This window comes from Callorhinchus milii, unplaced genomic scaffold (genome assembly GCF_018977255.1).
Source record: "Callorhinchus milii isolate IMCB2004 unplaced genomic scaffold, IMCB_Cmil_1.0 Scaffold1, whole genome shotgun sequence".
NCBI classification, from domain to species: domain Eukaryota; kingdom Metazoa; phylum Chordata; class Chondrichthyes; order Chimaeriformes; family Callorhinchidae; genus Callorhinchus; species Callorhinchus milii.
This window is the reverse complement of record NW_024704742.1, coordinates 40585194-40703522: the sequence shown is the minus strand read 5'-3', so window position 1 is coordinate 40703522 and position 118329 is coordinate 40585194. Positions and strand designations below refer to the sequence as shown.

At 39.9% G+C, this 118329-nt stretch overlaps 2 protein-coding genes across 4 annotated transcripts; both read right to left on the bottom strand.

Moving 5' to 3' along the window:
• Positions 1 to 5330: 5330 nt before the first annotated feature.
• Positions 5331 to 69682, bottom strand: cc2d2a (coiled-coil and C2 domain containing 2A). Of its 2 annotated transcripts, none has more exons than XM_007889001.2 (39): positions 69606 to 69682; positions 67082 to 67252; positions 65239 to 65320; positions 64777 to 64836; positions 62684 to 62761; positions 62228 to 62300; positions 61359 to 61450; positions 60363 to 60464; positions 59151 to 59255; positions 57130 to 57324; positions 55674 to 55839; positions 53969 to 54105; positions 53104 to 53235; positions 44085 to 44294; positions 43545 to 43645; positions 41109 to 41249; positions 36920 to 37076; positions 36144 to 36382; positions 34998 to 35175; positions 33258 to 33411; positions 32796 to 32943; positions 32241 to 32379; positions 31038 to 31241; positions 25581 to 25673; positions 24992 to 25083; positions 23367 to 23534; positions 22840 to 22945; positions 21357 to 21466; positions 19118 to 19214; positions 18901 to 18999; positions 18137 to 18313; positions 13578 to 13781; positions 12640 to 12729; positions 11024 to 11137; positions 9843 to 9977; positions 9271 to 9393; positions 7877 to 7935; positions 7107 to 7284; positions 5331 to 6581 (listed from the first exon to the last, which is right to left on the bottom strand). In XM_007889001.2, exons 2-39 carry the CDS (start codon positions 67093 to 67095, stop codon positions 6393 to 6395), a joined length of 4941 nt encoding a protein of 1646 aa, XP_007887192.2. In that variant the 5' UTR covers positions 67096 to 67252; positions 69606 to 69682; the 3' UTR covers positions 5331 to 6392. The 2 variants fall into 2 exon arrangements, with proteins under 2 accessions (XP_007887192.2, XP_007887193.2); XM_007889002.2 differs by having other exon boundaries at positions 62684 to 62752.
• A 5499-nt stretch (positions 69683 to 75181) lies between these two features.
• On the bottom strand, positions 75182 to 117880 carry LOC103175798 (C1q and TNF related 7). 2 transcript variants are annotated; one of them, XM_007889000.2, is made up of 3 exons: positions 117705 to 117880; positions 89226 to 89483; positions 75182 to 77417 (listed from the first exon to the last, which is right to left on the bottom strand). In XM_007889000.2, the coding sequence occupies exons 2-3, from the start codon at positions 89473 to 89475 to the stop codon at positions 76786 to 76788; spliced, it is 882 nt and encodes a 293-aa protein (XP_007887191.1). In that variant the 5' UTR covers positions 89476 to 89483; positions 117705 to 117880; the 3' UTR covers positions 75182 to 76785. The 2 variants fall into 2 exon arrangements, with proteins under 2 accessions (XP_007887191.1, XP_007887190.1); XM_007888999.2 differs by lacking the exon at positions 117705 to 117880 and adding an exon at positions 100341 to 100493.
• Between the last annotated feature and the right edge of the window lie 449 nt (positions 117881 to 118329).

Sequence of the window (118329 nt, the reverse complement as noted above, 5' to 3'; positions counted from 1 at the left end):
TCTATAGTTCCCAGGCGTAGTGGCTGAAAGCATGCCTATCAGTGGTGGACCGCAGGGGATGAGGGACGTGCAGGTGGCCAGAGCCAGCTGAGCAAAGGGGTGTGTAGAGGAGTGGGGTGTAAGCATCAAGGTATGAAGTGATTTGTATGGCTGAGGAGAGCTGAACTGACTCTGAGGTGACACAGAGTAGCTAACCTCTGCCCCGCTCTTATAGCTCAGTGCTGATGTAGCTGCCAGGCATCTTGGTGATTTCCAGGATGTTGATAATGGAGAACCTCTGTGATGGTTGTGCCATTAAAGGCAGAGGGAGGTGGCCTGTGGAACTTCTGCAGCAGTGATGATGGTCCCCTAACAACCACAATCATCTTTCTGTGTTCAAGGTTTGACTCCAACCACTGTAGTTTTTTTCCCTGAGCGACCTCAGCACTGCATCTACTCTTTTTTAAAAAAACTCTTCTCTCCTGAAGGTAGCGACTGATGCTTTAGTAAACCGTGGATAGCAACAACAAATGGCAACAAAATTTATTTGGCACCCTTCACATGGGGTAGAGTCTTGGAATGTTCAATAATGATAAGGTTTACCCCGAGTCAGAGAGAAAGGGGAGGTTACCATAGGCACGGTCAAAAAGGAAATTCTTTAGTATGATTTGAAGATGAGTAAAGAGTGAGCAAGGCAGAGACATTGAGGCTGGGACTTCCAGAGGTTCAGGGAGTAGTCACTGAAGGAACAGTCGCTGATGGTGGAACGGAGGGATCGGAGGACATGCAGACGGCCTGAGTGAAGGGGATAGGCAGAGAAGTGAGTGTGATCAAGTTAGAGAGGTTCAATGGCATGAAGTGATTGAAGGTGGGTGTGAGGATCTTGAAATTGATTTGTTCTGCAATAGGGAGCCATGGGTGAGGTGAGGATATGAGCACTGGAGTTCTGAATCAGATGGACAATCAGAATCAGATGATTATTAAGTGACCATATCTGCTGTGTTTATGTTTACAGCTTTCTTGTTCATGGGCAACATCACATGACACTGGTCTCACCATCTCCTGCCAGCCAAAGCTAGATTGATGTGAGAAAACACTTGAAAGGTGATCTCACAAACGCCCAGAGTAAACATTATACCACTTTTGTGGTACCATCGCACCCAGGAATCATGGTGTGACATTGGTACCAGAGTAGTTAACTCTATTGAAAACACAGAAAAAGTATTTAAATCAAGTGTTTCCATTCATAACAACAAAAAAAACAACAAATTACATTTGTATAGCACTTTTCATGGGGGTTTGGATCAGGCGGGGTGGAGGGCAGGGAGGGTAGGGGTAGGAGGGTGACCGAAGGCGTGGTCAAAGAGTCGTGTCTTGAGACAAGCTTTGAAGGAGACGAGGGAGGGGACGAGGTCAAGGACTGTGAGATGGAGTTCCAAAGTATGGGGGCAGAAAGGTTGAAGACCCGGGCGGGCCTGGGCATGGAGCAGATCGGAGCCCGTGGAGCGGAGGGAGTGGAGCCGGTCGAGGGCGGGGGAGCCTGGTGCAGGAGAAAACACGAGCTGCAGAGTTCTGAATCACCTGCAGCTTGTGGAGGGAATAATCGGGAAGGTCGACAAGCAGGGAGATAGCGTCATTGACCCTGGATGTGATGAATGCGTGGATGAGGGTCTCTGAGGCCTGAGGGGAAAGGCAATGGTGGTGCCGGGCGATATTGTGGAGGTGGGGGATGTCAGAACTGCTCATGGTATAAAGGATAGTTGAGGGTCTAACAAGGCTAAGGTTCTGTACTGGCTCAGTGAGGTGGCGAGTACATCGATGGATGGTGATACTGTCAGTGCCTGAGATGTAGAGGCGCTGATGGGAGCCAAGCAGGATTAATAAATGTAACTTGTTTATCTCAGGTAATGTGTATATGAAAGGGACTTTCCTGAGGCCATGTGCAGTAACCCTGCAAAACAGATGAATTAGGCAGTTTGTTGCTATAATTCTTTACATTCCCACCTTGCTAAATGAATAGAGTTAAATTGAACAAACAATATGCTGTTGACTGCTCCAGGCATAAACTCTGCAGAAAAAGAGTCCAGATGAGCAAATTACTTGAGTTTTGAAGCAGTTTGCTATAATAATAATCCTTGCATTTGATATAGCGCCTTATCACATCTTCGAGACGTCTCAAAGCGCTTCATAGAATATACTGTAAAGTGAATTGTATTTTGTGGCCAAAACGTCATAATGCTACGACTCGTATTTTTGGCTACTTGGTTGCTGATGGCATGTGAATGTTATATCTTGAAATACTAGAGCACTGCAAGCCATTGAATTTCAAGGCTCAAACAAAATTAATCATCAATTGGACAAGGTACAACTCATGCTTTCTCCAGAATCAGCCCACCAGATGCAGTTACCTCATCTTCACCTGTGTACACAGTACTGTGAATGTTGTGAAATGCTTTGAGATGTCTCCCTGACATGAAATGCGTTTCATCAAACACATTTCACGATTCAATATTTGGTAACTGTTTGATGAATCCACAATGTAGCTCCCCATTGAACTAATTATTGTTCACTTGAAAGCAGTGTTTGTTCCTACAGAAACACATCAAGCATTGTGTGCATTCACCAAACACCGAGAGGAAACTGTAAAGGACTCATGTCTGTAGGACTTATTTATAGAATGAGACACGCAAGACGCTGTGTAGATAAATACAACAGTTATTTGAATTCAGGTATAATAGTGCATGAATTGACCTCAGTAGTATTGCAATAACTTATATCATCCAACCTCCTGGTCTATGTCTATTTTCCAAAATGCAAAGGAAACATCCCTATTTCATAATATGAATCTATTAAACCCTGCACTCCATCTGCACTCGATTGTTAAAATATAGTTTTTGAATAGTTGTGACTTCTGCATTCAGTATCTTGCGTATTCAGTAAAAACTAACAAACTTCCAAGTGATTGGAATGTTGTTGGGTTTATAAATACACAAAGCTCTGTGCAAGTCCAAACACATAACTCCAAAATGCTCTGGGTGGCACTTTTCATTGTACAACTTTGTAGATTAACACCATTATATCAGATGAACCTGCTGATACAAAGATTTCATTTGCAAGATTCACAAAAGGATGAATAGTAAACAGCAAGCCTTGCAGGCTACGGATGTGTCCAATAGTAACCCTCTTGGGGTTTAACTTCCATGTAGCAGGATTGCAGCTAAGTAGACTCCTAGTATCTGAGTGAAGTCAACAACAACTCGCACGTATATAATGCCCTCCATGCCGGGTGGCGTCTCAGAGCGCTTAACTATGGTGGAGCCCAAGGTCGAGCCTGGGATAGGGCTGTGACCGTAGGCGCGGTCGAAAAAGAAGGTCTTCAGGCGTGTCTTGAAGATGGGAAACGAGGGGTTGAGGTGAAGGGGTTGAGGGAGGGCGTTCCAAAGTTTCAGGGCGTAGTGGCTGAAGGCACGGAGGATTCGGGGGACGCGGAGGAGGCCAGAACCAGTAGAGCGGAGGCAGTAGGTACTGCTCTGGGGAGAGAGGAGGTTACAGAGATAGGGAGGGTGCTGAAGGACTGGCCTCAGATACATTGCAGGCTTCACTATTTACTATTATTTTACAAATTAGCCTATTATTTCTGTGTCTGTGTATACGATGTGTGTAGTGTATAATGTGTGTGAGAGAGGGAGAGAGAAACTCCAGAATTTTCATATAGCCCCAGACTATTCAAACCTGGCTTCCTTCTTCACAAACTATATCAAGAACCTTAGAAACAAAGAACCTTAGAAACAAAGAAAAACAGGAATAAGAGGAAACCATTCATCCTATTAAGCCTGTTGGGTGTATAATTCCACTAATTTGTTAGATCTTAGTAGGTCTTTTAATCTCAATAATCTCAGTTTCTAGTAACTCATGGAAGCTTCATTCCAGTTTTGTTGCTTTTTGCTGTACCCTTTCCTACAGTAATAAGGCAATCATATCACTTTCCTGGCATATTATAGACAGTGATACTATCATATTAATATATATTATTACTGTGTCTGAATGTTTGTTATTATTTCACTACATCAAGCAGCAAGATCACGCTGACAATTTACATTAAATAAACACTTTCTATGCATGAACAATTAAAAATGTTTTACATTTTCCACTCTATGGATGAGATGTTAAACTAAGTTCCCATCGGTCTGTTCAGATGGATGTTGAAGACCTCATGGCACTATTCAAAATAGAAGAAAGTTTCATCCAGTATCTAGTCAGCAAATCCCCCCAAAAGGAATTGTTCATTCATTTCATAACTCTTTGTGGAACATTGCCATGTGCAAATTGACTGCTTTGTTTTACCTACAGAATACACAATCACAAACATTATAGTAAATCTTGTTATATAAAATGCAAGGATTATTTAAATCTAAAATTCATTTCACGGTAATCATTCTGTGCAACAAAAAATAACAACTGCAAATGAATTGATAATTAAAACATTTAATAAGTACAGCTCATTAATTTTAAGACATCTAGGATAAAAAAGTACAAATATTTATATCATATAAACAACCACATAATCAGGGCTTTTAAAATACAAAAACATGCAAGGAAATACAAATAACTATAATCCTGATAAAATTATGCATCCATGAGCCATTCACTTGATTTGATTTATTTGCTCGCACACTATTTAGTACTATTAGTAGTAATATGTATTTATTTAAGGTGTAGTTTGGCAAGAGTAAAGGCTTGGGGATGCCAGAGAGTACATTGAGTTCAACCAACTAAAAGTGTGCAGCTTCCCATTGTCAACACTGGCAAGCTCCTAGCTGCTTGTCAAATTAGGATCACTGCACCCATAGTTCCTGTTCTTCCAAGTTATTCCAATGAACCATTTTAACTGGTGCCTTGGTGTATTGCAGACATAATTAACTCATGATTGAAGGGGGGTAAATTCAAAACAAATCTACGCAAACACTATTTCAATGAGGGAATAGTGAACCTGGGGAACAGGCTCCCTATGGAGATGGCTGAAGCAGGAAGTATTGATTCTTTCAAACACAATTAGATTTTTTTTAGGAAATAACATTATGGGATATAGTACAAAGGTAGTTTGGGGGATATGTGCATGCCAGGAAGGTGGAAGGTGAACTAGATGGACGGACCTTGGTCTTTTTTTGTCTAACATTTCTTATGTTATATACGTAGGATCTGGAATAGAGAACAGCACGTTTCAGGCTGATAACCTTTTGTCAGAACTGTTCTGTTGAAAGTTTATCGACCTGAAAAGTTAACTTATTTTCCTCTCTCTGTAGATGCTGCCTGACCTGCTGTGTATTCCCAGCCACTTATTTTTATTTCAGATTTCTAGCATCTGCAGTATTTAGACTTTTTTTAAAAAAGAAAATATTCCATTGACCGGTTTGGCACCTCTGAGCCAAATGAACCTCAAAAGAGACCCTGCTGACCATTCCCCAGGAAGGACAGATGTATGTATACTGTTATAAACCATTAAGAGGTAGATTAGAGAAAAAAAATCATAGTACTTGTCATCATACATTTTACTTTGTAGATCAACTGACTAAAGGTTACAAAAATATTCTGATTCAATTTGTATGTTTTTAGAAAATATATTCTCACAATTATGAGCCCATTTCTGTCATGTTCAACCACACCTAGCCTTTGAACAAATTCAAGTGAAATAACTACTGTATATTTGCACTTACATTAGCTACTGAATGCCAGACACTATCCTGTTTATTTGTGCAAATACTACTTCAACCCCTATGACGGATAATTGTCTTAATATAATATTGCAATGTATACATTGTGAAACACACCATCTCATGTCAGGTGCCCTTTCTGATAGGTGGGGAGAAAGGACTATGCTCCATTGCGAGAAATGATTTCAGAATTAATTAAATGCAAAATAAAAATAATTACATCTGTAAAACAAAGACTACATGATGAATGATCATACAACGGTCTACCTAAATGAAAATAAATAGAAAGGCTTTAACAAGCAATTGCAAATAACAGAAATTGCAAAATAATTGCTGCAAAATAAATAATTCCATGAAAAATGTTCAAGAAAATATACAACACTGATTAAGTGACGTATCAAATTTATGGTGAGATATAAATTCAGAGCACTGCCTGAGTTTATTTTGTTTGATAAGGCTTCAGGGTTGAAAGTATGCTGTCTTCAAGCAGGATTCAGAAAGAACTGGATATCCGTGGAAACAACTCTCTAACAATGTGACTGGAACCATGCTATAGTAATTTTTTGGGTGATGTGGATACCCATCTAGTTACCAGCAGGATTCAAGGGTTCTGAATCTTGCTAACCCCGTGAACGCCACATACTAAGCCACCATATAAGTGCCATTAAATCAGGACCGTAAGGGAATGATCATTTGCTTCTCTTATCTGCTGCGGACCAGGGAAGCCACATAAATCCAAACCGACAGCACACTGTTGGGGTATGGATGGATGTACACAGCCAGTGCAAACTCGACACGAGGAACCTCAGTCGTGTGGACACCTGTGCTGTGCACAGCTTCGATGATGGGCCTCAGTTCAGAGAAAGGCATGTGGATAGGAAACCCAGCAATCTGCAGAAAACAATTTGACATAAGTACAAAATATAAAATATATGGCTAAACGGATTATTTAACAATCTGATTCCCAATAGAGAGACTGTTATTTGATAGAATATTAAAACATCTCAACAATGTCAATGAACAGAATAATTTTATGTAAAATACCACCACCAATAATAACAAATGAGATTTGTTCACGTCAGGAAGGACATTCTAAGGCATTGCAGGTCAGGGATTTGCCTTTATATAGCGCTCCTCATGCAGGATAGGGTCCCAGAGCGCTTGACAGCTTAGTGGGGGCAAGAGATAACCATAGGCATGGTCCAAGAGGAAGGTCTTCAGGCATGACCTGAAGATAGGGAAGGAGGGGGCAAGATGGAGGAATGCAGGAAGAGTGTTCCAGAGTTTCGGGGCTGAAAGCACGGCCACTAATGGTGGAACGGAATAGCAATATAAAGTGTGAAGGAAAAAAAGATACAGGATTTAAAGTGGTTTCAGGTTGTGTTGTTGGTTTGCAGTTTAAAAGTGATACATTACCCTGTAATCTCCCAGCAGGGCCTGCAGTTGCACACGGTGTTCTTCCCCCACATCTCTCCCCTGGCTCAGCTCCAGTGTGGGTAAGAACTGCCGCAGGGTAGAGCTGCAGTACCTGTTCCAGCGAGTTGGATGTCTTGGTCTCCATTCCATAATCTTCTCTTTCAATATCTTTTCAATCCTACACAGGGCAGGACGATTCATACCAATTATTAAAATTTAATCATTCCCATTTTAAAGATGGAACAAAAAGATTCCTATTGTTAGTGATCCGCATATGATAGGCATCACATAACGATTTGTTTAAATCAAACAGGATATTATCTTTGAACTTTCGCTATGACAAGGTTATCATTCATGATGTTTGAGATGTACCTGTCTCAGTGTCGGAGCTGAACCCCTGCAGATGGGGACCTGATAGAAACCTTTGAAGAGAAGTTGCGGTTGAACAAAAGTAATGGAAAAGCTGACATGCGCTCTGCATTTCAATAATTTGACTTTTCAAAATGGTATTTTATGTTCAGATCACTTGAGACATTAAACTGATGATTCTCGTACTATTTCATTAACAAACTGACAGAACGCTCAATAGCAGGTCTATCAGGTCTCAACAGGGCAGCCAAAAATGCTCTCATTGCGTGCTATTCACAAGCTATTTGATATACAATCTCTTAAAATGGAGTCGACTCTGTATTCTCTAATTTGCTGCTTTGTATTTCATTAAAACAATAAAAACCCTCATGGAAATTTTATTTAAAGTAGATCAGCATTACTTGTCTTGAAGTTCTGCTGCAGCTGCCTTCTCTGTGCGTTGATAAATAAGTTCTTCAGGCTGAGAAAGAATTAAACAGGTGGGTATGTGAACACGTTATTTTGTTGGTGTGTGCAATGCACATACAAATTAAGTTAAAAAAAAGACAGTTGCTATTAGTACAGGTGTTCTGTGTTGACATCAGTGAATTATCTCATCAAAAACCCAACAACTTGCATTTATATAGTACACTTCACACATCTGAGAGGACTTTTTAAACACTATTATTATGTAAGAGCATTTCTAAAACTGAAAACCTAAGGTCTTCATTTTGATCGACGTGGCAGGCAATTTGCACACACCAATGTTCCACAAACAGCCATGAAATGAATGACTAATTTTATTTAGGGGATTGTTAGACAGGACAATAATTTCCCAAATAAATACCCGTCTCTTTTCAAACAGTGACATGAGATCTTTAAAAGCCACCTGAACAGGAACTTGGTTTAATATCTTATCTGAAGCACGGCACCTCTAACAATACAACAACAACTTTCATTTATATAGTGCCCCTCACACAAGGTAGCATCTCAGAATGCTTGACAGTGGCGGAGCTTGACACCTTGTCGGGGTGGGCGTAGGAGGTGACCGTAAGCAGTTATAATAATAATAATAATCCTTGCATCTGATATAGCGCTTTTCTAGACGTCTCAAAGCGCTTCACAGAATATACTGTAAAGTGAATTGACTGTATTTTTGTGAGCGAACAAGGCATCCAATTGCGCACAGCAATGTCCCACAAACAGTCGTAGATTGAAAATGACCAATTTATTATTTTTTTTGTTTTGGAGGGATCATTATTAGGCTCTGTGTGGAGTAAGGAAACTTGCCTAAGGTTTCGCTCTGCCTGGAATTGAACACAGGTCTCTCGCTTGCAAAGCGAGTGCTCTAACCACTGACCTACAGGACTCCAGTCAAGCACTTCTTGAAAATGGAGAAGGAGGAGGCAAGGTGGAGGGATTGAGGGAGAGTGCTCCAGAGTTTCAGGCAGTAGCGGCTGAAAGTGTGGCCGCCAATGGTGGAACAGAGGGAATGAGGAACAGGCAAGAAGCCGGAGCCAGTCGAGTGGAGGCAACGGTCGAACACCCCTGCACTGAACTGGAATGTCAACATAGATGATGCGGGGTCAATGTCCCAACACAGGGCTTGGACTCCCAGCTATCTGTCTCTGCTTTTGAAAGGTTGCTAAATATTTAACTTCTTCATATCAGAAGTGGTGAATTTGTAAAGGAATTGTTTAAAAAAGTGCCTATTTACACATATGATCAACTGTGTGCTTAAGACAATATTTTACCTATATTATGAGAATTTACGAGAGCCTTAGCCAAGACTGAATCTCTGTACTTAACACCATACCTGAATAGTTGACAAGCCTGGAAATGGGAAACTTCGGGAGAAAAATGGCTTCCAAAGTTTGGATTTGCTGATGTCAAAATTTATTCTCATGACTGTGTCATATTTCTGTATGTTGAACCAGATCTAGAAAAGAGTTAAAATATGGATTAGCCCAAATAAATACAGTGAACTGATACATTCCTAGAATTACATTACTTTTGTATGAGGAAACTGGCAGCAGAGATTCTTCACACTCAGATCCAGACAAAGCTTCAAGTCCTGTCAGGGAGGTTGGATAAGCAGTAGAAAGTTTGCCCCCACAAAAATGCAGCAAGTTACAGCAACTATAAAACATTGATTCATTAACTAGACCTTGTACTAAATTTACTAAACATAAACATAGGAAACATTTTATGGTCCCTTCATTTAGGAGCTACAGCATTTAAAGTATGCCCAATGTAACATTTAGCTTTAACAGCGTCAAACACACACACACCACTCATCATCCATCAAACTTTCAAAATTCTGCAAAGATGACATGAATACTTCATCATTTGTCACATTTCATCACAGTTAATTGGAGAAAAACTCACATTGTCAGCACTAATCAAGCAGCTGACATTCTGCAGAGGACAGAAGGCATCAAACTGTCCATAATACTGTCCAGTGGTGCAGTTCCAAATCACATACTGATTCTGTTCATAGGTCAACACGTAGGCTGTTGGACCCTGAAATGAAATTTGAGTACTGTACATTTTTATACTGAAATTCCTAGTTTGTGAAAGTCAGCAACTGAAATGTTTATAAACTTCCAAGAAAGAACTTTGGAAAAGCAAAGAACACCAGAATCCCAAGGCTAGATTACAGATCAACTTCGTTGCTACATAGTTAACAATTTCCCTCTTGAATTTGCTAATACAATCTGTTTCCAGTGTTCTTGGGTAGTCTATTATACACTCGTCACTCTGAGTAAATAATTAAATCTGTTCATCTTCTCTCTTGTGTGCACAAGGCCTAAATTCATAATTTTGATTTTATTGCTGTACGCTGATTGGAAATATTTTATTGTTGATTACTGGGGAAGACTATGAGGTGACTAGGATGGCCCGTGATTGACAATTATCCTGATTAACTGTGATCTCTCTCAAGCTGAATGATGCTCAACTTTAAAGTTGATTTAAGTTGATATTCCCCAAACCAGAACCGAAATGCTGAGGACTGTGCAGCAGCAGGCTCAAAACTGCTGCCAGCCAACAACAGGAACCGAATTTTGCGTAAAACCATTTCATGAAATGGGGGATGGCAAGTTCTCCATATCTAATATATATTAACGCCATTAATTATGTCCAATCTGAATTATCCTCGTGTCCCAGCATCCACGTATTTTTTTTAGATGCACTGTCCTGGTCTTAACCCTCCATTGGGTACTCTTGTTTCAATCTTCTGGGCAAAGAGGTACTTCCTGGTTCCTGTTCTAAATTGCCCTTTGAAACCCTAAACCTGTGTCCTCTTCTGTCTCGGTGCATCAGAAAGTATTGTTCTAGGTTTAGTTTTTCAATTCCATTTAACATTTTATGTAACACTACAAAGGTCCCCTCCCGTTTCAAAACTTTAGAGCCCTAGTTGTTTAGTAAAGTGATTGCTGTCCAGTTTGATTAGATTAAAGAGGCAAATAAAAACTAATACAGGTTCACAGCTTTCGGGATTATAAATCAGCACCAAAGGCTGTGGAAACTTTGGAGAGGCTGTGAGAAAAAAAGAAATAGCCTCTTACCTCAGGAATGGCGGTTCCTATCACCAGCCAAGCTTTCTTCCCCATTGCTAGGAAATAGTTACACAGCAGAACTGCATGTTCCTCTTCATCACCTGCCAGCAAGTCCAGGAATTGCTGGATTGAATGAAAAGATCAAAAGTACACCACTGCTTTCAAACTCACATTAAAAGTGTATCCCCAGACACAGGTGACCAGACAGCAGCTTGGTGCTATAAAGCCAGCTTTAATCTTTTCAGTCCCATTATCTCAGCCAGCGTAACTGATACCAGAAGAGTCTAAACAAAGCCATCACAAAGCCATTTCATTTTAAAAGCCCATTTCTACATATGGCACGCTTATTTGGCCAAACATGGAAAAAGTTACATTGTTGTACTTATAAAAAGGTACAGAGGTGACTATGATTAAGCGCTTTGAAATGTCTAGAAGACGTGAAAAGCGCTATATCAAATGCAAGGATTATTATTATTATGATGATTGCCTGTCCCAACCACTCTTCCATTTTTAACTCTTTCCAAACGCACAAAATTGGTAATAGACCACATTAAGAGTTTATTTGAATACCCAATTTAACTATATATAGGTGTCTCCTTGGCTCAGTTAGCAGCACCATTGCCTTCTTCAGAAGGTTGTGGGTTCATACCCCACATTGGGACTGAACTGTTATAGCCTAGGCTGATACTCCAGTTCAGTGCTGGGAAGCTATGCTGTCAGGCTGATCAGATTCCATGGCACTATTTGAAAAATAAGTGATTTTCTCCTGGTATCCTGGTTTTCAATCCCCCAGATAAAATTGCTCATTCATTTCATGGCTGTTGTGGAACAGTGCTGTGCACAAAGTGGCTGCCAGTTTCACCTATAAACACATGGTCAGTGCACTTTACAGTAAAATTCTGTGTAATGTTGTGAGATGGTTCAAGGCACTATATTAAGTGCAAGGGTCATTATTGTACAGCAATGTGTGTTGCTATATTACCACTTTATGTGTGTGTTTTGAGGAAGATGGGAGTGGTGGTACATTTACTGGGCTTTGTGAGCTTATAAACTCACCAATGGAGAATGGGATGTTATAATAATAATAATCCTTGCATTTGATATAGCGCTTTTTACGTCTTCTTGACGTCTCTAAGCGCTTCACAGAATATGCTGTAAAGTGAATTGATCGTATATTTGTGGGCGAAACGCGGCAGCCGATTGGGCACAGCAGTGTCCCATAAACAGTCGTGGATTGAAAATGACCAATTTATTATTGTTTTGCTTTGGAGGGATTACTATTAGACGTGTGGAGTAAGGAAACTTGCCCAAGGTTTTGCCCTGCCTGGAATTGAACCCAAGTGTCTCGCTTGCAAGGCGAGTGCTCTAACCACTGAGCTACAGGATCCTCTATGTTCTCCCCCATCTCAATAAGTTTATCGATCCCCAGAGAATCTAACAAATGTTGCAAAAGTTCTGCTATGTAAGAGGTTGTAACATGAACATTCATGAACCCATGTACATAGTAAAATCAGAAAGATTAAGAATTATAAAGAAAAGTAAGAAAATTAATTGATAAGATAACCTAACAATATTACTTATATCTGAAGTACTAAGAAGCAATAGAATTGGGTGATATTACTTACATCTGAAGTACACCATAAGTCACAGATTCCAGCAAATGACACACTGTCAGGCAGGAAGGGAATCAGAGAAACATAGCGAGCCACCAGATCCTAAAGCACAAACACACACACATAGTTAATAATAATGTTAAATCTATTAGTACAACATCAACAACTTACATTTATATACCATTCTTCACCCCACCCATTGTAGTCTCTCGGCTTCGCTGAATAATGGCGTAGTTTGATGCTGAACCAGGGAGAAAGGGGACGTGACTGTAGGCACTATTGAAGAGGAAAGTTTTCATGTGCAATTGGAAGATGGGCAAAGAGTGGGCATGACAGAGGGCAGGGCAAGATATGCCCACATTGAGAAACAATATTAAACTAAACAAAAAAAATTTAACTGAACAATCAGATCATAACTGAATAGAGGAAAAAGCATAAGTGCATAAGATTGATAACTCAATCAGAGTCTTGAAGATGATGAATTGAAATGCAATTAAAATGCTGAAAACACTGAGGTTCTCCTTTTGCAATGTATTGCTTTGCCTTGCAGAGCGTACAATTTTTTTTTAAAAATTCACCAATTTATCTCAGTTAAACAGAGCGATGGTCATAAACAATGATCTCATCTCAGGCAAGTGTCAGAGAAGAGACTTTCTTTTAAAAGATGTTTCTATCATTTTTGACATTGAGTAACTACATAATTAAAGTCACCTGTACACATGCGTTTACACAACATGCATATGAGAGCCCACTGTTGATTTTTTGGAGTTACATGGCAAGCAGACTTATTGTCTATTGGCTAAAAAATACTGTATTCTGCCTTACAATTCATCACACCAACAAATATGATTGGTTGCTTAAATGGGGTTCCATTGTAATTGATTGATAAAAGCATGGAGCAATGCACCTTAAATCTCTAAATTTTAAATTGCCAATACAAAGTTACTCACTGCTGAAGCCTCAGGGTTATTTGGGAAAGCATCCAATAGCTCCTGGGGTGGACTGAGAGGCCCAATGAACCTTGTAATGAAAACCATCTTGCCACTGAGATCGGTCACAAAGGTGAGGCATCGCCGCTTTGGGAACTTAAGCTCCATTTCCTTCTGGAACTTCTCTGCTGCTTGGAGCAGTTTTTCATCCTCTTGAGTCTCAAACTGAAGACAAAATGATGGCAGTGCACAGTAAATAAACATAATTATCAGAATATTAGAAAGGTTTTGCTGAAATCTGTTGCAATACGTTAAGATTGGATATAAAAAAGGTTTATATAAAAATCTTGTTGGCACATCAGAACACTTAGATCAGCTGTACAGAATATGACACGTTTTAAACACGTTTTAAACTAAAACAACCAGAATTTGTTTTGAATTCTGCTTTAAATCTATTTTACTTTTTATATTAAAGGATATTTCTGATAAAACATGCAGCATGATACCTGCCTTTCAACACCGCTCAACCTGTTAAGGCCATGGCACACATTAATGAGGGCACATCTACATCCCCAAGTTTCAATGTTTTAACCAGATGGACTAGTTGTCAATAATAATAATAATCCTTACTCCTTTCACATCAGGAGGATATCTCAAAGTCCTTCACAGGATGCACTGGAATATGGAGTGTCTCTATACCTTGTGGGTAAACATCTACAGTGACTTGGATTGCTGTGGAACATGCCTGTCTTTGCATCTCCTCAGAGCTAATTTAGCCCCACAGAAAACTTCCCCTCCAAGGTACATTTTTTTAAAAATAATGAAATGTTTTTCTTTGATCTCAAAACACTGGGGAGCTGAGTGGATCCATTAGGATTGAAATTCAGAACCTTAGGGCCCCAAGTTAATTCATGAACTTAGAACATACGACTCGTTTTAATTGAAACAAAGCCTTGAGTTAAATTTTTACCTTTTTTAGCATCTCAATCATCTGTAGAAAGCAGCAGTAAATGTGGAAAAGAAAAAAAAGGCATAAAGAGCAAATCCAGAACAACACAAATTAAAACTGTGAAATTGTCTAAAAGGGAAGCCAATACCCACATTTTGAGTTATTGTTTTCCATACATGGCTAATAAAATTACATGTGTATTTCCAGGGATGTTTTTTTATAAAGTTATTTGCCTTCTCTTTTCATATGGTTTCTAAATCATTGTAATAAAGTGCTATGCCTTTTGTGAAATGCAGCCTTTTCATCATCTTATCCTGGTTGATTGCAATTAATTGTAAGTGAGTGAATGTGATTGATGAGACAGGGTGGTTTCTTCCATTTTGCTTCAGAGCAAACACTGCACCTTTCACTGTTCTTCTTAGAAACTATGAAAAGGCAAGTTGGAACAGAGCAGGGGAGTAGGGATTTTTCTACTGTGTGTTTGACATCAACTTTTGTGCTAGAAATCTCTTTGAAAATAACTTATTCTTGTTATGAACAAGTCTATTAACAATTTTCACCCAGCATTGACATACATTTCCGTGGAACAGTCTAATAACCTTGCTTTTATGCATTTTTTTAAATAAGTAACTAACTATAATTCAGTTTGAACTAACTGAACCATATTAGTATAAAAATGGCTTTTGATGCATGTTCCACGTATGAATAAATAGCTTTGATAAAAGCTTCATTTCCCAGTGAGTTATGTGAAGCATTCTCGTGACATTATATAAATGTCAAATATTATTGTGTAACAAACAGGAATGGTAAGTGATTTGGATCGAAGACATATCATAAAGACACTTCCACTTAAAAGTTCTAGTTATTGGAAACAGCACAAAACAAACACTTCCAAAAGAAACATTAGCACTTCAGCTCTGCTCTATACAAACCCAGATACGTTCAGAGAAGCTTATAGGTGAGCTAATACAATGTAATATTTCACCAATAAATTTTGTGTCACTCAATCCACAACTGTTTGTGTGCAATTGGATGCTGTGTTTCGCCCACAAAATATACAGTCGATTGACTTTGCAGTGAAATGCTTTGAGATAAGGTGCTATATCAGATGCAAGGATTATTATTATTAATAAGTGAATAGTTATCAATTATTAACATCTTGATCAGACACTTAGCATCAGATAAACATTATATTCTTTCCTACATAGCATTACTAAATAATTTGCACTCTTAATATCTCTACGTGACACCTACTCTGAAATAATGGAAACTGATCCATAATCCTAGCTGTGCTGTTTCGAAACTCCAGTGCCATTTTTTTCTCTCCTCTGCTCCTCTCTCAGCATCCCATTCATCATAGTGGCTGCAACAAGTGCCATAACTATCCCTACAATCTGAGGAAAAGTTCAGCTCATTAACCCTCACTCACCAGTAGCCAAAGTACATCACAAACACTCTAACGCCTTCATTTCCTTGAGTCAGAGAATTGCAGAGAATGAACTCCTTTCAGCGCCTTGAGACTTCCTCCCGACGTGAAAGGCGCTATACAAATGTAGTTTTTTGTTTTGTTTGTTTGTTTCAAAGGGTGGTGGAAGCAGAATCGATAAAGCTTTTAAAAGGGAATTCGATATGTACTTAAGAAGGAAAAATGTGCAGGCTATGGGATAAGAGAGGGGGAATGGGACTAGTTGACATATCTTTCAAAGAGCCGGCACAGGCACATTGGGCCAAATGGTCTCCTTCTGTGCTGTAAGATTCTATAAATTCATTCTGCCATGCAGTTCCCTGAGGTGAAGGTGCCCCTGTTTAATTCTCAAGCCTGCATGAAAACACTGTTGTCTCCACACACAAGACTGAGAATAAGAATTTAACAAAGAACTTGCACTTATATAGCATGTTTCATGTAGGGATATGTCTTGAAATGCTTCACATTGATGGAGTGGAAGCCTGAGTAGGATGAGTGTGGGTAGTGGAGGGAAGAGGGAGGTTTTGTAAAGAGAGAGGGAGGATGCAAAGTGAGGGATTTAGAGAGCATTCCAAAAAGGGGGGTGGGGGGGCAAAGTAGCTGAATGGTTGTCCACTAATGGAGGGGCAGAGCAGTGGACAATGTGGAGCAAGCATGAATTAGCAAAGCAAACGGAGTGGTGGGGGAGTTGGTCTGAATCCTCTGTGTGATGGGAAGTCAGTGGATTTGGGCAACGATGGGGGTGATAGGGTTGCGGAGCATGGTGCAGGAGAGGACACGGGCTGTAGAGTTCTGGATGATCTGCAGCCTGTAGAGGGAGGAGTTGGGGAGGCCGACAAGCGGTGAGTTTGCAAAGTCGAGAATTGATGTAATGAAGGAGTGTATGAGAGTTTCAGCAGCCTGCGGTGTGAGACAGTGTCAGAGCCGGGCGACATTGTGGAGGTGGGGGAAGGCAGAGCGGGTCATGGCGCAGATGTGGGGTAGAAAGAATAGTTGAGGGTCAAACAAGACCCCAAAGTTTCGGACTGGCTTAGCAAGGTGGAGTGTGCATGGATGGTGATGCTGTCAACGCTCCATAAATAGCTCATCAAGATCATTTGCAGTATAGTTGGAGTGGGAAGAACAGTATTGTGACAGAGGGAATTTGAACTGACCATGTTAAATTCAGGAATTTTGTCTTAATAGAAACATTTGGTGGTACATTACAACAAGAACAACAAAATTATATTTATATAGTGCCTTTCACGTTAGGAGGACGTCCCAAGGTGCTGGACAATCAGTGATTTGAACCCAAGCTGGGGTTGGGATTGGGAAGGGTGGAGTGCAGGCGGGGAAGGATGGTGACCAAAGGCACAAGCGAAGAGGAGGGTCTTGAAGGAGGCGAGGGAGGGACGAGGTGGAGGGACTGTGGAATGGAGTTCCATAGGATGGGGGCAGATTGCCTGACGGCCCGCCCGCCAATGGGCGGGTGAGGTGGGGCCGTGAAGCAAGCTGAGCAGAGGGGGCGGGAGATTGGTAGGGGGTTAGGAGGTCACAGAGGTAGGGGAAGCAAAGCCATGGAGGGCTTTGAAGGTGAGGACCAGGATCTTGAACTATTTTCTCTGTGTGATGGGAAGCCAGTGGAGTCAGGCGAGGATGGGGGTGATAAGAGTCGCCTGGTGCAGGAGAGGACACAGGCTGTAGAGTTCTGGATGATCTGCAACCTATGGATTGAAGAGTTGGGGAGGTCGACAAGCGGGGAGTTTGCACAGTCGAGTCTGGATGTAATGAATGCGTGTATGAGGGTTTTGGCGGTCTGCGGTGTAAGACAGTGGCCGAGCTGGACGATGTTGCGGTAGTGGGGGAAGACAGAGCAGGTCATGGCACAGATGTGGGGTAGAAATGACAGTTGAGGGTCAAACAAGATGCCAAGGTTCTGGACTGGCTTAGCAAGGTGGAGTGTGCAACCATGGATGGTGATGCTGTCAATGCCTGAGGTGAGGAAGCGCTGATGGGAGCCAATCAGGACAGCCTCGGTCTCTTGTTGACGTTCAACTGTAGAAAGTTTGCTCTCATCCAGGATTTGATGTCTGACAGATAGTCTGTCAGGACAGCAGTGGTCCTGGAGTTGAGGGTGGAGGCAGAGAGGTAGAGTTGGATGTCGTCCGCATACATGTGGAACATTACCTTTTCTCTTACAGATTCGCCAGGTACAAGTTGAGGTTCAACAGTGATGAAAAGGGACAAATAAGACCCTTCACTAAGGCTTCGAACTGCATCCCACCCTCCCTCGCTGGCATGATGACGCTCTTTGCTGTATCCTAGCAGTACTGGCGGTGTGTTAATCCTGAAGGTGCCATCAATCTGTAAAGCAATGATCAATGATACCTATCATTACTTAACATGTATTGCCATTATCTCACCACTCAAGACAAACTTAATAAGGAACTGAGCTCAGTTACAAAACCAATTGGTAAGATGAATAATGCACAATGTTAAAGGCAAATTATAACAACATTTATCTACCAGTTTATTTCTTTTAAATCAAAGTAGTTCCCGTTGAGATTTGTTCGATTGTCCTCTGCTCTTGCCTTGCCCTCAGAGTCAAAGTCAAATAGCCTGTCTGGAGGTGCTCTCCATCTTATATCTGAAATTATCCATCTTTACTTTTGACAGCTTCACGTTCAAGTGGTGCTCATCGCCTATGGCATGCATTGAGTTGAAAAAGGGGTCTATGAGAAGCCTAAATTGAATTTCCTATATACATTTTGTATAGACTAACCTTAAACTACTGGGGCCATATGTAATATGAGATGTTTATGATGTTATCCTACATGAAACAAATGGAAGTTGTTCTTATTTCTACTACAAATTAACGTTTTACTATTTCAGAAATACCCTCTTGCACAAAATTGTGTTCACCAGTTAAACACAGAAAAAACAATCCTTACCCTAGCCTGGCAGTAAATGGTAGTAAATGGGATCTGTACAGCTCCCAACCAGTGTTGTTCAATACGAGTGTGAACACCACTCCCTCTTTCTCGTTCATCCTAAAAATATGATTTTTTTTTAAAAAATGATTAATAAATGAGTGTCCAGTATTTGTAAAATTATTTTTGCCCATTGATGCCATTTGCTGAATAGTCACAAAAATATTGTGAGATTTACCTCTAAGATGTCATAAACAACTTCATCGAAGACGTTGATGAACACTTCATCTGTGACAGACTGCAGGCTTGCAGTGCTGTAATCACCATTCGGAGCTCTAGACTCAATGCAAACACACAAGCAGTCACCACTCCAGGACTCTTATACACTAAAATACGGGAATTAACACTGCATTCTGCTGATGAGATTACTTAAGAATTGGTTCAAGGAGACGTCATTCTCAGTTAGGTTACTTTTCCAGGCAGAATTCCAGGCACCAACAGTAATGTGGAAAGAACTGTCGGAGTTAATATTTTCCATTTTAATTTATTTTCACTTCTCCTCTACATTTACAATACAATTTATGAATCCAGAGAGCTGTTCATGTCAGCAGAACATCTCAAAGAGCTTTACACAGCTGGTGGGGCACCCAAGATTGGTGGGGGGAGGGGGGAAAGGAGGGCAGAAGGAAGACATCCAAAAGGGTGGTCAAACAGGCAAGTCTTAAGGCGGGCTTTAAAAGTAGGGAGGATAGAGTGAGTTGAAGGGATGGAGTTCCAGAGAGCAGGAGCAGAATAACTGAAAGCACGCCCACCGATGATCAGGATACGAGACCATGAAGCATGTCACTGTTTGCATTTGGATTCTTCAATTCTATTCTTTGGTATTTTTTCCTTTTCGTTACAGTATTTCTATTGAATACTGTATATTTATTTCAGTTGATCTCAATATTATTCCACTTGGACGTTGTTTGAACATTACCATTCTACTGATTGTTTTTCATAGTTACTTTTTCGCACAAAAGATAAATCCACTTTTATGCATTTTGGGTGATTGCCATTTTAAAATGATGTTTTGCAATATAATTCTATTGGCTGCAAACAATAGTTTACGCTCCCAGATTAAAGGTTACCACATATGTCAGCAATTAGAAGGCTGTTGGTGTATGTGGAACTAAAGCATCCAAATAGCAATTATCCTCTGGGTAGGCTGGGTGGTATTTAGACTCAATTATAGAGTAAACTGGCTTTAGGCAACATGACTGACAATGGAATACGGGAATCAAATTGATCCTCCCATCTTGCTAGTCCAGTTCCTGAGACAAATGGTATTGCAGGATTCGGCTGATGACAGACCAGCCAACTGGCTCATCAGCAGGACTTGGAGGAGCAGAACAACATTAAATTTTTATAGTGCCTTTCACATTGGGAAGACGTCCCAAGGCGCTGGACAATCAGTGTTTCGGACCTGAGCTGGGGGTCAGGATCGGGGAAGGTGGAGGGCACGGTGGGTGGGGGAGGGAAAGGAGGGTGATCGAAGACACGGTCGAAGAGCAGAGTCGTGAAACGGGTCTTGAATGAAGCAAGGAAGGGGGTGAGGCAGAGGGACTGCAGGATGAAGTTACAGAGGGTGGGGGCAGAATGGCAGAAGGCTTGCCCATCAATGGTGGGGCATGTGAGGCAGGGGACGTGAAGCAGGGCGGAGCCTGCTGAGCAGAGGGAGCGAGCAGGTTAGAAGAGGGTTAGGAGGTCGTAGGAGGGCTTTGAAGGTGATGACCAGGATCTTGAACTGTATCCTCTGTGTCAGCGGAGTCGGGCGAGTATTGAGGTGATGGGATCACGAGCCTAATGGGGGAGAGGACACAGGCTACAGAGTTCTGGATGATCTGCAGCCTATGGAGGGAGAAATTGGGGAGGCCGACAAGCAGGGAGTTTGCATAATCAAGCCTGGATATTATGAATGCGTGTATGAGGGTCACTACATCACAGACAAATGGAAATTTCTACATATGTTTGTGGAACTCTCAGCACTTTGGTTTGGGTATTTTTAAGCATGGGTTTCCGTGTGTCAGTCACCACCCGGTTATCCAGACAAAAGAATCAGCAGTTTCAGGCAGAGGAAGGGAGAAGTTGAGCAAACCAGAAGCAAAATAGAAAAAGAGTTTTTTTTAAAAAAAATCAAATCAATCCATTTTAATAATTACTGTAATGCGAAAAGAGTTGTTTTTGGTAAAAGTGATGTACATGATGCAGAGGTTTCCTATGGATAATGGTAATTGTCACAGTTTTCCACTCTGTAGTCCTGTGCACTTTTTTTGATCAACACTCAATGTTTTCAGGACAATAAATTAAGTTCAAGGGTTGGGACAATATTCATTTTTAAAAATAAATATATAAAGAACCTGTTAATCTTAAACTAAATACTTAAAGATATTATTTAGAGAAGACCAAAAACTACAAGGTTAAAAAAAAAGCACTACCTGAATGGGAGTTCCAGTTCTTCATTCCAATTAGGGTTTGGACCATCTGCCGTTGCGGTCTGACAGACTGTACGTTGGAATGACACCTCCACAAAAGGACGCACTGATAACTTTAACAAAAAGAAAAATATAACACGTTAAATTGGCCATCACTGACAACAGTCTTCCTCATTGTTGGTTTCAGCAGACCTTCCTTTCTCCTTAGGTTTTTCACCATCCATATAGATTCATACATCATATACTGTATATTCATACATATTCATCAATATTCAGCATGTGACTGTGGTAACACAACTTGCTATTTGAGGAAGGAGTCTTCTTCAATTCCTCAAAGGGTCAGTTTTTTGTGCACCCAATGCATAGAAATAAACAGTTAACATTCCAAACAAGGGAAATTACAGGACACTGGTTGTGTACAAGAAGTGACATCAGAAGTGACCAAACAACCTGAAAATCAGCCATTGATAGCATAAGGAAAGCTGATTGATCTACATACTGAAACCAACCACAGCGCCACAAGACACAGACGTTATAAGCAAATCCGCTTGATAAAGGGATGCCTTATTACAGAATTCTATGGTATTAGGGTTCAGCTTATCAATATCCTTCAGGATCTTGAGTACTTTTAATAAAATCTCCCAAAGCATTCTCTTCTCAAGTGTGAATAGTCCCAGCTTCTAAGAGGTCTGTTCAACTTCTCTCTTCTGAGCTAAATCTTTGTCCACGGATTGGAGTTTATGACTAAATATATTGGAGCCTGCACAGGTTTTAAAAGTGGAAATTTCTAAAATATCAAATTGGATTTACCCATATATACACCAGGAGTGGACTTCCTTTTCCCTAGTTCTCAATGCCAAAGTCTGTGAGGTTGGGTGACCCATCTGTCTTTGGCTCATAAATTATGGCTTTTGATTGCTGACCAGCAGGATTACAACTTTTTAAACTAAACACTGAGAATAAAGCATCTGTTCCACTGACCATTTGTGGAGTCCTGTAGCTCAGTGGTTAGAGCACTTGCTTTGCAAGCAAGAGACCTGAGTTCAATTCCAGGCAGGGCGAAACCTTGGGCAAATTTCCTTACTCCACACGCCTACTAATAATCCCTCCAAAACCAAAACCAATAATAAATTGGTCATTTTCAATCTACGACTGTTTGTGGGACATTGCTGTGCGCAATTGGCTGCCACGTTCGCCCACAAATATACAGTCAATTCACTTTACAGTATATTCTGTGAAGCGCTTTGGGACGTCTAGAAGACGTGAAAAGCGCTATAAAAAATGCAAGGATTATTATTATGAGAAGTTCATCTTTATTCTTCCTCCTCACTCTTCCTCACATCTGACCAAATTTCTCTTATGCATTTGATTTGTATATCTGCTCTCATTCACTCTGCCTTCAAGCCTTGAGCATAAAAATAAAGGACAATGGAGAATTTCTTCCCACCCACTCCTTGCATTCTGGACATCTCATGATTATTCGTACCTGGTTAACAGGCCAGTCATGGCTTTGAGTAGGACTTTGAGGTACTTGAGAAGCTGCAAAGCTTTCATTAATAGACCTCGCTGATCTGGAGGCCAGTGGAGGTTTACTGAATAGAAAGCAAAAACACAAATGACATGTATGAATCTGTATACCTGGGGCATTCATTTTCTCTAGCAATCAACACAAGCAATGTAATACCAAACAATACATATTGAAGCTTTCACGTCTTTACAATGAAAACTCTGATTGCCACTATCCTCCTGTCCACAGCAGGCACAGCAGGCACTGTTCCTCACACATCACTGAACAACATTTCCACCAGTTTGATGTGTGGAGCTTCATCAGCTGCTGGTTACCTCTTTTATCCCACATATGGATTACATATTCTTAGTTTTATTTTCAATGCGTAATATAACTGTAGTATCATTCACTAGCACAGAAGCCACTTTAGAGAGACAAATGTTTAAAGACAAATGGATAACTGAATAGGACAGAGTAGCTCTCAAGGTTACTACTGTTGTTCCTACCTTCCTGTAGTTTTACGTATAGGTAAGTCATAAGCTCGGAGAATGTTGACCAGAAGCTTAATGTCTCCATCTGAAAGGTTTTGGGCAGTGACTTTTTTCCTTTCTTTTCTTCGTGGTTTGAGAGGTCTCTTTGGTTCTGTCAGTCTGAACAAGTTGATACCCAACACCCTATTGATCAGAAAGCAATTGTTGATCAGAAAGCAATTAGCATGAAAAAGTGAATGAGCTCTGTTCACCGTTATTCAAAAGCAAATTCTGAAAGATTTAACTTGGCGAAATCTGCTTGTATGAACCGAAACCAAAATATTCAAAAAACACAAATTTACTGCTTGTAAAATGAAATACTTGCATAGAAAAGTTTATGTTGAAAGGTGCCAGAAATGATTAATAAAAAAAACAACCAGACAGATAAGAGAGGAAGAGAAAGAGAATGGAACATACCCTGAACCATGAGAACTGCAAAAAAAAATCCAAAAAAACAAGAAAACAAACAGTAAGATGCATGAAAGAACATCAACTTGAAAACAAGAGCAGCGAGAAGGAAGTAATATATTTATGTCATTAATAAAAAACTTTTTTTATATCATGAAAAGTTGAAAAACTTTTTTAAAACATTAGAAAAGCAATTGGAAATAAGCAGGAAAAAAAACATACCCTCGATCACCAGAACTGAACAGGCAGTGGAAATAAAGAAACCAAAACGTATGAAAGGAAATCAATGAAAGCAAAACAAATACAGAAAACATTTTTTTTCTCCGCTCACTGATTTTCTCCCCCTTTCAAAAAATTATTTTTCCTATCACGTGACGTTCTGCAATTTTTCAAGAGTGGCCTTCATTCATGCGCTAAACCAGTAGAGTTGGTCGACTATTTGACTGTCAGTGATATTAAAGCTTAAGCTTGATCCTGTCCTTCTCCAACATCCACACACCCGGGTACCCATATTGGGTTCTCTTATTTTGCGATCAGAGGTGGAACCCTGGTTGATTTTCCTGTTCATAACCTGGCCTGGTGAGGTCCAATGCTTATCTGGGTTGGTGGGAAAGGCTGGGCTTAAAGAGAGGGAAACTGGAGAAGGGGAGACAATATTCAACTTGGTTTCAGTTTTAAGGTTGATTGTCTTAACACTTTCAGATTGTGCAAATTCTTAATTTTTAGTCTTAATTTTGATGGCATGTTTCCACAATTCTTTTGATCTGACACAAGAACACTTTTAGCCTTAGAAATTGACATGGATTGATTTTGAAGCAGAGAAATGTTTGTTGGAGACCTTTACTAACTGGGATGTGTAACAGTGAGCATAACACACCAAAGCAGAGTAAGAAACAGAACCAAGAACTAGTCAGTCACAATGAGAGGACATGAATTTCATGAGCTATGACATTCAAAGTCCAACAAGGCAATGCGGTGCAAAGTTGTGATGAGTTATCTGGAAGTTGATAATATTTATTTACACATGGATTCTTCCCCCAAATGCTCAATGCTCATCTGCAAAGTATGCGGCAGATACATGCGTGTGGATGAATGCCGTTAGCACATTTACTACCCATTTTACCATAAAATAAAGCATTTAAAATATGAGGGTCAAAATGTAAATGCAAAAACATACACAAGATGATATTTACCCTATGCTGGGAACCTCTTCTTCTACAACTAAATCAGACAGGATGTAATTGCGCTTTGCCACCAAGAATCTATTCACAACAGACTCTCGAACCTATGAGGGGAAGAAAAAGTAGAAATTGTGATATCTGTATTTTCATCATATTCTCGCTTTTCTAACTGAATTTTAGCTCATGATTCTGGGATTCTGTTGCACAGCTTTTTATTTTAAAATAGCAAGAAAAGGATTTCAACACAGGGAAATGTGGCACAAATAACAACTTACTTGATTGGAAGAAAATGTTAACCATCAAGCATGCACTGCAGAAAGGTTGTGTGTGGAGAATCACAAAGTCAACACATTTTACAAAAAATGTGCTTGAACTGTTGACAAGGAAACAGATCTTGGCTTTTGGTGAAACGCTCACTAGAACTACATGTCGATTGCTCCCAGGAAGGTAAAACAGACAACAAATCTGATGGTCTGCTCCTGCTGAAATTGTTACTGCAACGTGTCCAGTACTGAACTGGCAGGTTTTCATTTGGAGCTTGGAAGGGTTTAAATTGTAATAATGCCTGAAGGTGTGCTTGTAGTTTAACAAGTTAAATTACCTTCTGTAGATACTTTGCTACCTTTACTCTGTGAGCATCTAGGTGGTCCTTTGTGTCAATGATGTCTCTCTCCCGCAACTTCTTTTCATAGTCCTAAGGTAAAAGTACAATAAAACATAGTGCACCCATACCACAAGTTTAACTCAAAACAAAAGCCCCCAAAATTACGACTGTTGTGAATATTGGATTGACTTACTCTTCCCTCCCCACTGCTGCCATTCTCTCTCTCTGTACGGGAAAGATTAAGGACTGTTCCCATCATCCTAACTGTGACCATGTAGAGATCCGCGACTCAGCACATTAGCGCATCAAAATATTTCCCACTGGAAAAATGTAAAACAAAGGTTTTACACAGGACAGACCCATTATAAAGTGTCCTAGTTTAACACAGACCTACTTGTAGTGTTGGCATCCTGTGTTCCCACTCTGTACAGTTTCAATGCACTCTATATACAGGAAGTGTCATGGATAGCCTTTTACAAAGGAAGTGACACCAGCAGCATTTCTTAGAAGTAACAAGCTTGCAATGACATTGAGGAATCCACGACCCCATTTTGGCAGCCATTTTACACAATCCATCCTTATAACGCAAGGTCTGAGTTTATGCTTATGTTCTAGTTTTCAAAGTCTTTCGCACTTATAACACACCTAATAATAATCCCTCCAACAATTGTATAATAACTGGATTATTCTATTTTTGCATCAAGACAGTAGAACAGGATGACACATGTTTAGAGTTACATAAGGCAATTTCAAGACAGACACCAGGAAGTTTCTCTTTACCCAGTGGTAATTAATAACTGGAACAGGTGGCTAGGAAGGGTGGTTCAGGCCAGGATGCTGGACTTATTTAAAAGCAGTTTGATGCAGGGATGGGAAGATGTTAGAGTGAATATTCTAGGACAATGAGGATCAAATGAGGCCAAAAGGCCCTCTTCATCTAAATCAACAGCCGAGATCTTGTGATCTTATGGTAAGACAATACAGCATTGCTGACATCCAAAATGATTTCCAATCTTCGGTATTTCCATGTAGGGTTGTGGGGGGGGAAATAATCCACAAGACAATCAACTTTTTAGTATAGAAAAGAGTTGACAGCAGTCAGACTTATATGCAGCTGTCTGTGACCTGACCAGAGACCACTGGAATGCAAGTTATGAAAACATATTGGTTAAGGAAGAAAAGGGAGGGTGAGCAAAGGAACAAGATAAGGAGGAAAAGTAGTCTCAGCAGGGCACATAGGTTAGTGGAAAAGTACCATCACAAGCAGATCACGGGTACACCAATTAGCTGGGTATGAATACATGGGAAAGTTGAGCTCCACAGAATAAGAACTCGGGCAAGACTTTTGTTACATTGTTGAATAAATTGTCTTGATTGTACAACTCTGTGTTCAGACCTTTATTGGTTAATGGCGAGGATCCAATTATGGTAGAAGGTACCCAACAATTGGCGTAGTCGGCAGGATCCTTGCTAACTGAACAAACAGATGTGTAAGTCCAGAAAGGTTATTCGAACAAACCCGGGAAGCACGGATTGTGGTGGTTCGAGGCCACCCGGATTAAGTGGTTAAAAGGTTGTGTGGACAAAACGTTGTGTGGACAAATTTGACATCATTGGAATAATAGGTGAAGGCACTTATGGACAAATTTACAAAGCCAAGGTAATATATATATATGTTTTACAGTATTGCAATGGTTTGTTCTAGTAACATTTTGAACCAAAGAAATAACTGTTTTGACTAATTTATTTGTTCTAGTTTTCAAAGTCTTTCTCACTTATAACACACCTAATAATAATCCCTCCAAACCAAAAAATAATAAAATTGGTCATTTCTAATCCATGACTGTTTGTGGGACACTGCTGTGCGCAATTGACTGCCGCGTTTTGCCCACAAATATACAGTCAATTTACTTTATAGCATATTCTGTGAAGCGCTTTGAGACGCCTAGAAGACATGAAAAGCGCTCTTATCAAATGCAAGAATTATTATTATTATTATTATTATAAAAGGTTCGAGGCCGTTGTGAAAGTTGTGTGGTTCGAGGCCAGCAGGGTTAAAATTTGTTTTGTTGAATAATTGCGCTAATTGTGTGGTTCGAGGCCAGCTGTAAAAGGTTTGAGGCCTTTTGGGAAAGACTGTGCATTCAATATTAAAAGCGTTCAAGGCCTTTGGTAAAATTGAACAATTTGGAAGAAAGATTGGGACAAATAGTTACTTCTAAATTTGAAAGATTACAGAAGGAGTTAAAAGCAATGAGACAACTGACTGAGCAACGTATAGATCCTTGTGTCTCAACGATATGCCTCCAGACCAGACAGGGAGATGACGTATTGGCTTATCTGAAAGCCCTCAAACAGTTTAGTCTCCTTGATACTTGTGAGGTGTCAAGAAAGTTCAAAATGCTGATCTCTCAAATAAAGAGATTAACAAAAGTTGAGAGAGAGAGAGAGGATGGGTTCATTGAAAAAAAAGAGAAAATAAATTTATACAGCACGGCAACTTTAAAAATCACTGACTGTAGCCACTGACTGTGAGCACACTCACTGTTTCATGCTGATCAATACAGGCTGATGATCAGAGAGAAAACTCTTTGGTTTCCACATAAAGTGAAACTGTTTTTACAATCAATGATCATGTCCAAGCTACAATTGAATCCCTGGTAAAGCTAGTAGTGCAAGTATTTTGAGACAGTAGCACAAATAGATCAAATTTCTATTCCCACTTCACATGATGGTCCCCAACTTTACTGCAATCATATTAACCAACTAAAATGTTTAAAGAAACGGGAGAATTCACTTTGTGATTTGGTTCCTACAGATATTGACAATGGCTCGTTACACCCTATGGAGGTCGATTTCCTTCCAGCAACTTCTTCTAGGACGACATACTTTGCTTATCCTCCCACCCATAAAGCTGGTCTTCACATTCAATTTCAGCTCGACCGACTTGGGGGGGAGATGAGTGGACAAATACAACCCAATCAATCGTCTACTTTACAACAGCGGCCAATACCTGCACAGAGGATAGGGTCTACATTGGCAACCGAGCAGGTTTTGTATGCGTTGGTAGAGCGTGCGGTTATGGGGTCGATGGGTAAACACTGTGACAGTTCAAGAAGAAGTGATAGTATTAAGAATGTCATTGTTCTGATTTATTTTATGTAACGTTTACTTTGTCTATTCCAGTATTTCAGTAATGCTCAAAGCCAGAAGGAAAGGATAGAGAGAACATCCACTGAAATAATATTTAAAATTTCTGTGGCCATACTATTTGTTAATCATGTTATTATTAATAATGATGTGCTGTAATTATTAGTTGAAAGGAATGATGCTAATATTAGTTGAAAGGAATGATGTGGTGGCTGAAGTAAAAGGGAATCGTGAAGATGCTGATGGTGATCATGGGCTGTGTTGTCAGCTTCACCCACTCGAGGTGGGGACTAGACATTTCGCAAACCCAGAATTCTGGTTTGTCTTAAGTTGACCAAAAAGGATATCGCGAAGACTCATGGACTTGTTTTGCTGAAATAGAACTGATTCTATGGACTCTCAAGGACAATGGTAACATCAGTACATAAAGGTTGCCAAGAACAAAAGGAGAATACCAACCTTGATGGATATATTTTTAACCCTACAATGAATGGCAAAAACAAGCTGTTGAAGGTCTCACTGCTGACTTGGCAACGTGACTAAAAAGTTCTAAATTTGGGAACGAAGAAGACAAGTCTAACCGATCTTAAGAAGAGATATTCTACAATCAACATTGATAGAACCACATTAACAAGTTGATTCCTAATCACAGCCACTGTATCAATCTGATTAATTAATTGCACTAAACTTTATTATTCATGTCTTATGCTTTTGTGATCACTGAAGCCATAATTTTATTTACAATGATTGTGTCTTTCTGTTATTTGCGCTCCTATTAAGAGCTACACGAGTGCAATCTGACCAGTTAGCTAGCGTAATAAATCATAGATAAAATGAGAGATTGAAAATCTTATTTTCTCACTCTCAAGATGGGGACTGTTAGTATAGAAAATAGTTGACAGGAGTAAGACTTATATGAAGCTGTCTGTGGGTGGAAAGCCTGACAGACACCACTGGAATGCAAGTTATGCAAACGTACTGGTTTGTGGAGTCCTGTAGCTCAGTGGTTAGAGCACTCGCCTTGCAAGCGAGAGACCTGAGTTCAATTCCAGGCAGGTCAGGGTGAAACCTTGGGCAAGTTTCCTTACTCCACACAGAGCCTAATAATAATCCCACCAAAACCAAAGACAATAATAAATTGGTCATTTTCAATCTACGACTGTTTGTGGGACATTGCTGTGCACAATTGGCTGCCGCGTTCGCCCACAAATATACAGTCAATTCACTTTACAGTATATTCTGTGAAGTGCTTTGGGACGTCCTCCCGACGTGAAAAGCGCTATATCAAATGCAAGGATTATTATAAGGAAGAAAAGTGAGGGTGAGCAAAGGAACAAGATAAGGAGGAAAAGGAGTCTCAGCAGGGCACATAGGTTAGTGGAAAAGTACCATCACGAGCAGATCACGAGTACACCAATTAGCTGGGTATGAATACAACAGACACACAAGGGAAAGTTGAGCTCCACAGAATAAGAACTACAGGTTGCTGAGCCAAGAGCTGGTCATCAGGTAAGACTGCTCGTCTGGTAGTATATTTCTGTTACATTGTTGAATAAACGGTCTCGATTGTACAACTCTGTGTTCAGACCTTTATTGGTTAATGGCGAGGATCCAATTATGGTAGAAGGAACCCAACAAATTTATTCTTCACTACATGGACATGCAAAAGCTGAGCCTCAAGGACAGAAGTAAAAGTTAAATCCGGTTTCATACAATGTCATATTAATCTGATTTATTGAGCTGGATCCTTTATCAGCTCTGTATATTTCTGTGTTGGGGATTGTGCCACAGGCTGCATTGAGCAAAATTATTTACCGGAGTAATAATAATTGTTACATTCCATGTAGCACCAATAATGTAAAAAGTCTCAAAGCACTTTAGAGATAATTGCTATTAAGTGCAGTGACTGATTTCCTCCATAAGTCAGTGGGGTAATGATTTGGACCTTGACTGTCCAGCGCCTTGGGACGCCCTCCTCATGTGAAAGGCGCTATAAAAATGTAATTTGTTGTTGTTCTTGTTGACAGACCTTATTCTTTGTTGGTTGGTAATTACTCTGAGTTTAGAAGGGGTTAGTACAGTTAGTCTAGTACATTTAGCAACAATGGGGAAAACATCCTCACGAAAAGCACGTTGAAAACAATGTTCCCTGTAGTTTTACTGTTCCACCTGAACACAATTCCCTTGTACTGGACAGAATTCAGTGCCCAGGATAATTAAACCTTGGAAGCACAGCATCTCCAGGATAAAAAGATAAAACTCCAATGCAGTTTCACACCTGAGAAATGAGCAAACGTTTCTTACCTGGAAAACTTTTTCCGAGATCTCACGATCCAAAACAGGCACTTGTTTGTAATTTCGGAACTCAGGCAACTCTTGACTCCGGAGATGCAACAGCCGGAACCTCTTGGATCTATTCATTTCTTCGTCTGAGATGAAGTTGAATTCTTCCTGCAGCTGCTCAAGTCTGAAAAAGCCATCAGCCTGAACCTCCCCACTGGTTGCAACCTACAGCAAACCAAGGGAACATGTAGGAATAGACTTAAAATTGCTTGATTGATTGCCCTGAAACCTGCATAAATCAAACTCAATAATATCTTTAAACAAAAAGATATTTATCTCGAAAAAGGAAAACAATGAGAATAGCATGACAGAAATCTTCATCCTTTTTTAAACAAGAAGACTGCAATAAAGATTACAGAGATACAGAGAGCATAGATGGTACAACAAGAAACTATAAAAGTTTCAAAAAGGTTTGCAGTTATTGGATGATGAGATAAATGTATCAAAGGAATATTTTGGTGAGTTGGATGGGTACGCTAGAAGGAATGGTTCACTATTGTCTCAATTAGCAACTATACAAAATAAATACAGTGATATAAAACTCATTTAATCTCAGATTATTACTATCCAATTATTTTTCTCAGTGGGAAATAGTGAATAACAACAACTTGCACTTATATAACGCTCTCCACGCAGGGTAGCATCTCAGAGCGCTTAACAGTGTCCTTCAGCTCTATCTAATTTTAACAAAAGTTCAGGAGAGGACCCCGGCTCATTTCTTTCCGATCACTGGACTGGGGACACTGAGACAATCTATAGTGCAGTGCAGCCCCAGTACAATGCGCTTCTTTGTGGTGCTTGTTTGGTTGCAATGTAATGTAGTCGCTGGGTGGATCCAATTCACTATGCATGCACCTAGCTGGCTTGCTCGCTTCCCGCATGCTGCTAGACTTTCATTCTGGAATGTTTGGGTCATTATATTTGGGACGTACAAAGCAGCAAGTGATGTTGCAGTCAACTGATGACCTAGAACTTGGCCAGTTTGGCTTCCTGTGATTTTACCAGCAGTCTAGGTGTGCACTGCAATGTCAGAGCTGTTAAACTGAGATTCTAACATTTCTTAACAATTAGGGTTGCAATTTATTTCCCTGGAGTCTATGAATTGTCACAGTCAGGGAGAAACTGCATTACACATTTTTTCTCAATACAATAAACCAAACTTACACTTATTAACTGCATGATAGCTGCATTGCTGGGGTCATTTGGGTCAAGCCTGGATTCTGCTGCCCATTTTGCCAGCTTTTTCATGTCCGTCAATCCAGATGCTCCAATAGATGCTATGGCATCAATGTGTTTTAATGCACTAAAATATTTTTAAAAATGAATCGGTTACAGAAGGTCTTAACTGCAAAATGCATTTTTAAAATGGCAAGAGACAATGCAAGCCACACAGAAAATTCACGAACAAGCGAGGTCAGCCTGATGACAGTTTGACTTAAATATAGCTTGTCTGTAGTCGAAAGACTAATTGTAGCAAACAACAGCAACAAATTACATTTATATAGCACCTTTCATATCGGAAGAGTGTCCCAAGGCACAGATTTATGAAAGCTTCATTAGCCTACAATTAGTATTCAATTGTCCAGAACAAGGAAAAAAAAATGCACACATTTTATGGGTTAATGTTCAACACATAAGAGTAACCTATAGAGTTTGTGTATAGATTTGCCAATGGCCTAGAAATTACAAACCGCACATCTTTGAAATGACACAAGTTACCTTTGAACCCCATGGCTTTGTTGAGACATGGGAGGCACGAGTGGTATACCATCCTCTCGCACTCCCCAGGAGACGCTACAAGATAACTTGCCCGAGGTCAACAGGATCAGTTTATTACTTCCATCAGCTTCAAATGAGAATGGCACGTCTGCAAGAAAAACAAAGTGTGAATCCATTTATCTGAAAACAGACTGGAAGTGCTTCAATAAGAAGTGCACCAACACACCACACTACCATACCCGAGAAATAGAAGTTCAGCTCTGATCTAATTATTCCAACAGCTTGATAAAACTTTAAAGAGAACATCTGGTGTAATGGATAACAGGGAGCAATGAGAAAGCAGTCATTAAATTCTGAGGGTCAGAAAATGCCATAAGCCATGAAAGTGAAACGTAAAGAGTTTATATACATTACCGAACATCCAAATATTGAGGGTATTAAAGCAGTGCACCCAGAACCTACCGCTTCCAACTCCCTCGTGGTCAAATGACACTCGCTGATTGTTGCTAAACTCAATTTCATCGGTAGGAGCACCTCCTGTGAGGACGTTTGTCTCCGGGATGGGGATGAACACTTCAGAAAGCTGCGTGCTGTTGTTTCCCACTATTTCGAATATCTAGCCATGAAAAGAGAAGAATGTATTGCACTTTCACTTCCATGATGTTGCATATCAGCTGAACCCTCAACGACCACCAGCGGAACAATTGATACAATCTACTGGTAAGCACGACCCAACACAAAATGTGTATGTGGACATGTAAAGGCATCAACGTGGTATCAGACCAGGAGAAAAATGTAAGTGGGCAAACTGCTCTCTCTGTGGGCTCAGTGCAAATGATGCAGAGCTCCACATAAGCTCACCTAGAGATATACAAAGATTTGCTAACTAGTTCCGACATTTTCAGCGCTTGGGGACGTCCTCCCGACGTGAAAGGCACTATACAAATGTAATTTTGTTGTTGACAGGGCAATTCAAAATTTATATTAATAAAGAGCTGTGATGCAGGCTGAAAACATAAAAGGCCATGGGACAGCATGTAAATCTTAAAACTAAAATCTATTAAAATCTATTAAAGTTTACTTAAAATGAATGTGATGTGACTGCAGTATTAGTATTGTGATATGCAAAGATTCTTATAGTAATACTTTCATTTGATATACTGCCTTATCAGGTCATTGAGATGTCTCAAAGTGCCTCACAGAATATACTGTAAAGTGAATTGACTGTACATTTTGTACGCAGCCAATTATGCACAGCAGAGTCCCACTAACAGTAGTAGATTAAGTGACCAAATTATTTATTTTAAAGTGATTATTATCCTTCAAAGGTGATCCTCCAATCGACTAACATCCGGGTTCCTATTTACAGCTAAATTGGCAGAGGCGTGTGGAATAAGGAAACTTGCCTGTCAACACCTAAATTACATTTGTATAGTGCCTTTCACGTCGGGAGGACGTCCCCAGGTGCTGAAACTTGCCTAAGGTTTTGCCCCACCCAGGAATCGAACCCAAGTCCTTTCGCTTGCAAAGCGAGTGCTTAACTAACATGCTACAGGACTCCACAGAATAAAAGGATATCTACATTTTGAAGAGATCTTTCTTTAAAACTCTAGACATAGGTTATCGATGGGCTATAGTTTTGAGAGTCAGCAAAGATGGTATTGTGATTTGAGTGGAAAGAGGATAGAAGCAATTTGAAGATATTATTCCAAGAAAATTTTCCCATCTAAATCGTGATTTTCTAATTTCACAGGTTCTTGAAACACATTGAAAATTATGCTGCGTACACCCTAAAAACATCTTTCCTCCAAATCAAACAATGGTCAGCAACTGTTGTAGCCAAACACAACAGTCAATTTGCATGAAGCAATATCCTGCAAAAGGCCAATTTTATCTGGAATTTGAATAGTTCTGTGGGATCTTTAATGTCCATCTGAAAAGGCAGACAGGATCTCGGGATTACATCTCAGCCAAAATAAGGCATCTTTGGCAACAGAGGAATATTCAGGAATAGAGTATAGAACAAATTAAAAATCTCAGCCAACGTTCCCTCAAATCAAATTGATCATTCACTTCATGGCAGTGGGATATTATTACTGTGTGCAAAGGTAGAGGGTGTCTAAAAGCACGATTGAAGAGGAAATTCTTGAGACGGACCTTGAAGAAGGCAAGGATTTATTATTATTATTGCTGAAGAAATACCTGAATCGCTATACATTCTGGCCAGTTGACTATTTGAACATTGAAAATTTGTCCAAAATGAATCCTAAAGTCTGCAGGTAATGTCCGGCTACTGGTCCTGGACACCTCTTTGTTGTTAAACAGAACTCTGGAGTAGATGGAGCGTTTCTGCACATCTCGTCTTCTCAGCTGCTCTCCTCTGAGAAGGAAGCAAACATTTGGTGTTGTCTTTCGCACAACTACAATAGGTTTTCACAAACTACATACGGTATTTACAGAAGACACACAATGGTGTGGTCCAAACAAAAACTAAAATTCTAATCCGAATTAAAAGCAAATCGGACTTTTCACGTACTACCCATCTCCTTGGATACATCTTGCCAAACCACATTCCTGAACTATAAAACACAGAGGGTAATTTACTCCTGAGTGTCTTGCAACGCCACCAAACGGTTAACTCTTTAACTGCACTTTTGGTCATCTTTCTCCTCCATACTGAGCTCCCATCCAGGTCAAAAGCCCATTCAGCACTCTGAAATGCTTTGAGCGCTCTGAGTCACTGCCCCATGCTATATAAATGCAAGCTGTTCTTGTTGAGATGGCCTCCTAATTGAAAGGTGTTATATAAATGTAAATTGTATTGCACTGCATAACCCAACCATTGGGATTATGGAAGCATGCGGTGGATTGAATTGGCATTTGATTTGTTTCCTTTTGCCATCTTCACCACATGGCCTTACGAAGGCAGTAAGGTTCACCAAACCAAAGTGCTCAATCAATGCGTTCCAACTGCTTTCTGCAGAATGTTAGAGTCCCAGTGTACAGTGGCACCAGATCATTACTGAGATTTCTTTATAAATACTTTACCTTGGACTTTTAAATCAATAATCTTAAAATTGATCTGAGGTTTGCATGCCAGCAAATTCTGGTGGCCTAGAACAATATTAAGGCTGAGGTAGTTTTACCCAATCGCTGTCATTCTTTTGTACCTCCTAACTAGCGATACTGCCATTATCATAGAATCGTACAGAATTATAAGCACAGAAGGAGGCCACTCGGCCCATTGCGTCTGTGCTCACTCTTTTAAAAGAGCTATCCTAATCCATCCCATTCCCTCGCTCTCTCCCCATAGCCCTGCAAACTTGTGCTCCCCAAATAATGAATTACCTTGGACACTGGCTGGTGGTTGTGACTGTGGCAGCCACTGTAAGTTCTGGGATCAAGATTGGTTCTCCAGGTTTACGGCGAATCATGGTTGCTTTTTCTCGGATTTGCTGCTCCACTGCCTGAATATCCACTTGCTCTGGAGGATCAGGCTTTGGGACGTCTTCACCAACAACTACATCCTCATCATCGGCGCCGTCCTGCTGCTCACCAACACTTTTCTTCTTTTTCTTCTTTGCTCTCTGTCACGGAAACATGAACATACTGTATCACAGTACATGGAAGCAAATGGGCAAGTTTCTGTATAGGAGTCTGAGAATATCAGAGAATACAGAGAAACATGATCTGCATTGGCATTATCATGGATATTGATTTTGATTTGGTGATAAACATTTCAATCAGGATTGGCAGTAGGTAGAAGCTGCTCCTTTTGGCCTAAAAGATATTCAAGTGTCTGGTGGATACAGGATGAAGGTCAATGGGGGAAAAATAATCAAAGCTCAGCTTGGTAATTGGTGAATCTTCCTGCATGACTTACTGTGTCCCAATTTTACCACAAGCCTGCTAGCCCTTTGGTAATGAGGAAAGAGAAACAAATGGAAATTCCAGTGGAGGTTGAACGTGGTTTTCGTTCTGTCTGCTCTAACAGTATTGTCCACGTACAATTTTGCCCAGTGCATTGATGATATTCCTCATCTAATATTGGAAAATTTGGTAACTCACTGATTGATATCCTATATATATCCATGTGCTTAACTGGAGTCAATTATGTTACTTACTTTTGCTTTTCTCCAGGCCTTCCACTCCTCGTACTTAGCCCTATATTCTTTCAGCTTCTTCTCATAGTCTTCTTGATACTCTTCCAATAGTTCTGCTATCTCAGCCTGGATTTCAGATTCATAAGCTGTTTCATCGGCTTTCCGGTCAACCTCTTCTCTTTATTAGAAAGAAAACAAATGGCAGAGCAGAAAGATTAAACTTCTATGTTCTCCACATACTGCAGTGACGGAATTAAATTAAATTAGTTTAAATTAGCCCTTGCCTCCGTTGAATCGTTGTTCTACTCCAAGACAATCTTGGAGGCTAAGGACAACCCCAGGCTCCTCTTCTCCATCACCAACCGGCTCCTCTGCTCAACCTCTCACACCTCGCCCATCCTCACCTCCAATGCTAATTGCGAGGCGATACTGAACTTCCTCAAATCCAAAGTCGAGGGGATCCACTCAGCTGCCTCTGCCCTTCCATCTACTACCATCTCCCTCTCATCCTGGCCCCTACCTATCCCTCCCTCCACACCTTCAAACCTGTCTCCCATCCTCTCTCACCACCACTATAACCCACATGAAACCGGCCACCTTCCCCTTCGACCCCATCCCTACCCCTCTCCTTATCTCCCAGCTCCACCTTCTTGCTCCTGTACTTACAGACATCATAAACCTCTCCCTGTCCACTGGTACCGTTCCCACCCCTTTAAAAACAGCCGTCATTACTCCTACCCTTAAAAAACCCACCCCAGACTCATTCCTGCTCTCAAACTACAGGCCCATCTCCAACCTCACTTTCCTCTCCAAGGTCCTGGAACAAGTCGTTGCTTCCCAGCTTCGTTCCTTCCTCTCTCGCCACACCGGTCATAAATACCTCCAATCGGGTTTCCGTGCCACCCACAGCACAGAAACATCAAAGTGACAAATGACACTCGTCTTAGAGGTAGGTTCACTAGGTTGGTTCCTGGGATGAGGGGATTGACCTACAAGGAAAGGTTGAGTAGACTAGGCCTATATTCTGTAGAATATTGAAGAATTAGAGGTGATCTTATAGAAACCTATAAGATTCTTAAGGGTCTTGACAGGATAGATATTGTGAGATTGCTTCTTCTGGTTGGAGAATCTAAAATTAGGGATCATAGTGTCAGGATTAAAGATCAGCCTTTTAGAACTGAGTTTAGAAAACATTTCTTCACTCAGAGGGTAGTGAATTTATGGAATTCTCTACCTCAGAAGGCTGTGGAAGCTCAGTCACTGAACATATTCAAGACTGAGATCAATAGATTTTTAAAAACTAAAGGGATTAAGGGATACAGGGATAGGGCGGGTAAATGGAATTAGGTTAGAAGATCAGCCGTGACCTTATTAAATGGCGGGGCAGGCTCGAGGGGCCGAATGGGCTACTCCTGCTCCTATTTCTTATGTTCTTATGTTCTTAATTAAATCCTCAGAGATGACACCAGGATGTGAGCCCTTTGTTTTGCTTTCTAATACTACAATACAACAACAACAACAACAACAAGATTCCATTTATAGAGCGCCTTTCACGTCAGGAGGACGTCCCAAGGCGCTGCACAGTTGGGTCATGACCCGAGCAGGGGGGAATGGTCAGGGTGAGGGGAGGGAAGGGAGGGAGAGAGGAGGGGGGAAATGGTCAGGGTGAGGGGAGGGAAGGGAGGGAGCGAGGAGGAGGAAGAGAGTCGAGAGGGGAGCTGAAGGCACAGTCAAAGAGAAAGGTTTTGAGACCGGCCTTGAAGGAGGAAAGGGAGGAAGCAAGGCGAAGGCACTGGGGGATGGAGTTCCAGAGCCTGGGGGCTGAGAGGCTGAAGGCCCGACCACCGATGGTAGGGCGGTTGGGGCGGGGGACGTGGAGCAGACCGGAGCCAGAGGAACGGAGGGTACGGGCAGGTAGGTAGGGGGATAGTAGGTTGGAGAGGTAGGAGGGAGCAAGGCCGTGAATGGCCTTGTAGGTGATAATAATAATGGAAAATTGTACTTGAATGCAAATATAATGTTTTTTCTTTTCAAAACAAGTTAAACATACTTAAATAGGCAAGGATAACTATCTGGCAATGATTATGGAATTGCAGTCTCATTAGGAAGGTCTGGTGGTCTTGGAAACTGTAAAAACAAAGCTTGAGAAATGTAACTGTCCTCTGAACCCAGAGAGATTATTGCTTGAAATTAGTCACAATGTGGAATTAATAGAGGGTGTGGAGTTAATAGAGCGTGGCTTGGTTCCATTTTATATCTAATGTAGTGACAGATGATACTGCTCTACAAAGCCGATATTGGCAAATGCCACTCACGAGGAATAAAAAGAGGGATCCAACACTGAATGTTTAGTGATAATCAATAGGTAATGAGTAATAATGATAATAGATAATAATCCTACCGTTTGATGTAGGATTATTATTACGCCTTTCATATTTGGAAGACAGCTCAAAGAGTGTCACTGATTATACTGTAAACTGTAGTGACTGTATTTTGTCGGCAAACACGGCAGCCAATTTGCACACAGTGATATATTACAAACAGCCATGAAGAGAATGACCAATTTTAAACTGGGGGATTTTTGGCCAAAACCCCAGGAGAAACTCCTTTCTCTTTTTCAATAGCGCCGTGGGAACTTCAACGTCCACCTGCACAAGCAGATGTGAACTCAGTTTAGTTTAATGTCTCATTGGACAAATCTCCCCTCTGTCCCCCAAGGGTCTGGCTAGCTGGGGTTTTAGTGTAACAATAATCCTTGCATTTGATATAGCGTCTTATCATGTTGTTAAGTCATCTCTTAGTGCTTTTTATAGGATTTTTACTGTAAAATATAGTGCCTGGGCATTTTGTAGGTGAACACAGCAGCCAATTTGTGCACAGCAATGCATCATAAACAGCCATGAAGCAAATTTTATTTGGGGGATTTTTAGCCAGGACACGGGGAGAAACTCTCTTCTCGTTTTCTATAGCACCATGGGAACTTTAGCATCCACCGGCACAAGCAGATGGGACCTCAGTTTAATGTCTCATCTGAAAGATGAATAGATTGTATCAGAACACTGTATTGGAGTGTCAGCCTGGACAGTGAGTTCAAAGTCCTAACGTGGAGAGTTAACAGCATATAGTTAATTCATTGTGACTGCTTTACTTTGAATAAATAAAGAGTTCAGTTTTCCCAAGAACATGAACCTCATGACATTGGGTCACAGTCAGTCTGCTGTAAGACAGTTTCAAACCAGGTAAAACCTTAGGCAAGTTTCCTTACTCCATACACCTCTGTTTACCTAGCAGCAAGTAGCAACCCGGTTGTTAGACAATTGTCAGAATGGTATCTGGCGGTAATGATCCGTCAAAGAAATGTGGTCACAAAGTCCATGACCATTTATGGACACTGCTGTGCACAACTGGCTGCCACATTTTGCCCACAATAATAATCAATTCACTTTACAATATAATCTGTGAAGTGGTTTGACACGTCTCAACGATGTGATAAGTTGGTTTATCGAATATCAGATTATTATTTTATATCAAATGCAAGGATTACTATTATTATTATGAAGCTGAATAAACACAGCTCAAACTAGTGCAGAAAACAACATCAACTTGCACTTATATGTGGAGTCCTGCAGCTTAGTGGTTAGAGCACTCGTTTTGCAAGCGAGAGACCTGAGTTCAATTCCAGACAGGGCGAACCCTTGGGCAAGTTTCCTTACTCCACACGCCTAATAATAATCCCTCCAAAACCAAAAAAACCCAATAATAAATTGGTCATTTTTCAATCTACGACTGTTTGTGGGACATTGCTGTGCGCAAGTGGCTGCCGCGTTCACCCACAAATATACAGTCAATTCACTTTACAGTGTGTTCTGTGAAGCGCTTTGGGACGTCCTCCTGACGTGAAAAGCGCTATATCAAATGCAAGGATTATTATTATTATTATATAGCGCCCTGCACGCAGGCTAACGTCTCAGAGCGCTTAACAGTGGCGGAGCCTGACTCCGAGTTGCGGAGGGGAGGCAGGTGACCGTAAGCACAGCTGAAAAGTAAGGTTTTCAGGCAGGACTTGAATAGGGGGACAAAAGGGCAAAGCATAGGGATTGAGGAAGAGTGTTCTACAGTTTTGGCGTATAGTGGCTGAAAGCGACTCCAATGGTGGAGCGGAGGGTGCGAGGGACAAGTAGGGACGACAATCAATGAATCAGAACCTCACCTTCTAAGGTGCAATTTCAATGGTGTGTTGGTAAACGTCTGAAACTCTCTGAGTGACTTGATGTCTTTCCAAACTTTCACAATGTTCTTCAGCAATGTGCGGTCTTTCTCCTGTTCCACATCGCACATCCTTCTTGTTGTTCTGTAAAAGTACAATTTGTGTTTTTGTTAACTTTTGTTAATGACGTCTTTCCAGTTTCTCTGCGATTATAGCAAAGTCCTAATGGAGGTTAAGGCTGTGGCACGGACAGTAAACCCCCGGCTTACTGGACTCCAGGTGTCCTGAATTCATACCTACTGGACCGGGCTTGGAATGGAAAAAATATACATGTGCAGACTCCCAGCGGCCCACTATCCGAGCAGACGCCTTACCGTGCTTGCTGGCCTTCAGTGACCAGGGATATTGACTTATAACTTATTCATTATCTGCTGCTTACAGGATTCAAATAATTAAAAATGCTCTGGGATGCTGCCCTGCGTGAGGGGCGTCTTATAAAAGCAAGTTGTTGTTTTTATAGGATTTCTTGGCGCTGAAAAAAGCTAGCGTTGAAAAACAGACAGTAAATGCCAATACTGTAGTTATACTTGGCCGGGAATGTTGGCTTGCCTGACCGGATCTCCACTCCAACCCCCAATCCCCACCATTAGTCTGGCTTGTTGGCGTTTTAGTGTAATAATAATCCTGACATTTGATATATGTTATCTCATCAAGACATCTCATAGTGCTTTTTTTTAAAATCAGGATTTTTACTGTAGTGGCTATGTATTCAGCCAATTTGTGTCCAGCAATGTACCACAAACAGCCATGAAGCTAATTTTATTTGGGGATTGTTGGCCAGGATACCGGTAGAAACTCCCTTCTATTTTTGAATAGTCGCGTGGGATCTTTAACGTCCACCTGACAGACCAAACAGGAGACGTTGGTTCTAATGTCTCAGCCAAAGGATAGCACTTCTGACCATGCAGCGCTCCCCCAGTATTGCATTGGAGCTGTTCACCTTTGCTTTTTATCCCCACTCTTTTATTCCTTTCATCCAGCAAAATATGTTGCTATAATTATTTCCAACCACTGGATGGCAACATCATGTGTATGTTTAAAGACTCCACTGTGTCTTACGGCTGCAGTGACTTCAGCCGCTTGTCGCTGAGAGCAGAAAGTGACTCACAGTTATAGAGTGCCACCAAGTGGTTACCGTCCAGCAATACAGGTCAACATGGAATCCTTCACACTGCAGCAGCAGCAAAGCGTGGACAAACTACAGCAAAGAACATCATTTTACTAATCTGATGCATTTCCAAACATCATTTCCAGCTGGATATGAATTAAAAGTAGATCCCAAACCCTTAAAGGGCACAAATGTTAACCGAGCTGCTCTACTCTAACGCGAGTCACAGCAACAAATTGTGCAAGTGCAGACGGATCATTACTTTGAGCCCTTACCCTAGGCTGGCACTACGACAGAATGCTGGGGAGGCACTGCATTTTCTAATCAACGATGGGCTTGATTTCGAGATCCTCACACTCATTTTAAAATCCCTTCATGCTCTGGTACTTCCCTACCTCGCTGACCTGCCAACCCGCAACCCACTGCCTCCGCTCGACTGGCTCCGGTCTTCTGCAGGTCCATCGTGCCCTCTGTTTCACCATTGGGGGCTGCGCTTTCAGCCACACTCTTCCTCTAACCCTCCACCTTGCCTCTTCCTTCCCCATCTTCAGGTCGTGCCTAAAGACCTTCCTATTCGACCGTGCTTATAGTCACCTCCTCCTCCCCGCAGCCTGCATTGTGCTTTGCGACTGTCAAGCGCTCTGGGACGCTACCCCCTGCATGAGGGTTGCTATATAAATGCAAACTGTTGTTGTCTTCATTGTCTGAGGTGCTGTCCTGCTGGTGAGATGTTAAACCAAGGTTCCATCTGTCAAATTGCGTGGATGCAGCACTTGAAAAGAGAGGGGAGTTTCTCCCAGTGTCCTGGCCAATAACACTCTAAAGAATTGGTCACTCATTTTGTGGCTGTTTGTGGGATATTACATAGCGTAAACTGATGCTTTTGCCCACAAAACACACTCATATATTGCACACATCCGGTGAAAAGCTTTGGGATGTTCGCCTGACGAGAAAATTGCTTTACCAAATGTAAATATTATTGTTATTACCATTATTGCTACAAATAAAGCCACTACACTTTACAGAAGACCATGAGCACTTGGAGTTGCTGCAGCTATTGTAAATCAAATGCAAAGATTACTAAAGTAACTTACTGTGCAATTCTACATTTGTAGAGAGCCGCTCCTCATGCAAACACAAAACACACATATTTTGGAGAAATATAAATTTGGGAAGTACTCTCTTCAAATTTTTAAAACAATGAAATAAAACCTTAATGAACAGTCCAACTATTAGATGCCTTAAATATTTGTGCAGTGAATTCGACTCACCTGATCTCCAATTTATAGTCCAGGATCCGGTGTCGTACCACTGAGCCTTCGCCTGTGTCACCAGCGACAATGTTGTTCACTGCATTTCTTAGGGCATTTAACTGGAACGATAAACCATCATATAACATCACAGGCATTCATCACCAATGCAGGGCTAGGCAGAGCTAAAAGACCAGAGAGTCAGAAATAGGCATACGATATACCACACTTTACTATTTGAGCACTGTTCAGATAAACAGGAAATAGAAAACATTATTAAGTCAAAGCAAACCATTGCAAAACTAACAATTAGTACCATAAATTTCCATGCTATATCAAAATCAAATACACAAGTGTAATAGATATAATAAAATTTTCTGAGTGCCCAAATGTATTTAAGTGGGCAATTAAGATTTGTTCTAAGCATCTTTGTTACGTTGGACATTTCACTACATTACAATGGTGTTTTTGTGCTTCTTTGCAATTGATACAAACTGTAACAAACACTATATATTAAAAAAAGGTCTCCGTGGCCCGAGTTGTGTGACCAACTCTTCATACCTTGTCAGAATAAAGAGTGCTGAGGTTCTTCCGTTGCTGAAACAGATACTTGTCGTACATCTGAGCCAGTTTAGCTGCCAGTACATGTTCACGGCTAAACAGGGGATGATGTGTGAATATCAAGCCAGAAATATCAATGTCCAGTTGAAACTGTCCCAGTGGATCTCCTGAACCAGCAATGTAACGGCTGTTATACTTGGACTTCTCAGCCTGCAATGAAAACATGTAGAAAATGACCAGGACATTTAAGTGGGTACCACTCAGTTCATTCACTTCCTTATAAATGGTCACTGATTCTATAATAACATTTTAAAATCAGAAAACGTTTATATAAGTGCAGATGTAGTCTTGAAACTGCTCGGTTAGGGGAGGTTACTCCAGCACAATCCAGTTTGTTATAAAATTGTTTGCCAGAAAAAAGATGTAGGAAAAAGTACATCAAGTCACTATTATTCAGGAGCAGAAGAGCCTCGCTATGTGCTAAGCAGTTGAACTCAATGAAGGTAAAGTGTTACAACTGGACAAGGGGAAGAGAGGGGAAGAGAGGAGTCAAAGTTGCAATTCTATTCCTGTTTGCCATCCGATCACCCTGAGATTTAGACAGCAGCAAAAGTCATTTGCGGGACAATAATATTTTCCACATTTGGTCTTGTAAAATAAGCCCTGAGAAGAAACATTTGAATAGGCAACACACCAGGTTGACTATCCTAATCTGTATTTTCACAGCTGTTCCAATTATACACTTATTATAAAGAGAGACATCGTAAAGACCTTGATGGGATTGCAGGACATGTACAATAATTAACACGGGGTCTCTGAACTTCCTTATGAAGAACTATACTACTTCCAATATCCGGCTACACCCGACAGCACTAACAGGATTATATTTCTTGCAATGGACAAGTAAACCCCTTTAATATGGTTTGGCAGTCAACCCTATAGTTTTTATAGGTCTGTGGAAATGCCTGTTTGTGAGACAACCCATTGTCTGCTTTGATAAATCTTAAAAAAAGTGACAAAACAACCCTATTTATTAGCAATAATGCTACTGCAAAATCAGAATGACACTTACTGTAACAAAATAAATGACTAAAAAAGTAAATATACAATTTCAGACAAATGGAACATTTGAAATGCGTACCCGTTTGCCCCATTAAATAGCTTAATCTCAATTCTAAACTGTCCTTTATTTTATGTATCCTTGTCCCCTTACTAATCATCCATCTTAAGAAGCAGGGTAACTTAATTTCAAAAAAGGTGTCTCATTGGCTGAAAACGAGCTTGAAAGGTTTGTGTTGCTGCCCAGCTCGGGTGCCAAGCCAGTATTGCTAAGCACCTGGCGATCTCCACCCAGTGTGAAAAGTACTAAAATCAACGTAAAATTTTATTGTACTGTATCAGACACTGACGATCGGGATCGGTTTCTTTGTAGATGAGATCAAGTCAAGATCAGAAAGCGATTGCTGCAATGAATATTATCAGTGGCACTCAGTGAGATCACCTGTTAAGCAGAATACAATCACAGCATTCAGTGGGTAAGGATACTTGACCGCTGATTATTAAACTCCTTTAATGTTCATCGAACATGGAGTTTGCTAGTAATCAATTGCTGATTTTTGTTTAGAATCATAGAATGTTATTGCATAAAGCAAGCCATTTCGGCAATCATGTCTGTTCTGGTATTTTTCCCCATATTCCCACTCCCCTGCTATTAATAGCTTGCATTTATACAGAACGACTTTCATTTATATAGTTGGTTCACGTAGAATAAGGTCTGAGAGCACTTCACAGTGGACACTGAGCTAGGAGGAAGGGGATAGGGAGAAAGGAGGTTTAGTCGGAGGTAGGTTTTAAGGTGGGATTTGAGAGGAGGGTGAGGTAGAGGGATAATAATCCCTCCAAAACCAAAAATAATAATAAATTGGTCATTTTCAATCTACGACTGTTTGTGGGACACTGCTGTGCGCAATTGGCTGCCGCGTTCGCCCAGAAATATACAGTCAATTCACTTTACAGTGTGTTCTGTGAAGCGCTTTGGGATGTCCTCCTGACATGAAAAGCGCTATATCAAATGCAAGGATTATTATTATTATTAGAGTTCCATCCAGAGGTTGGAGTGTAATGATTGTAGGCTCGGCCACCGATTGTGGTGTGGAGCGGAAGGAGGAACAAATAGGGTACCATTTTTTACAAAGCTCTTTACAAGACTGTGACGAACACTGAGCAGGGAGCGTGGCAGGGGAGGCGAAAAGAGCATGGTGTCCGATGGCATTGTCACCTCAAACCCTCTTAAGATTCTTCATCTTCTTTCAAAATAATTCATGGACTCCTCCTCAACAATGTTTTATGGCAGAGATGTCCACATTCCAAACACCAAGATAGAGATAGTATATAACAGAAGACATGAACAGCATTCACCGACAATGAATGAGAACCAGAAAAGCCACAGAAGAATAAACAGATGATGTAACAAGTATATGCACTTTATAAGGGTGACCCTGGTGGCTGGTCTCTATTCAATCTTTGAGGGTCCCATAAGTGGACCCCACAAAACTCAAATAACTATGAGTTTGCACCCTGATCAGCCACACTGGAACATTAGCTAGAAATAAATAATTAGAAACAAACTTTCTCAAAGTAGCAAACGCTTTTCTGTGGAATAAAGCCATTTGAAACATTCTTAACTGTGCACATAAAGGGTGAGGAAATGGGGTTTCAACTATTTACATAAAACACTAAAGCTAAACTATGAAATGAAACATGATCACTTTGAAAGAAAAAAAAGACCTGCCACAGAGAATAGCCTAAATTGGATGGTTCGCTTGTTAGAACATCACTCAATTTCTTTATTCAAGTTATTATCTGGTTCAAGATCTGGCAGATGTACTGAAATATTCACTCTGCACGTCACAGGCAAATAAATTGGGCATATTTATGTGAATCATATTGATAATTAAAAACTGATCTTATATGAACTAAACAAACACACGCTAGAGTTGGATTTGGTGCTCAAACATATGGTTATGAATTTCTGCAACACTTCAATCTTTTGTATTAGTAATGCTCCAAAAATATCTTCAAAGGTAGTGCATGCTGGCAAGCAAAGCCCTTTTAATTCTTCTTAAAGGTTGCTTCAATAATACTTACAATATGATAGATTGTCTAAATAATCAGACAGCTAAAATCCAAGAAGAATATTCATTAAAATGAAATGTTCTAAACTGAAAGACTTTGTTTCTTGTGTAGTGTCGCTGTCATGTTTCCTTATTATCTTAAAAACTTCAATCAGATTAAGTTAACCTCCTCAGTGCAGGCGAATAGACCCCTAAGTTCACCCAGCCACATCAGAATGAATTACCTTCATCTCAGATATTGATCTGGTGGACTATTATTGGATACGTTTAAAGACTAATACAGTGAAACTCTTATTATAACATGTTGCCTAATAATATAGTTATAATGCAATTGGTGTATGGATTTACTAAAAAAAATCGATTTGTAATGCATGCAATCACACCCCTTTATGGCTGTGGTTGTGTTTTTATGGACCCCATCAGTTATAACTGGGCTTTACTGCATAATCTTCCTAAAGTTAAGTACCTGAAATTGAACACAATATTCCAAAAAAGGTTTGACCAGCACTTTATGCAGCGATAGCAGCACTTTCATGCCTTTATATTGCAGACCCCATGTTAAAACTCCAGCCTTCAGTTAGCCTTTTAATAGTATGTGGAACAGGAAAACAAAGCAGGCACGATCCTCGAAATTAAGAAGGATTTGGAGGTATTAAAGTAATCCTTTGGGATGTTGCCAGGTAAATTAGATGAATCAATGAACTACTCGCGTGTGAAACTGTAGCCATTCTTGTGATTGACTAAAGTGCCAATGCAGTTCCATTTCAGATCTATAGCTATTTTCAGTTATATGGTAGCTTTCCCCGTAGAACTTCTGAAATTCCTTTACATGGACAGTGTGGTACGACAAGAGATGTAAAATCAGATCACTTATTCCTTAAATAATCTGCTCAGCCCAACAGCTTGTAACTATTCATAGAATCAGAGAATATTGTTGCACAAATATGCAAAAGTAGGAGATTCAGCCCATTAAGCCTGAACTATTTTTTTCCTAACTTATAAACAAATCTAATCTTACTCCACTGCTAAATACCCTTTAATATTTTCCTTTTTCTTTTATCAAGCATCCAATTCCATTTTAGACAAATTTATGGATTCTGTTCAAAAACTATGAATTTTACATTTCACCCACTTGCTGTGTTAAAAAGTGTGTTCATCCTCCCCTTTGCTTTTGTGATTATCTACACCTTATGCCCTCTCAACACCGACTTGATAAGCACCGAAAGTTATCTATTAGTATTTTACCCTATAATAACACTTCATAATCTTAAAGACTTAGTCACCCACCCACAAACCTTCTCAGCTCTTGAGAAATTATTTAAACTAGTCTTAACATATGTGCAAATACTTCTGATGGATTCTTCTCACTCAGCTCCTGTTAATCCTGCATGGTGAAGCCCTTAATGGGATGGATAGTTCTAGAAGCAGTCAAAAGTTTGTAAACTCCAGCAGTATAATAAATATAATAATCCTTGCATTTGATATAGCGCTTTTCACATCTTATAGACGTCTCAAAGCGCTTCACAGAATAGACTGTAAAGTGAATTGACTGTGTATTTGTGGGCGAAATGCGGCAGCCAATCGCGCACAGTGGTGTCCCACAAACAGTCATGGATTGAAATGACCAATTTATTATTGTTTTGTTTTGGAGGGATTATTATTAGGCTCTGTGTGGAGTAAGGAAACTTGCACAAGTACACCAACGCACACACTTGGGTCCCCCAAACTTTGGTTCTTGCCAACCAGTGCCTAATTAGATAAGTAGGGTATATCTGTGGGAAGCTACCCCGCACGAGGGGCACCATATAAATGCATGTTGTTGTTGTCTCTTTGATTAGTGGGTGCACATTCCATTCCAATGGAAAATTTCCATGCTTAGGTGGCATGCACATGTGTGGAATGCTGCTTTTTGGATTTTCTTAAGCGTGGCAATGGTTTCCACGTGTGTCAGATGTGCGGTTGATCGAGAAAGGAATGTGATTTTAGGTGGTTAAATTCTAGCAGTACCCTAATGCACACTTTGGGATCTCCAAGCCTTGGCTCTTTCCAATCTATGCCTAATACTCTCTGGAATTATTTATGCATCCCACCAGGGAGAGTGCACAGAACTCTCAGGCTGGATTGGATACTATTAAGCATAGTGTTGGGCTTCCAAATGGGTCAGACACCCAGCTGGCCAAAAAGAAAAAAAATTCTGGCTACAATGTTTGTATCAAGAAACATTGCACAACTCCAAATCATTCTTTCCCATGGCCTCGAGACTCAAACTCTTTAGTTTACTCAGTGTTACCTTCCTCTTATAATCAAAATGCTTTCAATCTTAAACTGACATCATAAGCCCTTTGAGACACCTTCCCAGTATGAAAGTTGCTGTAGAATTTAAATTGTATTGCAAATTGTATTGTGTCTGACTAAAAATTCTGGATTCATTTAATTTTCTCTTACTCTTTACACCCCAGTGGTGCAATATCCCATGAGTCTTGGACTTTCAACCTCACTTTCTCACTAAAAAAAATCTGTACAATATAGACATTAAGGAAATTAAGGGAAAAATAATGCAGTTAGCTCAGGAAAGATAAGCAGTAGCAGAAAACAACTCTTGGATCTCCTCATGGTAAAAAATCAGTCATTATTTATAACTTGGGTTTAATCTCTTCATTGTACATGCATATAACAGAGGGTTTTGTTATATGCGATATTGATATTATTATATCAATGGCAAGCTGTGTAGTTTTAGTTGGTTAGACTCCAGCAGTACTCCAACGCACACTCTGGGTTCCCCAAGCCTAGGCTCTTTTCCAACCTGTGCCTAATACTTTCCGGAATTAGGTAAGCAGGATGCATTCCTCCAGGGAGAGAGTGTATGTTTCATTCCAACAATCTATCTTTGGGATTTCCATGTGTAGGTGGGATGCATGGAAATCTCAGCTTGGTTTGGATACTCTTAAGCTTGGTGATGGGTTTCCGCATGCGTCAAGACACCCAGCTGATGAAGAAAAAAGTGATCCATTGTGTCCAGCATTACAAGCAAAATGCAAAAAAAAGGCTGGCTTCAAGTCACGAGAAATGCTCCCTTAATGATGTTTTTGGTGCTTCCTGTGTATAGTGAACAAGCACAGCATGAAGGAAGTGGCATCAGCCATATTTCCTGCAATTATCAGGCATGCGTGCAATGGACAGGAAGTGACATCAGCTTGACATGACAATCCAGAAATCCACAACTTCAGGCCAAGGGAACATCCCAAATCACTGGACAGTCGAGGGTTTGCACCATTGCTGGGGACTGGATTCGGGAGGGATGGCGGGGGTAAAGATGACCGAAAGTGCGGTAAGAGGAAGGTCTTGAGACACACCTTGAGGGAAGGAGCGAGATGAAGGGAATCCGGGATGAAGTTCCAGAGAATGGGGACAAATAGACTGAAAACCTGACAGTGGGGTGGGTAGGGTGGGGGACGTGAAGGAGGCAAGTGCCTGGTGAGCAGAGTGAGTGGGCGGCTTGGCAGGGTGTAAGGTCGCAGAGGTAGGGTGGGATTATGGAGAGATTTAATAATAATTTGGTCACTTAATCCACCACTGTTTGTGAGACACTGCTGTGCGCAATTGGCTGCCAGTTTCGCCCCAAAAATACAGTCAATTCACTTTACAGTATATTCAGTGAAGCGCTTCGAAGCATCTCAAAGACGTGATTAGAGGACTCCACTGTGATGACTGTGTGGATAAGCAGCCCAAGGAAAGAGGTAGTGGCAGACGTGAGCAATATTGCGGAGCAGGAGGAAAGCTGAGCAGATCAATATTGATATGGATTTAAAGGAGATTTGAGAGTCAAACAAGACACTGAAGTTGTGCTCTGACTCCATTCTACGATAACTGAATCTGTACATTCAGGATAACAAATCCAATTCAACATTTGGCTAGAACAGCAATCTGCTTGTATCAGATTTGGATAGAAGGATAGAATGAATTTGCATCCTTATAGTTCTTTATCATGTCAAAATATCTCCCAAACACTTTACAAATAATCACACTCGAGTGCATTGACTCTTTTTGTAAGTAAATGATGTAGCCATTTGTGTTGGCCAAATCCCACAAGCAGCCATGAGGTAACACAAAACAACAGCAGTTTGACATTTCCTTAGCGCCTTTCATGTTTGGAGGAGTCTCAAAGCGATTCACAGAACCAACTGGGAGACTGAGCTGGGGATTGGGGGAGCTCAGGAAGGAGGAAAAAAGGTGACCAAAAGCACGGTCAAAGAGAAAGGTCAGTCTACAAAGGTTGGTAGAGAAGGATTGAGGTGGAGGGACTCCAGGACGGAGTTCCAGAGAGTGGGGACAGAATGACGAAAACTTCTTCCACCGATGGTAGGGTATCTCAGGCAGGGGCAAGAAGCAGACTGAAGAAGTTCACTTAATGGAGGGTGGTAGGGCATATACCATTCCGGAGGATTTGCCTACATTTAATTATTTTTAGTTCTTTATACAATAATGGCACTTGATTACAAGTGTGATTAAGGTAATGAATAAACTTGTAATCAAGTTGACTTGCTTAATTCAGCAAACCATTGACCAGTATATTTATCTGGGACCATTTACTCCTTCTATTACAGATAAAGAAGATTATTAACTTGTCTGACAGGATTTAATTCCTGAGGCAAATTCTAAAAATAAGACATCAAATATTGGTCATTAAAATGTATATATTTTACAATCTGATAAAGGCTCACATTGAATGTTTTGGAAATGTACAGTTTTCACTCAGAAGATATGCTGACAAATACTAACGGTGCATATTTCATAAGTGATCAGATTGGGGATTCAACCCTTCAGTGGTAATTTACTGCAATACGTTTTTTCTTGACAGATTTATTGCTTCCTGTTGATATCACAGTCCAGCTGCAATTTCCATTGAGAAGTTACATTACCAAAGTCGAGGCTCTGGTTATTGTTACATTTTGGGCTGGAACCAAATCAAAATCACCCCTGAGGGATCACTCTTTGAAAATCTCAGATCACTTTGGGACAACAGGTTTGTTTTAAAATCATAATGCAAAAGGGGATCTAATAGACACGCAAGCATGTTTTAGTGCATGCAACATCGTGTAATGAATTTCTACAAAAATGGCTTGATATTAATGAACTGCAGTAGAGTCCTATAACATGCCTGTCCAAGACTTGTACTTATTGACATTTTAAGAGAGGATCAGGGGGAAAGACTGAACTCGACTTTGAATTAGAGGAACAAATTCTAGAACAGCAATCTGCTTGTATCAGAATTAGATAGAACGGATTTGCATTTTTAAAGTGCTTTATCATGTCAAAATATCTCCCACTTTACAAATAATCACACTCGAGTGTAGTGACTCTTTTTGTAAGTAAACAATGTAGCCATTCTGTTGGCTAAATCCCACAAGCAGCCATGAGGTAATACGTAACAACAGCAGTTTGACATTTCTATAGAGTCTTTCATGTTTGGAGGAGCCTCAAAGCGATTCACAGAACCAATTGGGAGACTGAGCTGGGGATTGGGGGAGCTCAGGCAGGAGGAGGAGAAAACATGATCAAAAGCACGGTCAAAGAGAAAGTTTTAAGTCAGGCTACAAAAGTGGGGAGGAAAGGGTTGAGGTGGAAGGACTCCAGGACGGAGTCGCTCCATTCTCGTGGATTTGGCTACTTTTTTATTTTTATTATTTATACAAGAAAGCACTTGATTACAAGCTTGATTTACATAATGAATAAACCTGTATTCAAGTTGACTTGATTAATACAGTAATATAGTAGGTTTTAAAATAATTTCAGTAATTAATAAGCCTGCGGTAATATTTAATACCATTCACCTACATGACATTTCAACATTTAGATTGGAAAAATATTATTGTTTTATTATTTACCTTTCTATACATGGTTTCTAATGCAGGTTCCACTTCTTCCTCTCGTGAGTAAACTGGAGGCCTAGTTTGGGATTGTTTGATAGGATTAGGCAAGGCTAAAATCCTACCATCAGCTCCAAACCAATTCTTGCCCTAGGATAGGAATAGAAAGTCGAGTTAACTTGACAGATAAGCAAAAAGGCTGTCTAAAATGCAAGTCACATTTTAAAAAGGAAAATAAAATCAAGTTACATTAAGAGTTTCTTTTGAAAGGTGCATTTCATAAAATGCCTCTCAGTATTCCCTGCCCTTAGTCTTCAAAATCAACAAATTCATCTTGATCCGAGCAGCGAAACTCTGTTCCCCTCAACCATTCAAGCTTCCAATTGAAAATAGCTGGTCATAGAATCTTACAGCACAGAATGAGGCCATTTGGCCCATTGCTTGTGCGGGCTCGTTGAAAGAGTTATCCATCTAGTCCCACTCCCCTGCTCTTTCCCCATAGCCTCGCAATTTTTTTTCTTTTCAAGTACCTATCCAGTTATCCAGTTCCCCTTTGAAAACTATTATTGAATCCGCTTCTACCACTCATTTAGCAGTGCAGATTGCAACAATTCACTGCGTAAAAAAAGGTTATCCTCATCCCCCAATCTGGTTCTTTGGTCAATTGTCTTAACTCTGTTACCGACCTATCTGCCAGTGGAAACATTTTTCTCCTTATTCACTCTATCAAAACCTCTCATAATTTTGAACACCTCCATTAAATCTTCCCTTAACATTTTCTGCTCTAAGGAGAATAATCCCAGCTGCTGTAATCTCTCCACATGAGTGGTGTAGCCGTTTGNAAAAAAATTATCAAATGAAAGCTCACATTTCTCTTACATACCTCTTCATTTTTAAGAATGCGGTTCTCTAAGATGTTCTGGTTAGTTACTGAAACGTGAGGTCTCTCTCCAACATACAGGCCTTCATTTTCTAGGAATCGGAGTTGCACATTTTCAGGAATCTTCTCTGATGCAGATACTGAAAGTCAAGAGCACAGCCTTTATATTGGGCATTTGCTCTCTTTCTCTCCTCCGCACCCCCTCTCACTGTCCATAAAGAATAAGCGCCTGAAGCCAAATATCCTAGCTATTGGATAAATACAAGTATAACAGAGAGAATCAGCATAGTATGCTAAAGGCCGGCCGTATCTGACAAACCTAATTATATTCTTTTACAAAGTCTCTGAGGTGCTGGAGAGGATGGGGAGGGTGAAAAAGACAAAGCTGTAGATATTATCTAATTGGATTTTCAGAAGGTGTTCAACAAAAGCCAACACAGACTTCTGGATGAAGTTGAGGTGCACGGCATTGGATGCACTTTAATGAAATGGTAATTGGCTGTAATAATAATCCTTGCATTTGATATAGTCCCTTTTCACGTCTTCCAGGCATCTCAAAGCGCTTCGTAGAATATACTATAAAGTGTAGGGACTGTGTATTTTGTGGGCAAAAAGTGGCAGCCAATTGCGCACAGCAGTGTCCCACAAACGGAAAGTTCATGTGAAAGGACAATTTCAGGCTGGTGGGTGTGGACATTAGAGTTCTCCAGGAATGGGTGCTGGGTATGCAGCTGTTCTCCACATAGATCAGTGATCTTGCTTGGATATAGAAGGAAATATTCAAGTTTAGCAGATGCCAGTAAGTTTTTAAGCATAATGAACTGAGAACAGTGTACAATTCTACAAGTTGTCATTGACAGATAGACTGTGTGGGCAGATTCAATTCAATGTAGTTAAATGTGAGGTAATGCATGTTGGCTGTAATAATAGTGGTAGGAAATGTGCATTTAAATGGAAATATTCTAGGGGGAAATTAATAAACAAAGGCATTGTACATAAATCACTAAAAGCTATTGCACAGATGCACAGCGTCTTTAACAGAGCTAATGGATTCTGGAACTCACAGCAAGAGATATAAAATATAGAAGCAAGAAAGTACTTTTCAAGTTACTGGTCAAAGTACCAGAAGGCTTATTGTATTTAGCTTTGTGTGCCACATAGGAAGAAATATTTATTCCAATTCCTTTGGGGCTGAGGTGATTATTAAACAATAATATTTAATAATGCTGTGGTTATGTAAGTAAATTGAATTTTTCATGTGGAGTTGGAAATTTATTGATTTATTTTATCAGAATCAGGAGAAACTTGAATAAACAAGGAAGCAAAAAGTGTTGGAACATTTGTTATACTTTCAGCACACTGCTATGCTGTTTTCTTGGAGAGGATTTTAGGAAGGGCAAAACTTTGGCAATAAAGTTTGCTATTTAAAGAGATGTTTAAGCAGCTTTTTTTAAAAAATTCATTAGTTTAAAAATTCAATGAATTAACCGCTTAACCTTTTGTCACCAAGTGACACAAAGAGAATATATTCAGGTAATCTTCTGAATTTCATGTTTTATTCTTCTTATGCTGCCAGGAATTGCCAGGATAAGGTAAGGTACCTTTTACCTGACAGTACGTGGGAGTCTCCATTCATGTGGAGAACAGAGAACTCACATCAATTGTCATTCTCTATACTCTATACACATATATAAACTGAGTCGAGTACCTGCCAGAATGCTGGGGGTAAAAAGCATCTGTCGTTCTTTCTCCAGACGACTCTGGTCGCCTTCATATTCAGCAGCTTGTGTGACAAGAAAATCTCGTGCTGTTTGATCGATTATAAAGAGTTCTCCATCATCCTCTTTATCTTTCACAAGTGGTTTGTCTTCTTCCTGCAATAACCAAACAATCAGTTGATTTTCTACTGCAAGAATGTTAAAGAAATAACCGTTTTTGAGACGTAAAAAAGAGTGGGGGGCCCAAAATTCAGTTTTAACATGAGAAAATGAACATAACACCATCTTAAGATCCAAGTGAAATTCCATAAACCCTTTTTTCTGAAATAAACATATCTGTTTTAACAAAGTAAAAACCTAAATTGATCACCATAAACAGGTGGAGTTCAGAAAAACATTTTCCCATTTACATTAAAAATGACTGCTGTTTTTAAGGGAGTGGGAACTGTGCCAGTGAAGAAAGGGGTTGACAATGTTTGCTACTGGGAGAGTGGGGCAACAAGGAGGTGGAGCTGGGAGTTCAGAAGAGGCGTAGGATCAGATCAAGGAGCAGGTAGTGGGCTTCGTTTGGGAAATGATGGAAGTGAAAGAAGAGTCGGGTCCGGGTAGAAGACATGGAGGGAGGGATGAGTGGAGGCCTGAGAGGGAAGGAGAGGACGGGGCGGAAGGAAGGGCAGAGGCAGCAAAACAGATCCCCTTGACGCATAGGAGTTTGGAGACATTTCACCTCCATCATAACTTTGAGACGCAAGCCATGCCCAGGGATACAATACAATTTACATTTGTAATAATAATAATCCTTGCATTTGATCTAGCGCTTTTCACGTCTTCGAGACGTCTCAAAGCACTTCACAGTAAAGTGAATTGATTGTATATTTGTGGATGAAATGTGGCAGCCAATTGTCCCACAATCTTTATTTATTTAAAATTTACATAATTTATTTAGAAATGTAGGAGTTAGGCTGTCTATCAGAATTGAATGTTTCAGAAAATTCTTCTTTGAAACAAAAAAATGAACAATATACACAGTATTGGCTGCTCATTATTGAGTAGAGGTGAGTGTATTCAGACATTAATGGCAATATAATGCTGCATTTCTTGCTGATATCTCCCAACAGTAGAAATATTTCTATTACTATTTAATGATTGAAATGATCTGATCCAAAGAGAATTTGTTTCTCAGGAAAGAGAGTGAAGTGTTTTGAGACATCTCAGCAATGTAACAAGGCGCTAATTCAAATGCAGCAATTATTATTTAATTTTCCATTACACATCTGATGAAAGGATCTACGTTGTCCTTATATGCTGGTGTTCACAATTTACACCTTGTAAACTGCCAATTTTAATAAAGGTCTCCCCTGGTAAATGGATTTGGCAGCATTTGTAATTTGTACCTGATTAATTGCCACTGACTGATATTGGATGTAGAATTAAATCGAGTTTTACCTGTCCCTCTTCCTCCTCCTCAACCGCCTCCTCTTCCTCTCCATCCTCTTGCAGTTCAGCCTCTTGACTAGTTTCAGGCCTTTTCTCTTGTTCGGACTCTTCCTGTATCTCCTCGGGCTCGGACTCAGGCTCAGGGTCAAAATTGAAAGTGAAGAAATTGTAGGCCTCTTCAGCAGTAGGACAGTCTGTAGTAGTCTGTAACGGCATTACCAAATTGTCATCTCAAATGTTTTTACCTGGAAGCTTGCTATTCTGTGACCTACTAATTCCATACAGACCTGTCTGCTCCCTCCACTCAGCAGGCTCCAGCCTGTCCCACATCCCCCGCCGGGCTGCCTCACATCCGCGGTCGGGCCTTCAGCCTTTCTGCCCCAACTCTTTGGAACTCCATCCCCCAGGCACTTTGCTTCGTCCCCTCCCCTCTCTTGTCTCCTTCAAGGCATGACTTAGGACCCTCCTCTTCCACTGACCTTCATCATCCTCCTACCCCAACCCAACCCCCCAAACCCGACCCCCCAGCTCGGGTCCAAATCCTTGACTATCCAGTGCCTTGGGACATTCTCTCGATGTGAAAGGCGCTCAACAAATGTAATTTGTTGGTATTTGTTGTTGTTGAGGCTTGTAGTCTTTGTTCTCCCAAGTGTAGGACTGCAGGGACAAAAGATCCACTAGCGCAGTAGATTTCAATAACTCAAACCCTCCTCCCAACTAATATCTTTACAAAAGTGAAAGGTGGATTTATATTGCTGCTCTGGATTGAATGCAAACCTGGGCAAATTAGATGTAATTTCCTTATGGTTCAAAGGCACAAAATCTTTTTTCCCCCAGTGATATCACAACACAAATAATTTGTGAGTTCTTCCTGCTGTATGTTATAGCACAGTTTATTTTTGGTTAACCAGGTGTCCAACACATGTGGAATCTCATTACCATGCTTAAGAGTATCCAAACCAGACAGATTACCGCATTTGTAATGCCACCCACGCGTGGAAATTTCTCTGTGTCTGGAATGGAATGTGTACTCTCCCCCCATCATGCAATATTACAGCACAGAAGGGGGCCATTCGGCCCATCGTGCCTGTACCTCAAAGAAATACACCCTGCTTGCCCAATTTCAGAGAGTGTTAGGTGCCGGATGGGAAGAGTCAAGGCTCGGGCCCTCCTGAATGCAAATCGGTGTAACACTGGAGTAACCAGCTAAAACCGTGTAACTTGCAATGAAAAGCACTGTCTGGCACGGCTCCCATTGCTTGTCCAGGACTTTGGCTTGCAGGGTTAATAAGAGCTGAGTAGGAAGAATCCCTGTGCTTTGACAGGGTTTCCCTTTCAAGTCTTCCCGCTGGGCCAGGTTCTCTGGGCTGTCATCAACAGCGAGCCGGTATAAATATAGATCCACCTAAGACTGCCACAGAGGGTCAACTTAATTCCAACCTGCTTTGACATACAGATGCCTGCATACATTGAACCAACACTTGGGGAGTAAAAATATTAAGGGATATAGTGGAATGTTGGGATTAGAGAAGATTTGTCAATGTACGGCCTATGGAATGGTCTGTGGCTGAGTAGATCCAATGGATCAAATGTTCCTAATTTCCTAAGGAAGTGGTAAGATCATCCTATCTGAATGTATTAAAGGAAGAGGAGAATGGAGGGAAAAGAGGATACTTCTAACACTGCAGCGCACAAGTTGATAATATGTTGATTCAAATTGACCAGAAGAGTGAACGCTATATCCTGGGTTTCCACACTCGTTCACCGGAGAATTTAACAAGTTGTCTTGAGGCTCATTCAAGAAACAGCTTGAAGCTCTGAGGAATGTTCAGTTCGCCCACAAAATATACACAGTCACACCACTTAATATATCCTGAAACACATTTTGAGACGTCTCGACCACATAAGGCACCGTATCAAATGAAAGGATTATTATTGTGAGGATTCTAGTTATAGATTCACACAAACTGAACATATTGTAATTTTGATTTAAAGAGAAATATCAGCAAACTAATTTCAATTTCTTTTACCTGCGGTTTCTGCTTTATCTTATTCGCTGCTTCACGAAACCTCACTCTGGAAGAGGGAAGGGGAGATCCAGCATCTCTTGGTCTCTTCAAATCCTCTTCATCTGTCTGTTTAAAACAGAAATGCATTACAGCATTGCAGGAAAGGAAGCCATCTGTAGGTTATTACACAAAAATCCAAGGTCTTTGTATATTAAACAAATGTCTATGATACTCTTGCATTTGATATAGACCTTATCACATTGATAGTTTAATTAGGAGTCCTGTAGCTCAGTAGTTAGAGCACTCGCCTTGCAAGCGAGAGGACCGGGGTTCGATTCCTTACAGGGCAAAACGTTGGGCAAGTTTCCTTACTTTACATGCCTCTGTTTACCTAGCAGTAAGTGGAAACCCGGTTGTTAGTCGATTGGAGGAATCGCTTTTCCTGGGGTAATTATTCCTTCNAAAAAAATAGTAAATTGGACACTGCAATCCATGACTGTTTGTGGGACACTGCTGTGCGCAATTGGCGTTTCGCCCACAAAATATATAGTCAATTTACTTTACAGTATATTCTGTGAAGGACTTTGAGATGTCTTATTATATTATTATAACTATTCATTAAGTTTTTATTTGCTTGTTTTAAATTTGGAGAATGCCCTTTCCAAATGGAGATTTGGAACATTTGTAGACTGGAACATTTGTTAATTGGGGGATTGCTGGCCAGGACATCGGAAGAAAACTCCCTTCTCTTTTTGAATAGTGATCATTAACATTCATCCAAACAGGATGGCAATTTAATGTCTCACCCAAAGGACCACATCTCTGACAATACAGCACTTCTTCTGCAGCGCACTGGAGCGTCAGCTCAAACTCCCAACTCGGGGTTCAAATCCAGCTGTTATCAATGAGAAGCCAACAATAGCATAAATAAATGTAAAACATTCTTTTATAAATACGGGGCCTCAATTGTATTGACAGAACAGGAGACTAGAGCAGCCCTTTAGGTACATAAGGCAGTTACTAATGATAATTGAAATTGATATAGTGCCTATAGTTGAAAAGTGCTTCACAGGGAATGGCTGTCAAGTACAGTAATTCTATGTTTGCAGGCAGATGCGGTAGCCGATTTGTGCACTTAAGAACTCAGAAATGAGCGTCAATAATCATAAAATGCCACTAAAATGGGCAAACATTAGTTACAGACTGAAAAAAAATCATTAGATATTTTCTCACTTTTGTGTCAAGTCTCGTGAGTGGCTCTTGATCACGGAGACTGGTCAGGCGTTGTGGAAATACACTGGCTTCCTCTTGCTGAATAGCAGTCTCTGCTTTAGACTAAATAATGTCAAACGAAAACTAGGAATGTTAATTCTTCAAGGCAAGTTATACACAAAAAACTATCAATCGTGCATTTTAAAAATGTTATTACATAAAAGTGTAAATACAGATGTACAATCAGCTCTTAATAAAAAAAACACTGAACAACTTTGAGCTCATAGTCCAAGCTGATAGCTGCAGGCCTCGGAACAATGCATTGTCGAGATTTCGTCCTTCAGATGAGACGTTAAATTGAGATCTCATCAGCCGGTTCAGGGGAATGAGATCACTCATTCATTCATCCTGTTGACCAATACATGGGGAGAAACTCCTTTCTCTTTTCAAATAGTGGAGTCCTGTAGCTCAGTGGTTAGAGCACTCGCTTTGCAAGTGAGAGACCCGAGTTCAATTCCAGGCAGAGGGTGAAACCTTGGGCAAGTTTCCTTACTCCACACAGCCTAATAATAATCCCTCCAAAACCAAAAACAATAATAAAATTGGTCATTTTCAATCTACGACTGTTTGTGGGACATTGCTGTGCGCAATTGGCTGCCGCGTTCGCCCACAAATATACAGTTAATTCACTTTACAGTGTGTTCAGTAAAGCGCTTTGGGACGTCCTCCCGACGTGAAAAACGCTATATCAAATGCAAGGATTATTATTATTGTAGTGCCATGGGATATTTAACCTCCACCTGAATATATTGATGGGATCTCAGTTTAACATCTCATCCAAACGATAGCACTTCCAGCAATGCAGCACACACACATCGGGGTGTCAGTACAGACTATCCAGATTTAAAGTCACCGCGTGAGTCTTGAATCTCAATGTTCTAACTCAGAAAAGAGAGTGCTACCACTAGCGCTCCAAGTAATCGGCTGCACAGTTCTCCCCCAACAAATGGTCCTTACCCTTGCAGCTTTCATTTTCTCCCTCACTTTTTCTCGCATGGAGTATTCAGCAAAGCTTGTCCTCGGAGTAGATGCAAGTAGAGGAGGAAGGACTGAAGAAAACATAATTAAACACAGTTATTAATCAGGAGATAAATGTAAGCAAGGGGAAGCCTCACTTCACCACAAACAATCCTGAACTTGCACCAGTTCTGTATACCTACACGTACACACACAAGTTGCACTTATATATTGCCCTCCACGCGGGTAGAATCTCAGAGCGTCTCACACACACCTGAACCACAGATAGTTAATATTCCAATCCAAGTCCACTACTAAAATTAATTCTTGCAAAATGAGCACTCATGAACTTGCGAATTTGAAAGCAATATACATTTAAAAATCCTAAGCTGATGTTTTTTTTCTTAGTCAGGGTGAACTTTGAAGCTTGTCTGAAAGATGGCACTCTGACCCGGCGACTAGTCACTGCACACGTGTGATATTTATAAGTAGGTAGATCCATGTTGTTTCAGGCAGAGGAGAGGTGCCAGAACTATGATTTTAAAGAGTAGACTCCAAAGTTTCTGCTATATAAAGCCTCAAGTCTTTACGGTTTGTCTCAAGGTGTACCTTGTACACCATGAGCGAGGCATAGGAGGTGCAAAAATTGTCTACGACTGCAAACATCTCAACAATAAAACTTTCCAATTGCAGCTTAGGGAGTATTTTAGACTAAAATATCCTCATTAAAAATACAAAGTTATGCTGAAAATGGTTAAATGAAAGGCAAACCCCAACTTATGGAGAGCTGTTCTGATGCAACATCAGTGAGGAACAGAAGATATCCTGGAACACAAATGTTGGACGCGGGAGGGAGCAGGGCAACTTACCTCTTTGTTCAGTAAAGGTGCCATTTTGCTCTACAGACTCTTCAGGATACCAGTCAGCTGCTTCCTCCATCAGCTGAAAATAACAGAGCAAGTTAGTGGACAAAAAGCTGCATACAAGTTTAAAGTGCAGTACAAGTACTTTAAGAAACTCTTTGAGAACGTGTTAAAGTGTGACAACAAATGTAATGGGAATTCAAGTGAAAACAAAAAACAGTAACCTGTATAGTTTTACATAAGAATATATAGAAAATATAATATCCACACAAACAGATTCAGGAAGGTATTATGGCTTATACTGTTTATGTTGCCCAAGCATCTTACTGTGCATCTCAAAGACTAAGCATAACTTTCCTCCAAAAGAAAAGGAAAAGAGGGAAGAGGTCCAATTATAAAACTTTTCAACTACTGCAAAGTACAAAGAGATATACACCCAATAAATGGACAGTGAAAACATACTGGCTTTTTCCTCCTTTGTCTTTGGATTTTCAGGGTTTGCTTGAGGTTCTCTACCTGCTCCTCCTCATTCTGAATCACCTGCAGAAAATCAACAATTTAGTACTGTATACTGTAAGGCACTCTATAAATGAAATCTTGTTGTTTTAACCGATAAACTCTGAAAGCTGCACAACTGTAAGTTCAGATTTATAGGCCAACAAACAGTCTGGTACTGAAAGCATTCAGCATTCCCATACACTTTTGAAGTGTCTGAAAATTAAGATTCGCAAGTTAACATTTACTACTAGAAATGCACTGTACTCAGTATACACACACACACAAATAAACACCCATGTGACGTAGGAGCATAATGTCTCTGATAAAGTTTGAAAGTTTTTCAGCCACAACATTTTAACGTAGTCTGGGTATTGTCAGCACATCTTGTTTAATGGTTACCATATCGCAATGTCATGCTGGTTTAATTTGCTCCTTCAAAAAAATACCAAATAAGTATCCAACTGGGAACATTGCTAGTCATAGGAAGAGCTAGACTGAGATGATTAAATACTCATTATAAGACCATTGATTGTGCTGCTGGGTTTGTGAGTAGGTTTTGCTCATGGAGGAAAAGCAGGCTTGTTGCTTGGAGAGAAGATGTGAAGGAAGACAAATGGACTTTATTTAGTTATTTTGGGGGTTAGGTCTGTGCAAAGCTTTCCCCATGAGGTTAAAAGGGTAGAATGGAGTGCATAATGGGTGTAGATTCAATTTCAGCACCAAAAAAGGCCAATTGCCCAACTGTTTATATTCCTCATGAGATTCTACCCCTATCCTCCTTGGGTGGTGGGGGTGGGGGGGCGGGGGGAAAGAGAAGGAAAGTGGGGTCTCCAAAGTGACATGCCTAGCAACGGAATGTCAGAATCAAGCCAACTCTCTGTGCCAACCTCAGTAGTCCAGTTCCTAAACCAGGCGGGTCTGCAGTACTCCAGGCAACTGCAAGCCAAAGGCCTAATGGGTAGGGTGCTGTCCTAGCTAAACAAGCAGCGGGGAAGTTTGCCAGACTACAATATCAATGGCAAGCTGTGTTGTTTTAGCTGGTTAGACTCTCGCATTACCCCAATGCACACTCCGTGGCCCCTAAGCCTTGACTCTTGTCAATCTGCACCTAATACATTTTGGAATTAGGTAAGCAGGAATTGACCCTCCAGAGGGAGAGTGTGCATTCCATTCCAACAATTTCCACGTGTAGGTGAGATGCATGGAAAACTTACACTTGGTTTGGATACTCTTAAGCATGGTGATGGGTTTCCGCATATGTCAAACACCCGGCTGACCAAAAAAAAGCTTCCACCCATCCTGATCGCCTCTTTAGCTCCCCACCTCCAAGGATTTTACCAGGGCTGGCAGGTTACTGCTATTGGAAGAGCCTGGATAGGTCAAGCCTTTTTTCTCTAGAGAAGTCATCATGCACAACTCATTTACACACAGAATAGATTGGAGTCCCTTTGTATATACACAGCACAATTTTAAACTACCAAGAAACAAAATCCCATCTGGAAAACCCTTTCTCGAGTTTAAATCCCTAGGCAAATGTACATCAGAAACATTGGAGTAAAGACTCCTCCACAATGGAAAAGATTGAGAAAGAAAGATTGGAGGAGACACAACAGAATTTTATAAACTGTTAAAAGTTGCGGAGTGATGAGTATTGCCAAAAGTTATCTATTCATCAGCTGTTTCTTAGTCTCCTAGGAAAATCCGTAAAATCCATTACTAATATGCTGACTCAATTGATTCTACAGCACCAGAATTGCTTACATAGTTTCATTTTGGTTATAAAAAATATTGATAAAGAGCACAAATATTCCTTTTATTGTTTCCCCTTTTGCTCTAGTTGTGGACGTTCAAGACAGTGTCAAAGAAATGCTGTCTTCCCACTGTCTAAGGTGAATGTTTGCGACTGGAAGCATTTGCCAATGCAACTGTCCACTACTCAAAGGGCATTAGTCAGAGACAAAACAGAAATAAATCAAGTTGAAAAGCAGAACAGAAATGAGTGTGTGTCGATTCTCGAAATTCAAAGGAGAAAATAAACCAACAGAAGAAGTACAAACCTCCACCACTGTAGCTTGCTCATATCCTTTACTGTTTCCCAGTTCTGCATCGACCAAAGCCTGACAATTAAAACAATACGTATTAAATAGTTTCCCTTTTATGGAACTGCATTCCTTACTTTATTCTCTTGAGCTTTCTGGGCCTGGCTGACTGCATATGGTCCTCTCTCAGCCAGAAGGGAAGGACAGTTTAACTAATGTAAAAAGCTGTGAAGCATCCTCACTCCAAATGTCACTAGAATAGAACCCCATCAAACCAGGTACCTGCCATCTGGTGAAAGCTCGATCCTGCACTTGTGGGATGTCAAGTAACTAGTAACGATTCTCAGGGTCTCCCTGGAGCTGAACTGGCTCCAAGGTGACATACTTGGCAACAGAATATCAGAATCGATCAACTCTGTGGAAATCTAGGGAGATCGATTCCTGAGACATAGAGCCAAATTGATGGATATTTCTACGTACCTGAGTGTCTGTGACATCTCGACTTCCGGTTAGAGATTCTTGCAGTACCTTGCGTTTACTTTTAATCTTCTTGCGGAGATTACTGGAAGAAACAGTACATTTGTAAATAAATATTGTAAAAATACTGTTCCACTCCATCCCTCATGAAAGCAACTTCAAGGCCAACCTTCTTTCTAGAGCAAATTTAAGACTATGAACAGTTTGATAAACATTTAACTAATGTTTGAGTCAGTAATTCAATGGCATAAATAAGGAATAACACTAGAAGAAAAAGAGGCAGGGGATCTCCTTGAGGCTGAACTGGCTCCATGGAAGATTGGCAATGGAACGGGAGAACCAATTCAATTGATGTGATGGTGATGGTAATCCAGTTTCTGAGCCCTCTACGTCCGCAGTCCTCCAAGGCACTACTGATGACCAGCCAGCCTAGCACATCGGCAGCATTTGAAGAGAAGACCGGTCACGGGATTCTTCCCATTCGGCTCCCGTTCACCCTGGAAGCTAAAGCCCTAACTAGTAGGATGGTCCTAGTTGGACAAGCAGCAGAAAGCTTGTAAACAGTGCTCCCTGTGACAAGCTGTGCAGTTTTTAGTTTGTTAAACACAGCAGTACCCCAAGCCTTGGTGCTTGTCAACCTGCGTCTAATTGTTTTCAGAATTGAGTAAGCAGGTTTTGGATATGGGTCCTCCAGCGAGCGAATAAGCATTCCACTGCACAGAGAAATTTCCACATGTAGGTGGTACACCTAAATATAACCCTGTCTAATTTCGATACTCTGAAGCATTGTGATGAGTTTCCACATGGGACAGTCCAAAAAAAAAAGGCAGTGGCTCACTGACCAAAAAGAAAATAACGTAAGGAATTTTGGAAAAAAAGCACAGAAATTTGGTAGCATATTGAATGCTGTTCAAGTCCATAAGAGCATTTGTTATTTGTTAAAGTGGTTATCCAGCAATATGAGGACAACTCAACACTTGTGATAAGTTCACTATAACCTCATACAGTATATCCAATTCAAAGTATTTTCTTAGCTGAAGTGAGAACTTTCTGAATTACTGAATTTCTGAATGTGGCAAGTTAGGTAAGTGAAAAACTATGAAGATTAAGGACCCCGAGAGCCAAGAACACAGCATGACATATTATTATGAATGAGTTGGATATTTCTCAAAAGACATGTTCTTTTACTGTGTTTCCCAGGGCCACACATACACAGACCAAACCATTTTTTATAGGAGGCCGTTTTTTAATAATGTTATATAAACCATAATAATTCTCTCACTTCAGCAAAGAAAATACTTTGAATTGGATATACTGTATGAGGTTATGGTTAACGTATCTCAAGTGTTGAGTTGTCCTCATATTGCTGGGTTATCCCTTCAACAAATAACCATATGTACTTCAGTGTCAAGATCAGTTCTCATCAGTCAAAGCTAACAGAACAGATCAGTGTTTATGGACTATAGGGAGGTAATGTTACAGTGTTCCTTATTGTGGATGGAAAGATGCTAGTATGAGATCCTGTTCCTGGGATCAATGGTGTGTATGTGTGTCACGTGTGATCACTCTCAGTGTTAGCAATAAAACCACACGGAATAAGCCAACGGACATGGAGAAAATAAGGCATATGTGGATGACAACTGCAAGCACAGCTCATGTACATTTGACATGGATATTCACACAACCTTACTTTCGCCCACACAACATACAGTCAATTTACTTTACAGTATATTCTGTGAAGCACAACGTGACAAGGTGCTATATCAAATGGAAGATTTATTATTATTACTAGAATTAACTCTGGAAGGCAATGTGAGAAAAAAAAGAGAAGTGTTGGTATACTTACTCTGCTGAAGCCATCTTTTAAAAAAAATCAATCAAGCTGATCACGCTGCTCTGGCTTTCACACAGTTTTCATTTCGCATTATATAAAAGAAGAACACAGAACTAAGCCATCTCCTCTGTTCTATTTCTTCCTTGAGGAAAGAGAACGTATTCCAGCGTGTAGCTTCCAATGCTGCAAACAAACAAAAATACTGTAGTAATTTAGGTCACAAACTCAGAATTAATAGAAAATACACATTAATAGAACCATATGTAACTCCTAAACAATGTAGCTGGCTCCAGTATAAAAGCAAAAACAACTAAAAGGCTCAATAATCAAACTGCAGCTTTATCAAGTGCCATAGATACTGTAATTTTTATTCACCACTGGACTTTGCTGGTAATATACTATCTCTTAAATTATACTCCCATCAGAACATAGTCAGATTCAATCAGATACATGGGATTATAGTAACTTGTAACTGAGGGTAAACACTATGATTTTAAGAATAAAACAATGTATCTAGAGTACACAGGCAAGTATCTTCAGAGTATTGTTGCAAATGTCACAACCACTGTGGATCCTACCATAAAAGCCAGGAAATTACCCTAAAAAAATTAAAAACTTTTCTAAAAAGATTTAAAGTTATGACAAAGTTGCAAAAAAAGCTAACCATATGTAGAAAATAGTTACTAAGTGTCTTAATTAAATGTTACATTTCTTAAACAGTGATAAGTCATAGTTCCTGTATTACCACAATTTAAGGATGAAAGCAATGGCAGCAAAATAACAAACTAATGAATATTTTAAAAAATGGAGAAATGAGGCATAGTACAGTCATTATATTATTATTTTTTTCTGGAAAATGTACAAGCTCTAATCAAGATCAATGGGAAAAAATGCTGAGACATCAGTGATACAATGTTGCTTCCTAAGGCAGAACAGATTCAAAGCAATATTGAAAATACAGACAAGATTTAACAAAAGCTCAAAAAATGGGAAAACAGTGCAAAGAAAGAAAATAGTTTACTGGGTTAGTCTAACAGCATCAGGTGCAAGAACAAAGAAATTAAATGGACACTAGCAATTGCAAAAGGGTCATTTAACAGCAAAATGAGTTTCCATACCACAATAAAATCAAGCTGGTTCCAAGAAGCAGTATGCTCTGTAGTCAACAGAACTCGAGTGTGTAAATTGAACCTTCAACCCTGAGGTAAGGTTTCACATTTTCTGGGCAGGAAAACATGACTTAATAGCGGATCCTAGAATTAATAATAATAATCCTTGCATTTGATATATCATGTCTTTGAGACGTCTTCAAGACGTCTCAAAGTGCTTCATTAACACACAACAGAGAAAAATATTTAAATTTGTTATTACAGGAATAACATACGTTTGCCTATGAACCAAAGAACAATGTGGTTAGAGGATGCAACAGAATGGACAGGTGGGATACATCAAGAGCTGATACAATCCCCCATTGCAGAGCTAGGAAGTATGGAGAGTAATGTTCAGAGAGGAGACACAGAAAATAAAAGGGGAAACATAAAACTCAATTGCAAGGATTATCATTACTATCTTTCTATCGAACCTGACAATTTATTCCTGTTTAAGCGCTTTGAGACGTCCTTCTGATGCTGTACCAAATACAAGGATTATTATTGTTATTATTCAATAACGTCATCTCAGTCTGGTGGTTGTTAATACCTACCACAAAACAACACATTTTGCCTTCCTGTTACAATTCACACCACCCCTGGCATTAGTAGCCAGGGACGGTATGTGGACACTGAAGTGGGTAAATAGTAGCCCCAATGTAATAATAATAATACTCCTTGAATAATAACAACAATGTACATCATCATGTTCACTGGGCACGATCATAAAATAGCAGTTAACTGGATATACCAAACCTATATAATAATAATAATCCTTGCATTTGATATAGCGCCTTATCACATCTTGGGAGACGTCTCAAAGCGCTTCACAGAATATACCGTAACGTGAAGTGACTGTATATTTTGCGTGGGCGAATCGCGGCAGCCCATTGCGCACAGCAGCGTCCCACAAACAGTCGTGGACCGAAGTGACCAAATTATTGTTGCTTTGGGTCAATCTCAGACCAGGCGTTTCTCGGAAATGGACAAATGTGTTTTCTTTGCTGTAACAGGAGCAGCTTTTATTAATAGCCGCAATAGCAAAGTGTGATCTGTGGTTGTCACAGGGTGGGTGGGTGGGTGGGTGGGTGGGATACTCTCTCTTACTGTAACTAAGCAGCTGAATCAATATTAACCCGCAAAGTGAAACCTCCACGGGTGCAACCAACACCAGCAGGAATCAGGGCAGCAAAGCAGCTGATGGTGCCACATAAACACTGAGGAGCAGAGAGTCGACACGAATCTATCACCAGCACAGACTTCAGCTGCTGCAATGCAGTGGATCATCAGGTCCCGGGGGCTGCAACACAGTAACCGGATGGAGGCGAAGCAAATCGAAGTTTTTTTTTAAAAGAATTATTATTATTGCAAAGAAACAAGATACTTACACCGTGAGCATTAATGCTTTGGCTTCTCATGCAATGCCATCCTCCCTCCCTCCCTCCCCCCACTCTTTCACTGACGCTGACCGTGTCCTGGAAACAGCTCTCCTGGTGACCACTTCACAGGAAAGAGCCTGAGCTGCCTGGACAGCAGTTGGTGAGTTTCACTGTCAATCACTGAGGACCAGGCTGGCAGCTCAGGGGGTGGGGTGGGGGGGGTGGGAACTGATTTGCTACGGTGTCCTGTTAAGAGAGAAATGTAGGAATCCTAATCATCATCATTTTTTTAAAAAATATATATATATGCAAATCCACAAAGACCAAAACATACAGTGAAATCAGTGTGAGGCTGATGGTCTCACCCACAGAATATTGCAGTCAGTTCACTTGACAGTGTATCCTGCGAAGCGTTTTGAGACGTCTCGAAGGCGTGATAAAATGCTGCTAACAAATGCAAGGATTATTATGAGAGACCTGAGTTCAATTCCAGGCAGGGCGAAACCTTGGGCAAGTTTCCTTACTCCACACGCCTAATAATAATCCCTCCAAAACTAAAAACAATAATTAAATTGGTCATTTTCAATCTACGACTGTTTGTGGGACATTGCTGTGCGCAATTGGCTGCCGCGTTCGCCCACAAATATACAGTCAATTCACTTTACAGTGTGTTCTGTGAAGCGCTTTGGGACGTCCTCCCGACGTGAAAAGCGCTATATCAAATGCAAGGATTATTATTATTATTATTAAGAGTCGCGGACCCGAAGCGTTGACTCGCTTTCCTTTCTCTCTGGGTGCTGCCTGACTTGCTGAGTTTCCCCAGTTCGCTCGGTTTTTGTTTCAGATTTCCAGCATCTGCAGTATTTTGTGTTTTGTGCAAAAATCATTATTATGGTTATATGGGAAGTAGACAAAGCTAAAGGAGAGGCAGAAATCTTCATTTTTTTGCCATTCTCCAGCCTGTTTGTGAGTTTATTTCAGTCTCTCTGGAAATGTTTTTTTTGTCTTCAGCCTTGTTGCTAGCTCGCCCACTGCATTCCTTCGCTCCATAATGGATGGTCAGGAAAAAGAAAGATTTACTAAGCTTGTAGTGAGAAATGGAGAAGGTGACCATTGAGCCAATACATGACTGTACAGAAAGAGATTAAAAAGACATTAGGGAGTGGAGAGAGAACCGGAAAGGAATTTAGCAACAAATCCAAAAACTGTCAAAACATTTGCTCACTATTATATCAACAAAAAGGTAGTTAGGGAAGAAGCTAACAAAGAGTTACAAAACAGTATGAACAGTAAATAACAAACACCTGGAAATGTTTTAACTCCCTCCCCATCACCCCCATAGTCTGGGCTGACACTCCAGTGCTGTGTTGGGGGAATGTTGTATTGTCAGAGGTTTTATCTGCCTGTTTATTTGGATGTTTAAGATCCCATGGCACTATTTGAAAAGAGAAGGAAATTTATCCCAGTGTCCTGGCCAACAAATCCTTCAGTTGAATTAGTCATTCATTTCCTGGTTGTTTGTAGCATATTGCCGTTGTATTGACTTTCCTCCTTGGTGGGTGGTAAGCACGGTCTCCTTGAGGCTGGGCTGGCTCCACGCTGACATGCTTAGCTTTCCAATGTTTGAATTAAATCATCACTCCAGGCAGTCCAGGTAGTCTGGTTCTGGAGTCAGATGGGTCTGCACTATTCCAGGTCACTGCTGATGACAGACCAGCCAGTTTGGCTCATCAACAGGATTTGAATGGGAAGACTAGTCACTGGGAACAGGGATTCTTCTCACTTGGCTCCTGTTAACCCTGCAGGCCAAATCCCCAATGGGTAAAGTGATCCTACCTGGATAAGTAGGGAAAATTGACAGACAGTTGCCTTGGTGGCAAGTGATATGGTTTTAGCTGGTTGAACTCCAGCAATAACAACTTGCATTTATACAGTGCCCTTCACGCGGGTCAGCTTGTACCCCAGCAGTAGTACCCCAATACCCAGGCTATGGTCCCCATACCTTAGCTATCACAAACCTGTACCTAATAGTCTCTAGAATTAGGTAAGCAAGGTACATCTCTGCAACATTCCACATACAGAGAAATTTCGACGAGCAGGTAGTTTGGATACTTTGAGCGTGGTGATAGGTTTCCACATGTGTCAGACTCCTGGCTGACCGAAAACCATCTGCGCTCTGGCTGCCACATTCCTCTACGTTATATACAGTCACTACACTTTATAGACATTACTGTGAAGGACCCTGAGACATTTTAACATGATAAGGTGCTATATCAATTGCAAGGATTATATTTAAGATTCTTTCAATGTTGAAGAGAGTTCTTTAGAAGTAAATACAAGACATTGTTGTGAAGTTTTCTTCTCCATCTTTTATCTGTGAAACCGTTACTGTATGTTTTTCAATGACTAGTATGGCAGATGTAACTATATCTCTGGAATAACATTCCTCAGTCCCTCCGTCTTGCCCCATCGTTGCCCATGTTCAATTCACACCTGAAGATTTTCTTCGAATCACGCCTTAAGTCACCTCCACTGTCTTTCCAGCTCGGTGTCAAACCAAACCACTGCTAAGTGCTCTGAGACGCTACCCAGATGAAGAATGCTGTATAAATGCAAGTTGTTGTAACAGTTATTAGTGATTATTGTTATATAAGAGATCGTTAGAGGTTTAGCTTTAAGCATGTCTTGGTGAATGAGCTCTATTGGGATACTGCTCCAAAAGCTGTTTTGAATAAAGTTACATTTCATAAAGTTATCTTCTTTGGATTGTCCAAAAACTCGTACAGGATATTAAGAAGTACCATAACAATAAGTAATTATATGCCATTTTCCAAGAAAACACTATGTGCTGCATTTATTTTTGACCCAATTACAGGCATTTCATTTAAGAAACAACATTTTAAATGCTTTGCAAAACGATTAAAGTAATACTCCTTTTGATTACAAGTGATATTAAGAAACCAGTTTTAGATTTTGTAGATTAAGCTTTAAGAGTTTAAACAAAGGCTCAAGCATTTGATTCTACTTCAATAAGATCACAACTTAATTGGAAACTGGTAAGCCATCCCATCAATAATAAAGAATTGTTTACTAACTTATTCCTTTGATTGGTGCACTAGTTATTATACTAAAATAAAACCTTAAAACTATGACAATTTTAAATTTATTCAGAGAATTCCTCAGGTTAAAAAAAAGTCAATATTCTACAATGTTGTTTTGATTCTATTTTACAAACCTTCCCTTTCCAACTTCCACACCTCCCCAACTGGGGTGCTAACTCCAGTTGGCATATAGTTTAATGGCACTAGAAGCCTTCTGGCATCTTTCCCAAGTTGTCATTAAAAGTGGGTCTCAGCAAGCTGCATATTTTTTCCAGGGCATCACAACCACGCCAGATCCTTTCCTCATCTAGCATCAACCCGCACGTACATTCAAGCAGGATTCCCTTGAGAGTGACCAGCAGTAAGAATCACTGTATGAATTTTCTTTCTGATAGCTCAGGGACACTGAGACCAATTCCACTGCTGAGCTAACTCAATACAGACTGGGCATTACATGTCTGTAATGTGGTAACCTATTACATGTCTGCTGCTTACCACAACGGTTATTATAAAAGCCATCAACATTTAATATTTCCATGGCATAATTACATAGAATGTTACAGCAAGGAAACATTCAACCCAAATAGTCCATGCCGGTACCAAAACATCAGCCTCCACCTTCCTAATCCCCTCTCCTGTACCCCTCTAATTCCTTCTTCCTCATGTTTACTCATGTATGTCGGCCTGGCTCAGAAGCTATCTTTGCCAGAAAGATTCCATGGCATTCTTTGAAAAGAGAAGGGAGTTTCTCTTTCCCAGTGTCCTGGCCAACAATCTCCAAAATAAAAAGTTGTTCAGTCATTCCATAGTTATTTGCGAGAAGTTGCTGTGTGCAAATCATTTACACATACACACATGTCATTACAGTTTATCCTGTGAAGCGTTTGAAATATTCTCCCAAAGTGAAAGATGGTAAACCAACTGTAAGGATTATTATGTACATTTTGGAAGAGAAGGTTGTGGGTTCCATTCTTCAGATGAGAAGATAAACTGAGGTCCCATCTCCTTGTTCATGTGGATGCCCACAGCACTATTCAAATGGCTTCCCCCAGTGTCCTGGCCAACAATCTCACAAGTAAAATTGTCCTTTGCTTCTTGGATGTTTGTGGGACATTTTGTGTGCAAATTGGCTTTCACCTATAAAATGTTGTCACGACACATTACAATAAGTCCTGTGAAGCACTTCAAGATGTCCTCATGACATGAAAGTCACTAAAGCAAATGCAAGTATTATTAAATCTACAAAAATACCATTATCTCTTTGATTAAATTAATAATTTATGTACACATTAGGGAGAAGGGAATAGATGGAGAGGAGATTATGAGCAGTGGAGATTTATTTGGAGTCTAAACAATAAATACATTTTTTAAAACAATAATAAATTGGTCACTTAATCTATGACTGTTTGTTGTGTGCAAATAGCTATCCCGTGTTTCCCACAAAACACACAGGCACTATACAGTAAATTCTGCAAAGCGCTTTGAAATGTCTCGATGATTTGATATAGTGCTGTGTCAAATGCTAGGATTATTAATAATATTTTAACATAATCTCTATACTCAATGTCTCATGTGTTTCTATTAGGTGTGGTTGTTAAAGGAAAAATATCACTTTCTCTCTCTCTTCCCCTCTCTCCCTACCATTTTCATCCACAAAACACACAGTCACTACATCTTACAGTGTATTCTTTGAAGCGTTTTGAGACGTCTCAATGACATGATAAGGCAACAACAAGATTACATTTGTATAGCGCCTTTCACGTCGGGAGGACGTCCCAAGGAGCTGGACAGTGTACAGCATTTCAGACCCGAGTAGGGTTCAGAGGGGGAGAAGGAAGGGGAGGGGAAGGGGGGTGGCCGATGGCATGGTCGAAGAGGAGGGTCTTGAGGTGGGACTTGAAGGCACTATATTTAATATATATAAGGCACTATATCAAATACAATGATTATTATTTATTATTTTATTTGTATTTATTTAATGGATATGTCCAATGTGGAGGATGGTGGAACTTTTCAGAATTATAATTAAAATGACAAAAGATGCACAGTGGGAACAGCAAAATATTCAATTGACGTGAATGAGGCAGTAAAGTGTTGCCACCTATTGAATCTTTACAAGTTTCTGTCATATGGCTTAAACTAATAATTAGAACTTGGATGTTCACTGAATCTATTTGGATTGATTCATTTAAATTGTCTTGTTGTTTGTCCAAGTTTTTTGTTTCCAGAAATCAGTTTTTATGTATATTTCTATGTAGTTCTTTGACGCATTTGTTTGGAGACCAGTGCCCAAACTATTTTGACCTTTTTTTCCATGATTTAGGAGGTGGAGAGTAGTCAGATTGATGTACATATATTGATCTGATTTTGAAACAGTATTTTTGGCAAACACTCTTCCTGACCTTGGAAAAATAGCAAATTTATTCCATCAGTATATGGCATGCTTATACGTCTAATTGTAAAATATGACATTCCACACCAGAGTTATAAGATACCAATCTAGGTACTTTAATAGATCCAATAATAACACATGAAATACCTTTAAACAGCTAAGGTTAGATTCTGAGAGACACAAATATTGGAAGAAACCTGGATGAAAGGATGGAAAGATGNAAAAAAGTTGGGGCCGTAAATGTAAATGTTTAGTACATATATTCTGTGCAAGGGCTGACAGCACAGACTCGATGACTGACGAGTCTGCAGTGGACTTTCTTGCTTCTGTAGCTGAAGTTGTGAGGAAACTGAAGCTACAGCCTGCGAGACACTCGGTTCTAAAGTGTAAACCTGTCAAGATAACCTCAAAGGGAAGGAGAGCCATTAGGTGTAAGCAGAGGGCCTTTAAAGCGGTTTTGGAAGCTTGGAGCAAGTTAGAACTGTAACAAAGACAACTTACCACCAAACATGGCACAACGCTAGGAAGGTTATTAGATAAATGAAGCGAGATCAATGAGTTGCATCACTCCAAAAAGGGGTGCAATTACACAAGAACAATCCCAAACCTTTCTTCCGTTGGCTGATGTCTGTCGTCTGGCATGGATCATGTCTGGGAATATTTTTTCTGAATTTGTCCCTGGGGTTTACAATTAATTCCTGCCATTTTAGTATATAATTTGGTTTAATATCTTTAATATGTATTGTTGTTTGTGCTTTAGAATTGTATTTAACAGATGCTTGTTCATTCAGGATTTTCTTGTTTTCAGCCAAATCTCATGACCAGAACTATATGCTTATCTTTGAATTTACAAAAAGCAGAATCAGTCTAAATAAACATGTCTCAACAATTATGTTTGTACCAAGTCCAATTCAAGAAATGATAGCACGTCACTGTAGGATATGTAGTTGCAACCTTTAATGCTCTCTTCTTTTATAATATTACTTACAAATGAAAAGTAGCATAACTCAAAGGTGCTAAATATTCCCAGTTCTATCACTAGACTAGACAGTGATGAAAAGAGCACCATTAAATAAAAACAATCGGGTGGTATCATTACATTCAAATTCTCATGCGAAATGACACAGTCTGTTGTGTCCACGGACACCAAAATTCATGTTAGGTTGAAAATAACTTTCAAAGAAAATAAATCAAGATTTAGTCGGCCAAAATTATATTATTCTTTAAAAGTGTGTTTCCACTAGATAAAAAGGCATTGGTTCTGGATTGAAACTGCTTTATAATCCCATTGAAGATGTCCTGCTGTCTTTGAGGTGCACTGAACTGTTCTACACTGGATCCCAGATCTATATGATCCATATGAAATCACTTAACTATAACTCTGTCAACTGCAGCAGCTTGATGCAGGAGGATTGGATGGTTGATATTTGGAAAGAAATGATCAAATGGGCCTTCTTCATCTGAAAATCTCTTGCGATCTTGTGAACTTCATCAATTGAACTGGAGTGGATTGGGAATTACTCATAGTGTCCTAAACGAGTCATTACCCGGTGAGCTAATTCCCAACCTTATTCCAAGTGAGAACAGGAAAATTTCCACGTGTTTCAGAAAACACAAGTGACCACAAGTTGATTATTACTGGATCTTCTTCATAGAATGTTTGGAAGTTATCAGGGAATATTCAGACATCTTCAGTTTATAGTTCTTCATCCTCTGCCAATGCATCCAGGTAGTCAGAATCAGTGTAAAGTAAAAACCCAGAGAATAAACTGTCAGTCCAGTTGGGATCAGAAAAGAGACCATTCTGCTCGTAATCAAAGATCTCCAGCCAGACTTCATCCTCCGGCATCAGGTACATGGCTATGGATCCTGACGATACATCGTGGTTCCCTGTATTAGCATCAAAGGTTTTTATACGATATTGGCCATTGTGTACCAGTGCTAGTGCAAGGTGTTTGTTGGCCAGAGTAATATGATAAGAGAAGTAATAAATCCCTGGAATGCCACATATAAACTTTCCAGTGGAAGGGGTATAATGGCCTCCCTCATTTAAAAGAATTTTATTAAATATAATGGGCTTTCTTTCTGCTGGGTAACTGGTTGTTATGCCAACAGAAAAAGCAGATTTAGGCATTATACTGCCACATTTACAAACACCAGCAGGTCCTGCTTGTCCTCTTTGTCCTTTGTCTCCTTTGGGTCCAAAAGTTCCTGCTGGACCTAGTTTTCCTTTAACACCATTCTGTCCTTGAATTCCTGTTTTACCAGGAAGCCCTCTATCGCCCTTTTCACCTCCGAGTCCTGCAAGTCCTAGTTTTCCCCTGTACCCTAGGACAAATCACAATAAATACTGTTACTTTGATTAACATCATTTACATTGTTTCGGGCCAGTATCACAACTTTGGGGAAGGATTTCCATCTGGGGTTAGTTAGATTTACTCGATTTACATTTCAGGAGCATCCAAAATTTGACAAATTGTTTTAATAATAATCCTTACATTTGATATTGGGCCTTATCACGTCATCGAGACGTCTCAAAGTGCTCCATAGAATATACTATCAAGTGAATTGACTGAATTTTGTGGGTAAAACTTTGAACACAATTCAAAGCCAGTTCAATTTTGGGGCAAAACTTTGAAGCCAGTTTTAATTTTGAAGAATTTACTATAAATCAGCTTGCCAAATTCAGGATTTTCTGATGTGCTAAGAAAATAAAGCAAATCTACTAGGTAGCATTTGCAAGATAGATTTTCTCCCCCTTGCTCTTTTGCAGATTTCTATTGAACAAAAACATGTAACATAGCCTAGTAATTTTGACCAAATTTGTTTTTTAGTAATTTCCATTAATATCCACCAGTTCAAACCTATTGCAATAAAATCCCAACTGAGATAGTCTCAGTTTCGATGTTATGGCAATAGGTTTCATCATTAAGATATATTGCATGATGTTATACATAGCACATTGAAACCCACAACGTTGCTGGTATGAAAAGCATTATGAAATAACAAATTGTTTATAAAATTTTCGTTGCTCTTGTAACATCCAATTCACTTGTACATTAGTCACATCAAACCGTTTGTTATTCAGTATTCCCCGTGTACAACTGGTCTGGTAAAACTACTAGTGAAACAATCTAGATTCTTTTCTCCATTGCCAGTGGTGTTTAATGTATGCATTATTTTTATTTTACGGTGGTTGAAAAATTTCAATATTCCAATTTGATCTTTTGTGTTCATATTTTTGGTTGAGGTTGAGTGCTAGTCAAGATGAGGCATGTTAGTTAGTGGTGGGGAATTAAATATTTTTCCACATTTATCACCCAGTGTCAGAAACACTCCCACAACATGTACGGTATGAACAGTTTCAGAGTACAAATACATCTGCACTGACTTAGTCCCAGAATAGCGATTTCTACTGCACTACTGAGGTCTAAAACTCAATATTAACAACAGAAGTAGCAGACAGTGATCGACTATTAACTTCTGCTGGTTATACTCGCCAACAGGAATTCTGATGCAATCTACTTCGGAGATGATGCAGACTGGCCTGAAGCGTTTCTGGTTACAGGCAGGAGATATCATTTGTGACTCCTGTTCTGAATACCATGTTTCATATCCCAATGTAAATTATTGCATTCCTCACATCTGAATATTCTTTTGGATTGGCAACGATGCAACATTTAGGCTGGGTGGAGATTTTTGATATCATTTGAAATAACAATAATAATCTTGGCATAGTCTTTTTCACATCGGGAGAACATCCCTACATCATGTAGTGAAGAGTTAGAGTCAAACTGTGACTATTCTCTTGGGGAGGAGGTATCTGGGATTGAGCTGGTTTCATGGTAAAGATCTGAGTAGCATGATGGACTTCTCTGTGATCTGGGCAGATCTATAGCACTTCAGTTGGATTGACCATCTTGTGCTTGGCTCATCAAAGCATCTTGGAGAGGATAGACATGGTTTCTGTTCAGTTTCTCTGTGAGATTGGGATCAGGGACATTAATCACGTCCTGACTAGCTCAGTGTGTTGCACACCAGAGTTAGGACAATAGTTTCTGTTTTTTTTGAACTGTTAGTCAGGTCCACAGTAATCCAACATGATGTTGATGATTGATAAGGCTATCAATGAGACTTGGAGATGAAGACATGTGCTCAATCCATGCACCTAATATATAGAAATTGAGTTGGACAGCATCATTGTATGTTTAATCTTAAATATCCTTGGATTTAATAGAGCGCCTTTCGTATCGAGAGGCTGTATCAAAGAACTTCACAAAATTTAAAAATGCTGTGACTGTGTATATTCTAGGCATATTTTGTGTATTTTGTTACATAAGAAAACCTGAGTTCTGACAGTCTGTGACTCTGCTGATGCCCCCCCCTAAATCACTGTGTCAATACATTACCCTGGTCACTATAGTCCATTCATTTTAGTCTTTTTACACTGTTTACAAACTGAGCTGTCATTGCTAAAATTTAAGCCCTGGAAAATGTTCTCTTTGGGGATGATTTATTTTTACCTCTTCCAGTCTAACTTATATATTTTTTAATAAAATGCCTGCACAATGTGTTTTTTTTTAGAAGCGATCTGTGTCTAGACTGAAATATGAACAAGTTATACATGTTTTACAACGCAGTTTTTGAACTGTTATGCAGTATTTGAACTGATTCCATAAGTCCTTGGGGGATAGCGAGATGTTGACGAATTCCTGCTGTTTAATAGGTTTGCTTCTATTATGTATCATGTTTGGACTAGTTTCAGCTGCTCTGGAAGTAGTTTGTCCCACAGATCCTTGAATATTTAAGCTGGCCAGAAATAACAAAATGTGTTTTTAAATAAATATCCTGAACTCAGACCTGACCAAACTGAGGTCAACAAGAAAGATAAGATGGACGGAATTGGATCAGTAATCCCTGAGCTTCTTGTTTGATTCTATCTCAAGGCCCTTCAGTTGCCAGCCTGTTTATTGCCTCATGCTCAAGGTTGATATGCCTGAAGTTAATTGCTTTCACTAAAATGTACTAAAATGTACTGGCTGTCCTTTGTTTTCACTTGGATGTCATTTCTTCAATGCCACACACGTAAACTGTGCGGTAACACATTGAAACCTTAGTTTCCAAATTTTTTTTATCTTGGATGCTGTACAGTAAAACAATGAAAATAGCACTAGTCTGCCACCTGGACTCCTCTTTAGTTGGAGAACTCTTCTACATGTTATAGTCCAGGTCAGAAAAGTTCAGTGCACAGGCCAGCAGTGCAGTTCGGTGGGTGTCAGGATGCAGTTTGGTGGGTGTCCGGGTGCATACATCATAATGCATCACATGTTCAGTCTTGATGAAAAACAATTGATCAGTTTGTGAAGATGCTATCATTTTTATAAAGAAAATAAAGTTAGTGTTTTTATATTGGACTCGTATTCTAGAATTTTATTGAGGTTCCAAAATTAATCCCAATTTTCACTGAATTTACCTGAGATTTTTGTGTTCTCCCCACCCATTTTCTTGACTAAGAAAACCACAAAAATGTAATTTTTAAAAAATATTGTGGATAAACATCATTTAATGCTCCTTATTTTTACAATGGATAAATGATTTAAGCGTCATTTAATAAGTGTCTGGAGCAGCAGGTCAAAGGTGAAAAAACACACCTCTTATCAATCAGGTGGCCAAACAGGTATGAGGTGATGCACAGACCAAAAAATCCAAGCTTGCATTCCATGTTTCCTTACATACTCACAGTGCAACTTGATTTTTTTTGTGGTCAATCAATGTTTGATGTGAAAAAAAACAGCTTAATCATGCTTAATGCAGTGTATGTGCAATTCTCAATCCAAACAGTTGGAGAATTGCACCTACACATAGAAATTTCCCTGTGTCTGGAATGGAATGCTACTCTTTCTCCCTCCACTTATCTAATTCCGGAAAGCATTAATTAAATGTTGCCAAGAGCTAGGGCTTGGGACCCGAAAGGAGTGGTGGCCAGCCCATGGCTGTCCTAACATTCGGACTAATCTAGATCAGTCTGTTTAAAATCAATGTTTTGTTTCCAGTAGCTACTGAGTGGCAATGCGCAGGCGTGGTCATAAATCAAGACATTTTCAATCAAGAAAGTTTATTTGGTTAGTGACCAAAAAGATTAGCTACAATTGCCCTAGAGCGTGCGTTGGAGTGCTGTTGGAGTTTAATGAGCTAAACAACACAGCTTGCCATTATAAACATTGTCTGGCAAGCATCCCACTGCTTATCCATTAGGCTTTGGTTTACAGGGTTAACGGGAGGCAAGTGGGAAGAATCCCTGCTTTCAGTAATTGATCTGCCTCTTCAGGTCCTGCTGATGAGCCAGGCTGACTGGGCTGTCATTAACAATAGCCTGGAATACTGCGGACACACCTGGCTCAGGAAATGGGCTACCAAGAGTACACAGAAAGCTAACTCAATTCTGACATTGCCAGTTGTGTTATCTTCGAGTCAGCTCAGTCCCAAGAAACCTCTGCTTACCTATACCCTTAGGAAGGATAGTTACTTATTGGCTGTTTGACATTTAACATCTGATAAGTGGAGATTTGAGCCCTCACTAGGTGGATATCAGCTATCACAAACTCCCTGTGAGATTCCTGCTGAACAGCACAACTTAGCATGCAATGCATGAGAGCACTGCCACCATCTTCATGCCACAGTTCAGACACACACCCCTATTTATTGAGCGACGGTTCTACCAGTTAGAAATGTGGAGTTTAAGCGGCAGCTTACTTCTCTGCAAATCAGTCACGTTTGTTACCAAGCCCTGGATATTTAAGCGTGTATTTAGCCCTAGATATGAGAAGTTTGAGGAATGCTCTGTGCAATTTTGAACACTGCATTTTCTGAACCATTAATCACCCAGTGCAATTCTCTTTGGGAGCTTCAGGGCCTTGGGAAGTCCTCCTGACGTGAAAGGTGCTATATAAATGTAATTTTGTTGCTGTTCTAACTGAGGTCAGAGGTTGTATTGTAAACCCTCTGCAATATTACTTTATATAGTGATTGGTTGAACTCTACAGATTTGATTCATTCCTTTAAGAGACCCAACTTTGATGAGGCAGAGATGCCAAAGGTGATATTTTGAGCAAAAAAAGGTGAGATACAAGATGACTATGTTGAACTACAGTATGATAGAAATGTGACATTTTTTATAGAGTAAATGGTTTAGAGTAAATTTCACATTTTACCTAAAGTCTATTTAGGATTACTGAATTTTATTTTGGTCAGCCGAGTGCCATTCACGATTCTTCAGAGTATCCAAACCAAGCTGAGATTTCCATGCATCCCACCTCCACATGGAAATCCCAGAGATAGATTGTTGGAATGGAATACGCACTCTGCTTACTTAATCCCAGAAAGTATTAGGTTCGGGTTAGCAGGATTCAAGGCTTGGGGACCCCACAGCTGGAGTCTAACCATCTGGCAAGCTTTCCCACTGCTTATCCAGCTAGAAACACCCTACCCATTAATGCTTTGGCTTGCAGGGATAACAGGAGCTGAGGCAGGATTTCCTGACCCGAGTGACTGGTCTGCCATTCCAAGTCCTGCAGATGAGTTAGGCTGGCCGAACCAAGGCAGTCTGGATTGCATTTCTCTTCACACCATGACTGTTACATACCTCTATGTGATCATGCCACAATCCAAATACCTAACCAATAAATCTATTCTGTAGAGTGTTCCCATGGCTACAAGGGGAATGTTTTTCACGTTGATGATGCAGGCTGATTACAGCTTTGAATGATTTATGTACATTCATCATATGTTCAAATAAGAAAGTACAACTTGGAAGGATTAATGCTGGAAGAAAATGAATCCAGTGCAAGAATAGTTATTAAACCAATGCAACAAAGCAGCACAAATGTTGGGATGAACATTTGTTTAAGGGTGCTTGAGTACATATTGTGCCTGGTTCAACAGAGGAACACATTAGAACTTCTTTGTGGATCTACGACAACGGTACGGCATGGGATGGCCAGTACTAGGGCACCCTACTTCACAAGTTCCTGATTTTAGCTGTGCTATCAGGAAAAACCATAGAACGAACATTAGGAAAAGCATATTATTTTCCATGGTAAAGTTAATCATTGTACCATGATGACATCTAAAGCAATACTTGTAGTCTTATGCAATAGAATCATGGAAAGTTTGCTACTCAGAAAGAGGCGATAGACTAATCCCATTCTCCTGATTTTCACTATACCCTTTAATATTATTTTTCTTCAAATATTCATACCATTCTTTTTTAAAAGTTGTTCTCAGCTTGAACAGGCATTTGTGGTAAAGATATTCAAACAATATTCTGTGAAAAAAAATTGTTTTTTACTATAATAATCCCTATATTTGATATATCGCCTTTCATGTCGGAAGGACATCTCAAAGTGGTTCACTTACTGGATATACAGTAAAGTGCAGTGATTGTGTATGTTGTACTTTGAGAATCCTCAATTTATGCCCTTTTTTTAAACCAACTCGCTAATTGGTGTAAATAGTCTTTCTCGATTTATCCTATCAAAGCAATTCTTTTCAGACTCTGTCACTGTGAAGCGCTCTGGAACCCCACCGCACATGAAAAGCGCTATATAAATGCAACATATTGTTGTATTTATATTTTAGAAAACTGTTAGATTCTTCAAGTATGAGTATTTTGGCATTGGCAATAACAGTTAATGCAGCCTTTAATCGCCACACATTAGAAATATTCCAGCAGTCACTGTTTTTTCTTTTCATTTCAAATTTGCCCACCAAACATTGGGGTCCCTGAGGCTCAGCAACATCTTGTTAAAACACATTAAGGAATTTTCGATTTAAAGTACTTCCATAAACGGAACAAGATAATGAAGCATTTTTTTTTGCCCAATGGCAAATAAATGATGTAGGAAGGAATTAGTGACATAGTAGGTTAGTGAATTCTCCTTTTATCTGCAGGATCTGAGCTTGGATCCAATCCAGACAGATGAGATTTTTTTTCAGTCAGAAAGCAGTAACAGTCATAAGTGAAGGTCATCTATACCGATGTTATTCCAGTTTCTAGTGCATATAACATAACCAATACTGTGAGGGCAAAAACTCCATTCAGCATTCCCATCAATGGCCAACAATATATGATGTTGAATGGAAATGTTACTCCTGTATGTCTATACTGTTGTGTGAAAGCACTGACTGCTAACCTTCCTAGAAAAGACCAGTAGGCCGGTACTGAGTAGTTAATGGAAATACATCCATTGAATTTTTTAATAAGATAGTCTTTATGGGGTGATGAGTAAAAACAAGGAAACTATATCAGCAAAATAAACCAGATGGTCTTGAAGGTTGTGAAAACTTGTATAATCGGTTACTAACCATCCTGAAGTTGGAACAGACACACAGGAAAAGTAAGAAGAGAAAGTATGAAACTAATAAGAAAACTTGTGTAACTGTATATTCTGCACTCTGGATTGGTAGCTATACCTTTCCGTATCACTCACAAATTTCTGAATCAAAAAATGTATTTAAATTAAATAGAATTAAATACAGAATTGACCCATTTCAGTTAACAGTGGTTTTAACTAGTTAAACTTGGGGTACCCCAGTGCACCCAAACCTTGTCTCTTGCCAACCTGTGCCTAATATTTTCCAGAATTAGGTAAGCAAGATGCATCCCTCCAGCGAGAGATAATTTCTTTGTGTAAGTATCATACATGGAACCTTGTTTGGTTTCGATATTCTTAAGCATGGTGGTGGGTTATTACATGTGTCAGAATCCCAGCTGACTTTAAAAAAAGTGTCATGTGTAAATATGTACATAAACACATATGTACAGAGGGAATCACAAATGTGCTTAATTATGTCATTAATAACCAATGGAAAGGATTGGTAAATTATACAATTAAGGGTTTACATATGATGGAAAATGATAATAATCCTTGCATTTGATATAGCACCTTACCATGTCTTCGAGACGTCTCAAAGCACTTCACAGAATATACTGTAAAGTGAACTGTCTGCATATTTTGTGGGTGAAACGTGGCAGCCAATTGTGCACAGCAGTGTCCCACAAACAGGCGTGGATTGAGTGACCAAATTATTANTTTTTATTATTACCCCTGGAAAAGTGATCTGCCAATCAACTAACAATCGAGTTCCTACTTACTTCTAGGTAAACAAGCGTGTGGAGTAAGGAAACTTGCCCAATGTTTCACCCTGCTGGGAATGGAACCCAGTTCTCTCGCTTGTGAGGCGAGTGCTCTAACCACTGAGCTACGACAAATAGTACATGTGTGTTTGCAGATGGTTTACACATGGCATATGTTTAAAAAGTTGACTGCTATATTGAAGTGCCAACTTTGTTTTCTTTTATTGTTACTGAATTATCATTGAACTTCATGGCATAACTAACACCAAATTTAAATATGTAGATATTTCCCTTTGCTTATTCTAATTTACTTTCAGCCTTTTGTGCCACTTCCTGATGAAAAAAAATATTTCCTGACTAGGTCACAGTCCTGAGGGTGCCAAATACTAACCATTAGACGACAGGGACAACAAGTCTTTTTAAGTCACACAGAAGGTTTGCAATGGGATGTATTGCGGTTACCTTTTTNAAAAAAATCCTTGCACTTGATATAACGCTTAAGAACATAAGAATTTGCTAGGCGAAAGAAGATCAAGGTCCATCCAGTTTGCCTTCCACTATCCTGGCAGTCATGATCCAAACTATATATTGTATCCCGAAATATTATTTTCTAACAGAAATCTATCTATCTAATTTATTCCTGAAACAAACAACACTTTCTGCTTTCACATTAGGACATCTCAAGCCTTAATAATAATTCTTGCATTTGATATAGTGCCCTATCACGTTATCAAGAGGTCTCAAAGTGCTTCACAGAATATACTGTAAAGTGAATTGACTATGTGTTTTGTGGGCGAAACACATCAGTATAGCAGTGTCCCACAAACAGTCATAGATTGAGTGACCACATTTTTAAAAAAAAAGTATTATTACCGCCAATGGACTAACAACCGGGTTCCTATTTACTGTAATAAGCAGAGGCATGTGGAGCAAGGAAACTTGCCCTATGTTTCGCCTTACCCGGGATTCAAACACAGGTCTCTCGCTTGGGAGGCGAGTGCTCTAACCACTAAGCTACAGGACTCACACTTATATACATCATATACTGTAAAGTGTAGTGACTCTGTACTTCGTAGACAAACATGGCCAATTTTTTGCACAGGAATGTCCCCAAATAGCCATAAAATGAATGATTAATTGTGTTTGGGGGAATCTTGGCCAGGACACTGGGAGAAACTCCTCTCTTTTTTCATACAGTAACATTAACCTGAACAGAACACAACATTGGATTGACATCTCATCTGAAAGACGGCACATCTAACAATACAGCACATCTCTAACATTGTACTGGAGTGTCTGCCTAGACTTGTGAATTCAAAGTTGTAGGGTTTGAACCCATAACCTTCTGACTCAGGGGCAATAGTCTGACCAATTGATCCAGGCTAATACAGGAATTATTCAAAAGATCTGGATATTGTTTTAAATGTATTGCTTTAAAAGGTTAGCAAAAAAAATAAAAAATTAACTCTTTCAGTCTGAGTTCAGTGTGAATATATAGAGGTGTTGTGAGACTATATTGTAGTCTTCCGTAACCTTGTATGTTGGAAATCTGAAAAGTGGGCATATGTGAAGGTGTATAAAAACACTCATGGGCAGGCAAAAAGTGTATGAAGAAATTCATGATTTACTTTAGGTAAGAAAGATGTAGTACCGATAAATACAAACAGTTATTTAAAAATAAACAATTACAAAATTGCCTAGAAAGTGTTAAGAAATACAAAGGAAGTATATTTCAAGTTTTAAGAAATACAAAGCAGGTATGTTTAAGAATAGAGAATTGTAAGAGGTATGTTAAAGAAGCAAGAGTTATAAAGAAATGATAGTAGTATCTGGTTCCCTCTGTTTCTGAGTCTTGACCCAAACTTCATAAATTAGAAATGCAACAATGGCGGAGTTTTGAATTAATTGAATTTTGTGTATAGTGGAGCTGCAGAGACCAACAAGGAGGGCATTAGAATAGTCCAGCTTGGAAGTGACAAAGGCATGGACAGGGGTTTCGCCTGCGTTGGTTGTGAGGTGCAAATGGAGGTGGGCAATGTGACGGAGGTGGAAAAAAGTGGTCATGGTCAGGGAAAGGATGTGGGGTAGAAAGAAAAGTTGGGGATCGAACCTGATGCCTAAGTTGCACATGGGTTTGGCGAGTCTGAGGGAGAGCCAGTGGAGGTTGAGGAGTTCAGTCCTGCAGCAGAGAAGACATTGACGCAAGCTGAAGAGTATGGCTTCCGTCTTGCCGACATTCAGCTGAAGGAAATTTGCGTTCATCCAGGTCTTATGTCTATCAAACAAGCTGACAGGACATCAGTGGACTGGGAATTGCAGCTGGAGGAGGAGAAGTAGATTTGGGTGTCATCCGCATACATGTGGAAGTTGACCCCATGTGGAAGTTGACCCCATGTCTGCGGATGACATCGCCAAGACACAGCGTGTAGATAAGGAGAAGAAGGGGGCCGAGAATGGAGCCTTGGGATACCCTGTAGGTGGCTGGTGGGGGTGGGAGGAAAAAACATTTGCTGAGATGTTGCAGGTTGGTAAAATTTTGCCCACATATATATGGTCAATTCACTTTACAGTCTATTCTGTGAAGCCCTTTGAGATGTTGAGAAGACGTGAAAAACGCTATATCAAATGCAAGTATTATTATTATTATTATACAATAGGATTTGAACCATGTGAGTGCAGTCCCACTAAGGTGGATGAGGGATGAGAGGCGGTAGAGGAGGACGGGTGTTCAATTGTGTTAACCGTGGTGGAGAGGTCCAACAACAACTTCCACAACAACTTGGATTTATATAGCGCCCTCCACGCCGGACGGTGTCTCAGAACGCTTTACAGTAACGGATCCCAGAACCGAGCCAGGGGGAGGGGGAGGAAGGTGACAAAAGGCGCGGTCGAAAAGAAAGGTCTTCAGCAGAGACCTGAAAATGGGAAGGGAGGGAGTGAGACGAAGGGAGTGAGGAAGGCAGTTTCAGAGCCTTGGGGCGTAGTGGCTGAAGGCACGGCCGCCAAGGGTGGAGCGGAAATCTCGGGGGACAAGGAGGAGGCCAAACCCGGAGGAACGAAGGCAACGGGTGCTATTTTGAGGAGAGAGGAGGTCAGAGAGGTTGGGGGTGCAGAGGAGTGCAAGGACTTGAATACGAGGGTGAGGATCTTGAAATTGATCCTCTCTGGGATAGGCAGCCAGTGCAGTTTGGCAAGGACTGGGGTGATCGGGGAGCGGAGTTTCATGCCGGAGAATGAGCAGAGGGAGCCTTGGTCACAGAGAGAGAGCGTCATTTAGACGTGCGCTGTCTCTTTGCAGGGGGCAGGACGAAAGTTATACTGGATGGGTTTAAGTAGGGAGTGGATCTTTGATAACCTTTACAATGCTGAGGTCCAATGTGTGATATTTCTTATCAGGAATGCTTGATAAGGAATTCTACTATGTTGCTGCTCTGGATGGGATCTTTAATGTCTATCTGAAGAGGGTTTAACTCTAATTGTTTTCAAGTTCAACTGGTATCCTGGAAACTCAGGATTGCTCACTGCGGACCAAATGTGCAATGGCTGGCAATAGACAATCATTGTCACAGAGCTGGGAGGGGGGGACAACATCATCTTTAATTGATTATTGTTTCTTTGGCGTTTAAAATACAGCACATTACACACTGGGCGATAATAATAATAATCATTTGTTTAGTGCCTTTCACGTCAGATTGAAGTCAATTTTGACTTCAATTATTCCATAAGCATTTTCAGTGCTTGACCTTCCTTTCATGAGTTTTCAATGAGCTTTGTCTGGCGTTAAACCACAATGAATGTGGTGAGATTATCCCTCAGATTCCATGAAATATCCTGTCGAAATTTATCCAATTCCTCTGCAGATCCCACTGGCTCCAGTGATATTCAGGTGTCAAAGAGAATGCTCCTGCCTTGTCCATCATTTATTTTTATACAGTTGGTTCAGCAAAACAACTGGTAAAACACTGTGACACCTAATTTAAAAGTACGTTCAAATGCTTTACCTGAAGTCCCCTTTTCACCCTTCTCACCCTGTCTGCCATCTCGCCCGTCTCTCCCTGACAGGCCAACACGCCCATGGGGGCCTGGGATTCCATTGGTTCCAGGAGGCCCTGGAGGTCCAGGCAGGCCAGGCACGCTACATATTAACCTGGAAAAATCATTGGCGGTTTCTCTTCTTCCTTTCATTTTGCTAATAAGTGGTTGGCTGGTTATACAGTGCACCAAGCCTGCCAGATAAAGCAAGGCTAACATCTTCAGATCTATAAGAAAATAATAAAGAAAATAAATTAGTATCCAACATTCTTTTGAAATACCGTAGTCTGATGCATTTTACTAGAATCTTAAGTGTTCAAAATTGCTCTTGCATGACATGAAATAGGTTTCACTACTATCTGCCAACCAGCTCAGTGGAGGTAGAAATATGAGAGAAAGAGCATCTTAAGTAAATTAGCTCCCAGCTGGTGGAATATTGGTCTAACAAACCTTGTTGCCACCTGAAGTAACCCATACCATTATGGTGGCTCAGCGCTGTCTTTTCTTTGAAAACCAGACAAATAGAAACAATTAAGATAAATGATTGGCAACATTTGTCATTTAGGTTTGCACTTAAGGTTCGAAAATTATACGATTGTGCTATGAAGCATTTGAGTTTGCCAATTAAATTAATAATAATAATCCTTGCATTTGAAATAGCGACTTATCACATTGTTGAGGCGTCTCAAAGTGCTTCACAGGATATATTGTAACGTGGATTGACTATGTATGTTGTGGGCGAAACGCAGCAGCGAATTGCGGACAGCAGTGTCTCACAAACAATTAAGTGACCATTTTTTTCAAGTTAACAGATGGGCATAATTTCCGGACCTTCAAAACAATAGAGTCTAAAATGTAGTACATCACAGATCGTTGTAAAGAATCCAAGTTACGCAAATGGGAATTCTTTCCTTGTAAAAGAGAGTACACTGATTTATGGAAACTGTGCTCTGACACAATCATTTCTGGAGTGGAGTTCCTGCTGGATTTCTTACAGAATTCCTCATTAAAGATTTCACTGGAAATCTTTTATTTTAGATCCTTCTATCTTACCTTATCTAACTTATCCCTGTTGTAGTCACACTCAAAATATGGAGATTAATATGATCATTTTTATTTAAGACTTAGATTATATTTCCTATGTACAAAGGGTACAAATGGTACTTTGTTTCTTACTTCTGATCACTTCAGCATTGGACAATTGGGTCCAATCTAAGTGTCCTCCCAAACCAGTCATTATCAACATTTCCTTCCCCTTGCAAGTCAATTATTCATAAATATGTGGCAGGTAATTGCCAGGAGACAGAGTTAAAATTGCAAAAGTTTAAAATTCAGGAACCAAAGCACTTCACAGAATACACTGTAAAGTGAATTGACTGTATATCTTGTGGGCGAAATGCAGCAGCCAATTGCACACAGCAGTGTCCCACAAACAGTTGTGGATTGAAGTGACCAATCTATTATTTTTTTGATGGAGTTATTACCCCCAGATGCCAATCGACTAACATCTGGGTTCCTACTTACTGCTAGGTAAACGGAGGCATGTGGAGTAAGGAAACTTGCCCAACATTTCGTCCTGCAGGGAATCAAACCCAGGTCTCTCGCTTGCGAGATGAGTGCTCTAACCACTGAAGTACAGGACTCCACACGCATTAATTATTTCAAGCCTCAGAAGGAGCCAGTGAGTCAATTGTATCCAAATTATTCATCATTTTTGAATATGCTTTTGTCCACCTTATCCTCCTCCCTCATCAGCTCAGGCTCCCAGTCAGCCGGGTGAAGTTCTCTGAGATGCCCTCATTACATGAAAGGTCCCATGTGAATTTAAGTTGTTGCTGCTTTCAGGATTTTGAAACCTGATCAGGTCCTTCTGGATCTCTGTTTATTCATGGAGAGCAAATCCAATGCATCATTATGAACCAATAGTTTAGGATTAAATATGTCACTGCTCCTTCTAGCTAATGGATCAATGTTCCTTTGAACCTAAGAAGCCCCAAATTATATACAATATTCCAAATATAACCACATCATGAAACATCCTGGGGAAAAAATAAAATATTTCAACTCACTAGCTAAATAATCTTGATATATATATAATCTCATAATTTGATCTGACAGGTTGCCACAATCTTGCTGTGAATGGATATGTTGAGTGAATCATTGATTTTTTCCCCATCTTTTTGTAATGGGCAAGGAGTTATTTTGCACACACCTATTGTAGCAATGGTACTTTACCTTATTTACTTGAATGTTTTCTTAGGTCAGATCACTTTGCTTTTAATATTTTCTACACTGGCCTTTCGACTAAATAGCTTGGTGCTGGTGGCAAATATATTACTAGAAGTACATTTTTTTCATATTATTTATAAGGAGTGTGAATACCAGAGGAAATGGAACAGATGAGTTGCAAACTCCACCAGTCAATGCTTCTAGACAGACAACACATTCCTCATCTATCATAACCTTTGCTTTGTTATTGCCAAGTTTGTTTTTAATCCAGCCTTCTTTAAAACCCAGAAATATAACCCTCAATGGAAAAATACAAGTATATTTACAAGTGCTGAATATTCTCATTCAATAATTTAGTTACTCCTCAAAGAATTTCAATAGATTTATTAAGCATTAAGCTACAATATTGCCTCTAAAATCATATTTATTATCCTAGTTCTTTCTGGCCTGGTGCTCCCATCGACATTTACAATCCCAATTAATTCTGATCATTTAAAGATTGACCATTGTATTCTATAATGTGGTCTCACACATTTGGAGATAGATGAGGATGTTCCCAGTCCAATTCCCTTATCACTTTGGACTCATGCTACTTCCCCCTTTCTTTTTAACAAGTTGGTTTTCTTTGTTTTCAGAGATTTCCTGATATAGTAACAATATATTCCTATCCATTCCCATCCTTAATCACACTGATGTTCACATCTCCTAGGTGTTGACAGGTTAAAGAAACCAATATCAACTGGATGGATTAATAGTGATGTTTTGTCAGCAAATGATGCCCCTCCATTAAATAGATAATATTTGATATGGTGATGCTTTTTGATTTCATATTTTTCAGGATCTTCTGCATCAGTTTGACTGCTCAGGGTCTGGCTCTTCTCTCTTCTTCCAATTTTCCCTTCTCCTCTTCTGGAGATGTATTTCACTTTCAGTATTTCTCTTTCTAACCATGAAGGTTAAATGAGCATGTGTAATGCCTGCCCACAAATCCATCATCAGGAAGTGAGCCTTGACAGTGAGTGCTGACAGGCTATACAGCCGAGCATGGACAGTTATCCACGTATAATACAACTTACAGCAGAGGCCTCTGCCCAGTGATCAGGAGCAGGAAACCGGGCTGAGTTTTCCCTTCGTCACAGGGATTGGGAGGTCAATTGTACGTGAATGGCCCTATGCAAATGTAATTTGTTGTTGTTCTTGTAGCACCTCAACTGCTGCAGCTAAGGAGATCAGCAAACACTCTCAAGTGGCTACATCCCTGGCTCTATAAAATATTGTTTTCAGTAAGATTTTTCACTTTTCTAATGTACATTTCACCACTGGGGAAAATCTGTTGGAAGACTTTATTTCCTGCATAAGAATGGAGGTTGTTTGTTGCTTAACTCTACTACCATTTCCCTACAAGAGAGAACTGCTGTATTGCAATATAAATAATCCCAATAGATTTCCTGCCAAATCAATTGCAAAATCCAACCTATAAAATTTATGGAACTGTAAAATGGACTATTAACCAAAGTAAGTTTAAGGTACTGAGTGATATTGGCTCTTAACTGCGTAGAATATTCATGTTGATATGTTTTAGATATTCCTTTAATTTACATTGCAATCTTGCACAACAAATATCCTTTTCACTTGGTCATTTGTAAAATGAACGTTTTTACAATTCTATGTGCAAACATCAATAATCCAGGCCCTCTCCTTATGGCAGCAATTAACATAGTAAGGCAATGCTTTCTTCTCTGGAAATGAATAAACGTCATCCTGCACTCACAGACATCTGGCTGCTTCATCTGTGGAATTTACGTCCGAGAAGTGTAGATTTATACGATCAATGAAACAGCTGTGAATAAGCAAAGATCAACACAAGATGATCTCTCCACAGGCAGCAGCAATATTTTAATATTATATTTCTGACATTGCTGTAAGAGCTTTTATTCCAAACAGTTTCCTGTTCTTACATTTAACTTGACTAAGGTTCTCTCTCAGAGAAACATTCTACAACCTATGAATTATTAGGTAATGTGAGTAGAAATAGATGAGGTTCAAAAGTTAGACATTTTTCCAGACCAAATAAATCCATGTTTCCATACAATTGGAGGGAATTGACTCAGATGCTGCCAACAATGCAACAGAATTAAAAATAAATATTAAAATACACATACTTATCCTGGTCTGAAAACGTTACTGAAACACAGCAAGTAATTTGTCTTAATGGTTTGAACTCCAACTAATGATTAACATATTCCAGATAGTTGATAAAATAAATAAGTTACTTGTTGGTGCTTAGCATTGGCATGTGATACATTTTAAGTGGAATGACTGTTTTTATGAAATGCAAACCTTACAGCTAATCTAAGCCAGAAATGGTTCACAAACAGCAATACAATGAGTGTCCAATTGAACCTGTTTCCCTCTCAATAGTCTGATTCTTTTTTTCTGATCCAGCAGATGGATTCCTGGTTCACAGGCTTTCGGTTGAGTTAAGCCAATATCCTTTGAAGCAGAATTGGAAATGCCCCTCTCTGCAACCAGTGAGAATATTGCAAGAGGTGTAATCTTTGCCTCACCCTCTTCTTTCCAACTTAATAATAGTAATAATCCTTGCATTTGATTTAGCGCCTTATCACATTGTCGAGATGTCTTTTGTGTATTTTGTGGGCGAAACACAATGGTCAAATCTGAAGATTTTGCTGCTCCCATTGCTTTTAACAACAACAACAACAAGATTCCATTTATAAAGCGCCTTTCACGTCAGGAGGACGTCCCAAGGCGCTGCACAGTTGGGTCATGACCCGAGCAGGGGGGAAATGGTCAGGGTGAGGGGAGGGAAGGGAGGGAGCGAGGAGGGGGGAAATGGTCAGGGTGAGGGGAGGGAAGGGAGGGAGCGAGGAGGGGGTAGAGAGTTGAGAGGGGAGCTGAAGGCTCGTGGAATGGACAGTAATATTCAATACTGCTTGTGGCTAAGTTCAACCAATAGCCTGGGATGTAGCAGTCAGATTCCAGCTCTAAAGGAGCAGTCACACAATGTAAGAATTATCAAATCTTTTATGAAAAATCCTATTTTGTTTTACTCTACTAGGTGAAGCATATTTAGATGTTCCAATGGGATAAGATGAGTGATCAACCACAAATCATATTAGTTTGCATCCTACCAATGCCTCAATAGCGTTTATTTAATCGGTACCATATAAATACACCATATAGCATCTAGTGCTCAGTCCTGTTTCTGAAAAGCATTTTGGAAACAATTCCTAATATTTCACAAAGCAGAATGGACAAAGCCAACAGAAACATAGAATGATACCAATCAGACATTTGAATGTACGAGACCACCTTTGGTGGTTCTGAGGAAAATAGCTGAAGATCTAGATTCCTGTCCATAAGTGTTGAAGAATTATGCTGGAAAATTTGGCAAAATGAGTAATATTACTACTGTATTACTATACTTTGAGACGCATCCCTGCAAGGCCATTTTAGGAAGAGATAAAATCTCAGCTTTTTCCCCAAATGATTGACTGCTCATTCTGGAGTTCCTTCCATAGGTAGTTCAATTAGAAGTAGTTATAGACATCGACATGATAATTACTGGTGCTATGGGACCGGTGAATGATCCATTCATGTACTGGCTTTCTGTGCTGGAATATGTTTCTAAGGTGGAGGGTGCTCTGGGGGTACTAGTGCAAACAAACTTAAAACTGCTATCAATCAGTTCAATTCAACTTTAGTAGCGTGGCTCAACAACATTTCTAATATAGAGTCAGAGCAGATTTAAGGATGTACTTGAAAGATCCATTGGATCCCATTGAAGTTTCTTATTAACTCTCACAGGAGGTTGTTTCCTGGTGTTGTCCATTCACATCCCTAATGGAATAATAGTTCATGCAAGCCGCACATCCCACTGTTTATACAGCAATATGATATCTAGCCAATTAGTACTCAGCTATGATAAATGCACTCCAGCACAAGGCAGAGAACTTCTTGACGCTTATAACATAGTTATAACATAATTTTATATATGCTGAGGATCCACTGTTTGAACTCTCTGTTGGCTGGTCTCCCAGCTTCTCCCTACACAAGCTGCAGACCATCTAGAACTCGCTCACACCTGGCTCCACTTAGCTCCACTGGTTCCTTATCCCCTTGTCATCGATTTAAAGATCTCCGTCCTCACTTTCAAATCCTTCCATGGCCTTGTCCCACCCTATCTTTGCCATCTTCTGTGACTTACTGTCCTGGTCGCTGAGTAAACACAAGCCTGTTTTATGTTCCCTGTCTAATCCGCTGCACCATTGATGGGCGAGCTTTCAGCCATTCTACCCTCCACTCTGTAGAACTCTACTCAGATGTCAGTCTCCGCTTTGCCACCTCCTCCCCCCCACCCCATCCCAAGGTCTTTTGCACTCACTGTCAGCAACCTTGACCCCCCCACGCCCCCAGCCCCCCTCCCTCCCTCAGGCAGTTGCTAATCAGCTGTGTGAAGCGCTTTGAGTTCTGACACGAAAACTGCTATATAAATCTAAATTGTTGTTTTGGACATTAAAGCTTGTTTCAGTTCAAACCAGGTCTCGTGGATTTAAGCTTCCTTCTGCCTCTAAAATGAAGAGTGGGAGTAAGAAGCAAGATAAAAGAGTTATTTAGATTCGAAATAAAAGGTCAGAGAATGAAAATATATAAAAGAGAGAACTGAAATCTTTCATAATCTTTTGTGAACATTATACATATAAGTTGTTTCCAGTTAATATGGTGCCTGTAAAAATTCTCCTGAGATTTGACTAGTGTTTTTATTGCAATGTTACTATTTGTTTTGGTATCACAGTGTGTGAGCTGGAAATCTGCAAACCAGTTGACCTTGGGATGGGAGGATTTCCTGTTTGATGTCTGAGAGTTTACACCATGTGGGAAACTGGGAACATCTGACTATTCTGAACCACTTTACTACTGATGACAACATTCAGAAACACCGATGGCATTATGTCATCACTCAATTTATTGTAAGTTGGTTCGCGCCAGCACCTCCGCACCTCAGGCGCTGGCAGCATCAGCCTCCACGGCTGCACACTCAACCTCACTAAGCCAGTCAGGAACCTGGGTGCCTTGTTTGACCCTGAACTGTCCTTTCTCCCCCACATCCCCGCTATGACCGGCACAGCCTACCAACCCCTCCGCAACATTGCCAGACTCCGCCACTGCCTCACCCCTCAGGCTGCCGAAACCCTCACCCACGCATTCTTCACATCAAGGCTTGACTATGGGAACTCCCTCCTCATCGGCCTTCCCAACTCTTCCCTTCACAAGCTGCAGATCATCCAAAACTTTGCAACTCATGTACTTTCACGCACCAGGCTCCGCGACCCCATCACTCCCACTCTCGCCCGACTCCACTGGCTCCCCATCCCCCAGAGGATCGAATTCAAGATCCTCATCCTCACTTCCAAGGCCATCCATGGCCTTGCCCCCTCCTACCTCTCTGACCTGCTGATTCCCTACCAAACTGCCCGTTCCCTCCGTTCATCAGGCTCCTGCCTGCTTCATGTCTTCCGCCCGACCCGCCCTACTATCGGTGGCCGGGCTTTCAGCCTCTCTGCCCCCACACTCTGGAACTCCATCCCACGGTCCCTTTGCCTCGCTTCCTCCCTTGCCTTCTTCAAAGCCGGTCTCAAGACCCTTCTTTTCGATCGTGCCTTCGGTCGCCCTCCCACCTCTCTGCCTTCCCTCACCCCTAAACCATCCCTCCCCCATGCTCGCACCCTGACACCTGACTATTCAGCACTTTGGACGTCCTCCCGACGTGAAAGGTGCTCTATAAATGTAATTTTGTTGTTGATGTAGTGACTGTCTATGTTTCAGCCAAACATGGCAGCCAATTTGCACCCAACATCCCATAAAAGCCTTGAAGTGAATGACTGATTTTATTTGGGGAATCCATAATAAAAGATTAAGTAACTGGTCATCTGGAGAAGGAGGATACAATTAAGAGCCGTCAGCATGGATTTATGAAAAGAAGGTGATGTTTGACCAACCTGGGGGATGAAAGCATTTGAGGAGAATTCATATTTAATATTAATATCATAGAATTCAATGTAATTTTGCAAGCAGCAGGTCTAAAGTGCAATCATGTAGGAGAACTAATCTGGAGCAATGCAGTTCATATCTCACAAAGTAATACAAGGCATCCCGAGAGACTTTCAGAAGAAAGCGGTCATTCGGCTAATTGGATCTTACCCTTCCAGAACACCAACTCTATCGCCCTCTCCAACAGCATGAAGCTGTTTCTTTTTTTAAAATGTATCCATTTTCCAGTGGTTTCACAAAAACAGCTCCTTTAATTTTTTAAAGGAAACATCAAGGAAGTCAGCCTTTGGAAAATGCAGCTGATGAGATTTAAGAACCTTAGACTGTAGTTTATAAGGTTCTTAACTTTCTTGGCAATCCTTTAACCAGAGCTGTTCTCATTTAGGAATCTGTGGTGACTGCCAATTTTGTTGTACATTTTCTTTTAATTTCCCAATAACTTTGGCTATTTTAGCTTTTAAAATTAAACCACAAGTTGAAGCAATATTAGGGTCTAATATGCGGCAATATGGTAATCCAGACTCCAGTTACGAATTGGCACGTATCACACTCCAATACATACAGTTAAAAGCAGAGTCATTCCTTATTGAGAAACCTAAGTGAACAGTCAAACACCATGGTGAAAACTATTGCCAAGAGAGAGAAGTGGGAGAGAATGATGTTTGGGTGGCATGTCGGTTGGGTTTTCAAAGCCTGTAAATTGTAGGAAAAACAGAGAATGAAGGAAACAAGGTGGCCCATGGGACTGAAATCTGGAAAAAGAATGACTTAAGAGTTGAGATAGTGTGAGCAGTAAATGAATTAAATTAGAAAATCAAAACAAAGCCAATGGAACTAACTAAACTAGTCTCAGATTAGCACCTACTAGTAAATTTATATTTAATTCAGACGTGCTCTGTTTAAATGCATTGGATCTATGTTTCAAAACACACGAGTTGCAGCCAGGTTGAAATTCTGAAGGGCAGTTTCTTCATTCAGTTGCAAGTGGGTTAATTGAATACTTTTGTACACAGTTTTTCATATTTTGATTCAACTGAAAAGATTTTCGGTCCAATTACAGTGACCTCATCACTGGTATAATTTGACTGGTATGAAGCACATTCCACGAGGCTGCCTTATAATTTAAGCAATGCACAAAATATTCAAATGTGACTCCACTTTCAACACTTGCGGGAATATTTTAAGTCTGCATCTCAGGGAATTTTGCAGCCTGAAAACAAAGGGAATGATAGCAAAGAATCTAGAACATGCAAACTGTGTGCAAAGTCTCATGACTGAAGAAATCGGTGTTATGGTTTACAGTGAATGTGGGACACTGGCAGCCAAAGTACACATGAGTTTATCAGAAAGTCATGCAGGGCTTGTATGACCAGATTATTATCACACCTTCTAATGCTGACTAATGTGTATGCTTATTCTATAGTTTAAATGGCAATGCAGGTTAACACCAAACAACGTCAGATTTACAGACTGAAATTAAAAGTTACAGTTCAGTACATGAAGATGAATGAGAAGAAGTTCTATCTTATTCATCCAGAATCCCAAAAGTTGTAGAAATCCCCATGTCGTCAATAATAAGAATAATCCTTTCAACAGTGCAACAAATCTTTTACAGATCAAATTGTATGTATTTCTGGGCCATTTAAATTCCCACAAATGTTCTCACTGAATAGCTCGAACATCCTATTCCCTGTAGCAAATAAATGTCGTCTCCTGTTACGCTTTTCAATTACAGCAAATCTGTAAGTACTGCTTCCATCTGTTAATAATAAAAACAATGATCCCTGCATTTGATATAATACCTTTTCACGTCGTCAAGATGTCTCAAAGAGCTTTGCAGGAATTACTGTAAAGTGTAGTGACTGTGTATTTTGTAGGTGAAAGCAGCAGCCCAATTTTGAACAGAAATGTTCAACGAACATACATTAAGTGAATGACCAATTTTTTAATCTGGAGGACCAGGATATCAGAAGAAACACCCTTCTCTTTTTGAATAGTCCTATAAGATCTTTAACATCCACTTGAACAGGCAGACAAAACCTTATTTTACCGTTTGATCTGAAGGACAGCACCTCTGACAATGAAGCACTCCACTAGCGCTATATTGGTGTGTTAGGGTTTGAACCTACAACTGTTTGACTCTGAAGTGAGAGTGCTATCAATTGAGCCAGACTAACAGCTGTTTTGTTTGAATCTCAGACAGTTTTAACCTTCCTCTTTAATATGCTGTATTTCTGTTTCTCTAACTTAAATTGCAGGTTGAACATTAAGACATTAGATTCTTGACAATATTCTAATTGCCAGGCTTCGCTAATAAAAAACACTATAATTCATAAGATTCATGTCTTGTTATTCTGCTTGTTCAATTCCCAGTTATTGCTGGAATCAAAATGTTATTTACATTCTTCTATATCACTTCAGAGGAACACGTGAATGATGTCCCTCAAAACTGGTGCATATAAGCATTTAACAGTTGCAGAAGTATTACAGAATTTAGCAAGTACATACCTGTAGATAATCACAATAATCCCACCAGCATTGCCTATAGCAATCTGAAAACAAGTCAGTATTGATGCTGCTGTGTTTGGTTAAAAATGATCACTGATCTACAATAGTTTTATTTTACAGTTCCGTCAAGAATTTGAAGACTAATCCTAAGATTATCTAAAAATGTAAGCCCTTCCCTTAAACAAATCCCTGGATTTTTTCTAATGGATACACACTACCTAAATATTGAAAATAGAACAGTTGAAAATTGTGGTTTCCTCATTCATGCTACTTACTAGCTTCACCAAGCTTTTTAGCTGCCAGTTAGATGCTATGCAGCTCCATGTAGTCCAGGTCTCTGATGATGGTTTAGAAATCCATGCTTTGCTTCAGAACAGAAGTAAATTCCAATGATGTTTTTAACTGCACATTACATTCAAAACACACGAGAAGGAAAAATCTGAAGATACATAGCGCATACTCTCTGTTAGAACTGTCTACAACTCTTACCCATATTTGTCCTTCCTCCTTCTCTCCTCTCTAAACTGAAAAGAAATTCCACAACCATTTTTGGCAGATCTGTTAATGCATAGTTTAAGTGTAACATCATGCATAAAGTCCAGTATGTTAAGTCACAGGCAAATAAGATTGCCTGAAATACTATAGTTCCCGCAATGCCTTTAAAATGGGAAGCTACTTTAGACCATTTTCGGGGACACAGCCATAAACAGTACAAAAAATTTATAGTAAGCAAAACCCCTGACAATCTTATTGCTCCGTTTCCGATACAACCCCCAAGCCGAGCCATTAAAAACTGAGGTATCAGGAAAACTATCTTTGTATAAAGAGTTTGGAATCATTGGCCAAACAAAGTAAAGGAGGAAAAATGTATTAAGGTTACTCAAAATATAATGATGTCACGACGGGAAAATTATAGAATCGAGATGTGGATGTTCTTTACTTAACACGTGGAGTATAAATACTGGCGCGGACTAATTGAGTCGAAATGGCCTGTTTTTGTGCTGTATATACTGTGTGTACACAGTTGTGGCCCACTGTCCACCAGGTGGCAGCACACCTCTCCAGGTAAACTATTGCTTATTTTACAGGTGCCAGGTCCTCGCACGTTATTTTTTGAATTGGAGGCAATTATTATTTTGTAAATTTTAGGCTCTCTGGTGCTTCTTTTGTTGACAATAGCTCCTTTAACCTATCAAGCAAGGCATCTGGGCAATCGACAAGCAGTTTTCGTAGGCTGAGGAGAGAGAGAGAGAGTATGGAGTTTGGTCTTGCAAGACAGCTCAGTGCCACAAAATAAATTTGTAACAAAAATAAATCAATTAGGGCATCATATAGGGCCTAAATTTCCCTTATTTAGAGGGGTGTGCTGTCACCTGGTGAGCAATAATTTAAGCAATAATTGCAATTTGTTGTCAAATAAGAAATAGCACAAATATCATCACAAAACACCTAAGAGGAATCACAACCTCCATCTGCTGTAAACCTTCAGTACCATTTCCTCCAACGTTAAACTGCTCAGTCCTTCCTTTCCTGCTCTGGCCTGCAGTGTCCTCTCTTCCCCTTGGCTCCTCACTTCTTTCTCTCCTGGGCCCCCTATTTTCATACAATAATACCCTCTCCTAAACCTCTCAGAATTACTTCCTGCTCCCAAAGACCCAAAGTTACACTAAGTATCTCCACCTCCTGGCACAGGCAGCTTGGTACAAAAGGGAATTTTGTTCAAACAACCTCTGTCCCACCCCCATCACTGGGTTTTCCTCACAGGGGAGATACCCATAAAAACAATCCCAAGGTTTTGTTACACGAGTATCCGTATCCATATCCTTCAAGTAAATAAACCAAACCACAGGCTATCCAGGGATTTTGCAGATATACTCACAGGAAACGTTAATCCTCTTAGAGATAGTATATCTGCAGGTGTGTTTCATGTAACTTTGTCCATCACAGTGTCAAAAGAAACCAAAGGAAATATATTTTATAACAGCTCTAACAGTTTATTTAATCCGAAATAGCATTCATTCGCAGTAACTATAGGTGAAATAAGTCACCTTGTTTTCGTGCTTACATGTGGAGTCCTGTAGCTCAGCAGTTAGAGCACTCGCCTCTCAAGCGAGAGACCTGGATTCGATTCCTGGCAGGGCGAAATGTTGGACAAGTTTCCTTACTCCACATGCCTCTATTTACCTAGCAATAAGTAGCAACCCGGTTGTTAGTCGATTGGCAGATCGCTTTTCCGTGGGTAATAATTCCTTCAAAAAAAATAATAATGAATTGATCACTTCAATCCATGACTGTTTGTGGGACACTGTTGTACGCAATTGGCTGCCGTGTTTCTCCCACAAAATGCACAGTCAATTCACTTTACAGTATATTCTTAAAGAGCTTTGAGAGTCTCGAAGACGTGATAAGGCGCTATATCAAATGCAAGGATTATTATTATTACATTCAATGAAATGCAGTCAAATTTCACATTTATAGCACAGGGGGAAAAAAACAGATTATCAACAACAATTTATTTTCTATGAAAGAAACTCCTGACGGAGATGGTTTTTCACTCTAGGATCCTAGCTTTGCAATAAAGAGTTTGCCTTCACACTGAAGAAAACAATAGTTTTCAGCTCAGGTTCCAAGCTGGAAATCTCATCAGCCTGAATGTGGCCATCATGCTCCTCCGTATATGGGTAAAGTGCTTAATTTATCAGCATTTTCTAAGCAGGAAAAGGGTGTTGTGCATTGTAGTGTCAGAGTCATTAATCACACTAGTTTGAACATGTTTGACATATCTAACAGTTAAGACTCATGATGACCATATTGTTTTACTCTGTTGGGAGAACTGTAACATTGAGAGTCTGTGTAATACTTCTTCCTGAATATAAAAAAACATTGCCTAAACTTGATCCAGTACGTTGCATTTATATACACTATTTATAGTTAATGCTCCAACCATGTTTTGCAAGGGATTTTGATGTGTAACTATAGCAACCAGGGTTCATTGAGTGAGGAGAAACCACACCAGGAAAATTAGATTGAAATGTTTGGAATGAGTTTACTCATGATCCCATCCCCTATCAGTGAGTTTGCTTTCTTTCCTGACCCTGACTGGGCTGTAGCTTTGTTCTGAACTGTGTTCTACAAAAAAAGAACTTGCATTTTTATAAAGTCTTAGCATGTCAAAAAGACATTCCAACAATGATCGGCAAGTGTAGGATACGACCAATGTAACCATTTGCACCAGCAAGCTCCCATAAACAGGCATGGCGATTAATCTGTTTTCTTGAAAAATGGTCAACAGGAAATTAGGACAATCTCCCATTTTTTCAAATGGGACAGAGAGCCAATTATCTGCACTTGGGATAAGGGAATAGTATGGATAATCGGATAAGACACACAGTATACAAATTGGCTAAGTACCAACTAATAAAGTATTCAACCAGGAAACATACTACCCATATAGTACCACACTGCTCCACCCCTTCTCTCTCTCTCAAACTCTCTCTCCCACTTTATGGGAATGACATCACCAAGAGGGAGGTGTAGATAAGAAAAAAAAGAGGGCCAGGGATGGATCCTTGGGGTACCCTGCAGGTGACCAGGCAGGGGCGGGAGGAAAAAAAATATTTGCTGAGATGTATTATTGGTTTGTGGTTTGTTAAGTAGGACTCGAAGCATGCTAGTGCACTCCAGTAAGGTGGATGTAAGAGGAGAGGTGATAGAGGAAGATGACATGATCGACTGTGTTGAACGCAGCAGAGAGATCCAGGAGAATGAGGAGGCAGAGGGAGCCCGATCAGATAGACAGAGGATGTCATTTGTTACTTTGACGGGCAGTGTCTCTGTGCTGTAGGCAGGGAGAAAACCGAACTGGAGGGGATCGAGTAGGGAGTGGAGGGAGAGGTGTGAGCGAAGTTGATTTGCAATTTTGTGTTCCAAAACTTGGTCAGGAAGGGCAGGTTTGAGATGGGTCTGACGTTTATGAGGTTGGAGGGATCGAGGGCAGGTCCTTTAAGAAGAAAAGTAATGACAGTGGTTTTGATGCAAAATCTGAGGAGAGGGAATATTTGATTAGGTCAGTCAGCAGTGGGCAGAGGAGGAGAAGTAGCGTGACCAGAAGCTGGGTGGGGAGGGGATCGAGGCAGCAGATGCTGGGCTTCATCTGGGTGATGGAAGGGGAAAAGGAGGCGGGAGAGATAGGGGCAAAGGAATGTATGGTGGGGGCTATGATAGGAGCTGTGGTAGGAGGAGAGGGTGATGAAGGAGACATGGTGGGGAGAGGGTGGTAGGCAACATGGCAGGGAGGAGGAGGAGGCAGCCAGACAGAGTTAACTATCTTAGAGATGAAGAAACCCAGGACCTCGTCGCACTTGGTACTTTTAATATTACAATACAATTTACGTTTTTGCAGCTCCTTTCACATTGGTTTCACAGCGCTATTTATTTTAAAATTGCATGAATTGACAATAAAACAATAATTCTTACATTTGTTATAATGCTTTTCATGTCAGAAGGATGTCCCAAAGCACTTGACAGAATATACTGTGAAGTGCAGTAATTGTGTGTTTTGTGGGGAATCGCGGCAACCAGTTTGCGCACAACAATGTGCCACAAACAGTCATGAACTGAATGGTCAATTTTCATTGGGGTATTGTTGGCGAGGATATCAAGAGAAATTCCCTTCTCTAGAATAGTGTTGTGGGAACTTTAACATCACCTCAACAGGGGTTCAGGCATCGATTTAACTTCTCATCCAAACAATACAGCATATCCTCAGTTTAAGACTGTGTGAGTTCCAAGCCCAACATAGGGTTGGAACCCACAACCTTCTGACTCAGAGGGGAGAGTGAGCCAGGCTGATACACAAATAAATAGTTCAATATTTCACCAATGCTGGAAGTTCATAATTCACGTAGTTCATGTAGCGTTTGCTATGAATCAAATATTTACATGCTTTCTGCAAGCATGGATTAAGACTACCATTATTCTGGACCATGGGAGCAGCGATGATTCTTCACCAGATATTATTAGGAGCATAAGTCTAGTGTTAACTAAATTAGAAACAGGCATTACGTCTAAAATAAACCTTCAACCCTTTTCCAGATAAATTGTATGATTGCACTCCATGATACACAATGCGGTCAGGACTGTTTATTTTGATACTCTTAGCAAAGCTCCACATGAAAGACGTCTGATTAAAGTAAAAGCCACAGGAATGTGGGATAGAACATGGGTCCAGATGAGAAACTGGATTACAATTAAATTGGTATCTTGTGAAGCAGTGTTGAATTGCTGTCATTGGACAATTTCAGTTGGGGGCAGTCTGAACATGGTGTTCATTCACCCAAAAATATGTTGCTAATACTGGGCAAAACCATTCCCTCACTGCCAAGGGGAGAAGGGAGTGTTCAGAGCCAAGTCTCTTGTTAAGCACAGATTTTAAGGACAAAATTTAACTATTCATTCTGGCCTTGTGATGATTAGCATAACAGTAACTCACTGTTACATGAGAAATAATTCTGTTCATAAGAAAATTCTTCATGCATATGAGATCTTAACCACAGTAATAAGGCCAATTGGCCTTATAGGTCTATCCCTTTTTCATTGTTCTGAATCCAGCATTCCTAGTTTCTTATCATATTCCTAAATCCCTTCCATCTTTAGAAGGACATTCACTTGCCTCTTGAACTCATTTAAAGAATTCACTTTAATTAGCTTTCCTGGTAATTTATTCTACAACTTCACTATATTTTATAGAAAAAGTTGCATTTTACTTCTCTTCATGTTCCTAACTTATTCATTCTTAACTTGCATATGCCATACATGATGTTGTTGCTTTGTGGAGGAATAACCTATCTTTTTCCTTATCGATACTCAATGGATGTTCCATTTGCACTTATCTACATCAAACTGCAACCAGCCCAGTTTACCAAAAGTAAACCAATCCTTCTGAATCTGGTTGCAATGATCATTATTTGCTCTGCTTCTCATTTTGATACCATATACTAAATTAGAGATACTTACAATACCCTCATCTAGTCATTTTATATGTTAAAAACAGGAAAAGTCCTAAGACTGACCTGTGGAGTACCATTTGCATAGTATTTCATAACTCTGATTCATTGTGTCAGATCAATATATCAATAAAAAAAATCTGGTCACTCAATTTGCCTGCTGCTTTTTGGCCACAAATAGCCTTATTACTGTGGTTAAGATATTATATGCATGAAGAATTCTGTTATGAACAGAATTAGTGCCCTGGCCAATAAGCACCTGATAAAATGGGTCATTCACATTATGGTTATTTGTGGAACATTGTTGTGTGCAAATTGGTTTCCAAAAGTCAGTCCCTGCAGTCACTGCATTTTTCAATAAATCCTGTAAAGCACATTGAAACTTCTCTGTGACGTGAAATGTGCTATATACATTATAAACATTATTATTATATGTTATAATAATATACATTACAACAACAGAATATACATTACAACAACAATAAGATTACATTTGCTATACAAATGTAATCTTCTTGTTGTGATGCTATGAAATAAGAGAAGACATTTCTATAAATGCATTTATGGAATAATAAGAGATTTTAACCAACTTGAGATAAACCTGGGAAGTACAACAGAATCAGAATGCAGAAAACTGCTCTTTGACTCAACAGGCACAGGATCCCACTTCTACATCATCTTTGTAAGAGCATTTTGATTTATAATAATAATCCTTGCATTTAATACATCACCTTATCACATGTTACGAAGTCTCAAAGGCTTCACAGAATATACCGTAAAGTGAATTGACTGTATTCTGTGGGCGAAATGTGGCAGCCAAGTGTTCCACAAACAGTTGTGGATTGCGTGACCAAATTATTTTAAAAATAGATTATCTTTGTAACACAACACTGTCTAAAATTCTGTCTTAATTTGGAGACTGTTTTTCTATGATTCTTAATAAAATGACATTCAATTTAAGATGGAATTTAAGATGTTTCCACAATTCAGTTTTAAATTTTGTCTTAAAGGATAAGACAAATGATCTTACAAACTAAGACGGGATGGAATGCTTCTTTGGACAAGTGGTTCAAATTCCATTCAAAACATGGAAGTAATAAAACCAAATGAAACCACTTAATACAATGTGATCCAATTTAAGATCATCTGGCATTAAACAAGAATTTGGACAAAAAAAAATTGGTTTCAAAAAGGACAAATTTCACTGGAATGGGGAATAACAGAAAGGGCTTAACTAGAAAATACAACAAATAAAGTAATTAAGTCTATTCTAATGGACAGACTACAAGAGTTTTTAATCTACCATTACTTTAATAAGAAACAGGCAGCAGATGTGTTGATAATGGCACTTCCGGTGATACAATGTCGTTTATTAGGACTTGAAGGAAACTTTTGACAAAGTTCCACATGAAAGATCTAATTAAAGTAAAAGCTGCAGGAATGTTGGATGGAACATCAGACCAGATAAGAAACTGGTTTAAAAATAGAAACAGAGAGGTGTAATGTTAGCCTGGGGAAGTGATGAGATGAGTCCCCCAAGAGACTTGTATTATTTCTAATTTGCATTCATGAGCTATATACCGAAACCAGCTGTATGCTGGCCACATTTGCTGGGAAAATAGAAAACACTGGTCTAGATGATAGTCAATTCAGCAAGTCTATTCAATACATGTGCATGTTGCAGATCACTGATGTTGTACTCAATCGTGATGTCTGTAAAAATCTGTGGGACTTCCTCCCGATGTGAAAGGCGCTATACAAATGTAATCTTGTTGTTGTAGAAATGGACATTGGACCTTGTCTAGTAATTACCATTATATAGTAGTAAATAATATTTGCACTTCATATAACACCAAAACATCAGCGCCATAGGACATTCCGCCAGTGTTTCTGTAAAGTGTAATGACTGCTTACTTGTAGTTGAACATGGCAACCAATTTGCACACAGCAAATGCACTGTTGCCAAACAGAACTCTCCTAGTACTGCACTGGAATGTCAGCCTTGACTCAAACTAGACCAACATGAAGCTTCAAATCACAATCTTCTGACTCAAGAGGTGAGAGTGCTACCAATTGAGGTTGACTGGCATTACTGGAGCAACACAGAAATGCTGCAGTCTGCAATGGGCAACAACAATGACAGATGAAAATGCATTGCTTCAGGTCCAAACATTGTGCCAAATTCAGGCCTCAGTGTGTGACTAGTCGTTAGTTATTAAATTTCTTTAGAAAATTATGATGCATCTTAACTAATACAATGTTGTAGTTAGCATTTCACATGTTTTAAGAAACTAAACAATTTTCACCCTTAGATACAAATGATACAAATAGACATCAACTCAGCCATTAAAATCTCTCTGTTCATGTTTTGGATTAATCAGATCTCTGCTTTTCCAATTACATCACACTTTTCCTTTAACACACATGCTTTTAATAAGCAAAGTTGTTTCATATGCTCCTAAACATATGTATAAAAGTGCTTATACTTTAGTCTTATTTATTTCTTTTGGACTTTTCTGCAAAAGATTTTCAGAACTCTTGAATAAATTCTGGTTTTAGCCTCTTTTCTTACTCAAACAAACAAACTAATATTCCTTGAGCACTCATTGAGAAGACTGACGTTGTCTGATAGCAAGTTCTCTTGCATGGAAAAAATATCAATTGGAAAAACTTAAGGAATGGAAAGAAAATCTTATTCGAACCTCATAACCACAAGGTCGACAAACACATCTATAAAGAAACCCTGAAATGGTTAGGCTCGCAGCTCAGTAAACCTGCTGACAATTGGAGTACCAAGGTCAATAAAGCAAACATTGATCACAAGGTAGTTACTGTTTCCATGTGTGGTTGCCATACATATGTGAAACTCTCAGTCTGATAAATATGGTAATAAGTTTCCGCATGTGTCAGATGTCGGACTGCAAAGAAAAAATCTTGCTACTTTGTGTTGCTGGATCACTCAGTAAATAATATTCTGCCTGCTGAAAATAATAAATAATAATCCTTGTATTTAATACAAGGCCTTGCATGTCTGAAGGATGCCTCAAAGCACTTCCCATGATTTACTGTTTTTACTGCATTTTTGCCGGTGAACTTGGCAGCAATGTTCCACAAATAACAATGAAGTTGGGGGATTGATGGCCATCACTGGCTTTGTTCAGATTTACTAAGTACATCCATGGGTAGATATTGGGCACTATAACAATTAATTTATTGAACACCTCCACCTCATCATTTTCTTTGTTTGTTAGTGGGGTTGAAAATATGCTCATTAGACATTTGGCAATGGAAAGAAAGCCTCAACGCTAGGAAAAGCACTTTGTTGTGCAAAGTCCGAGAACTTGTAAGTCACATTGACCCATGGGAATGTGACTCCGAGACAATCTCCAGTGAGAGACGAGTTTCAGCAGGTCAATGTGATGCACAGGAGGTTCTCTGCAGGAGTTACACTTCACATCCCAATGTCCTTTTTCAAATTTCAGACATAATTTCCACTGCCATTTTTAAAAAAAACATTTCCACCTCATTGTGAGCTAATTACAAGTACTCAAGATGTTGGTAAATGTTGGTAAATTCATTGACTTTTGGCAGTTCACCCGAGCGTGTATTATTCTCCACTCAACGGTAAATTTAGCAGCCTTTGGCAGGGCACTTACAACAGAATTTGTTTCTTGACAGAATTTCTTGTCATTCTTCCGTGGCTTTCACTTGTCTACACTTTCACTAAAATTACTAAACACAGGTCTGTTGGAGCTCACAGGGGATATTCGTAGCCAATACATTTTTCTAAATATCTACTGTGATTACATAGTTACATAAATTCAGTACAGATACAGACCATTCAGTCCAATTAGTCCATGCTGGTGTTTATACTCCACACAAACCCCTACCTCACCTATTCCCCTGTCCTATAACAGCGTACTCATTTCTCCCTCATGTACACATGGGAAATTAGAGTATTTTCCCCAATTTATTATTTCGTTCTTCTGGACTTTTCTTTCAAATATGTTTGTGACTCATGAGTAACTTTTCTGCTTTTTTGTTGATGTTAATTCTCTAATTCTCTTTTATGGATTACTTTCTCGGTGTAAAATATAAGATGATAAGATTGTGTTTCAGAACCAATGTTACAATTAAGAATGTATCACATCAGATCCCTCACACACAATAAAGATTTTATAAACATGGCTAGGTTTGCTTGTAGACTCAGCATCCTTCAAACTTAGTGTTAAATATTGGACAACATTTTTCTATTGCAGCTCATCAAAGACCTGGGTTTATAAGAAAATCAATTCAGGGGATATTCATCTATCAAGATCCATTTCAGGTTCAGGAGGTAAGAATATGGCAAGGACTCCACTTATTATTTCTCCCACAAAATATACAGGATTCACTGTGAAGTACTTGGAGACATCTTGAAGGCGTGATAAGGCGCTTTATAAAATGGAAGGATTATTATTATTATTATTGGAGAGCATTTTGAAATTTGTGATGAGGAACCAATATAGCATAATACATATTATTATTATTATTATTTATGCAGCACCTTTCACATTGGGAGGATGTCCCAAGGTACTGGACAGTCTAGGGTTTGCACCCAATCTAGTGGTTGGGGACTGAAGAAATGAGGGCGGTGGGGTGAGGGGGGGAAAGATAGCCGAAAGTCTGGTCAAAGAGGAAGGTCTTGAACCTATCTGATTCTGGAATTTACCCTGAAAGTGTAGATTTTACCACCCTGGTTACTCTTGGTATTAACATTTTGGTGAAGCTGAAGATCAGTGGTTCATGGACTTTATAGTACAAAGCTACATACCATGGTGAGCTGGGGTTGTGTTGTTGAATGGCTGGTGCATGAAACAATCTATTTTGAACAAACACATCAAAACTAACTCAGCCAAATGAATTCACTGGGAGAATTTGGATAACCCATAGGAGGACGACAAGTGAGGTGAGCACAGTTCAGTGCAAGAATAGTTCAATTTGTAGTTTGGGCTTTGCAACTTTGACTTTGATTATGGCCAATGGTCATCACATGTTTAAGTGTGCAATCAGTAACCATTCTCAGGTCTCCTTCTCGGTCAACCATCCAAAGGTAGTCAAACTGGTGCCTGAAATGTATCACACTCTACTTCCCACATTAAAAGGATATGTTATTGCTTTCTCCCCATCCAACCATCTTGTTGCGATTAAGTTGCAATATGTCCACTTCTTATCCTACGGTGGCACTAATTTTAGTATCAGTAAACCTGAGTTTTGCTTTGTTTATGCCCACAATGTCATTAACGAATATTATGAATATTAGGGGATCAAACACAGAACCCTGACAGATCCTACTGGATATATTCCCAACCCCACCCCCCGATCTTTGCCCATTGATGACTCCCCTCTGCTGTTCTGTCCTCTTGCTTGTCAGACTTTAAGACCTGGATGAGTGCCAACTTTCTGCAGCTGAATGTGGACAAGACAGAAGCCATCTTTGTTGACTCTCTTTAATATCTTCTCATCTGCAGCTCCGACCTCCCCAGCCTATCCATCAGAAGCAGGGACCCTGTGTGAAACCTAGATGTCAGGATCAATCCTCAGCTGTCCTTCCTACCCCACATTTTGTCCTTGACCAGGAATGCTTTCCTTCACCTCTGCCACATTCTCAGCCTCCAATCATACCTCACACCTAACACAGCTGAAATGCTTATCCATGCATTGGTCACCTCTCACCTCGATTTTTCCAATATCTCATTGTCCATCTATCCAGCTCCACCATTCATAAAAATCCAATTGATTTCAACCTAATCTGTACCAAACTCTACACCCCCATCACTTTAATCCTTGCCAGGTTCCACTACTAAAGAAAGAATCAATTTTAAGGTCCTCACACTCATGTACAATGACTTTATGCCTTGGCACCTTCCTACCTCTCCGACCTTCGTACACTTCTCTGGCTGCCACCTTTTCTCAGATGGCTCCGGCCTCCTGCCTATGCCGCATTTTATGTGCTTCATCGTTGGCTCCCATGCTTTCAGCCACTAAATCCTGAAAATCTGGCACTCCCTAATTCAATCCCACTGCCTTTCTCCCTCCTTGCCCATCTTCAGATTGTACCTGAAGACCTTCTTCTTTGGCTTATGGCCACCTTTCCTCTCTCCCTGACTTAGCATAAAACTCTGCCAATGTTGAACGCTTCCCCGTGTGAAGGGAGCTATATGCAAGTATCCTTGTTACATCTGTTGACGTTGCCTTTGTATACTTTCACCCTGGCCCAAATTTGGTTCCCCTGAAATCCGTCATGATGAAAAGTTGACAGTGGATTTAACCTTAGTCCGGACATTGAACCAAATCACCTGATGGGCGTGTTATTGCATTAAAACAATTGGTAACATTTACAGAAAAATTATGCCATCATATTCCAATAAACACTTCAGTAGTTATAATTCATTCCTGGCTTCCTTTGCTGGAATCACAAATGGCCTGATTGCTCAATATCTTGCATGCTATCTCTGTACATTTTACATTTGAGAGATTAAAGACAATGCAACAGTGTTGCAGTGTGAGATCTATTGTGAGATACAAGCCCTTTTTTTCTTTTTTTTATAAAAAGGTGAAATACAGTAATCAAACTACCGGATGATTAATATTATTTTTAAAATGGTTACATGTTTGATCGCTTATGCTTTCTCTATGCTTGTGGCATGCTTTAAACTACTTTGCTTTCTGGACCACAAGTTTGTGAATTTGATTTTGTAATTACATTTTTCAGCGCCAAATCTGAGACCTGAGGAAGTTTTTTGCAGCACTCATTGCTCCATTAAAGCCTGGAGATGCAATTTTAGATAAGAGGAATTTTATAGCACCAATTCTTGCCTAAGGTGCAGGGAAAGAAATGATAAAGCATGCGGAACATAAATTCTCTTTTTCTTTCAGGCAGTGACAATTAAACTAAGCCACAAATAAAGTTATATCCAAAGTTTATTTTTAACTTAACAAGTTCCTGTAACATGTGGATGGTGTACATCAAATTGCAACAGCATATAAATGAGGCTGTGTGGAATTCACAACTTGAACTAGGGAGCAGAGTGGAAGGACATTCAAGTAATGGATCTTCCATAGCTAGGGGGCACATGGGACAGGGAGAGATTCTTCTCTGGCAGCACGACAGAAACAAAAATTATAAGTTAGCCGCTTATGCATCTATTAAAGTGTGGGAAGAACTGATTATTTTACTTTTGGACTTGCATATATAAGTACTATTTTCAGTACTATAAGTTACATTCTGCCACTCAATACATAATACTAGCTTCCTGAGGAGGGGCAAGCGAGGGATATGGTAGGAGATCAGAGATAAGCTGTATGATGGAGGGGATGGATTTATAGGCGAGGTTGAAGACCTTGAAATTGATCTGGTGGGACACTGGCGAGTTGGGCGTGCAGAGCGGATGCAGGCTTTCTGCTGCTTTATCAGATTAAGACCATCTTACCTGTTAGGGCTTTGATTTGCAGAATTAACAGGAGCTGAAGGGGACAAATCCCAATCTGCAGTCAGCAATACCCAAGAGTACTGCAGACCTGCCTGGCTTAGCAACTGGACAACCAAGACTGCCACAGTGATGTGATTCGACTACGATATTGCCTTGCCAAGTATATCACCTTGGAGCCAGTTCAGCTAAAGGTGTAGCTAATTATACGCAAGCACTGATTAAAAAACACAACAATACGTGAAGGGTACTTTTTTTTGATTATCATTCTTTTTTGGCATGTGGAGTACCTCGACAGAGTCCACATTAATTGTCCAATCATGGTTTCCCTGAGAAGATGGTTATGGTAGTCATTTTCTTTAAGAGTTTCTTAAGTCAAATAGCCATTGCAAGGGATACTAAGGGCAAGATTTAAGAAAATATTACATATATATGTTAAGAAAAGTGGTTGAAATATTGTAACCATGATTGTGGACCATTAGAGACAGACAAATACTGAATACATATAGAGGCAGAAATAGTTGACTAATCTAGGTTTATTAATACAAGGAAAAGTGGTCAATGGCCTTCTACACCTACTATCACCAACTACAATGGTAGGAGCAAACCTGAATAGATATAGGCCGATTGGGAGACTTAGCATTGGTTTGTCAAGTTCATCCTGTTTTGATAAACCTAATAGCATTCTTTAATTGAGAAACAGAGTTAGTGAAGGGCATGGGGGAAGGTCGGGGAAAGTAGTAATTTATGGAGGTCCAGAAGGTGTTTGATAAAGTTCCTCACAATAGATTGCTGGTTCATATTGAGGCATGTGGCATGAGGAGTAAGGATTGTGAATTGACTGACAGGCAGATGTCAAAGAATTTATGCGAAGGGGAGTTCATTGACCAGCAGCCAATGATAGTGGAACTTCGTAGGGATTAGTACTCTGCTTGCAGCTGTTTTCCATATATATCATTTAACTTGATTCGGGAACAGAGGGAAGTTTCCAAATTTGAAGATGACGAAGCTTGAAAGCATAGCAAAATCTGAAAAATGGTACAGAAATGTGCAAGCAGACATTGATAAATTAGAATGGGTGGAAGTATGGCAGATGCATTTCAATGTGGCCAAATGTGAGGTAATGCATTTTGGCTGTAAGACTAGTGTTTGGAAATATATATGAAGTGTCAGGAGGATGTTTATGAACAAAAGGATTTAGGTGTGCTGGTTAGTAAATCACTAAAAACTAGTTAACAGGTGTAAAGAGCTATTGACAGTGCTAATTAGATGTTGGTATTCATAGCAAGAGGCATAGAATGGAGAAAAGGAGGATGTACTATTTTGTACACGATACCTGGAAATGTTGAATTCAGTTTTGGTTCATTCAACACAGGAAAAGTACACTGTGGAAATTGCACTAACTGGAACCAGTTCCATTGTAGGTTTGTAAACAGTGTAGTCTATTAAGTTAATGGAAAACTATTCCACACTAACTAAAACTTCTTCCAGCAGAAGTTATGCTATCACTATTCTACCCTTCCCTCTCTCCCAGGTCCCCTCCACAATAAAATAATAATCTTTTCATTTGATATAGCACCTTATTATGTCATTGAGACATCTCAAAGTACTTCACAGGATATACTGTAAAGAGATTTGACTGTATTTTGTAGAAGAGATGTGGCAGCCAATTGCTGTCATATTTTAGTCTGTCACATTATAGTCTGACACATTACACTAGTCCATAGTGCCATATTGTTTTCTCTCTCCTCCTCTCCACAAGTACACGCAGGACCTGCTCTCTGTCTCGCCTTGTGTCGCTGTCTGACCCCCCTCTCACTTTCTTTGTACTGCTCAATAAGTCTTCTTGCCATAAGACGCACATTCGGAAGACAATTCTGCTGCTAGTATAAGTGACATGAATGTATTGCAATCCAATGCAAAACTTCACCAGTGGATTTCACCAACTTTCTTCCACAATGTTAGTCATGATGAATTGAACAAACATGCGATTACCCGGTGTGTGGATATGAGAAGCTTTTCTATATTACTGGAGGAGAGTGTGTAGCATAGATTCACAAAGATGGAGTGGGGGCTAAACTTTAGTGAAGTAAAGGTTGGGTAGAGTGGTTACATATTAATTGGAGTGGAGTTGGGGGGGAAAGGGGGGAATTTAGTTGAGTTGTTCAAGATTAAGAGAATTGACAAAATAAAGAGGAAGATATTTTCCCCAATGGCTAATTGCATACAACAACACCACCAACAACTTCACCCTCCACCCAGGGTAGCATCTTAGAGCGCTTATTCTGGAGAACTTGATCTCCTTGGAACCGAGGTCTCAACGAGTCCCTGTGATACACAGGGATTTCCTGCAGAAAGTACAGTTTAGGTTACAGACTCTATTTCTGGCCAACACTTTTTCTGCCCAAATGTCATGGTAAACTCTGTAGTTTAAAAAACACAATCAAACCATGTTTTCAAGGATTGAGATCAGAGAATGTAAAATAAAACTGAGCCCTTCTTAATTTTTTGAACTACATATTTCTGGAGAACAGTTCTTGACTGTAGTCTACAGATTATTATTATTTTTGTTAAATATACTTAAGCACCAGGCAAAAAACTCAAGAACTAAAATGTTACTATTAAATATTACTGTATTTTGCTTATTTTCACCCACAGCAATCAAAGAATGATGTGAACTATAACCACAAAACATGTTTTCTGACCACATGCACCATAATGTTAGTTCCCTTCTCCAAAGTATCAGCACATTGAGGTCAGAAATAGCAGCGATTCACCACAGGTTTCAGTAAGTATTACTATCAGGAAATCCTGCCCAGCATCTCATGGGCGTCTCACAGGAACCCAGATCACAAGTGTTAGGAGAAGATCAGACAGTTTCCACAGGTTGTTTCTGAGTCCCTCTGGTTAACCATAGCAATTAACTTCTGGTCACTCTTGAGTCACTATTGGTGAATGGCCTTGCTAACTATTGCTTTTTCAGCCCCATTCTTTCCCTAAAAGTGAGTTTATAAACATTGAGAGACTTCACCCCAGAGTTCTGTGCTCTACACCACCCCCCAACACACCACCCCCCAACACACTAACTACAAAGGGCATTGAAACAAGTTCACAATTAGGATTCAATGGCAGCTCTGCTCTGCAATTTAGACAGGGTTGAAATACTAAATGAAGTGTAATACCAGTAGAGATGAGGTTTTAGATAAATTAAGAATAAACTACTTACTTATTACAATTGATGATGCATTTAATTTGGGAAACAGAACAGGGACTAATAGGTAGGTCTGACATTAAGTGTTGGACTGCATTTCAACAGCCCAATGTTAGAATTGTGGCAACCGCTGACAATTTAACTCAACACACAGCTCTAGCCAGTTCTTGACCAGATTATGCGACTGCCCACGTCTTTGACAAAGAGGTGCTAAATCTCAATGATTAGGGACAAGTTAAATTGACTAGTTAATCTCATAAAGTGCAGCTGTTGTTGGCTGTTACAGTACAACATTGATGATGGTTCCACACTCCAGTCTTTCCTGTCCTCCCATCTGAGAACGCATGGTAAAGTTGCAGCTGAAAGTGAGGATATAATGAGCAAAAAAATGAGCCACCTAAGCACTGATTTTGGAGTTACTTCTCAAGTTAAATTGCAGCACAGAGAAAATCCTGAGCTGCCCTTGAACCTTAATTGTGGACTTGTTACAGAGCTCTCTGTACTATGTGCATTTGCAGAGAACAGAACTATCAGAACTGTGCTGCTGTGGAAACTAACTGGATTTGAATTTGCAATGACTAAAATGCAGTCAGGTAAAGTGACCCAGTCTGTAGAAACAAATGTAAATGCCTCACAGATTACTTCTGAAACTATTTTCAATTACATATGCTACTCTGTTGAATAACTGGAGTGTTGTACATTTAGAGAAAATCACTACAGTACTAACATTTTAATTTCAAAATTAAACGTACAGGTCCTAAACAAAAGAGTGCTAACAAACCACCACATACTACATTTTCTTATTATTCACAATGTTTTACTGTAAAGTAAACTTTCCAATGACTATTGCAGGAACTATTGACCACCATGAAACTCCTAAACTGCTAAATATACTTTGGCATGTTTACAAGATTGAATCGTTTTACAGGAATGGACAGAATTATAAATCCTTACCTGGAGTAAAGTTGATATACACAAATCTTGTACCAGTAACTAGATTTTCTACAAATGCTTCTCATTGCCAAGTGTAGCCGAATCAAGGTACAAGTCTGTAGAATAAGCCAGACTGGGAGAAATCTGAAAGACTGGAACCATCTGCCCAGATTTCCTTTCTTTCCCCCCTGATGAAGAGATGCAGATTTTGTGAGCAGGAAACCTTTGCCTCCAACAGGCTGACTTGCAAAATTGCTATTAACATGAGATCACCGCAAGACTGGGCTAGTATCGACAGACATCTCATGCTGTTTACATCTAGTTATAAAAAATTCCTGCACAACTCCTGAGCAAATAATCTCTTTATTCCCCGCACTGCACCTAGTTGATTTAAAACAAATGGAGCGCAGGGAAGCACATGCACTGCTTGGGAAGCTTTTATTTTACTCTGTCGGGATAATTTTAAATTAAATAATTGTAAATGGAGTATTTCACTAAATTCATTAAATATCACAAACGCAAAACAAGTGCAAGAAATATAAATTGCAGAAAATGTAACATTTAACTTTTAAACAACTGGCACAGAACCAAGCCACAAAATTGGCACAAATTGTTGCCCCCCCCCACACACCTACATCCTTTGCCA

Excerpts from the sequence above, each read along its gene's own strand:
- cc2d2a (XM_007889001.2), bottom strand. Across the intron at positions 57,325-59,150 it reads AGATAAAGCAGAAACCGCAG|ACTACTACAGACTGTCCTAC; the intron begins GTAAAAGAAATT and ends ATGCCGTTACAG. Across the intron at positions 36,383-36,919 it reads AGGCCTGGAGAAAAGCAAAA|AGAGCAAAGAAGAAAAAGAA; the intron begins GTAAGTAACATA and ends TTTCCGTGACAG.
- LOC103175798 (XM_007889000.2), bottom strand. The coding sequence starts at position 89,475 with ATGTTAGCCTTGCTTTATCTGGCAGGCTTGGTGCACTGTATAACCAGC. Across the intron at positions 77,418-89,225 it reads GGGTGAAAAGGGGACTTCAG|GGTACAGGGGAAAACTAGGA; the intron begins GTAAAGCATTTG and ends GATTTGTCCTAG.